Here is a 140,648-nt window from a genome sequence, read left to right as displayed (position 1 = left end):
ATATATAATATACATACAACATAAATATGAGAATGTGTGTCTGTGTGAATCACTAAAACTCGAGAACTACACAACCGATTTCATTGAAATTTTACACATGCCTTACTTAGGGTCCATGTAGTGTCAAGGGCCAAAAAAATTTTCAACTTCTTGCCTAATACGAGCCCAGAGAAATCTCTTATTTCTTCTACTATTTCAGTATTATGCGTCAAAAGTGAAACAATAACATCTCCCCATGTCACTACAAGCAGTGTCATTCATTTCCAATATACTGCGAGAATATGCCTGGACATATGAAAATATGATCTTGCTTACAAACAGGTGAGAGTTGGCGACAGAAATGCATCTGGCCATAGAAAAATCTGCCTCAAATAAACTTCGTCTGATCCCTGAAAGCGTAAAAAAGTGAACGTTAAAATGAAAATGAAAATAATGAAACGATCCAAGAATTGAACTCAAACCTACTAGTTAAACTAGTACACTTAACACATGATGCTTATATTCACTACCTCATTGACTACACTAGCTGCTAGTAGGCGAGAGTTCAATCCTGGTTCAGGTGGAATGAGCAGAAGAGCATCTCAGAATGAACAACGGAATGAGAACAGTCATTTGTCAATGGATTTAATAAAGAGTACGGTTTGAAATTCCGAGAACGCTACCGAATACGAGAGGCACCCGAGGGAGGACAGGGTATATAACAACCGAAATGTTGTGACTAACAACCAAACTAAGGGCACTAGTCCAAATTTATACCCTTGATATATATTTTACGCAATTACATATTTTATACTATTAAATAGCAGCATCTATAACAATATTATTTGCTTCTATTGAAAATGTTAATGATCTATGTTTGTACAATATACTGTTATTTTCATTTTTGCTTGTATATGCTTGTTTACGGTCGTAACATGAAATAATGGCTTCTTGATACACTGTGCCTGTAACAGCTGTACAGAGGACATAAAACAGAATTTACAAAAATTTATGTTTTGAATGTACTTTTCCTTTATTATTTTTTATATTTTGTAGGAAATTGATTTGTGTTACACCTACACAAATATATGCATACATATAACACACAAACACGCACAAAGCCTCAGTGTTGAAGGTGGGTAGGAGAGAAAGTGAAATTGTAAGACATTTATGCTTTCTAAAAGAAAACTGGTTTGGTTAAAAAAGAAGTAATATCTACTAAAAAGAAAAAAAGAAATAAAAGTTCTGCTTATGGTCATTCATCACAGATACACACAAACGTATTTTCTTAAGAAAACTGAAAGAAAATATTTAATTATTTTATCATTCACAAACAAAATTAGTTTTGCTTCAGATGATATTTTCATTTTTTTTTAACCGTTAAATTCTTTTTAATGTTTATTATTACCTTTAATTGGTTTAATTTCTCTTGATCGCCATCACTGAGAGCTCCCAAATCTTCGTCAGTTTTTAAGTCGTAGTCTTCCATCCCGTGGGGTGGGTCATGTTTTGGTTTAGCTGCAGCCATTGCCTCAGTTGTTATTTACCTTGACAATATGACGTCACGTCATCAAGTCAAAGACTTTCGAGACACCGTTTAGTATTGGCATTTATTTGAAACATTAAACTTTATTGAATTGAATATTTTAAAAAGATGAATTTAAAATCTAATTTTTTTTAGTAAGACTACTTAAAGCTGATTCTTTCAATTTACTTCTTTCATCTACAGTTAAAAATATATTTGACAGATCTATAAATGTTGGATTTTTATTTCAGTTATATTCTCAAAACATTCTTGACAAACTGGTATACTAGATCAATTTTATTAAGACATAGTCGTTTTAATATTTACAAAATTATTATGCAAATAAACATATTACGAAAAGTTACACCAAAAATTTACACGTCGCCGATAGGATTCGAACCTATGCGGGGAGACCCCAATGGATTTCTAGTCCATCGCCTTAACCACTCGGCCACGACGACTTCAGGGAAAGCATGACTTCAATAATCGTCTAATGCTTTAGATATTTCTATTAATGGCTATTGTTCATATATATGTTCAGATATATGTACATATATATGTATATGTATATATATATATATATATATATATATACACGCACACATGTATAATGTGATGTGTGTGCTAACACGCGAAACTCTCGACCCTTGAGTCACTCTGAAACTTCTGCCGATCATTAATAAAAAACGTATAATATATTCATGATTTGAGTTTTATTTTCCTTTTTGCATCGCCAAACCTATATATATATATATGGTCACACTAGCATGTTCTGTGTCTATGCTACGGTACGTAGAATGTAATCAAAAACAATTTAATTTCTTCATCTGATATCGCGACACGATATCAATAAATAATCTTGTGAGACACATTAATTATAAATTTAAGCTGATGTGCCTCTCACAGTTCTCAGAGTATCAGTATCTTCAGATTTTAATACTAATTCATAAAAGGCTTCTTAAAATAAAATAAAAACTTCTAGTTCTAAGCATACCTACACAACTGTGTCCCATCGACTTTGTTTCCTCATAACTTTCAGAAAAATGAGTATTTTTTCATGAAATTTTCTACAAATTCCTTTCAGACGGTGTACCTTACCTTACTATTATATTAGAATTTATAGTGGGGAAAAAACTGGTATGCGTCACGCATACATACAGATATACATAATTTTTTTTTTTTTTTTCAAAATTTCAAGTTTCATTTTACAGAAATTCATGAGTAAGGTATCAAATGTGTAGGTATACCAATTTCTAAAGCTTCTAACAGGAATATTAACTATGACTGCCACAGATTAAGAAAGTTCGTGGTGGCCGTATATTATTCCTCAAACAAGAAATGAGATAAAAAAAGCGTAACTTTCAACAATGTGACTTGTATCTTGTATGCAACCAGCTGTATGTAGATACTGAGATGCGGGTTCAGTTTGCAAAGGAATTACTTATAATTAATAGTGAGAGAACTAGAAACATTTTTTCCCCCAATGATAATGAGAGTGTTAACATTTTCAATTTTCTTACTTTTGTAAATGAAAATGTAAGAGAAAATAGTATCAAAGAATTTCTGGTGGAATTTTACTTTACGCACAGCATATAACTCTTTTATTTCTTTTGGAAATCCCAGCAATAAACCATTAAATGCGTTTTTGCATGGTCGTGAGATTTCTCGTTTGAAGAACACAAATTCACAAAAATTTTCTGAAAATTCCAAAAGCTACTAGAAAAACATGAAGGGTTATATGCCGTGCGAAAAACAGAATTCCACCAAATTTCGTTAATTAAATCATTGTCGTTAGTCAAGTGATTCATGTTTTGTAAAAATACTTCCATTCTTTCTCACAATAAACATCACAACTGTGCTACCAACTCAAAACGAAATCTACCACTGCAGTGAGTTTGTAGACCAAAGGGATCTTCCAATGAGCATAAAAATATAAAATTCAAGTGATAGAACGAATATAAAAGTAAAAACAACTCAAAAATTACATGTTTAAGATTCGGCTGACATGCAAGGTGTCGTCGTGGCCGAGTGGTTAAGGCGATGGACTAGAAATCCATTGGGGTCTCCCCGCATAGGTTCGAATCCTATCGGCGACGTTGATATTTTTATCTTAATTTATTTTATGTAAAAGTAATTTAGAGTTGCGTCTTCATCTCAGAAGGTATTGTAGTCAAAAGCATCGTGAGATTTCTTTACTACACCGATATGACTTCCACAATTATACTAGATTTCTTCTATATACACTTTAACTTATTTTGACATCTAATAGTCACAAAATAACAAGCTAATTTGTGAGATTTCCTTAAGTGATCAAATCCAGCTTTTGTTGGCCTTTGTGAATCACACACATGTGACTTCATGAGTAAAGATAGCCAGATTAGCAGCCAAACCCCAGTATTTCTAAATGCTTAATTTCATATTTTATTTTATTTTTCTTCCTAATAATCTGATCAAGATAAAACTGTTATTTATAGTTAACTTGACAGGAAACATTTTTTGTGTGTTTGTTACTTTGTTTCTGTATTTTGTATTTTGATTATACTTTTGTTTTATCTGTCACTATAGCTACTATGGTGTAGGAGTAGGTGTGTGGTAAGTAGCTTGCTTACCAACCACATGGATCTGGGTTCAGTCCCACTGCATGGTACCTTGGTTAAGTGTCTTCTACTATAGCCTCAGACCGACCAAAGCTTTGTGAGTGGATTTGGTAGACGGAAACTGAAAGACGCCCATTGTATATATGTATATGTGTATGTATATATATGTATATGTGTGTGTGTCTGTGTTTGTCCCCCCAACATCGCTTGACAACCGATGCTGGTGTGTTTACGTCCCCATAACTTAGTGGTTCGGCAAAAGAGACTGATAGAATAAGTACCAGGCTTAGAAAGGGTCGATTTGCTTGGCTAAAGGCATGACCACAGTCAAATGACTGAAACAAGAGAGTAAGAGAGAGAGAGAGTACTATATCTATGGGTTTAGTTTTGTCTGCAAATTGCTGAAACTAGCTCACTGCTTTGGGTATTCATTCTTGTATAGAGGGAAATGACAGTCTGGTCTAACAAAGGACTTATTCTAATTAATCACCTGAAGAAACACATTTTATGTCTTTGATGGACGATAATGATTATGCAATATGTTAAATATATGTCATTTGATCCATTTTATCTTATTCATCTCTTCAGCATAGCCATAGTCTAATGACTGTAACAAGTAAAAGAATATATATATATTGTTGTATTTCGGAATGGTCATTTTGCCAGTTTAGCCAATAAAAACATACGCACTATATATTTGGTGTTACTTTGCTTCAGTGTTATTTATTTTTTACATTAATCTTAATCTTATTTCGGCCAGAGTTCTTTCGTCACACTCCTGTGACCGCATCAGTGGTCCTTTGTTTTCTTCTTTCTTATTTGTGTCTCTCCTTACTAACCGTCAGCCATTTTGTATTTCTATTGTATGTCTTCATTAATATCAGCATCTACTCTGCTTCATATAAACCTCAGTATATATAGTAAGTCATGCGATTTTTCCTGTCTTGCATACACATATATTTGGTTCCCATTCATATGCAAGATTAATTCTTGTTACCACTTGCTCATTACACTACTGAATAAATTTCAATGTTTTTGTTTTATAAACTTGCCTTCTGAATATTCTTTATTCATGCCTCTTAAAGAAATCACTGAAAATGGATTCTTCCTGTGAACTGCCTTCTAAAAAATGCTAACTACACACATTATGTTACAACTTGAACATGTTACATATAGGAGGCATTCCTTCCAACTTACATTAATGACTCTATCAGTTACAAATCCTATCATCTGCAACATGTCAAAAAAACCAGAAACTTTTGTGACAAAAGCAAATGCTTCTCCTGAAATATGGACCACAATCATTAGTCTCACCACATTTTCATTTCCTCAGGCATTTGTAGTGTATTCATTGATTAGATTGTCATTAAATGGTTAATACTTACTCTAAAGCAGCGTGGCATTCAAAATCATGAGAATAAACAATTAAGTAAATAATCAGTGAAACAGATCTTTCAATTCAGATATTGTGAACCTCAGATATAGTCTCTTATAAGATCATGCTGTTATAAGATCATACTATTATAAGATCATACTATTATACTGTATCATGTTTGAGTGGCAATAAAGACATGTTGTATCTACTTTATTATTCAATCTGATTTTGAATAATTCAGGACTGGTGATGGCTATCATAGAAACTGTAATATAAATTTGGTTGATTTGTGCATCTGGATTTCTGGAGTTTTACAATGATTATTAGATGAACATAAGTATTTATAATGTAAGTTTAGCTGATATAAACATTGTATTTTTAGAAGACATGTCTACGAGGTCTTTTAGATTTAATATTCTTCTTTTACATTTGTTTGAATCCTATACATGTCTGTGATAGAATGAATTCCTTTGCATTGTTTCTCTTCACTTTCTTTAGCTTCAAATAAAACATACATACATGTGTGTGTGTGTGTTCATGCATGTACATGTACCTGTGTATGTGTGTGTGTGTGTGTATGCATGTGTCCACATAAGTTTGTGTGTATATGTATGTACCATCTGGTTAAAGTTAGTTTTTTGTACTACAATAGCTTGGATGGCATATCAATTTTGAGGTAGGATTTTACATGTAGATGCTTTCCCTGTCACCAATACTCACTTGTTTTTCGAATAAGGGATTTCTATATTCCATAGGTCTACAAAAGCACAGAACAACTAGTCATACTGTACCCTTCCCACCCCAGACACACACCCGCATAAACACTCCCATATATATGACGTTACAGTTTCTTTCTACCAAATTTACTCATGAAGGAACTGGTTGACCTAGGACCATAAGAGAAGACACTTACTGAAGGTGTCATACTGTAGGACTGAACATGAAACTGCATAGTTGCAAAGAGAATTTTTTAATCACACAGACATATATATATATATATATATGTGTCGGTGGCACATAAAAACACCATCCGAAGACCCGGCAAGACTAGTCAGGCCATAACCTGTGGCCCCTACCTGGGACGTAGTCAGTCCACCTGTGCATACCTTCCTTCTTGTGACACTTGTGAAGACCTGTTGAGGCAAGTGAAAATCAAAACAAATCAAAATAGATGAACATCAATGGAAAAATTTTTATTTTTGTGGTACCAGTGCCGGTGGCACGTGGCACACAAGAAAACCATCCGAACGTGGCCGTAGCCAGTACCGCATCGACTGGCCTCCGTGCTGTGGGCACGTAACAAACACCATCCGATCGTGGCCGTTTGCCAGCCTCATCTGGCACCTGTGTCGGTGGCACATAAAAACACCATCCGAGCGTGGCCGTCTGCCAGCCTCGTCTGGCACCTGTGTCGGTGGCACATAAAAAACACCATCCGAGCGTGGCCGTTTGCCAGCCTCGTCTGGCACCTGTGTCGGTGGCACATAAAATCACCCACTACACTCTCGGAGTGGTTGGCGTTAGGAAGGGCATCCAGCTGTAGAAACACTGCCAGATCTGACTGGACTGGTGCAGCTTTTGGGCTCCCCAGACCCCAGTTGAACCGTCCAACCCATGCTAGCATGGAAAGCAGACGTTAAATGATGATGATGATGATGATGATATATATATAGTCCAGTAGCCCAACCATAGCCATCACCTCTCTGTTGTGCTATGTAACTTCTGTATAGATTTATTGTATGTAACTGGTGTGTGCATGTGTGTGTATATATATATATATATATATATATATATATACATATAAAATTAAAAATGAGATATCAAAATAAGAGTTACTAACAGGTTCTTGCCATTGAGACATGTGGTTAGACAGATTTTTATAATGTACCTTGTGTCTCCAAGCAATCTTTGTGCTCTGGGCACATGTTTTGTTGGAGATATGCTTTGATTGAGAAGACCTGGCAAGTAAAATGAGATCACAGCCGTAGCCTATACCAGTGTAGCATAACCAGCCCATTTGAAAAGTACCTTTGAATCGTCGAGCGACACACCATGCTTGAGGAGACTTTGAGTCAAGTAAAATCAAACGCAGAATCAGAATCTCAGTCAAATCCAAATCAAAATGGAAATTGTAGTTGTGGACAATGCCAGTGCCACCTGACTGGCTCCTGTGCTGGTGGCACGTAATAAGCACCATTCATGCATAGGTTGTTGCCAGTGCTGCCATACTATCTTTTAAGAGGACTGGTCCTTAGCTACATTTGGCATGAAAAAATTAAGGTTTCATCTAGTAGAAAAAAAAGTTTATATCAAAATTTGTAGCAACATTATAGGAGAGTAATTAATGCCACCAATCAAGTTTTGATCTAAAAAAAAAATTTATTTTAAAAGCAAAATATATTTACCTTAGCTTCAATGATAGAAGAAAGCATGAAGAATTTCATAGTTTCGTTCCCATGCAACAAAAATTTGTATCAAAAAAGTTGTGAGGTAAAATATGAAAAAAATATAAGGCAAAAAATTGGATTTAAGTATAATTAACTTTTTTATTTTTAAAACAAACTATATTTTAATTAAGCTTATATGATAGAGCTTAATTCAAGGAATTTCATGGTATCATTTGCATGCAATGAAGTTTTAAAAGAAAAGGTCATGAGTGTTTGTTTTTCAAATTTGAAGATGATAATATAGTTCTATACTTTTTTATGAATATAGTTCTATAAAGGGACTTTTAATATACGTCATCAGCATCATTGAGGTAAGGAAAAAATTATCAACGACGCCCATAATTGACACATTTGACACATTACTTATTAGCATAATAGCATAGCCTGGAAAAAAAAACATGGATTACATGGGAAAATGCAAGTAAGAGAAAAAATATTCTTATGACTATAAACATGGAAAATTACAAGACAAGTTGGAAAAGTTCATGACAACTTATTACATCTGATAAAGTACAGAACAAGAAAATTCTTACTTAGAATATTGCAGCTAAGGATAAAATTTGAATATTAAAAATTATTTGATTTTAATTTACAAAGTAACATTATAATTAAAAAAGGTACCATCATTTTGATAAGATTTAAAAAATGAAAGCCAGAAGTACCAATATTGCTAAAGTTTTATGCAAAGTAGAATAGTATATATGGTAGGCAAATTCATTATGTAAAAAATAGGCATTGGATCAAGACTAAAAATGTGAAGACTTGGCAATAACTTAGGCAATAACTCAAGCAAGCTTTACTGTAAATTTGTTGTTACAGGTAGATATTACTGTAATATATAACTAATTTTTGTATTATTCTATTTATTGTACTAACTATTACTTTTTATAACCTATTTTCAAATTTCTAATTATTAATTAATAATTAAAAAGATGACTATTTTAAGGTGCAAAAAATATTTTAATTAAGTTATTTTTAATTTTTAATAGAAGTAATAACAAATAGAAGTAATAAGTTGTAATAAAACTTTAGTTTTAATAAAAGCTAATATTTTCTATTTGAAATTTTATCCTTAGCTGCAATATTTTAAGTATAAATTTTCTTGTTCTGTACTTTACCAGAAGTAATAAGTTGTCCTGAACTTTTCCAAGTGTAATAACTTCTGTAATTTTCCAGGTTTATAATCTTAAGAATATTATTTCTCTTGCTTGCTTTTTCCATGTAATATGTATATATAAAATCAATACAGACGAAAACTATAAGTGTCACTAAATATAACTAGGGTGTTAGCAATAATTACATAACTAGAAATAAGAGCTAAAATGCTCTAATGCTGTAGTCAAAGCACGTAATTGAATGCATATATACTGACAGGAACTATAATCACCCAAAAACACTGATTGAGAATTTGCTATATTGAACAATCAATTTCAGCAATTTCCGTTGCTTCATCAGTAAGAACATTGCTCAATTTCGGCAGATTATGGACCGAATTCTCTGTCAGTATATATTTTCATCATAAAAATTTATGGATGATTTAGTGAATTGCTAATGTGTATACATAAAATTAATATAGACAGCAGTGTGCAATGTTTTACCAAAAAGGAAAGCTGCAAGTGTCACTAAATATGATTAGGGTGTTGTGTGTGTGTGTGTGTGTGAACAAACAAATCACAGAACCCTTCAGGATGATGGCCCTGCATGATATGCAGAAAATGTGTCGGGAGAAACACCATATAGTGTACCAGTACATGCTATGGACACATAAGAGGTACAGCAGCGTCACTGGAAGACTAACAGAGAAAGTTTTCTTTACATGTGATAGATGTGCAGGTACATTAAACACTAGGAATGTACAATAAATAGACTCCCTCAAACCTCAGGAAGAATCCTTGAATGTAGTAGGCAGTATTCATTACTTAGGTGACCAGTTTCACAGTGGTAGAAGTTGTTCCAAAAGCATAGCTGCTAGAATAAGAACAGGCTGGGCAAAGTTCAGAGGATTACTACCTCTGTTAGTATCAAAGGGCCTCACCCCCAGACTGAATGGCAGATTGTAAGATGCCCGTGTATGAACAGCTATGCTATATGGCAAATAGACACAGGCTATGACTACTGAGGCTATGCAAAGGCTTGAAAGAAATGAAACCGTTATGTTCTGCTGAATGAGTAATGTTGGTGGTTGTACAACAGAGTATAAGTTATTTGAAAGAAAATCTGGGGTATAAGGCATCAGATGTAGTGTGCAAGAGAGAAGACTGCACTGTTACAGTTATGTAATGTGTAGGGATAAGAACAGCTGCATTAAAAAATGCTGATCTCTAATTGTGGTGGGAATGTGTGAAAGGGGTAGACCCAGGAAGATATGGGACGAAGCGGTGAGAAAGGATCTGCAGATGTCGGGCCTAACAGAGATAACAAGGGCAGAGACTTCTGGTGGTTTGCTGTATTTGAGAAGACACATCAAGCTAATTAAAATTGTGGTTGACCTTGCATACAGGCACGTTCTCTGCATCCCTCTTCAGCTGAGCAATCCTAATCTTGTGGGCTCATAGGTGCTGGTGCCATATAAAAAGCACCTGTGCTGGTGCCATGTAAAAGCATCCATGCTGGTACTGCAAAAAAGCACCCAATATATTCTGTAATGTGGTTGGTGTTAGGAAGGGCACTGGTTTGTAGAAACCATGCCAAAACAGACATGGAGTCTCGGCAGCTGTTCAGCTGGTCAGCTTCTGTCAAACTGTCCAACCCATGCCAGCATGGAGAGCGAAAATTAAATGGTAATGGTGATGATGTTAAGGCGGTGAGCTGGCGGAATAGTTAGCACGCCGGGCTAAATGCTTAACGGAATTTCGTCTGCCGCTACGTTCTGAGTTCAAATTCCGCCAAGGTCGACTTTGCTTTTCATCCTTTCGGGGTCGATTAAATAAGTACCAGTTGCGCACTGGGGTCGATATAATCGACTTAATCTGTTTGTCCTCTCTGTGTTTAGCCCCTTGTGGGTAGTAAAGAAATAGGTAATGGTGATGATGATGATAATGATGATGATTTATATATATATATCCTTTTATTCTTTTATTCCTTTCAACCATGCAGTTGTGGTCATGCTGGAGAACCACCAACAAACGGGAACACGAAATTCTGAGTAACAGTTTTTGCGATGTTTTTGCAGCTTTATTAATAAAGTATATATATATATATATATATATATATATATATATATATATCATCCTCATCATCATCTGAAGATCGTACATGTGTGTGTGAAACCAATGGTAGCAGGTACAAGTCAGAAAATATGAATTTTAAAACTATATATATATACATAACGCATATAACATATATAGTGTATATAATGTATACAGTATAATGTGTGTGTATGTGTGTGAGTGTAATATACATATCATCATCAGTACACACACACAAATTTGGAAAGAAAATCCCATCGCATTTCAAGATAGGAAAGAAACTGTTTCTTTGGTCTCAATAAATTTAATCATGATAATATTTTCCCTCATTATTGATAACATAATCCCATATGTTTGGCAAATTGTTAATTCCCTGGGCATAAAATTCTTCAGGCTCAGGTTTAGAAGCACAGAAACACTCAATATTGTTTTTAACCTCTTCATAATTAATAAACTGTTTTCACTCTAAATAATGTTGTAAAGATCTGAAAAGATGATAGCCAGGTGAAGCAATGTCATGAGAGTACGGAGGATGAAGCAAAACTTTCATATTTAATGCCATACTCTTTTCCTGAGTGACTTGGTGATATGTGATCTGGTAAAGTGATAGTATGTTGACGACTTAATGTGACAGACCCATAAAAGGGAAGAATACTACTGTTATTTAGCCCCAGGAAACACCGTTTCCTGTTGGACTTGACACATTTCGTGTGTCCTAATGTTTTCAAAGTGGAAGCACTTCCACCCAGCAATCCAGCATCCAGAAACTAGTTTCAGAGTCATTGCTCATCACCCATCTAGAGTAGCATGGCTTGATAGCTGAATTTTTTATTAGGACAAAAAATGTCATACACAGATGGTACAATACAGGACAATACAAACAAAAAAAAATGTTATAATGAGTTCAAATGATGCTTTGTTTTTTTTTAAAATTCTTATGAAATAATTAGATTTAATTTAAAATCTTTTTCCTTTTGGGAAAGGGATTATACCAGGTTGCCTCAAAGGCCCAGTGACTACCCCTTTCCTTTTTTTCCCAGTGCAGATTAAGTAGGGTTACTTGCACCCACCTTTCTTAACACAGCCTTCCATCTTTCCTCAAACACACTTCATGACAGGATCCTCTTCTCCAGCCCTATCTTGCTCTTCAGATGATATCTGAAGAATTGTAGCAAACCAGGGCCAGAGATGAAGGATCCCATCACGAGTCCTTGCATTTTAGTCTTCCACACAAATTCTTAGTGGCTGCCTGCTTGTGGCCATGACTGTAGTTGGTCTCTGTTCACTGACTTTGCCTTACCAAATTCTACCATTTATCACTATCCAAAACTAGTTAGAAAGATAAACATATTGTTGAGAACAATAGATTTCGTTGGTGGTACCTGTTATCTCAATTCAATTCTAAATTTTGGTAGCCTAGAAGAGGTTAGAAGAGTCAAGTGTCAAAGACATTATTCTGCTTAACGAAGGCATCTGGCAAATGTAACTGCTGTCACTCACAGAAAACCTGTTGTTTTACCACGAGAAAAGTGCTGTTGAACTCGTAACTGAACTTTGGCGATTGAGGATCGAATCCATGTCATACCTGCATGAAGCCACCATATATTTACAATAGGATAATTATGACCGGAACGCCTCAATTGGGACTAACTTAGTGGGGATAAACAACATTAACAGCTACACAAGCACACATATTATAAGTAACTCAGGTAATGGATTAAAAGGAAAATACTTTTTAGATATTTGTCTGTACACTGGCACGACTACGAACACAAATATGCTTTGGGGGAGTGTGGATGCCTTTTTATTTTTTATATCTTGTTTTTACTCACTTTTACAATTATTGTACATTTACATTTGTGAAGTGTGTTCTCTAGCAGTTTGATAATTAAAAAAAAATATTTATAAACAATGCATAATTTCAGAAATTTCAGGGGAAATAACTCTTTAATACTCGACATGAATTTTCTTCGTGCTGTGTGTGCGCCTATAACATGATGCACTCAATATGCGACAAATTTGTCATTTAGGTTCTTATTACTAAGCACGTTAAACTCCCTCCGTTGCATGAACCGATAGGGTCTTATGCGGTGCGTTAAGGGTTAAACCGAAATATGGTGGTTGTTATCTAAACGACTTTAGATCAGTTTTGATCAAGCAGAATCAAGAACAAAAGATATTACGCTTTGATATTTTTGAATACAATGTATCTAGGATCATATTATGAAACGTGATGTTCTTTTAAAGACAGTAATGGTTTGATCTGCGGAAAATTTAGCTGCTATTTCTTTGATGTTGTGTATGTATGTCGTTTAGCCCCAGACCAGCTCTGAACAAGTAGACTCATGATTATAAGACACTCCAGCAGTGACCATCGCTTCTGTTTTGCAGACAGCATGTGTGTTAGATCCAATGTATTCCTTTTATAAATTGTGATTTGAAGGATATTAAGCTGCAATTTCTAGCAGGGAGATCGACTCTTTAAGAGATTGTTGTTTAGCCTTCAGTTCAGCCTTGATCAAACAAATGTACGTTTGCAAGCACACCAGCATTGTTCATTCGATCTTTTATTCAAACACGGTATACCTAAGAGTATATTATCTAATGTGTCCATTTTTAAAATGACTGTAGAGTGCGATTTCAATAAGATTTGGCAGTTCGAGCGATTGCATGTTTCCTAGATGACAGAGGATGTAAACAATTTATTTGCCTGCAAAAAAAAATAACTGTTCTTGTGTCTTTTCAAAAGAAGTCACTTCAACATATTTAACCTTTGATGTTTATTTTTATTTAAAAAATTTTTTTTTTGAGGTTAAGATTATTCGTGAGTAATTCACAGGTGTTTTCAAACCAATACTCATGAAATTATAGAAATCTGACACGCAAGATTTTGCTCAATGTTATTTTTATTTAATTCAAATTCAAGTTTTAACAGTAGTACAAATATAACTGGAGTGCTCTCCCTTAGTTTACGAGACAGCATGTGATAAAAAGCATTTTCTTGTCGACAAGAGTGACAAGTATTTTAAATTTCTTAGCTAATTCTTCAATCTACTCTAGGAAGTATTTTAGACAAAGGACGGCGATCTTTCGTTACAAGAACACATGACTGCTAGTTACAAACCACGTGTGTTCATTTACATTTTTGAAGATTCTCGTCGATTTCCGTAAAATTAAAAAAAAATTTTTTTACATATGGGGTTGGGGGGAAATGGGATCTTTTGAAGTCGGCGTGAAAGCGAAAGACAGAAGCGCGCGATTGTATGAGGGAAGTTCTTTTGAAGTTGGCGTGAATCGGAAGAATTGATGTGCGTGTGTGCGAGAGAGAGAGGGAGATTGTGCTTTTGAGTCTGTGTTTGTGTGCAAAATTGACTGTGAGTCGGTTTATGTGTGTACACGCGTAAAATTCTGACTGTGCTTGTATGTCGCTGTGTGTGTGTGTGTGTGTGTGTGTGTGTGTGGTGTGTGTGTGTGTGTGTGTATGCAAAACGAAAATAAAATGAAAGATTTTAAGTTCCAAACGTCTCTGCATCCAAGAGCTTCCTGATTCATACTAACAGGAATTGAATTTCGGGTCTGTATTTATATAATACATTTCAAAACAAATAATATAAACATAAAAAATAAACCGTGAGAAAGAAAAAGTCAGCAGCAGGAACAAAATAGTAGCACTCACACAGACGGAATGCCAACTTCAAAAGAACTTTTCCGATCCAATCGCGCTGTCTCGCTTTTACGCCGACTTGAAAAGATACCCTTCCCCCCACCCCACATATAAAAAAAAAATTATTTTACGGAAAGCGACGATCTTCTTCAAATGTAAACAAACGCACGTGCGCCAGTTTGACAGTAACGGTACTCATACCGTAATCTAAGTTTGCTTCTCAAACCGCTGTGTGGTACCTTGGGCATATGTATCTTCTACTCTAGTCTTGGGCTGACCAATGCCTTGTGAGTAGATTTGGTAGACAGAAACTGAAAGAAGCCTGTTGTGTATATCTATGTGTGTGTGTCTTTGTCCTCCACCACTGCTTGATGATCAGAGTTGGTGTGTTTATGTCCCTATAACTTAGCAGTTCAGCAAAATAGACTGACAGAATAAGTACCAGACTTAAAAGAAAAAAAGTAAGTACTGGGGTGAATTAATTCAACTAAAATTCCCCAAGGCAGTGTCCCAGCATGGCCAAAGTTTAACGACTGATACAAGTAAATGGTAAAAGTATTAATGAATGTTAATTGGTTCCACAAATTCAATTATTTTTGTTGGATTTCTTGATGCAGTTAGTAGCAGCTTTGGCTTTGTATTGCATATGGATTTTCAATTGAATGCTCTTTCAGTCTCAGATATGCTGTATTCATGCAAGTTCAGTTTTTATCATAAAAGCACTAGAAATGTTCTTTTATGAGACTTGTATTATCACATCCTCAAACAATGCATTAAGCAGGAGTTGACCATATGAAGTGGGCCATAGGTCCAGCAAATCAACTATTTTATGAACACATTTTAAGAACAACTAAAAAAACAACAATAAACACTTGAATATTGAAACAACTAAATATATTTCCAATTATTTTAGATTTAATATGAGAGAGAGAGGCAACAGTTTTTTAACAAGTGTTACAAAATATTTCTAATTCAAAATTGACATGGAAATGTTAAGGAATTTGATTTGATATTCCTTTGGGCAAATAGAACAAGATGGAAAATTTAAATCAATCTTAACATGTATTTTCAAAGAGTGACATGATTACAGAGCAGAATATTATTTCAACCCCTTCCCTGTACACTCCATATGTTAGCATTCATGTCTTCAAACCTTAGATGTAACAAGACAAGACAAGAAATGGCTTCAATATGTTCCATGCCATGAGTTTTCTTATATTTACTGGGATTCCAGATAAATAAATAGGAGGGCAGAAGCAGATTAGGTTTTTGAAAATGTGATTATATGTATAAAAAAAATATTTCTATCAACAAATGAAAAATTTTCTAAAATCTATGCAATGAAGAATTTTGAACATTTTGCTCAATTATCATGTAAATTTGCTTAAATTCCCTTTATGACAAAGGAAAGAGACTGAAATAAAATAAAAATTTCAAGTACAAGAATGATACTTCTAATCAATCTAAAATGTATACAATTTTTTTTTTTAATTGCCATTATTGCTTAGTTTAAAACACTATTTTGGGAACATTAAAAATATTTAATATGTATTTTAATAGGAAGTTAAAAAATATAGAATTTTGAGATAGAATGTAAGAAAGAAGAATAGAGGATGGAGGGAGAAACAACCATCATAACATACATGACAATGTTGCATAACTCATTCCTGGGTCCTGTCAGCAGCCACTCACAAAAATGTGGCTTAAGTCAGTCAGTCTCACTTTCTCTGTCTTTCTCTCACACATACATTAATAGAATTTTAATTTATGGCTTAGTAGCAATGATTTTATACTGGCAAATAAGCTAATAATTATTCAACTAAGAAACACAAATGACTTTCTGCCAGCATGCCATGGCAGCAGGAATGTCATTCATGTTTTGTAGATGACTGACAACTGGCTCGTTTGCTAGTATGGTTCCATTAGTAGAAGGCTATTAATTAAAATTCCATTAAAAAATATATTATCCACCTTTCTGGTGGTGAGCATTCCTTTTTCAGTATATATATATATATATATATATATATATAATGTTCAGAAAGTAATATATGGTAGTAATCTGAAAGTATATTTCGCTATTTGCTTTTTGGTGAACTAATTCTTGTCAATACAGAACACTACTAGCTTTTTGGGCTTCTGTGATTATATATAAATCATTCCCTAGACTGTATTAAATATCTATGTTTAAATTAGAATGGGCTTCAGTTTTATTATTATAATTAATTTCAAATATAATAGAATCAAATTCAAACTTTATGACAAGGCTCAAAAAAGAGGGAGAAACTATTTGTTGAAAATTAGACTAATTTGGCATGGTTCAAGATTATTAAAAATATATGATCAGTTTATTTTATAACAATTCTTTTCAATCAGGGATTTTTACAAAATGAAAGTTTAATGTTAAACAAAAAAAAAAAGACATATCAACAGGCAATAAACATATCCTTCAGTAGCTGTAGTAGAAAGGAGACAAAGCAGACGAAAGAAGAAGAGAATAGATAAAATTAAGCAAGTGAAGAAAGAGAGAGAAAGAGATAAAAAGAGGTGAGGAGAGACAAAAAATGTGACAGAGAAAGCAAAGGTGCTGAAAGCAGAGATATAGATGAGGAAAGGGGAGGAGGACAACTTTATATTTGGCAAAATTTAGACATTGTTGAAACTTTTAGAGAGAAATAGTAATTGGTGAAAAAGCAGAGTAAACTTGCTAAAATAATAATGCAATAATCAAATTTGTTAAAAACTCTCTCAAGTTGAAGAAAATCTTAATATGCCAAATATTGTAATAGATATAGGGATGTTCACAAAGAAATAGAAAATACAAAAATAAGAGAAAAAAGTAAAAAGCAATTACAACAATAAAGCTGTTTCTCCACCAACACAAACTATCATGAAGAGACTGTGTTGAAATGAGTAAATAGAAAAGCATATAAGTAAGATGATTGCATTGTACTTGATAATGGTACTTAGTTTGAGGTATGTATGTATGCTTGTAGGTATATCGCTTTACCTATCCATTCAGCATCCTGCACGCACTCGCCTACACACACATACACATTTGCAAGCACATATACACATTCACCAATTTAGAAAATGAAAAAAGCAAATATAGAAAATACTACTTCAAAATTTTTTATAAAATATATAAAATTATATATATATATATATATATATATATATATATATATATATATATATATAGTGTAGGTGAACCAAAGATTTTAAGAAACTGATAAAATAAATATAATTAGCTGAGACAGGTGATGAGGAAGTTGAAAATTATAAACAATGCAGAACTTTTTTTCTTCTCTGATTTATTGATAAAAAAATCATTGGCAACAACAACAACAGTAATAACAAGAATCTTTTCATATGAAAAGTCAATAAGTTATACCTATATACAATTGAAACAGAGACCTCTCCAACTTGAACATAAGCAAACAAAAATGGATCAGATACAATTGTGGCTGAAATATTTACACACACACATATATATATATAACATTATAAGAAGGTAAAAAAAGAAAAGTAAAAGAAATGTATATATAGCATCATACAATATGCAGGCGAGAGATTGGAGACATCTATAAAGAACATCATTTATTGATATCAAAATGTAGCAAAAGTTGGTAGGGCTGCATTGAAAAATTGCGACTGATCCATAATGCCAACCAGTTTTCGTCAGTAAATCAAAGAACTAAACAGTCAGCATCACAAATCTGTTACTAGCTAAAGCTTGGAGTTGATGTGCATTAAGAAAGCAAAACAGAAATGAACATTCTTTTCAGTCAAAGAAGAATTATGGGGTGGTAGATTGCAGGTTACAATTATTATAGAAATAAATCAAAATTTTTGTAAGATAAAAAAAAAAAGGGAGGATCTTTTTATAAATAAGACATCAAAAGGAAATCTGCCCGACTCATCATTTGGGTATGGATTCTTTACTTTATCCCTATGCAACAGGCCCACCCTCCCACCAAGAAAGATATGCAATTAAACCATACGAAACATTGATATCTAAATGACAGAGGATGAGCATAAAGAAATTTTTTTTTAGTAAATACAAAATGTTACTGTGTAGAAGAATATAAAATAAAAGAGGACATGATGAATAATAAATAATATTTGTGTTTACATTTTAAACAAAAATGAAGCATGTAGATATGAAAGATAATAAAAAAGTTAATAAATAAATTAATGAAATCTATGAAATAGTTTCATCAAACTAAACCCCTACACAGTTACATTTTGATTCATATTATTATAACTATCAGTTTATACACAAATCACAGTCATAGACACATACACACAGTTAGTTGTCTTTTAGGAGAAATAAAAACCAAACCAAATTGTTACATAATTGCACTAATCTCTGATTAACGTAACTCTTAATAAATTAACTTCATTTAAAATTGCTCAGAAGTATAAACTGAAAATATACACACTTGCATTATTATTGGTCCACTTGAAAAAATGCATGTTAAACTAAAAATTCCTGAAAATTTAGAAAATACAAAATCCTTACATAATGCCATCTTTATCATTTAAAAGACAAATAAATTGGTAATTCTAGTATTCTATCATGTACAAGTAATCTGAATGACATAATTTAAAAGACAGAGTAGTTACTGCTTTGAAGGATCTACATAAACCTAACACAGACAAATAAACCCAAATTTCCAAAGATTAAGACAGTTACTTGGTCATCTAGTGCAACCTCAAATATTACTATGTATTCAGATAAGTTTTCCAACATAGTTGTAGTGCACCTGAGCACTGTACACAATTATTATTATTATTATTATTATAATCGAGTTACTTATCAGCTTAATCTGAGGCTACTCTATTTCTGGTAACTGCAGACAGTTTAGTCCTTTTCTTCTCTTTGCATGGTTTGTTTTGTCCTATCTTTGTAAAATTTTAACAAGATCAGTTTGAGGACACTCAGCCTTGAATTTTATCACACTGTTGATCGGCATGTTAATTACCACAACAAGACTATAATTGAAGTAGCAATAACATTTGTTTGCATTTGTTTTTACAAGAACCTTTATTTTTTCTTACTTTAATAAACATGGTAATTTCTTTTGGAATTGACTCCCTTCCTTTTAATGTAAAAATGCAGAAACCATGTTGAGAGATTAGTCTTTGTTATACAGTTAAGTTGTCAAGAAAATTGTGGCATAAACTCAGAAATGAGTAACTGTTAGTCACAGTAAATATATTAAGCTGTATATTTACAATATAAAAACCTTGGTTTTACAATTAGTTGAACAATAATGGTAGCATGCAGCCATAATTGCTCAGATTCTAAGCTGTAGATTTTCATACATTTAAAAATTATTCCCATCGTTGCAATTTTTACCAATAATAAATATCACAACAATATCTTGCTGGGAAGTCAGTAATATTCTAACTCCCCCTTTCTTTTTCTATATTAGCCGCCTTCAACAAAGGTTTTGTTTCAGAGATAGTTACAATAGGTATGGTTACTGAGTCAATTGTCAAAATGTTATGTCAGAATATTTTCTGCTGCTAAGAAACCAAAATTCTTTTTTGCACCACTGGTATAAAATCTATCTATATGTATAGATATCATGATTACATAGCAGATAGTAGAATAATGGTAGTACTTAGCTGTAATGAGACAAGCTTTGATATATTGTAGGTTTTGAGACATTTAAAACTGTCAATATTGTTGCAGAATTCATCAAGACATTGCAATAACAAACACTACAGCAACTTTGTTTTACTTTGACCCTATTTTTAACTTAAGGCAAAGGCTTTGTCAAAAATAGAGTTAATTCCTTTATTATTCAACTCACAATAACAACCACAGCAGTAAACCGTCAGGTATTAAGAAATAGTAACCATACCCACTGCTAGAATCACTTTTAATAGGTATAGTAACTGTTTCCATTGTATAGAGGTTATTTCACAGAACATTTTGTATCTGTTGAAATAACATCAAATCTCTCTTTCCATTATTAGATATTTTACATACACACACGTGAACATATATTTTGTTTTTGTATTTGGTTTGCAAGATTCTTGATGTGAACTCATGTATTTAAACAAATTTTGTATCTCAAGAAGGTCATTATGCCAAAAATAACCACATACACACACTGGTTCTAATTCATTTCTTTTATCATCAGTCTGTTTGTTTGATTGTGCAACTAGTTAATCAGTCAATTAGTTAATTGATTAGTCTAATAATAATAATAATTCTTGGTACTATAGGCACAAGACCTGAAATTTGGAGGAGGGGATAAGTCGATTATATTAAACCCAGCACTCAACTGGTACTTATTTTATTGACCCCCCAAAGGATGAAAGGCAAAGCTGACCTCGGCGGAATTTGAACTCAGAATGTAAGGACAGATGAAATGCCACTAAGCATTTTGCCCAGCGTTTCTAACAATTCTGTCAGCATGCTGCCTTAAGTAATAATAATGGTTTCAAACTTTGGCACAAGACCAGCAATTAGGGGGATGGGGTAGTCGATTACATTAACTCCAGTGGTCAACTAGTACTTATTTTATTGACCCCGAGAGGATGAAAGGTAAAGTCGACCACAACGGAATTTGAACTTGGAACATAAAGACAAATGAAACACCGCTAAGCATTTTACCCAGCATGCTATTAGAACCAGTGTGTGCTTATTATTAGCAGAATAACCTTCCCAGGCTACAAATACATATACAAAATACACACATACTAAAAAAAATGTTTACATATTAATAAAACTACTAAAAAAATATAGATGTTAACAAGTAGCACACTAAATTGAATTTAAAAGTAAATTGGGTATTAAAAAAAGTGAATTAAAAAGCAATCAGCAGCATATGATATTGAATATTTTATATGACACATTGTCATCACTTTTCTTTATTGTTACTATGGATGATGTTTGATGAAACACATTAAAAAATGTTATCTTCACACAAAAAAAGGATTAAGAACTTAGCTTTGGATCAGTATAGGATCATATAAAAGTAAGAGAAAGAGAGAGAAACTCAGGAAGTCTAATAAAAGCAAAGAGAAAGAGAGGCACAGGAGGTAAAAAATCAGAAATGAAAGAGGCACCAACAAAAGGAAAATAAGAACAAGCCATCTGATCAGGCAAGTGAAAGACAGTGTATTGCTCACCACTACTCTGACAACATTTCTAAAGAGACTGATCACAAAATTAGGAATTATTATTTCTAAAGTAGATTAGAACTATGCTCCAGATTAGAGCAAATGAAATTTAGAAGTGAAAAAGGAATGTAAAATATGGATTTTAAATGATTTTGACAGTAGAATTTACTGCAAAGATATCTACTGTATTTCATTAATACACATAAACATGCACATTCAAACATACATTAGTGAGAGCAATTGTAATCCATAACATTATAAACCAAAAGATCCTAGTATGAGGTGCCAAGCCTTTTCCACAATGTATTTTACCATCATCCAAGAAGAAAAAAACTGACTATGTTAAAATATTTACAATCCTGATGACTGCTTACATATTCCTTCAAATTCTCCTATCCTAGTTGAAAATCACACCAAATAAAGAATGAAAAATGAAGTAAATGTTTGCGATATCAAACATTATATGCAAGCTATTTACTTCATGTTTCCTGTATGAGTACAGCACATCCTGTAAGCACCAATCCTTAATATTTATTGATGCATTTTAATTGTTAAATTATGAATTAAAAACAATAAAGTGACAGTCAAGTCAAAATAATTTTCTATTTTCTCAGAATAATTTTAACCATTTCTAAGACAGGCACAAAACCACATATTTGTAGGGAGGGATTAGTTGATTAAAATCAACCCCCAGTACTTTACTGGTACTTTATTTTATCTAGCCCTGAAGGATGAAAGGCAAAGTTGACCTTTGTGGGATTTGAACTACAAACATAAAGAGCTGTAACTAAATATGCCTCAAGGCATTTTGTCCAATGCTCTCATGATTCTGTCAATCCCATTTATAAAAAAAATAAAACAAAACAAAAACAATAACATTAAGGCAGGTTTCTTTCCAGGAATGAATATTCCATTATTCCATGTACTTGGTTATCTTGCATCTTGCAACAATAAAAACATTTTATCAAATTTCCAGTAGCAAACACTGTTTTAACATTTTCTTGAACAATCTTTTTTTATATATAAGATCTTCATTTCTTAACTCTTATTGAGTCACTTTCTGCTTCCAGACTAGTTCTCAGGTCTTTTTTGTTTTTTCACTGTACCTATTTCTGTCTATGTTCTCAATGCAACGATAATGAGAACATGTAAGAGGGAGATAGAAACTGACCCCTTTTTTTTCTTTTTGTGTTGATGTTGAGTTCGTGAAATTAACATGTTAAGTTGAAGATACTCCTAATGCAGTCCGAGTATGTTCATATACTACATAGCTTATGCTAACTGCTGGTGCCACTTTCATAAAATTTGGAGTAAGACCTCGATAAAGTCCTCTGAAACCATCCTTCCTTAAAATGTCTTTGAACATGCTGGTCATTGTGTGAGAAGCTCCTGAGCAAGAAAAAAAAAAAGTTCAAATTATATAATTATACAAACAAATCCAAATTTTTAGCAACAACAAAAATAACCTCAAGGCTAAATGTGAAGAAAATAGTGCAAAGTAAATTAATTCCTAATATCTTACTGATACCATTCAAAGTACCAAATAACGTCAGTAGGATATTTTGACTATCATTAGATTAGGTTTGGGATGTCTTTCAGCCCATCCCAAATGGCCATGCTGATTTGGTACTGAATTCATTTAACATTGAATATGTTGGCCCTCAGATGTTCTGACATCAAGAAATTTTGTTTTATTCTACATAAGAACATCTTAAGGAGCATAGCTCACAAGTGGCATAATAATCTTTTCTGCTTTTAATAATAATAGTCTTTCAGTGTCTGTATTGTTCCCTATACTTTCCTCCTTGTGCCTTGAGTACACTCTGGCTCCTTGTCATCACCTCTATAACAAAACACCTGTGATTATCTCTCAGCTATAAAACCACCTCCCCCTCTATCCAATACACCTATACTCATTTGAGGGGATTTTATCTTTTTCATTGTCTTGAAAGTTACCGGTGGCCTCATTAGTGCCAGTGTGACAAAAAAGGCACCTAATACACACTGTAAAGTGGCTGGCATTAGGAAAGGCATCCAAGTGTAGAAACTATGCTAACACTGACGCTGAATCTTGACACAGTTCTGCAGATTGTCAAATCCTGTCAAACTGTCCAATCCTCGAGGCATTGGAAAACGAACATGAAATTACTGTGATGATAAAGTCAACATATCAAGGGCGATAACTGCATTTTAGCAAATTCAGTTCTACCGTTTCTCTCTTTCTGCTTGTGTTGCTTTTTATCTACACACGGAGATTGGCCCAGTTAGTGTCAATCAGGTTCATTTCAAATACATTGTAATGTTTTGCTCTCTTCCTGTATGAGTATATTTTTAAGTGTATGCCTTCATGCCAAAACACACACACAAGAAAAAAAAGAGCTAAAATAGCTTCAGCATCCAGCCAAACAAACCAGATATGTAAGGAATCTTAACTAAATAACATTACATTATTTAGTATATTGCCCTAATATAATAACAAATCGTCGCCTGCATCTCCCAACGAGATGAATGTAGTGTAGGCAGCATGCCAGATCTGTTCACCTACTGCTGGACAGCTCAAATGAAAAGTCAAGAAATTCCATCATCTGATGCAAAAACAGATCAAATATGTGGGGGAATTACGGAAAATAAGAACATGAGCAATTTGGATACTGCCTGAATAGTCAAGAATGGATTTGTGAGAAAGATAATTTATACAAAATAATACCATGAGCCTGGAGTCTAGTTCGGACCAGAGCTAGAGGATAACTTGTTAGTTGGCCACAAGTGCTGCTTATCGTACCACAGGTCAATATCACAAAAATGCTTGGATCTTGTTTGCTTTTGCTTCTGGCAAGATACATTGACTTCAATGTCTGAAAAAGAGAAGAATGAAAAGTTGTAATGCTCATACCTTTCTTTAGGATATTATTAATCTAAGTGGAGTACTTTGCTCAAAGATACAACATACAACTTGGAATCTAACCCATGACTATAGATGGAAACCCAAACACCCAAACCACATGCCGTCATTTCTCATTCTTCCAGATTACTCAGCTGAGTGCTGGTGCCGTCTCCTCTCCGTCCAGTGGACTTTTTATTCCACTGGGTGAAGGATGCACATGACATCAATTATGACAGCATACTACATACTACTGTCATGCTTGTGAGTGATGGGTATTGTATGTGGAATGAAATGGTTTTAGGTTGGAAATGACAAAAACTTGACACATAGATACAAATTTTAGGAAATGGTATTTTAACAATAGAGAGATGAATGGTAACGTAAACCTTGTGGTGTACAGTTTGAACTGAGAATATTAAAAGCCATAATTTAATAATGCAAGGCATTTTGTTTGGCATTGTACAAGCCTTGGATTCTTACACCAGTACAAAGTCACAGATATGTTGTTGTGTAATTCCAAGATAATTAACCAAATAAACTAGTCTTAACCACAGATCCATTCCAGTTATACCATGCTATCACCTAGCTGAAAACCATATTGCACACTGTAACATGTAGTGATGAACTGCATGGAGTGAAGTTAGATGGACATGTTGTACTCTCACTGCCCAATCTATTTCTGTATACTTGTAGATTCTAGTGAAGGGATAGAGTCAGGGTGAGTGAAGTGAACATGGTAAGAGCATGACTGTGGCTGTTCTTGCTAAATTTATCTATTGCCTAGCTTCTCTTTGAGATAAGCCTTATCTACTCCAATTCTTCCAAACCTCTCTTCACTTTTATGACTGTCTACTTCACTGATCCACTACCATGTCACCCTTGGTCTGACTGGGACTTTGCATCAGCCAGATTTAGTTTGTAGTCCCCAGTAGGTCGTCCCATAAGAATTTCCACATGTCCTCTGTGTTATATGTCTATCACTTTCATCTCATTAAATACTTCAGTTAAGACATCTCTAAATCTTCAAGCTTCCATATCATTCTTCACTGGGGAAGGACTTTGCATTTACAAACATTTATCTATCTTGTTTTCTGGTTAGAATATAGTCAATCTGGTTTGCATGCCCAATAAAACCAATTGATTTCTTCATGAAAGAGAGTTCCAACAAAATGTAAATGAACATATGCTACTTCATGGAAAAAAAATTTAATATAAATATAATATATAAATATAACCAAAAAGTATATTTACCTCATATACACAAAGATCAATTCCAGCATATGGAAGAATTCCTATTAAGTTTGGAATGTAGCCTTTATAGAAGCAAGAAACACCTTCAATTCCGAAGAGTTGTTTTGCGCAATCAAAAATACCCTTGTATTGTCCAGTTTTTCGAACAGCTAATCTTGTTTTCAGTACCTGAAATATATAAAACATGAAAAATATATAAAAACTGCAAATTTGAGTCAATATCAAAACACTGAACACATCTGACCGAATGGTTTAAATGTTCAAGTCTTCACCTACAGATATGATTTAAAATTATACCACAAACACAAAATTTGTTTTGAGACTTTAGATAATGCACATTATCTGTTGGAACTTACTACTGATCTTACTTTCTATCACTAGTTTCAATTTGTCAATGTCATTAACCCATACAAATGAAAAATATAATTCACGCCGCCGCCGTGACTTCTTCTTCTTCTTTCATTCTCCTCATATGACCACTTTCCATGCTGTGCTGGAAAAGTATCCTGGTCCATGTCAGAGCATATAGAATGCGTTTTATTGTAGCACCAGTACCAGAGGGGTTGTCATGTCCTTCACAAGACTAAAGGCTCTTCTCAACCCAACACTGTTTCTGCTAATTTCCTAATCCTTTAACAAAGTGCACAGGGAGGATTTTATGGTGGCACTAACATTAATGAAATTGCATTGTACCCCACAAAACAAAACAGTCCGATCCTTCATGACAACACAACCAACAGAGCAAGTAGAAGAAAGAGTAATAAGAAAGAAGTGAAAATCTGATAGGGAAAACAAAGTGACAGTGTAGTAAAAGAGTGAAAATTGATAGAGTACTAGGAGATGGAAGGGAGACAGTAATGGCAAGGTGTAATGAGAGAAGTGGCAGCACATCGTTTAGTGGTTAGGGTGTTGGACTCATGATCATACAATTGTGGTTTTGATTCCTGGAGCAAAACACTTCGTTGCACGTTACTCTAGTCTACTCAGCAGACAAAAATGAGTAATCCTGCGACAGATCAGTGGGGAATATATATGCCATGGAAACCAGGAAACTGGCTCTATGAGTCTATATGGCTCGGTAAAGATTTTTATCCCTAAAGTAATGGTAAAGAGATACTAGTAGCTGCTATATATTTGCTAGAGAGAGAGAAAGAGAGAGCAAATGATGGGTAGTTGTAGAAATAGTTGGTGCTAAGAGAGTATGATGGATGCTAGTAATGAGTTACCCAGAATATATGGAAAAGTGGCTTGCAGTATAGAAGAGCAATGTTAGCTGATAAGAAACCATGTAAGTCAGGATTAATCAAGAAAGTGATGAATATCAATAAACGAATGACATGGCAAAGAGATAGCAAGCAATACAAAAGGGTAAAAGAAGAAGTGCATCAGATAACAATAGACCCAATGCAACCTCACATTATTCGGGTATTGTGATAGAAGGAAGAGATATAGAGACACCGGCAGTGGGAAGAGGAAGAAAACTGAATATGAACAAATCCAGTGTTTTCCATCATTACAGATAGCAGTGAAAAATATAGAAATGAAAGGATATCAAATAAGCAAGGGCAGCAAGAGACTAACATGTGAGATTTTATTTCTTTCTGTAGGGCAATATATGTATGTAAGCATATATGAGTGCACATTATACATATACAATGAATATAAAATAAAAAGAGCCCACTCAATAAACTTACTTCCATGGGGTAAATAATAGTTTGTGAGATAGCACCAGCTAATGACCCAGAAATAAATCTCTCTGCCATTCCAAGTTCATGTTTGTCTTTTTTGAAAAGAGATTTGATCTGTAATTAAATATGGAAAAAGAAAAAGACATAATATAATTTGCAGATATACACAAATATAGATTCACAAACACACAAACAGAAAAAAAAAGGGACAAGATATAAAGTTGTTCTAGGAAACATTTGATTCATTTTCTTTCAATAATACTGTACATTAGGGATAACATTAAATTAAGAATAAAAGCCTTGAAACAAGATTTTTTTCAAAATCATAGAAAAACAAGAATAGAATCTGCAAACTGACAAAGTAATGAAAGAACACTTCTTCCCATACAAAAATTATTTAACCAATTTAATAACTTATGGTAAGTAAGAGACAAATTTCCCAATGAACTAAATAAGAAAAAACACAATCAATCTTTAACAATTCAAAATCTAGCAGTAAACTTTCAATAAAGACATTAGATTATATTGGTAGAAATACACTTCCTAGGAAATTTCTTAACATCCAAAACCCCCAAGTACTTCAACAACAATTTTATAAATAACAATTCTGTCTGAAGAGAGTGAGAAGTTATAATTTGTTTTTTTGTTTTGTTTTTTGTTTTTTTGAGGGGGGAAAAATTCAGTTGTATGCATGTATTGTGGATATTTACAATTTAATTTATTACTGTTATTTCTATGAGTGTGTGCATATGTTTAGCATTTTGGTCACATCTGAATTTTCTTTGTCAATTATTAAAATGCTTTCTACCCCTTATTCATTCATAAATAATGTTTTTAACATTTAGTGAATAAACAACATGGATAAACCAAAACACAACACTATCTGTTTCAATATGAGTGCAAATCAAATCACCTGCCAAACATACAAGAACTGAATACACTTGAGAAAATGACAAACATTAAGAAAACACTAAATGGAAAATTTGAAGAAAAATTATAACTCTTATGATACTTCTTTAACTAAAAGGAGTGGGAGAAAAAAATTTAATATATTGAGTAAATTATCTATTTTTAGTTAAATAGTATATGCTTATATAGAGCTAATCAGAATATTTGAAACTTGTCTAATGTAAATACATCTACATTTATTTGAAAGCCTTTACTTGTGGAGATTACAGATGCTGAGAAAATATCCTATTGGTCTCTGAAGTAAACAGAAAAAGAACTGAGACTTGTCCTACATACTTGATTTTGGAGATAATTATCCTCTCAGCAGAAAGGATGCACTCTTTATGTTTGGTGACTCAGAGAAATAGCAGTTTCATTAAGTACATAGTGGACTAATAAACAATATACATATTAGGAAAACCATCCTGTTAAGTTACTGTTATATACATCAATTTAAATAATTATTTCTCTGGGTAGCTAAGAGGATTCCCAGGTTTTTTCTATTTACTTCAGAGAACAATAGAATGCTTTCACATCATCTATAACATCTACAGTTAAAGGCTTTCAAATAAATAACTTCACACATGTCTACATTAGATATGCTTTAGGTATCTACTTTCAATATATTAATTAAAAAAACACAATTAAAATTATTTACATTTGAGTACCAAAGCCAGATGGCTATGTTGACATGGTACTGAATAAATGCGCAAGAGACTGGACATTCATATCATACTACAGGTGTCATGTTGCATCTATAGCCAAGGTTAACTCCCAACAGCCTAGTTCATCTGTGGTAATTAGCACATCAGTACCTCAGGATTGTACAATTTACTATTGTAAGCAGCAATATAATAAAACATTTGTTGGCTTGCAGCACTGAACTAAACTCCACTTTAAAAGCAGTAATTGATTACACTGATCTCACATGTGGTCATGGGCTTTGACCAGTGAAAATGGTTTCAAATTTGCTTTTTGCCATGAAGACAAAATGTCAAAACTTAGGACACTAATGATATAACAAAATCTGTGTTGAAAGTAAAATAAATAAATAAATATTTTTTCTAAATCGAGAACAAAACAATAGCAGTATAAGTATTTTAATTTTAAATGCAATTTCTATCAACATTTTCTTGTATTGAGAAACATCAAAATTTTTTCAATGAATCCATAACAAATGCCTTTAATTTAGGTGAATATATGCATTGAGTGTATCAACAGATAGCAGCAGCTATAGTTGATAATGTGCTACTATAGTTATTAAAAAACCTATTTCAACCACCCCTCTGAAGTGAAGTCAAAAAGAAAATAGAAAACAGCTAATATAGAACATATATTCTGTAAAATGTATAAGTTATATTTCTAGAGTGTGATGCATAATTTTTAGTTATCATATTCTTCACAGGAGTTACGAGAAATTTATATCATAAACCAGCTTTTACAAATAAGAGTAAAGAAAAATATATGCCAAGAACCACTCAGATTTAAAAACAGAATATTAACAGGGGGAAAAAAATGACCATCCATGTAAATGTGAATAACATGAAACTATGGTGGTTAACGATGGAGAAGATTAATTTAATAAATGAAATTTTAAAAAGATAAAATATTTTCCTACATTTTCTTTACAGAAGCTTTTCCTTTTAATGTTTCTATAGCATTTCAAATTAGGCCACTATCTCAGTTTAGAAGCATTGCAAAAAAGATGATTACTGAATATTAATTAACTAAATAATTAAGCTGTAGATTTCCAAAATGTTTTAAATGCTCGCCAACCAATGTATGTATTAAAATGAATTCACAAGTTTGCCTAAAATTTATCAATATACAGTGAAAGCAAAGATCTTGCATATTAAAATCTTGTTAACACAGAAGTGTAATTTGGCTATCCAAACAATTAGTGGACAAAACTCCCTCCAGGAATGATCAAAGTCTAAAATAAGAGAACGTCAATAAGATCAGTCAATGGAGTATTTTGGACCAAGTTAAAGAGTGCAGAATAGAGTAATCTCCCTTGTCAAGTATTGTCCATGAATTTTGATCAGCTGATCACTTTTTTAAAATAATTATTTTAAACATGTCTAGAAGGGCATTTTGTGCAAGTGTTTGGATAACTTCAGTTGATTGAATGCTTTTAACTCATATTACATACACAAGACCTTATCACATTTGTATTTAGTATGCAGAATGCTCCCAAAGTATATAACCTGGGTCACTTTGTTGATAGCATATGTAATTGGTATGAAGAAAAAAAAAACTAATCAGATTACTAGATATATGATGAATTGAGAGATAAGGAGAAAAAAATAAATACAAACAAAGCAAATTGTAAAACATAGCTTAAGGACTATATTTTAAAAGCAGACAACTAAAAAGAGTTAGTTGTCTGCAGCAACATTTTAAACACAAAATTCAAAAGCAGATATAGTCTATGCACTTATATACCTAAAAATCATGGATATTTTTATAGTGTCCATTTTCCCCATAAATGATTGATAAAAAAATACTGATGTATTTTGAATAGTAATGCAAACCAGACATGACTCACACGAAATAAACACTGAAGTGGATCATAATAACAGCATTTAATCAGAAGCAACAAGAGTTGATATTGGTTTGAACTATTGTCAATAAGGAAAGAATCATTCACAATAGTATATTCAAATATAAAATAGCAAGTTACTTAGTAGTCTAGAAAATATATAATAAAAAAAAATTGAAACAAAACAACTAATTTAGCATGCCCTACATTTGAGACCAAAACACTCCTTACAGGGCGTACCTGTTCCTTGTAAGTAGCAGGATTTTGACTTATAAGGAGTGCAGGTGATTTTGTCAGACCATCATCCATGATGCAGCAAGCAGGAAGCTTGTTTGTAGCCAATATTTCTGAAAAAGTTTACAACAGTGAAAGTTTCCAAGTCCTTTTTTGTTTATAAAAAAAAAAAAGCAAAAGCAATCCTTTGTATAAGTGACAACAGAAAAATAATTAGAAAAGTAAAAGAGAACAGTGAAGAATGGTAAACCAAGGCAACAGTAACCAGTAAATTAATAGGAACAGAAGTAGAAAAGTTGTGCAGATAATGTGGGGTTATTTAGACTGCACTGCAAAATCTTATAAAATAGGATATCTATATATATATATATATAAGTTCAGTAATGGATATATATATAAGTACTCTTCCAATTTTTAAATAATGAATAAAGAAATTATTAACACTATGTTTTTATTGGTTCTTTTAATGTTAATATTTCCTGACATTGAGTGGTATTTTCTTTTAAGTATTATTTTATTAAAAACATGTCAAAATAATTTAATATGGTAATTTAGATTAGTAAAAAATGTTCACTTAACTACAATTTTGCTATTGCATTCCAAAGTATTTCGTGTGTGTGTGAGTGTACATTCATACACACACACCGAACAGATAAGAGATGAGAAAATAGGTATTTATTCCATACATTTACAACGCTTTCATAATCATATTAGATATATAGATATTACATCACCATTACACATATATAGATATATATGCACAGTCAAATGCATAAACTAGATGGAATTTACAATTGTATTTTTGTAACAACTGAAAGTTATTCTTTGAGAAGGGGTGTGTATATGCGTGTGCGTGCACACAATTTTTCAACTGTTACAAAAATATTATTGTAAATTCTATCCAGTTAATGCCACTGAAAAACTTAATTGCTGATTTACATTCAAAATCAGAGAATCCCAAAGCCTTTAATACTATATGTAATATTACCTTATATATTATATTACCTCATCAGTTAGACAAGATTTGAACTAAATATTCAAAAAGTCCTAATTCTGACACAAGACCAGAAAATTTGGGGGGAGGTGTTTAGTCAATTATACTGATCCCCAGTGTTCACCAGGAATTTTTTTGTCAACCCCGAAAGGAAGACAGGCAAAGTCAACCTCACCATATTAAATTAATATTAAATGCTGGTATGCATTTGCACAAATAAATTCTATGCTACATGTTGGTGTGCTTCAAGCCTTGAAAAGTAAAATAAGGCACTATTTTGTAAACATGGAAATTAAATCTGCCCATTAACTTTCATTGCTCCTCAAAAAGTCATTGATAAATATTGAAATATTTTTAATTTAAGAACATTGGAGCTAACATTTGTTAACAAGTTTGAAACTTGAAAACATTTAACAAGTTTGAAGTTAGAAATTTAGCTTTTTTACCACATCAGAATGTATATGTACTAGTGGTCTTACTGAGACAACAAAAATGACATCATATTGATTAGTTACCTATCACAGAAATTGTTTTCCTTCTTTTTAAGATAAGAAGTTTTAGAGGATTCAAATGTGTATAAAAAAAATTTTAAAAACTGATTATGAAAACTAGTAATGCCAGCACTGATGGCATTACTAGTGATAATGATTATGCTTGCATCAATATTTTCAAACATAAAAGTGGTATAAATAAATTCAATCATCAAATTGTATAATTTTTCTATAGATTAGAGTTATTTGAATATCATTATTTCAGGTAAAATAAATTGCTTCTATATACTGACTAGACAGGACGTTGCTTACATTGTCTTTATGCATTTTCCTTTCCTCTTCTTATTATACCTATTTCAATCACTTCTCAAACACCATACAAAACACTTCGACGAATCCTCCCTTCTCAAAACAACAACCCTCTGGAATTCAATCACTATTCATGCCTTTTCTTTAACCCTCACTCTACATAAGTTCAAGCTGAATGTTAACTTCCTTACCCATCCCCTTGGGATTTTTTTTTTTATTAATAAAATTTCCAGAAAATAATTAAGGTAACATATAGACAATATCAAAATTGGGTTTATATTATTCCACGCGCGTACATTTATGAAGAAAATAATAATACATACATTTTCAATATATCTAGACACAAATCAAAATACACAATGTTGTGTGTGCATGTGTGTGAATAATAAGTACCAAACTAAAGTATTACACTTTAGACAAAGCCAACAAGTTCTTTTTATTAAAAAGCTATTATTTCAGCTATTTCTTACCTACATTAAAACAACTACAAAGAAAAGTGCACAAATAGCCTTGAAAGAATAAAGAATAATGATATTTGCAGAAAAACACACAATGTATTCACATCTCTTATGGTAATTACTTAAAACTGTATTTTTAATTTATATTTTGCTCATTTGAGTTTACTATTTTTTGTATTCAATTTAGACACTTGGGAAGTAACTAAAAGGGTTAATGTAGCACCTACAATATACAGCAGTTTCAATCAATTATCCATTACTTACTCAAAGTAATTATTATGCTATCATCAGCAAATATCAAATATTGCTAATATTTGATTCTTCAATACACCATAGAATACATTTTTATGTAAATCAAATTGCTGAATTATTTCCCTATATACACAGCATTTTTTTTAAAAATTCAGTACATTGAACTCACAGAAAGAGATAACTGAGCAAGCCCTTTTGGGACTAACCCATTTGGTGACAGATGTTTCAGTACAAGGAGATAACATATTTGATTAATGTCATTATTCAAAGATACAAATATTAATAGATATGAAACAATTTACCTTATATATTGAAAATGTAGCTTTGTATGTAAAGTTTTATGTAGTTTTTCATTTGGTAATTACAAGCAAGGGAGGTAGCGACTAAGTGACCAAGGCCTTTGGTAATATACTATGCTTGAGAAGACCTGTCAAGTGAGATAATAGTCACGGCTGATACCAGTGTCTCGTAACTGGCACGTAAAAGCACCCACTACACTCTTAGAGTGGTTGGCATTAGGAAGAGCATCCAGAAACCATGCCAAATCAGATTGCCCCAGCTTACCAGTTTTCAATCAAACCATCCAACCCATGCCAGTATAGAAAACGGATGTTAAATGATGATGATGATGATGATAATAATGATGTTACTCGGGTAATTGACTGCATCCTATTTTCATAACCAAGAACAATTTTATGTATTCTTTTATTGTATCAGTTTTATATATTCTTGTATTTTTTTGATAATTCCTGTAGTGGTTCATGCTCAACTAATAAACATAATATGCGTCTATTTTTCTGTATTGTACATAGCCCATCTATTAATTTCTATGTGGTGAAATATTGTATACTAAAGACACATTGTAACTGACAGTAGGGATACCTCTAAATGATTCTGTGGTTTTCTATGCATGAAGTTCTGATTTTCAAGAGAAATATGCCATTCATTTTCCATTTCCATGTCTGTTTTCACAACCAGTACATGTATGTATCTACAATCCAGCTGAGTAAACATTGAAGTTCTTACATCAACCCAGTTGTTAAAGCAGTAAAATAATGGTCAAGCTTGCTCAGAAGGCCGAGGGTGTCTTGGCATCACTCAGCAGGTCTTTTGTTAGCCGCTCTCCAGCCATCTATTTAAAACTGTATACAGCTATGGTACGACCACACTTGGAATTCGCATCATCAGTTTGGAACCCCTATCTTGCACAGAACATTGACCTCCTGGAATCTGTCCAGAGACGTGCAACCAAACGCATACCCTCCATCAGACACCTACCATATTCTGAGCGCCTTGTTTCCCTGGGCATGGATTCACTGAAGCTCCGGCGTTTGGCGACGGACTTGGTAAACACCCACAAAGTTATCAACCACCTCACCAACAACAACACTGAACACCTTTTTGATCTCCATGTGTCTAACACACGTGGACATGCCTACAAAGTCAGAAAACAATACAGCTCCCATGACTTTCGGAAACATTTTTTCACGCTCAGAGTTGCTGAAGCATGGAATAAACTGCCTGCGTCAGTTGTTGACTGCCATGACACTGCATCTTTTAAGGCCCTCATGCTTTCCGAAATCCGCCGAAACTACACCTGATTATATATACACTTTAGATGAGTTGTAGTGCACCTGAGCACTGTACACAATTATTATTATTATTATTATTATTATTATTTAAATCTGTCAACCCACTGTACTAGTTCTGATGTATAATGAAACCTGAATGTTATAGATCATAGAAATCTTTGAGAACTATTAGATTAGAAATGTTAGTATTAGCAACAAGAATTCAATAATTCATCAGGTGTTAATAGATCGTATTGATTTCAGTTTTAAAAAATTTGTTAATAAACAGCCATAAATAAAATGAAAACTTTCAATGTTCGTAACAAAAATTCTCCAGAAACAGTTTGTACTAAGAACTGCATCAATTCTAGCATTCTGAAGTATATTAATGGAATAAATATGCAGTTCAATAATCTATAATGGAAACCTTTTTTTTTTTTAAATCAAAAGAAATACATACTCTATATCTTACTCAGTTAAGTAATAGATTAATTATATATGAAATTGTTAGAATATGTGTAATAATTGTTTACGGTGAAGAAGAGAAAATGAGTAATATAAAATGGATAAATAAATGAGACATTATTATAGATAAAGTAAAATATAGTTAGAGATTTCCCTTCTGTGAAAGCTGTTATATTTTTCATATCCACAGTGTTTTTTATAATCACAGTAAATTAGTTTCTTCTCCATAAAAAAATAAGGAGAAATAAAATGAAATTATTTGAATGAAAGTCTCATCAGAAGAAAAACAGAGACAGTGGGGAAGGAGAGAGGGGAGAGAGAGAGAGACTGGGTTATTTCTTATCTTTCTTGCACCCAAAATGTCTAGTCATTTGTATTGAGATGTGTATATGAGTTCCTTCACACTTCTTGGATTTTTCAACTTTAAAATAAATCAAACTATACAAATAGAGAAAATGGTATTTTAAGATCTATGTAACCCACAAAGGAACTGAAGATTTATACTCAAGACTCATTAATAGTGTTAAACATATTTTAAAGAATATATTTCACAATGATACAAATATTTTCTTTATAGGATTATATATAGCACAAAGGAAAAACAATTTCTCTACTGCTGGTACCACAAATAAACAAATCTGATCTACTCCATGACAGAAAAATCAACACCACCATCAAATGAGCTGGCAACAAGAAGCTTTCCTTTCTCTCTCTCTCTGTTAGGACAACAATACAAAATGTTATTAATAAATGTAATGCTGTATGATAATAAAACTTGGGTAATAGATGCAGAAGACACACAACAATTAGTAATCCATTGGCAGTACAATATTATTATGATGATCAAATGTTAATATTTGTAGAACTTTTACAGAACAAGTACTTAAAATAAGAATGGCTGGATAATTGGCTTGCAAAGACAATATTTAAAAATGCAGTGAAGAGCAATAATTAATGTAATTGTTCTTGATGTGGAAGAGAAGAAATTGTTCAGTGTTATGTAAAAATATTACTCTAGCTAATTTTGTTGGACCTTCATTGCAAAATCTATCAGAGAATTACAAACATTAAAAATCTAGAAGAGACTTGAGTAAAAAGAGAAAAAAATCTCTCAAAGTGGACGAGTTATAGTTAGTAGTAGTTACAATAGTATAAGAGAAATGACCTTGATCTGTAAGTAAGCATCAAAGCAGACTCAGTTGTGTGTAGTCAGTACAAACAGTGGATAAATAAAAAATGTATTTATCAAAATACATTAACTGAATACTACTATCAAATTAATTACAGAACAAGATCCACAGCCCAGAAAATCTCCAAAGACAGAAATATTACAGGGAGTAACTAAACCAATCATATTGTGAGATATTGTTGCTATCAAATATTCAAAATTAAAGACAGTTTAGCAAAGACAGGATTTCTTTAAGATACCAACTTGCATGAGATTGCCTCAAGTTCTGTGATATAAATTCTAAAATTTTTAAGTGTTCATAGTGAAATTTACATGTTCCATCAAATTCTATGTAAAAACATACATTCCAAACACCAGCTGAATAATGAAAGTCAATTACAAACATTAAAAATCTAGAAGAGACTTGAGTAAAAAGAAAGAAAAAAAAACCTCTCAAAGTGGACTAGTTATAGTTAGTAGTAGTTACAATAGTATAAGAGAAATGACCTTGATCTGTAAATAAGCATTAAAGCAGACTCAGTTGTGTGTAGTCAGTACAAACAGTGGATAAATAAGAAAGTTAACTGAAACTTATACCAAAATGACATTGAATCCTAGCTACAATGCAATCACTAGCTTTATTACCTAATTTGTGCTACTTATCTCTAGTTACTAATTGTGCAGAACTTACCTCTAGTGAAATAAGTCATGAACTACTGAGAAAAAAGTCATGAACTACATGTAGGTATGTTCTATTATTTAGATGGTTCAATTAGCTAATGATTGTATTGTGGCTAGACTAGGTTCAAGAGAGAAGGAAGAAATTTTAAGTACTACATCTACAGGAAACAGTAGCTACAACAATTCTCTAAATTATGTGTGAAGTATGATATTGTTTAGCAATAAAGAAGAGTCATAGATGTAAATGATGTGCTGTGATTAGAGAGGAAATAAATGAATGTAGGCCAATGGATATATATAGCTAACTTATAAGAAAAGTTAAGCTTGAATGATAAAGTACCAAAGACACTGGGCTAGCATATGCAGGAAAAATATTTTACATGCAATTTGAATGATGTAGGCAAAAGAAATTCACTGGACATAGTCAGTGGAAGTAAACCAAAAATGGTATGGGAAGAAGTAGTAACATCAAAACTAAGATGAGATGACATAGAATTAAGATATATGACATGATACTGTACAGCCAATCCTCCAACCTTGAACAACAAAGCAAAGCAAAGCAAATGTTAAAATTATGATGTTGATTGATAATATGAAAGTGAACATTATTGCAACATTTATCAAAATACATTAACTGAATACTACTATCAAATTAATTACGGAACAAAATCCACAGCCAAGAAAATCTCCAAAGGCAGAAATATTACAAGGAGTAACTAAACCAATCATTTTGTGAGATATTGTTTCTATCAAATATTCACAATTAAAGACTTAGTTTAGCAAAGACAGGATTTCTTTAAGATACCAACTTGCACGAGATTGCTTCAAGTTCTGTTATATAAATTCTAAAACTGTTAAGTGTTCATAGTGAAATTTACATGTTCCATCAAATTCTATGTAAGAACATACGTTCCAAACACCAGCTGAATAATGAAAGTCAATTACTTAACTAAATTTTGTTATATTTTTAATTATTTTCAAAGTTAACAAACACACAGGGAGTACAGCCAGAAAGGATTAATAATTTTAAAAAGATATATTCTTGTAAACATAAAATTTGGGAAATTATTTTGCTTTATTCAAAAGCTAATGATTAAATATATGTATTGAATTAAATACTGTAAGTTCAGTGCAAATATAGATCAGATAAACAAATTCAACCAATGTTTTATAAAATTGTTAGGATGTACAAAGCTTCAAATTTGAAAAACAAGGAACAAAATACTCCTAGTCAAATCAAGTTTATTGTAACTTAGTAATATTTTGCTAAAAGACATTAAGTAGGTAAATATTTCTCCAGTAACTATTAATCTAGATGCTTGCATTAAATATTTCCTGGAATATTTTTCCATGCTGGTCCTTATCTTTGCTTTAGTTACTGTATAATATTTTTTTTAAAAACCCAAAATTTAATCAACATTCAGACACAGAGAAGCTTAGTAAATTTCTAGAACCAGTGAAAACTAAAACAAATATGCATGAAAATGCCCCCTAAAATAGCATTTTAAAGAAATCCGAAGAAACTTAAAGCATCTTACACAGTTTAGCAATATGGAACAGCCATTCAGCAAAACAAAAACACAAGATGAAATAAAGTAAATTTCAAGTCCCACCCCTTTATAAATAAGCCTGTAATGACAACTACTGAATTCAACCATTATATTTTAAAAAGCTTTATACACAAGATAGACTGGAAACAAGAAATTCTGAAAGATCACAGAAAACAGTCCTACTTTTATCATTACCAAATTCAAATTTATACTAGTATATGGAAACAAAAGCAACTTTCTGTGTTCACTATTCATTATGGTTTTCATATAAAACGTAAGTAGAGTATTTTACAGCATCAAAACTAAAGTGATTCAAATTCAAACACATTCTTGTTACACCTTGCTGTGTGTTTCTCAAGAAGCAGGCCACATGAGACACAGGTCATCATCAGGTGGGCCAAACTTCTAAAAAAAATTTCAATGCAATTTTTTGTTAGGCATGTTATTCAGAAAGTCCTGCAGGCCATAGTTTGCTCATGACTGTTCTATATTATAAACAAAATCAACAGATTTTCACAAAATTGGTAAATTCTTGTTAACACAGTTATGCTTAATCTAAGGAAGTGTTTTGTTTTCTTCAATTATCATTAACTCACCATCTCTCTCTTTACTCAACATAAGACTTCAGTTGAATCACACAAATCATTTCAAAATTGTATATTATGTACATAATGTTTGTATTTCTACTTGTAGTAAAAGTAAAACAAGTTATTTAACTAAATAGTCTTGTCTTCAGATCACATCTGAAAGTTTATTTTAGCTTTCCATTTAAAAAAAAAATGATAAATGATAGAAATTCAGTTCTACTACTACCATAGAACCCCCCCCCCACTCCCCCAAAAGCTGCTAATCTTTATCATCAGAAATGTTTGTAAGAATATTCCGCCCTTTTCTAATAATAAAATATTGAAAATAGACAAAAAAAATGAACAATTTGAAAGGAATTAGAGGGAACAAATCATTATAAGACAATGTTATTTTCAGTTACATACTTATAGTTCTAATAAAATAATCATATAGCTGGCAATGAATTACATTAATTAAATGTTGGATATAATGTATAATTGTAGCATTTAATGAAACAAGCATAAGTCTGGATCAAAACAGATAGGGAAAAAAGGTAAGCTATTTAAAGACAGAATATATAAATATAATTTTACTGAAGTGTAGATATGCGTGTATGTGTAAATAAATATATATACATACATACACGCTTGTGAGTGTGTGTATGAGAGAAAGGAGAGGAAGTGAGAATGAGAGAAAATGGAAAAAAAAAGTATATATAACTTACATTTTCATAGAAAGAAAATTTAAGAGCAGATTCTGGGGCAATTTTGAAAACATTGATCCCATTGCCTCGCCACAAGGATTTGACTCCACCTTCTTCCAACATGTGTTTGAAACCTGAGCGAATTCCAGATTTTCCATGCACCTGTATCAATTAATCAATTAAAAGACAGTAAAAATGAAAAAAAAAAAAAAAAATGAAGCAACAGCAAATGAATGAGTGAGTATGAATGTACTAGAACAACAGGGATATTTTACTTGAGAAGTATTAATAAATGTAACAAAGAAAACACTAAGAAATACTGAAACACACTTTCAAGACGGTTATTACCTGTTGAAGAACTTTTAGTCTGTCAAGGGGTGCAGTACACGTTCTTGAAACAGCTCCAGCAGTGCCTCCTGCAACGAGGTAACGCCACCACATGCCTGACTGTAGCTCTTTTTCTGTAAAGTCATCTGGTACAATGACATTTTCTCCAATGTCGATTACCTGGATAGAGAGTGATGGACAGTATTCAAAAATGTTCAAAGGGTCAATCTTGGCAAATAGCATGTGTTGAGGGACAAGAAAAAGTGTTAGCATATTTCAATTTGACCAAATAGCACTGTTTAGTGGAAGTATAAAAAAGAAAGGTACATAAAACAATCAGGTAGTAACAGAGAGTGATAGCATATCAGCTGTAAAAAACCGAAGGCCTGTAGCCGGTATAATAGTATGTCCTATATACTACATATGCTCTCTTCTCACATGCTCATATGTGAATGAGATTTTGAAGATAACACAGAATTAGCTATGACTAACAGTTACGTCATGAACATGTAATGGAATATTTTAATAGTTATATCATTGGCTTATTGCACAACCATTAAAAAAAATTTTTTTTTAAGGATTATATGTACAGATAAAAGATGAATAAATTAAACATTTACAAAAATACAGAATTTTATGAAATTGCAACTTAAATTTTCTGTGTGGCAAAACAAGAGAATTGAACTGGCAGACATTATCTTGCTTCATTTAAGAGAAGTTTCAAAGTCTGTTTCTTAAATGTCAGTAAGTTATCTGTCTAGAAAACTTTCCCTTTTCCTTATCACACATTTTTTTCAATTTATTCCAATTAATAAAACTGCTTTAGAAAGCAGATAACATTCTAAGTGTCCCCTCATTTTAAGCATCACATGTATTTAGGGGAATACAATATTAATGAGGGCACTGTCACAATTATCAGATGAGATTTATTACTTTTGATCAGAATTTAAAATAGCAGGCATAATTAACAAGTTTTCTAACACCTGTATTAATTACTAAAATAGAAATAGTGAAATAGCTAAGGAAATTAAATAGTGAACAGTAAGCACTAATGTTACTGAGTGCTTATCTTCTGCAAGTTTATCCACACACACACACACGTGTGTGTGTGTGTGTGTGTATATATATATATATATACACATCAGCCACAACTACAATCTCACTTGGTTCAACACCACTACCTCCATGAGGCCCAATACTTGAACAGTGCTTTTTACACTCCACTGCACAGGTAGAAGCTAGATGACATTGGCATCAGCCATGACTACGATTTCACTTGGATCGACAGGTCTTCACAAGCACAGCATATTGCCCAATGAATGAAGGGTGCTTTCAACAGGCCAACTACACAACACTAGCATCAGCCAGGACTACGATCACATTTGGCTTGACGGGTTTTCTCAAGCACAACATATCTCCAAAGGTCTCGGTCACTCATTGCTTCTGTGAGGCCAACATTCGAAAATTGTGCTTCACCATCTCATCTCATGTCTTCCTGAGTTTACTTCTTCCACAGATTCTCTCTACCATCAGAGTGCGACACTTCCTCACTCAGCTGTCCTCATCCATATGCATCACATGATCATACCAGCACTGTCGTCTCTCTTGCACACCACATCTGATGCTTCATATCTGCAACTTTTCTCTCAGGACACTCATATTCAGTGGAGCACACTAGCTTCATTTCTTTGAAGCCTATGCATGTCCTCAGCAGTCACAGCCCATGTTCCACAGTCTGCCTTTCATTCTGAGCAAGAGAGCCCTTGTTACCAGCAGAGGTAGAAGCCCTCTGAAATTTACCCAGCTTATTCTTATTCTAGCAGCTACACTCTCAGAGCATCTAACCCAGTTACTGATTTGATCACCTAGGTAATAGAAGCTATGAACTACTTCTAGTTTTCCCTGCTGGCATGTGATGGAATCTATTTTCTGTACATTTTTGGTGTTTATTGTACATGTGCACCTTCCACACACAAAAACTATCTTCCCTGTTAACCTTCCTTTAATACTGCTGCACCTCTTATGTGTCTATAGCCTACACTGGGTACATCTTATGGAGTTCTACCTATACCTTTTCTACAGATCGAGTAGGGCGACCTACCTGAATATATCTTAGGTCCTGGTAGGGTTATAAAGGTAGAGTATTTCCCAAGAAGCACTCAACCCGAGTTCTGTTGAATTCAACACTGTTGAATTCAACACTGTTGAATTCCAGACAAATACCAAAATTATTTCAGTGTAGAAAACAACAGTTTTACTGTCATGAAATATCATCATCATATTTTTATTATTATCATTACTACTATTATGAAGACAACATTGGTTATTGAAATACTGGGGATAGCGTATCCAGGGTCATATCCAGAGACACATTTATTTCAAACACTATTAAGACTGGTACTAAACACCAGCTTTAAAATCTCTATTCTTTAACGTCAGTGAAGATATTGTTATCATCGAAAAAGTTAACGCCTAAAGTGTTGCAACTCTCCTGGTTGTTGTTCTCTTTTAAGCTTAGACAAAAGAATATTTTATTGCTTTGGCAGTAGAATGTCAAACTAAGTACCTAATATTTACATCCCTCAATGTACTTGGTTCAGATTCCATCAAAACTGACTGTATCTGTCATCGCCCCAAGGTCAATAAACACAAGTAAAATATTGGGGTTAATTCAGGTGAATATATTCATCCTTAAAAATGTATCATTTAAAAAAAAAAAAAATCACTACTACTACTATTTAAAGTTAGTAAAATAATAGACTATTATATAAACACCTTATATAATAGACTAAAAAAGCATCGGACAAAATGCCTTGCAGTATTTTTTTCTGGTCCTTTATATTCTGAGCTCAAATCCCATTGAGGTCAACTCTGCCTTTCATCATTCTGGGGGCCAATAAAATCAAGTACACATCAAAATACTGGGGCCCGATGGTGTCAACTAAAGCCTTCCCTCAAAATGGTTATTGACATTTTGTTCATCTTTACATTCTGAGCTGAAATTCCACCGAGGATGACTTTGCCCTTCATCATTTCAGGGTTGATAAAATAAGTACCAGTAAAACACTGGAGTTGATATAATCGACTTAAACCTCTCTGCTGGTCTTGTGCCAAAATTTGAAACCATTATATAAAGGACAGTGGAATAGTTAGTGTTGAACAAAATATTTCACAGTATTTAATAACAGTCATTTACATTCTAAGTTCAAATACTACTAAGGCTAAAATTGATATAATTGTTCCATCCCAACCCAATTTGTGGCCTTACGTATTTTTAAGAAATTATAATTATTACCAACACTATTACAGAGAAAGGATGATCAGTTACAACCTGTTTTTGATCTTTCTTCAGTAAAGACATCAGACACCATGTGATGATATTTATCTAACATATGAGAATGGTAAAACATTTACTTTTTTTGTTTCTTCCCTACTTTGAGTTAATAATTGATCATTTATTTCTTTTGATTTATGTCAATATGTTCTAAAAGCACACGGGTCCTCATCATTATAATTGTCACTACCCCATGTGACCTAACAGTGTTATCTTAAAAAGTAGATTGTTTCTAAAATAAATTCAAGGTACTATCATGAGAAGTGGGGGCAATCTAAAATAGATCAAACAGAAATCTCATGAGGAAAAGCTGAGTCATACTTCAATGGAAAGATATCCAGAATTATTATCTTATTTTACTATTTATAGACATACATTTAATATTTTTAAAATATTAAGTGAATTATATAAAAATGTCAGCATGGAAAACAGACATTAAAGGATGATGATGAATGTGTAGCTATTGGTGCTTTATTTCTTTTAAACGGATGATTTATTGCAGAAAAATAATCCATCCAAAAAATTATATCTTGTTGTAAAATGCCTTTGTTAAAATTGATATGAATTACAGAACTGCTAGAGATTCACTTGAAAATCTGCCTCAACTTTCAGATTGAAGATAACCTTCTCTCAGTGTTCAGAGGGCCAAAACTCCCTTAAACTCTTCAGCTTTTAAACTGGCCATATCCAACCCAAATATACTGCTTTATGTCCAAGCTGGCCAGATCCAGTCTCTACACTTTATTCTAAAAATAAACAACCACATCATTGAAATCTCAAAGCTACGAGATAATGTATGATTAATTCAAACCAATGTGAATTGATAAGCAATACATTTGACAGAGTAATCTGAATGCTGATAGATTAAACAAACAGGCAACCATTGGCGTAGGTGTTTTTCTAGCTATTTGAACCCACCAGCCATGTTGGGGCACTGCTGTTGTCAGTTATATTTACCTCACCATATTATACTGAACTTGGGTCATGTGATTAAGAAAATTTGCTTTGTAATAAGTTTACCTGAGGTTCAATACCACTGCCCTGCAGCGTTTCTTCTATCAAATCGTACCACATTTCATTCACAAGAGTATGATGTTTTACATAGGCGTAGGAGTGGCTGTGTGGTAAGTAGCTTGCTTACGAACCACACGGTTTCGGGTTCAGTCCCACTGTGTAGCACCTTGGGCAAGTGTCTTCTACTATAGCCTCTGGCCGACCAAAGCCTTGTGAGTGAATTTGGTAGACGGAAACTGAAAAAAGACTGTTGTATATATGTATATATATATATATATATATATATGTATGTATGTATGTGTGTGTATATGTTTGTGTGTCTGTGTTTGTACACCCCAACATCACTTGACAACTGATGCTGGTGTGTTTACGTCCCTGTAACTTAGCAGTTCGGCAAAAGAGACCGACAGAATAAGTACTAAGCTTAGAAAGAATAAGTTCTAGGGTCGATTTGCTCGACTAGAGGCGGTGCTCCAGCATGGCCACAGTCAAATGACTGAAACAAGCAAGAGAGTAAAAGAGAATTAATATTTTGATAAAATTCTATTTGACTGATCAATCTGTTTTACTCTAGTGAACAGGAGAATCAATTTTAAGATATTTCATAACATCACAAACATCATATCTTAATATTTTTGTTATGGGCTAAATGGTTTAATATCAACAAAAACTGGGTGATATACCATACTTGAGAAGACCTGTCAAGTGAAGTAAGGTCATAGTTGTGGCTGACGCCAGTGTCACGTAACTGGCACCTGTGCTGATGGCATGTACAAGGCACCTACTACACTCTTGGAGTGGTTGGCATAAGGGAATCCAGCCATAGAAACCAGGCTAAATCAGATTGGAACCTGGGGAGGTTCCTTGACTTACCTTTTCTTAGTCAAACCATCCAACCCATGTTAACATGGAAAATGGACGTTAAATGATGACTGTTGGATTCACTTTTGTAATGGGCTACATTTTAAACTCGCACATACATGCATACTCTCTCTCTCTTCACACATTCATATTTCTTGATAATCTTTGAATCAGGAAAATCAATTATCTTTCACTCGATACAAGAGACAGTTATGAAAATAAAGTTCCACAATACCAAAAGAATTAAACATGACATATAAAATTTGCTTTATGGAGGGGGGGGGGGAGAAAGAAATCAAAGCTTTTTATATAATAAAGTGACTCACTGTAGAATGCCTCCAATAAGCAATAATGTCGTGGATATTCTGGCTTGGATGAAGAAGGAGATATTCACGCCATTCGTCCCAATCAATTTTTAAAGTGCCATCCTTGTCCATTCTTAAAGAAATAGGTAGAAAAGAAACATTGTAAAGCAATATTAATATATACCTGAAAACAAATGACAAATGCTGCTTAGATTAAAAAGAATATACATTTAGAACTTATTTGAAGTTGCTATCCCATTCATCTATTTGCTTTATTTTTCATCAATGTCACTGTTTTAGGATCTATTTATACCATCTGCAGGAGTCCAAATAGAGTATGTCTGGTTGGATTTTTCTACAACTGGATGCCCTTTCTGATGCCAACCCCCGCCAATTTCCAAATAAGGGAATAATCTCCCAGTCTATTGAACAACAAATAGCCCAGACATGCTTACATGGAGATCAGGAAATAAATTACATGAAAATGACCCTTTTGTTTACAAAGATTACACATGTCAAGAAGACTGTACATGCTTTCATAGTGGACTGCAAACAAAAGACATTTGTGAAACCACTGTTTACAAACCAGCATGTAAAGCACATATGGAGATGAGGGAAATACACAATCACTCATACATATACACATGATGGGTTCCTTTCAGTTTTGTCTATGAAATACACTCACAGAGCTTTGGTCAACCCAACATTTGTTCAAAGTGCAGGGAAACTGAACCTGAAACTATGTGGTTGAGAAATAAGCTTCTTTGGCATGGTTTCTATGGCTTGATCCCCTTCCTAATGACAACCATTTTATAGGATGGACTGAATGCATATTTCATTGCACCAATACTAGTGGGGTCACTGTGTAGCTTGGGGTGATGAAAAGTCAAAATTTGAAGAAAGGAGCCAGGACAGTTTCTTGCTGTATAGGAGACATATTGCTGGGCAGGAGTAATTCCAGCAGAGCTAGAAAGAGAGATAAAGATGGCAGTGACAAGGGGTCAAGGGAGCCCTCAAGGTATAAGAAGCTAAATAGGAGTGGAACAGGACAGGAAAAGTGGATGGGTAGAGGTTGCAAGATTGTATGAGGAGAAAGAAAGTGAAGATTAGTAACAAGCAAAGATGGAGGAGGAATGAATATAATATAATGTATGATGAACAAGGGTGGCAGGATGGTTGATAATAAATGAGTGGGAGAGAGTAGCTGATGGCTGAATAATGGTGAATATGGGTTGGAGAGTGATTGATGGTATATGAGTTTGAAGGAAGGTATGAGAGGTGATTGTCAATAAAGAAAGGAGTGGAGAGCAGCAGAACAGTAATAATAATATAGTAGACAAGAATGAGAGGCAGATGAAGTACACAGGGTGGGAAAGAGAGAGAGATGTACAGTGAGTGTGTAAAATGTGAATGGAGAATGGATTTTAAGTGAAGTTATTCCTGGAAGTGAGAAAGATGTAATTCTGTTTTCAGTTACAACAGCAGTACACTGCAGTTATGCTAGTGATGGAGGGATCAGTGATAGGGGGTGAGAAGGTAGGAAGGAAGGATTCACAAGCAAATTGGACACAATTTCCAGAACTTCAGCTTCTCTGAAATGGGTGGGTCTCCTCAGAGGCATCTCAGACCATTGTCATTTCCTCTTTGTCCCATGTCTTTCTGGATTTCCCTCTTTCACAAGTAATCAGCACTTGTTTATACAGCTATCTTCATCAATATGAATCACATGTCCATACCAGCACAGTCTTCTCTCTTGCACACCACATATGATTCTTCTTATGCCCAACTTTCTCTCATCATATTTGCACTTTGTTGTACACCCACACACACCAATGTTGCACATCCAAAAGAGTATACAAGCTCCATGTCTTTCTAGTTTCTGCATATCCCTACTTTCAGGGTTCATGTCTCACTACCATGTATTAATGATGTTCATACACAAGCATCATACAATCTGCCTTTCACTCTGAGAGAAAGTCCTTTTTGTTACAAACAGAGGTAATAGCTCTCTGAGCTTTTCCCACCCTGTTCTTATTCTACAAAGTATACTTTTGAGAACATCCTCCATTGCAAATTTAGCAATACCTAGGTAACAGAAAGTACCTACTATTTCCAAGGATCCTCCTGGGTATTCACGAAAATCTATTTCCCATGTATTATTAGTGCTTATTGTTCCTGTATATCTGCCACATACAAAGTCTACTTTCTCTATGAACCTGCCTATGATGTTACTGCACCCGTTATGTTTCCATTTTGCATCAAGTACAATGTGTGGAATTTCTAGATACTTTCTTTCTACAAACTGAACAAAGCCATTTCCCTGATAGACGCAGACTCTTGCTTGTTTCCCCACTAACTAAAACTTTGTTATTTGCTAAATTAACTTTGAAACCCTTTGATTCCAGGTTTTGCTTCCAAATATGGAATTTTATTTTCTAATTCTATGGGAGATTCAGCTATAAGAACAAGGTCATCAGTATCCATGGGCAACTGGTCTTATACCCCTCTGTTATGATATGGAAACCTAAGCTAAGGATCAAGCCCTGATGAATTTACTTGGACACTAAATTCCTCAGTCCTTGTTAACACTCGCCTTACTGATAGTGCCTCTGTACATGGCTCTCACAAGCCATTTGTCTAACCCTAGCATCATGAGCAACTACTAGATCACACAGTGAAGGGTCCTGTTGAAGGCTCTCTCCAGAATGACAAATGCTAAGTACAGCATCTTCCTTTCAGCTAAGTACTTCTGCAATTATCTCACCAGGAAAACAGTATCTAGGCTAATTCTAACACACACACACATACTCTCTAATTAATTACGTGAGCTACAACTTTCTGCAACTTTCATGAACAGGTTCAGTAATTTGATACCTCTATAATTTCCTCTAAGACATCTTTCCTCTTGTAACAGTTGACTGTGATGCTGCTATACTAGTCTTTGGGTATGAACCTTCTTGGGCACAACTTAACTGATGTGTGTACATATACATACATACACAGTATGTGTGTGTCTGTATATATATATATATATGTATATATATATATATATGTATATATATATATATATACACAGTATCTGTGTATATGTATATAGTTTACAGTTGCACTAAGGGTAAGATCAGTAAACAAAGTACTCCATCTAATGAGATAAATATCATTTAATGTACACAGTATAAAGATATGAGCTACTACTATTAATAACTTGTATCTATACAGTGTACCTTAAATGATTATATATATATATATATATATATAAATAAATATGCACATACATAGATACACACACACTCACTTGTACATACACATATGCAACACATAGGCATGGCCATATGGTTAAAAAGTTCAACTTGCAACCAACTGGTTTTGGGTTCAGTAACACTGTGCAGCACCTGAGAAAAGTGTCTCTTATTTTAGACTCATGCTGACCAAAGGTCTGTAAGTGGATTCGATAGATAAAAACTGAAAGAAGCTACAAGTGGAGGTGGTGATGTTGACATTACTCCTGCCAACAAATAATCCACCGACTTAGTACTTTTGAAAATGTGTGGAATAAGGGATTCAATACTTGAAAAACAAGTAAGAATTATACACAGGAAGGATGTCTGAATGTAAAGCAATGCCTCAATAATGTATTCATCTAATTCATGCTAGAATAGAAAAATGGACATGAATAAAATGTATGTATATATGCACACAAGAAAGTGTGTGTGCAAGTGCTCATGTGCATGAATGTATGCATCCTTTGCTTCACATGAAAAATTGACATATTTTTGTCAACAGATTATCTGGTAATACTGATTTTTGAAGACAGGAGTGAAAACTACCTTGGTTGATAAACAGGATGGGTTAGTGACAGGAAATGTACCCAGCTGCAAAACAATGCCACACTAATATGTAGCTGTCTAATCCATACTAACATATGAAGACATGTGACACCAAAACAAATGTGTGTGTGTGTGTATGTGTCTATGTCCAACCCATGCTAGCATGGAAAACATACGATAAACGATGATGATATATATATATATATATATATATATATATATAAATGGGTGTAAAGTGGTTGGTGTTTATAAGACAACCAGCTATCCAGACATTAGCATTCAACACAGTCATCTGGCTTGTCAGATCCTGTTGAACCATCTGGCATGGAAGCCAGACTTGAAATAATAATGATAATGATGGTGGTGATGAGCGCATGCTTCTACACCTCCACATAGTTTATAAGCAAGTGACATTATTTGTCATAATGAAATTAATAGGGTATAAAAAATTCATTGTTATGCATGACAGAAGTATGCTGAAAGATTCTCTCATAAATTGTATCTATTACTTTAGATTGCATTCAGTTTTATTAATTGCGACTCATTGCATCTATTTGAGTTGAATATTGAATTTTAAAAAAAAGATAGGATGGCAACAGCTGGAAAACTCATTCTAGCTAAAGTGAAAAATTTCTGACAGGATGACAGCAGTTGGAATGCTTTCATTCTCACAAATGTTTCATAAATTGATCATTTCTGATTCCACTGAGATTTACTTATTTTTAGCATATATGCAAAGAACAAATGATGATGTTCTGGAAACTGGGTTTTTTAAAATCTTTTTTTGCTGCTGATCTCCATTAGTTGATCTAATCGACTGGCCCTCTCCCCAAAAATTTCAGGCCTTGTGTCTAGAGTAGAAAAAAATATTCTATATTTCTGAGTTTACATGAATGATGCGTTTACATGCATTAGGAAGGGCATCCAGCTGTAGAAACACTGCCAGATCAGACTGGAGCCTGGTGCAGCCTCCTGGCTTCCCAGACCCCAGTCGAACAGTCCAATCCGTGCTAGCACGGAAAACGGACGTTAAACGATGATGATGTCTTAAATAGAAAATTAGTGTCATGGAAAGCAACGAAAGAGTTCTTAATCTGAAATATCATAACTAATTTTCCAGGTTCTAGTATAGCTAGTTCATCTTGGTAGTGGATATTTATTACTACTAGGCCTAGTCATGGTTTGTATCTATGGTGGTGGTATTTCATTGTTTACATGGGCAAAATAATCTGAAATATCATAACTAATTTTCCAGGTTCTAGTATAGCTAGTTCATCTTGGTAGTGGATATTTATTACTACTAGGCCTAGTCATGGTTTGTGCTCAATATACCTACCTACAGATATTCCTACCTACAGATATTCAGATAATATTACTTGAAACACTGGCCTTTTATCCACAAGTTAATCATCATTTCCTATTCAGTTAAGAAGTTAAACAGTTGCAAACTATTATCTTTAGGAGTCCCTAGATCTGCTGAAGACTTTTACCATTAAAACAAGCAACATATAAAATGATAATTCAAAATAGCACATAGTTATACTAAAAGCTAAGTACTATGATATTGCAATCCTCTCTCTCAAACAAAAATTTCTATTTTGTGTTAGAGATGAACACAAAACCGAAAGGAAAAACAAACCCCACTAGAGTTCAAAAATATTAATGAAATTCTGCATCAGCAAATATCACATTAGAATGCATAAATAAAATAAGCTGGTTTAGATTCAAGAGAATTGCAATGTTTCAAACAATGCTTGTTGTTGATGAGTGTTTCTGTTTTGATAAATGGCACTTCCTGAAGCAATAACATTCTCTTCTTCATTTTTTAAATTATCTTCACAAATTGAACTAGAAAATATTTTAATAAATTGCACAAGTGAAAACACTGAAAATAAACAAATACAATATTTAAAATCATAGTATATCCACCCCCACCCCCCAAAAAAAGAAAAAGGTAAGAATTCATTGTTTTACATAGTGAGAAGAAAATATTTCATGAGAGTAAGGTAAAAAAAAAAAAAGGGAGGAACCTCAATCAAAATATGCAAAAACACACAAAGAATGAAATTATCATAATTGTAGATTTCACTAGCCACCTTGACAGGTAACTTCTGACGCAATTGCAAAATTTGGATTGTCTAACATCTGATAAGATAGAAATCAGACATTAACAGAATAGAGAAAGAGCAACCAAGTTATTTTTATTTTAATTGAAATAGTACAGTAACTAAAGAGTAATATCAAGTATGAAAACTAAAAATCAATTTGTTAATAAGAAAATACCTTATACAGTAATGAATTACATGGTTAAATCTGAAACCAAACCTATAATTTAGATAAACTGAAACTGGCCGAGAACAAATTCAGGATTTGGTATTTACAATCTTGATAGTCTTTTATAGGTACAAGGTGACCTCCTCAATGAAGTAGAGTCAAGATAGGAAATCAATAACACAATTCTTTTTGCTAAAATAACCATCTTTGGTTCTAATGGGGGGGGGGGTAAAAACAAAAGTGGGAGGACTGAAATTCTGATTCAGACTACTCTAAGACCGTATACTTACAAAGAAAAAGAAACAAACATCTGTTTCTGAAGGTTGGCCTCTGTTTAGAAGAAAGAAATAAGTAGAAACCGATAAAGTAGACTGCATAGCTAATCAGTACACAAAAGATGTAATAAGATTTCGCTTTTCAATTGTGCTGTGGTCACTTTGGGTTGCACCTGACAGTATTAGCACCCACTGTCTACAATTAGTCTAGGACCAATGATAATGTCTAAATGAAGTGAAAGAAGAAAGAATGGAGAAAACTGTTAAATGATAATCATGATAGATTTGATAAACTGATGATTATGAATAATGATGACAGAGTTGAGAACCTGCTGAAACAATGATATTGGTGACAATAATATAGAGAATAAAGATGCCGATTATCAAGGCTCAATTTTTTAATATTTTATAAGATCTCAAACAATAATAGCAAAATAAGCTTAAAACTATACAGGCATTAGTGCAATGTTCTAGTAATTGAAGGCGAAATCTTAAAATATGTATTACTTTGCACAAATTTATTAGCTCCTTTTCATTAGAAAGATAAAATTTGGAAGTAGCTTCCACTAATGGAGCATCTGGAAATTTGTATTATTCAATGAAGAATATAACTGTTAGTACATGCTAAACACTAAAATTGGTAATATAAAAGCAGGTGTAGTAATCAAGATATTTTTGCAAGAAGAAATTAATTAAATGTGTACTGACAAATACCTAATAAATAGACAATGGATTAACTACATCTAGCAAAAATTAAAATCATCACATGGTTAAGATAAGGTAAAATAATTCAAAACCTTATAAAGCTAAATCAATTGATGTTTTCTATATTGGTTCCTGAGAATAAGCACTAATCTTCAGTTCACATTCTGCACTATACAGAAACTTGCTTATAAACACAACCTACTTCAAAATTTTAAACTGTTTTATTACAAACTTCTTTTTTTCTTTCTTTTGGTAATACTTCACTCATGATTATGAGCCATTCTCAATAAGGTGAACTGAAGTTATTCTTTATTGTTTTTAGTTTAACTGGGCATAACCAAACAGGCCACTCTTCCATTCATACTTTGTATATGTATCTCTGAGTGATTGCAAAGTCATGCTGAGTTACTGCCATCAAACTGTATGCTTTTCTTTTCTGAGTTCATGCTATTTCTACAAGCATTTCTTTGATTAATGATGATGAGCATTTCAGTGAGAGCATACACTAGTGTATGTTATGGAAATGCAGCATAATGGGACTTATGAACCTACTTCAATCTCTAAGAACTAATTAACTTACACAAGTAAGATCAGCCAGTCAAAAGTTTGGATTAAAAGGTGTTTCACCAGTTTGACAGCTTATTTGCACATCACATGAAAACCTTTGTCTTCATGTGATGTGCAAATAACTCAATGACAAATGAGACAGTTTATTACATAGTTACCACATGTGTGTGTGTGCATGTATAAATGTAAGTGCATAATTGTAACATATGTGGCAAAATACAAGCAACTGTGAAAAACTAAATGAAAAAATAATTTTGACAATAGTATTTCAATGAAATTTTGGATTAGTAGTTCAGAGATCAATAACATAACCTGAAGGGTAACTAGCATTTTTTTTTTAAGCAACATTATATTATTGATGACCTATAGTAATTTTTTTTATACATAAATTCTGAAAAATAAGGGCAGTGTCCAAAGCTTTTTGAGTCATCTTAGCCAGGTGGAAGAAGTGAATTTCAGCAGACTGAACACTGTTATAAAAATTCAACATTGTTGATAGTTAAGGGGTGAGCTAGCTTTTTCTTGGTGCATGGGGAAACAAAAACAGATCCAGAGTGAATATGATAGTGACTGTCCAGCATGTTTATATATAGGTGCACAGTCTCAAATATACAAACATTTCTGAACTTGAAAAGTAAACTAAGACTCACTGGTGTAATCTTGATTATGTAACATTCAAATTTGTAAGGAATGGGATGGTTGTTCTGATGCTGTTGTGTATGTAGGTGATGAAGGAATAAAAGGTTAACCTCTCCAAATGGTCAGTTCATATACATATAAAAGAAAATCCATATAAATTGCATCACAAGTCTGAAGGAAATCCTATTAAGAGTTATACAAACCACATTGTCTCACTAATCTATATGATCAATTAGTTGTTTCTATCACTAATTGAACTAAATGGGAGTAAAGGTGGGGGTGGCAATAGGAGCAAATACATAAAAAAAAATTTCAATCAATAATTACAAACAAAAACGCTAAAAGAAATACTGACACCAGCTAGCACTAATCTAATCATACTTGATATTAGGTTAATCTAAACATAAATCTACTTACGATTGTATTGGAAAAAGTGAAGAGCTAGCATGGATTACACAGTTAAAAATTGAATATAAAAACATCACTACCTAAAATTGTGTTAAAAGATTACATAAAAATATAACTTGGGCTTTGTTCAAAGTACAAACCCACTCTCAGTTCATTACTTAATTGGAAGAAATATTTAAAATAACCTTACATTACTCAAAAAGAAACTGCACTATAATTCTTCAATGGAACATGGCAATCTAATTTCTTTTACAGCACACAAACAGTACAAGAAGCACGAGAAACAACTTGTACTCCACTCTTTCTACACATGGACATGCAACTAAAATTTTCATAGTCTTTGCAAGTGTTAGTCATCACTGAGGGTAAACCTTACATATCTAACATTCCCAAAACTGCTTCCCAAAGACTAAGCTTGCTTGCTGAAGTCATAAAATATTTTAGTGACCATACCTTTACAAAGCTCAAGTAAAATTTACATTGGAATACAGTTCACATGTATGGGACAGTGGTGGTGGTGGTGGTTGCACTGCTGCTACATATAACAAAGTCTAGACTGCATTTAAAAAAGGCTATTCAACTGGCTGGCAAACATTCACTTACCAACATACATCAAACACAGTCACCGACATGCTTTTTCTTTTAGCTGACTCTTCAACCAATCAACATTTCAATAGCCTCTGCTTCTCTGAAGTAAATAACTGCATACCCTGTTTGCTCTTCCTTCTTTTACCCCTACAGTATAACAGCATTTAGATCTTGCACAGAATATTTCAACCAATCCTTCTTCCTCAAAACTAGTCTGTTGCTACTCCCTCACCAGAAACATTTTTCTTGTAGACATTGACTTATAAGTATACAAACTACAGATCAACTAAATCAACATTTCAATCTGGGAGGATTTGCTAAATCAAAAAGTCTGCCCTTCCCCCTTCAATTTATAGTTTACCCAGTGTATGAGATGTTAAATAGAGCTCAAATATGTATTTTTCAAAGAAAGCAAGGTTTCATATTTTTCATAGTAATCATTAATAAAAAAAAAAAAACAACCTGAGCCTCCTAGCTTCTATAATTTCTGACATACGCTCTAACAAATATTCAAGCAAGTCAAAAACTAGCACCTATTTTTTTCTATATTTGGATAGAGTAGTTAATGATGGTCAGATTAAAATTTATCTGTTAAAAGACAAAAAATATTAGTTTAAAATATTTTACATGCTCATAAAGCAAAACAAAATTTGAATACAAAAATGCAGGGCTAAAACTGGCAGTGGACTTAAAGAATTTAATATACAAAGGACAATCTATCAAAGTCCTCGTCATTTCTTTTTTCTTCATTAAGGCTTGAACCATTTCATGTTATCTCTTAAAATTTGCTCATTTCACTAGAAATAGCTGCCAAAAATCATTAAATCACACACACAATTGTCTTAATGAAGTAGTGAAATATGTTGTTGCTTAATCCAAACAACTGTACAGAAGTGAGAAACTTGGAATACTGTTACAGTTAACCATTAGTTTTAACCCTCTAGTATTCAGATTACTCTGTCAAATGTAATGCTTATTTATTCACATTGTTTTGAATTAGCTATGCATTATTTTGTGGCCTCAAGATTTCAATAATATGATAGTTTATCTTTATTTGACATTGTAGGGTAGATGTGAAAGGCTAGATCTGGCCAGGTTCAGCATACAACAGGTAAAATATTTTGGTTGGATAGGTAGAAACTCTATACAGTCTAGCCATGTAAACAATGGAAACACAAGAGGTGTATAGTGGAATCACAAGTAAGCAAACAGGGAAGGTAGGCTTCATACAAAGCAGATATACAAGAGCAATAAACACTAAAACAAAAGTAAAATAGATTCTCTCAAATGTCAGAGGGAAACTGTAAATCTGTCCTATTCATTGCATCATACTGTCTGTGTAATGAGATGACACTAGACTCATTCGTTTTTGGTATCCCCACCACCGCTATACCTATCATTATATCTACCTTTCTCTCATGAAAATGCTTATATAAGGGACCACATGAGATCTGCTTCATGCTGCCATCACTCTTTCTCCCCAGCCTGTTCCATCACTCGATCTCTCATTCACAATAGCAAAATTGTAGCTATTAATATTGCCTTTTTCCTATACTTCCACTATTGTTTGTCTCCCCCATCACTCCTTGCCATTTGTATCTTCCACTGAACCTTTTTTCAGGTTTTCTCTTTATCCACTCACCCTTGTTCTTCAGTCATAATGAAATGAACCTGTGGACTCTGTAAAGTGATCAACAGACAGTAGAAAAGACTTCCAACTGTAGAAACCATGCTAAAAGTGGAATGCATAAGTGAAATGTATCTAAAAGGGTAGTAACTCCAAATGAGAACTGACATTGAATGTGATGACCTGTCCAACTCATACCAGCATGGAAAACATGGGAAAATTATTATTATGATATGGCTATCCAATCCATGCCAGCATGGAGAACAAGTATTAAATGATAATGGTGGTATAAACATACATAAGGAACAGCTTTTCTTTGCAACATGATATACTGAGTATATACTTGTAAAAAATTGTTTTGAAACAGTGAAGTTTCCCAATGCATTGACTTTTCTAGACTTGTAAGTTTGTGTGATTAATGATGGAAGCAGTACTCAAAGCACATCACAATGCTAAATTAAACAGGGACCACACCTACCGATTAGACAAAATAAACACTTGACTGAGAACATATACAGTTAAAATTCAAATTTTGGCAATAATGTCTACACCAGTCACATTGGATCTATCTCCTATAAAGGGGCAGGTACATATGCCAAGGTTACTTCACCCAGAAGAAAAGACTCAAGACTATGAAATGTTGATGCTAAATTTACAAAATTTACCTTCCAAACAAACAAGTATTTCATGCATAATTACAAAAGCCTTTTTTTTTATGTAGTTTCAGCTCATAGCTGCAGCCATGCTGATGCACCACCATTGCATCTTGATAAAAAAGATAAAACTAGAGCAATCTTTTATTTATGTATCTAGGTGTTATAGAAAATGATGTGATTGTAATGATTTGAATTGCTGAAAGAATTTGAATTTAGAGGCTTTAACACTTTTGTTATGATATTTCTTTAAAATGCACTGCTTGTGTTTCAATGAATTTTTAAAACAATGAAAAATTTAATAAAATAACTCATTAAGCTGATGTTTGGAACATAAATTAACATGAAATTTTGAAGGAAGGTTTTAATTTAGATCATAGAACTAGGGATGGTCTCTGATGGATTGATATCAGAAGGGTAAAGTAATCCTTAAATCTTATCCTCTAATATACACAGTAACTTCAAAGAATTTTTGAAGATTTCTGCCATTCTTCATCATCCTATATGATTCAAAGATAAAATCAGAATAGAGGAGATTCAGAATGTCTGATATTCATAAAACACTTACAGAATTTTCATTAAGATCTTAACAAAAACAAAAAAAAAAAAAACTTATTTAACCCTTTCGGTACTATATTTCTGACCAAAATACACCCCTTATGTGTTTCAATTAATTTCTAACATAATCATAAATTTAGTCTGGTTTCATTAAACAACTATAACTTTTTTATTTATCAATATATTAACGTGAAGTTTGGAAGATAATTTAATGAAATGTTCTCAACCAATTCTATACTATAATTTTTGTCACAAAGTGACTAATTGCAGGTAGATACAGGTAAATTCAACAAAATATAAAATTATTAAAATTTTGTTCAAACATCGCTATAGAAAATGGGTTATTAGCTAATATTCAATTGGGTATACAACAAAATTTTACGATAGAATTTGTTATTCTGGGTAACTTTCTGATACCCATAATAATATTTATGGCAAAATAGTCTTAATTTCATTTAAGGTTATGGGAAACCACTTTCTTTCGTTTTGTTTACATTTAGCGTAACGGTTCGTTTCCGCCGTAATGATTTCAAATAGGCTCATTCGAAAAAGTAAAAAGAAATAGTCTAAGGCTTTACTCTTCTGGGAAAGTCTGTGACTTGGTCCAGTTTCTTCAGAAAAATCACCGAAAGAAACAGTTTTTAAATTTTCACTCCATTCAGGTGCCAATTCATTTTCTTTATCGCTGTCGGAGCTCTCGGATTCACTGTTTTCACTTTCGGAAAATGAAACATCAGATTCATTATCAAATACCACATGCTTTTTTTTTTCAGTCATAGAGTTAGATTTATGAAGGTCTTCAGTAGAAAATCCTTCGAATTCTAACTCGCTGCTTGATATAATGAAATTCGTATCCATTTTTTGTCAGAATTACAAATTTTGAAAACACAATAGGAACAAATTTCGGAAAAAAAATCTCCCAAAATTCACGGAATTAAAATTACATTTCGATTTTTGTACAAAACTGTAGTTGAACTCTTTACGAAGTATAATACGTGTTTTCACGAATTACTAAAGAGATTTGCTCTGATATTCTCATTTAAATATGAATAGGTAAATTCGGGCGGTTTTGGGCGGCTTGGTCACATTAACCAAAATTTTTTTCGGGCGGTTTGGTAACGAAAGGGTTAAAAACGAAATATTTGTCTTACATAATCATCTGCCTACTTTCCAGTATCTAAACTTCTGAACAATAAAGTTCTAAGTTTATTGTCATTTGTGTTAATGTCTTATCCACCAAATCAATATTTTCTATTCATTCCTAAACTGGTAAGGCAAGTAAAAGATCGTTTAAAAGCTGTAGCAGTAAATAGATTTCCAAAAGAAACAAGTAGAGAAATAGCCAATGATGATTATCAGCAACATAGTTATTGTTAATTAAAAACTCATAAGCTAAGTAGATAACATGTTAGTAATATTCAGCAGTGAAATTACATTTAATAGCAATATTTACAGAATAGCATGACTGTAAAGATAGGTTCTTGAAAAACTAAGACCTTTTTTGGTTTCTATAACTATTATATTGTTATAAATCACTCAGAGATGGACTCATTATGATAACAATGCACAAACTGAACAACTACATGGAAAACATAGGTGCAACAAAGTGAATATGATAAAAAAAAAAGCATAAAAACAAAAGGACTGGCAGAAAATTTTAAATGAGGCAACAAGAGAGGGAATTCACCTGGAAAGAGAACAAAATTGAATAGGAGTCGAAGTTCAGCAGAAAAAGGACTGATGAGAGTTGGGGGAGCATCATAGGTTTAAAAAAATTTTTTTTTTATTTTACATTGAACTTCTGCTTTTCCAAATAATACAGAGTTCAACCAATGGAATAAATTTTATATTGTGAGGAACTGAAGTCTGTTTTAGACAGAACTTTTCATCAGAGAGAGATGAAGTGAAATGATGGGTGAGCTAACATTTCATTTCTGCAATGAGAGGTTCTATCAAAATGTTAGACATCTTTTTCCTTTGGCATAAAATTCATTCCATTGCTAAAATTATTTATATGTTAAGTTGAGACTCTTTCAAAATCACATAAAACCACAATATATATTTTTAAGACATAAATTACTCTGCACCCACTCATGATCAATACACAATTCATACAACCATACATATTCTTTACACAGGCTAGGTTTCACAATCTCTAATAATTTATTCAAAAGCCAATGATGGAGCACTACGCAGTATCTCAACCAGCTAGAAAAAAAAACATAAAAAAAAAGAAAAAGAAAAATCCATCAAACAACACCCTACCATCTTTTGAAAAACTATGAACACATTCAATGATGTAGGTTGCCTGATCAAAGCAAGATTATGGCTTGAATACCAGGGCCAACTTAGAGCTAAACATCAAAAACCACCTTTTAAAAACTTAGCTAAAACTGCACACAAAACCTAGGTTCCCTACCCCCACTAAAAAATATGATTCAATTCCAGTTCTCGATATACACTTTCCTCTTATTCAACCAGTTTTTAATATGAAAAAGACTCAATTCACAAATTGATAAAGAAAAATAGATTGCGTGTGTCAAACAGTGGAATAAAAGTTTTATGCTAGAAGTCCCTTTTTATCGTTTGTAGAAAACAGAGGATGGCAGGTATAAGAAGTTTACCAAAATTCCCTTTCTCTTTAAATATTTTTCAACTTTCATGGAAAAATAAAATCAAATTCCAAAATTTTTTTAAATAAAGATGATTCACAAAATCTTAATAGATTCACCATCTTAACAGAGCGTGTAAATCTATATTAAACTCGTTTTCAAATATGGTTTATAATAGAATTTTTTTTTACTAACCGCACTGGTAACATTTCATATTAATTACCAAAAAATGTAATTTATGATAATTGTGAAAAAAAAAAAAAAAGATCACAGACTAAGTCAATACACAATATCACAAAAGAAAATGCTTCTGCAACAATATTCTAATTTACAAAAGCATTAAAATCAAACTTTTTGTGCTTTTAGAAGGTTAAAAAAGTAGAGTATCTAAATCTCTTAGAAAACATTTTTCTAATGTGAATAAACACAAAGAAATTTTGTCTCAGATTTTGCATTCTCATTCAAATGCTGAAAAATTAATAGAACTTTGACAATTTTGAAGTGATATACAATAAACAACAGTATAATCAACAAATGAATTTTCTAAAACAAGTTGTACAGTATTGACATGTAGCTAGCATGATATAGGAAGGTCAGTGTTTAGCATAGACAGAAAACATAACAGTAGTAGCAGCTTCAATAACTAAAAATGAATGAAAATATGCATCAATAAAACATATTTCTTACCCTTTCAATCAAATCTTAAAACAGCATATTCTAGTACTTAATAGCTGAGGCAACCTCACATAAAAAAACCCACGTTTTTTTTATTTTTGCAATAAACTGTTTTCATGTCTTATAATTAATTACTACGTACACAACATACACAACACACGTGCAGCAAAAGCCTTACACTAGTTAGTAACTCATATTATTTTTCGATATAAATTTCTTTAGCAACCAGATAAATTAAGAATTGTCATTTTAAAATTTGATGTGGATTTAATTTTTTTTTTTTTACGCATATCAGTGAAATACCTGGGTCATCACTCATGCATGATTATAAAAAAAAATTTATTAAGTAACCAAGCATAACCAACCCTCTTATTGCTATCTGGGTGAGTGCTAAATGTGACCAGAAAGATCTGTATTAAACCATACCAGTTGGAAAAAATGTTGTACACAGAGATTTACTTTGCTCAACTAAGTAAAGTAAACACACAAAAAAAGCAACAAAATACTGGGTATATCAGTTCTTAACACTAATTTGTTTTATTTACTGAGTAACAATAACAAAATAAAGCAATAAACAGTTAAAGTAACATAGGCTGATGTTGGTTCAGACTGGCTATTTTGAATTAATCAACTTAAAATATACTGCAGTCATTTGTACAAAATATTGATATTAAGAGGGTTAGATAATTTATAGAACAGGAAAGTCAATCTGATTCACTCACTCCACAAGTTTTCTCTTCCAAAGAAGTATTGAGAGAGAGAGAGAGAGAGAGCAAAAAAAAACAAAAAAAAATAAAGATGAAAACTGCTAATTAATGTTGAAGCTTATTTAAGAATAATTATCAGATATTAATTTAATAGACAAAAAATATGTACATTAAAAATAACTTGATGCAACGGTGAAATTAAGTTGGAGAGAAGGTGCACATTATTCTCACGGCTAACAAATAATGAATTCAATATTAATATCTAAAGTTTTGTTGGAGAAAGAAAGCAGCAATGACCTTTACTTTAATTAGTCTTTACCAACAAGCTAATGACATGAAGGAGAAATAGTGTGATGTTATTTAAAAATAAAAATGTAAAATTTGTCAAACATTGGCAAGGTATATAGTGGCAAAACAACAGAAATGTAAATTTTAACTACCTGAGAATACAAACACCTTGTTAGACAGTTAAAGATGCATGTACGTGTTTCTGTTTGATAGACAGAAAGAGAAAGAGAGAAACTGAGAGAGGAGACACATGGTACGTAAGCATGAGCTTTAGAAAGTAAAGCCATATTTTTATGTTTACAACTGTATTCTATATTCAATGAAATATCGAACAGTAGAGTCTTTGCTGCAGTACCAGAAGAAATTATATTTTTTTTTGTTCCATGAATATGAGGAATGAGCAATGTTTATTACCTGAAATTACAACAAATAATTGATTTTGTGCTGCAAAATTCAAACGTATATTGATAGCATGGGAATATTATCATAGGTGTGATATTTGATTAGAGACAGGAAGTAATTTTCTGAATTATAGGTGTGCATAAATGCAAGCAGCTGGTAGCAGATTAGTGCTTAAACACTTAAGTACAGCAGAAAAACCGATAGTAATTTCCTTGACTTTCAAAGATGACAGAAGGTAAGATATGAATATAACACCAAAAAAAATAACTACAAATTAATACAATTATATCAACAGTAATACTGAAAAATCAGCTGTAATAGACTTACAGATAAATCTACTGCTGCAGATGTGATAGAAGCTTCATGAATTATGCAGGCTTGTCTAAGCAACTGGGAGAAATATATACATATATGTAAGTATATGTGTGTGTGTATGTGTGTGAGAGAGACAGACAGAGAGAGAGATGTGATGTTTCTCTACATTATCAGAAATGGGACAGTAGACAACAACTGCGCCACAACCAGAAATATTGATTAAATCTATTGGGCAGTGGAAATATTGAGATAGGGGTGGCAGTTACTGACGGAATGCCGAACGGGTGGAACTGCTTAATCAGAATGACTATTAATTTAAAAGGTAATAAATAAAATAATACAAAATAAAAGTAGTAAAGTATATAACACACCTTATCTCTTACAAAAAAAATGTTAATGATTATTATTATTTAACATCTACTTTTATTCTTATATTTATAATTCTTTAAAAATAAGATGAATATTTTTTTCCACCCCAGTTTTGTTTTTCCTATTATCGTGTTGCAACTAGCTAAGTTGATGCTATAGCTCGGTAACATGAGGATAAATGGTTCAAATCCCATTAGGATCTTACAATAGACCCATAAGTGAGACAGTTGTTATCCAGCAAGCCCATATAACCAAAAATAAGTATCCTAAAAATTCACACCACTGCTGTTTAACTAAGTGATACAATGATTTGCAGTGCAGAACACAATTCCACCTCCACCCGTACTTGAAGAAAACACTGTCCACAAGTAAATAGGACTAATAATCATCCATTGAGAGGGGTATGGGAAAAAGATTATTTACAATTTTTATCCAAGAGAAATCTGGAAGTATTGACTTTTGTAGTGAAAACATTATATATGGTGTGTAAGATGGAATTTGAACCTTTAAAAAAAATCCATAAACCTGGAGTTGTCTTAAACACCAAATATAAAATCTGAACCTTGACAGTCAGTGGTCTCATAAAATAAGACAATTTAAAAATTCAAGAAGCTATCTGCAATATATTTTATACCAGTATTTGTAATATATTACAATATCACTGTACTGACCATACTACAGGATGTAGTTACACACTGCACTTCCTTGCATTGTTGTGGCTTTCAAATGATGCCACCCTACTGGCTAAGCAACAGGCTAGCATTCTTTCTGAATACGATGCCAGTCTGTCACAGAGTTACCAATTTACAGCTGAGTGTGCTGGAGCAATGTGAAATGAGTTTTGCTCAAGAACACATCACACTGCTGATCTGGGAATCGAAACCACAATCTTGAACTTGTGAGTGCCACATCCTATCCACTAGGCCATATGCCTTTACATCTTACAATATATACTGTGATTCAATTTATTTTAAGTAAATGGTAAAATTATTCTGGATAACATATTAGTTTAGTTCCTGAAGAATAATTGATGCCTTATCAGTGTTTTGCTATTATTTGAAATGACTTAAATTTCAATAGCCAAGACAGTTTCTTAGCAGTATGCTTAACTGTAACATTCCACCTGTCATTAGGATGGTTGTTAAATTATCAGTGCGAGATTCCAATGCCTATGTGACTACTGAAATATCATTCCGATTGCCAGATAGAAACCTTTATGGCTTTTACTATCCTTTACACAACCTCATTTACAAAGATTGGTTTTGGTTCAACATATATTAAAATATGCTAAAATCATGTACATTCTTCCTGTGAAAAAGTTTCGTACACTGAACCAAAAACCAAAAATTGTAATCTGCCATTGTGACATATTGTCAGATAGTGACAATATACAGTAAGTATGAGATGGTATCAAAAAGTTCCCAGACTAATTCTGCACCATGCCAACAGCTGTGTGTACAGTGAGAACTAGCAGTGACTTTCATGAGACTGTGCTGAGTGACATCGCTGTGTTTACTTGCAAAATTTGTGATTTTTTGATCACATTTATGCTATAGTCTGTGATTGTCATGGACAGGAAGTTGAAAGTAAGAGCCAATGTTAAATTTTGCATTAAACTTGGGAAGTTTGCTGAGACATTGACCATGCTTCGACAAGCTTATGGCAACATGGCAATGGGTCATACGCAATGTTTCAAGTCGAAGAACATCCCTGGAAGACAATGAGTGATCTGGAAGACCTCCCACAAGTGTCACGCCTAGAAATGTGGAGAAAATTCAACCGCTTGTGCATGAGAATTGTCAGAGGTCAATCAATGACATTACTGATGCTGGTTTGTCATATGAGTCTGTGCAGGCAATCCTAACATCTGAATTGAACATGCAGTGTATCTCTGCCAAGTTTGCCCCTCACATGCTGACCACTGAGCAGAAAAAACATCAGGAAGTCTGTCAAGATCTCCATCAGCATGCCACTGATGAGCCATCCTTCATGTCGAAGATTATCACTGGTAACGAGAGTTGGATCAATGGGTATGACCCTGAGAGCAGCAGTCGTCACAATGGAAGAGCCTTTCATCACCATGACTGAAGAAGACACAGCAGAGTCACAGCTAAATCAAGAGTATGCTCATCATTTTTTGATATCTGCAGTATTGTACATTGAGAATTCGTCCCCCAGGGCCAGACCATTGATAGAGTTCTACAGCAATGTTTTGAAGCTTTGGTGGAGGACATTTGGGAAAAGCAACAGGATCTGTGGAGTGTGAGAATTGGATTCTTCAGGACAACAATGCACCCTGTCACTGAACTCTCCTTACTTGTGAGTTTCTCGCCAAAAACAACATGGTATTGCTTCTGCACTTCCATCTTTTCCCCAAAATGAAAATGCAGCTCAAAGGTTACCATTTTAACACCATTGTCAAAATCAAGAGCAAATTGCGGAAGGTCCTCAACTCACTTAGAGAAAACGACTTCCAGGCCAGATTCCAAAAGCGGCAAGAACACTGAGACTGGTCTGTTGCTGTACAAGGTGATTATTTTGAAGGAGATAATGTTAAAACTTAGGTAAATGTTTTTTTAAATTTTTTTTTTATTAAACATAACTAGTCCGGGAACTTTTTGATACCACCACATAGCTCAAAATCTATATTTTAAGACTAATGATTTGTAGGTATGTGGTATTTTGTTATGCAACCATAATATACTATAAAGTACATTAAATGTTTTTGTAAGTCAACACTACCTTCTACTGTGTTAGCAGTGCTTTTTTACATTATTTTGTTATGGTTATTTCTATAGAATATCTGTAGAAATAACCTTAACCTATATTTTAAATGCAAATTCTGAAAGTCATGTTATAACACCCAGTTGCCTTATACACCAAACCAGTACACTAACTACAACTGTTTTGTGGCATTTGTGGGTACTGGACTAATTCATTCAACAAGTAATGTTATGAGTATTTATAATCTGCACCGTGGAAATTGAATCAGGATTGTAACTGGATTATGAGACTACTATTGAGTTTGCCCCCTAAAATATTTCATAGGTTTATGTTTATATAAAAACAAATTTTAATTATGCAAAATTTTGACTTTAGTCAGCAGTCTAGTTTTTAAAATTAAAACTGGAAATGAGTACTATTTGTTTACTTTTGTATTTATTTGTATTTTCATTTCATATTCTAGTCAATAGACAAATTGAAATGTAAGTGGTTGACATGCTAAATGAGAAGTTGCTATGAACTGGTAGAGGGAATCAAACAATAGTTATAATTTAAAATAATTGCCTAAACAAAAATCTTATGTCAGGATAATACTAGATACAAATGTGTAAAAATGGTGTACTGAAGACCCATTCAATTTCATGACACTACAGAAAAATAAATGCTGAATCAATGGAATAGGAAATCAAAGAAGTTTATAGTAATAACTTTTAGGATATAATACCAGGAACAAAATCAACTCCACATCATATATTTTTTTTTATTCACAAGAACTGGAAACAAAAAAGCCGAAATTATTCCCCTTACTATTAGTACAAAAAAAAAACAAAACATTATCACAACTGTTGGTGCTTTTCCCTCTCTTCAATCAACATTTTAAAATATATCAATAAAATCAAGAGTAAAATTACAGCATCAAAATATTGCAAGATGCCTTAAAATTTATAATTAAATTAGAGTTGAACTCCACTCAAATACCTGCTAAGAATTCATGAAATATACTAGCAAATAGTAGATAGGCAGGCTTTTGAAAACCAGTATGATCAGCAAGATAAAGAAATATAAGTGACTGGGTTAGCAATGTGACGGTGAAAAACAAGCAGTAATGAATAGTTAATATAATGCAAAACAATAGTATTTTTACCAGAGTTAAGCTAAAAAGTATCTTCACTTATTTTTAGCCAAGTATTTCTGTTTCATTTAGTTTGCTAAAAATAAAGCATCTTTTACTTCTCACCTTCTTGGATAATTCAAGTAAGACCTACCCTGTTTCTTATTATCCTCCCAAGTATTCTAGGTTCACCTTCATTGTTATTAGCATTTGTGTAAATAAACTACTGATTGGACAACATTATTTATCCATTTGATTATCTAAATTCACTGCATGGATATGCCAAATTAACAAAACAACTAATAATTTTACCTATTAAATTTTCTCTTTTACTATCCATAACAATCAATACACATGACTATTATTTGAACTGGGTGAACTTGAGGTAGGCTGTTTCTTACCTAGTTTCCTTGTGAAAGATTTAACTACCATAATCTCCCACTTCACTTCCTCCAAAAAAAAATTTACCTTTTCAGTTAGTGGGTACACTGAACACTTAATGAGTGGAACAACCAACCTATTTACAACTAATTACAGCTACTTATTTAAAATATCAATAATATTTTTAAAAAGTATTTTCACAGTAAAATGTTTAATCAACACAAAAGATAAAAAGCAGTTTAGGTTTGGTCAGAACCTTCTACTTAAAAAGAAAGTAAAAATAGAAGACAATAAAAGTCCCCCTCAAATTGTTCCATAAATAGTAATAATAACCCATTTAAAACAAACTGAAGCATACTTAAAAAGTGATGCTTGTAGGGGAAGACTTTCAATGGGAGGATGCTGAACTGAGTGGAGAAAATATTTTGTCTGAAGCAGCGAGTGAAAAAAATGGAGATATTAATGCACAAAATATTCAAATTTCATAATCTGACATCACAACAAAATTATCTATTTTGGTAATTCACTGCTTTTGTTGGTTATTACAGCATCATATTAAAAATGGCAGTTTTCCAACTAATTATAAATAAGTCTTCTACTAATGCAAATATCAATTAAACTAAGATTGGACATGTAAAATATACTTTTTATAAACTCATTTATCTGGTGTGAGTGTAGCTTTTGACTCAGCTATTTCAAGAATGTTTTAAATGCTGATTTTTGGCTTTTTTTTTTTTGCAGAACTGTAAGACAAAGCCAAGCATATTCAATGTTCATAGGTCTAGTGTGACACCTGTTTTAAGTCAACACATTCTAAAGTTGACTGTGAAATTATAATATTTGTTACTGCTTTCAAGTAAAATTTTCTTAAGTCTGAATTTATCACAATGGGAAATATTGCCTTAAATTTTTTAATATTGGATTAACATTTTTGTAGCCAGAAAAACTTTTCCTCTTCTCATTAATTCAGTACATTAAAAGTTGTTATAAAAATAACATGGTTGTTCATAAGTATTACTTACAGTTCCAATCTAATATCTTTATCAGTATTAAAGAAATACCAAGGATGGCAGGGTGAACGTTTATCTCAGGATGTTGACTCTTACAAAGCAAATGACAAAGGAACACAAGAAATGGCAAAAAGCTATTTTAAAGGACCCATTCAACCCATGCAAGCAACAGGCAATATAAATCATCACTAACTGCAGAAAATGGAAGAATATCCTTAATTTACCAAAAAGACGTTTCAGTAGATATGATACATGCATGTTAATGAATTAGACATGAATCATACAGTGAGTGTCCAATACACTGATTACTGAACATCACAGTTTACAAGATTTTTCTAACTGAAAAAATTAAAAATTTAAAAGGATGGCTAAATTACCAAACTAATAGAAAAAAAGACAATTCATCTGATATGTAACATGTTTTTTTCTTTTTCAGTTAATAGGTATCTTCTACCTTCAACTTATTCTATCATTATGATAATAGCTTCCTGTTTACTGAATTTCTCATATCCATCTCTTTGTAAAGCTATAAACTACAATTTTCTTTCCTTTTTCCCCTGCTTCCCAATATACTTGGACAGAAATTTAACTGAACTAAACCTTACTATTCAACTTTGCAAGCATTAATAATTTCTAGACAAATTATTCTATTTATATACTTCTTTATGAGTTTTTAGTAATTTATTTTGTAAGAATAAGATAACTTTATACCACATTTTGACTTTGAGAAAAGATAAGAAAAAAGCCTTATGCTGCTTTCAGGATAAAACGTGAATGAGTGAGGGCCAAATACGTTTAATACAAAAAAATGCTGGTTAAAGATACTATACAGTTTTGTAGACTATGCTATTAAGAAAAAGCATTAAGAAATTGCTTATCTTTGACAAAGTTCTTTTACTAAATTATTTTCAAAATTAATTTTAACAAAAGCAGTGTATTTCAGTAAAAATATGATAGTAAAAAGATTAAATGTCTTATCTACCTCATATACTGCAATCACTGACTTCACTGCTAGCAAACTATAATTACTAGTTTCAGTATCTCTTTGATCTTTCCTTCCTCCTTATGCCACCAGGTCAATGAACGATTCCTTCACGACTTCATCACCTTGGAAAAAGGTGATACTTAGGAAGTGAAGAACAAAAAGTTTACCCTCATCTGCCATGCTAGCAAGATCTTGCACCACACTATTTTGTAGCAAGTGAAACCAATAATGAACTAAGATTCCTAAGGAACAAGCCTGATTTTCCAAGGGGTTGGGAGGGGGGGTCTGCAAATGGTGAGCATTCATTTGATCCTAAAGACACACAATAAAACATTTGATGACGTACTTGTGTTTAGTTGATTACATGAAGGTATATGTGTCCACATAAAGCTGAGAAACACTATGCACATTATGAGTTTCCCAGATATCAGATTAATCTAAATTGCATATGCAAAAACACCATGCTACAGTCCATATAGGAAGCAGTAATCATGACTGCTTTGACAGAAGCAAAGGCATTAGTCAAGATGCATCCTGTCAGTGAACTGGTACAATGTAACTAGGGAAATGGTAATGCAAGTGACCATGGAAGGTTAAATCAAGGATCAGTAGCTTATAACATGATGATAGCACCCTTTTCACAATTAGCTGTAAGGAGTCCAAGAATCTGTTGCTGTGTACAACATGCCAGTGAAATAAATGGTTTATACCTGAACACCAACAAGACCAAGATAATGGTCATGAGGTCCAATGAATGCCCATTTGTTCTATAACCTTGCTTTATAACAAATAACAATTCACACTGTTAGCTATTTCATTGCAAAAGTTTAAAAAATACCAGTGCTCTTCATACCTACTGAACTGCATTCTAATTTACTGTTTTCCTACACACCAAATATGGTCACATTCCTGATGCAAGATTTTTGTAGCCCCTGCAACAAAGTAATTCCTTAATCTTTGTAATTTCATATTTAATTACTACAGTTGCCTTTTCCCTTGGTCCTTTTTGGAGTAGGCTACCTATCCCATTCTTATGTGTTTTACAATCTGTCATAGTGAGATTTACATATATCAATATTATTGATCGTAAGTAAATTCTTACTAGTTATATTTCTCTCTGTTTCACAATTCAATACATTACAACTATTATCCTCTTCACATAAAACACTGGTGATTTGCCAACTTTACTGTGCCAAAATGAGTTCAAGTTCCCTCTTTCTTTCACTCATTTTAAGTTACTAGCTTAGCTTTAATAGTTTCAGCAGTTATCCTATATATTCTGTTGCTCAGTGCTTAGTCAAGCCACTGTTTCAGTCTGAATACCAGTAAGATTTTGTGATTAAGAACTCTCAATTATCCTCTGCACTATATCAGCTCTCCAAGTTTCTACACACTTCATTACCTAATATGTTATCTTAATACTTTCATTTCATTTTTCAGCCGAATGAATAATGTAATCATGTACATTTTCAATGCCTTCAACATGTGGAGTCAACAGAAACAATGAAATGTCTTATGGTACATTCTGAAATTAAATTTTTCGTGATCAATTTTGCCTTTCATCACTCCAGTGTACAAATGAATACCAGTAATATATCAGACTTAATTCAAATGACCGTAACCATTCCCAACAACATTTAACTGCCAACCTCCACAAATAAATGGAAAATATTATTTTGAACCAAGGAAGGAAACCCTACATAGTTATTTTGTAAAATGAGATAATACAGTCCAAGATAAACTAGGCCTGAAAAAGAGATAGGGTTGACTTAGCTGATATATCTTTGATCATAAGTCACTAGGACTGATGAGAGGCTAAATAAAAACAATATACTATGTCTAAATGTCTAGAATTTGCTGTTAAGTTTATTTTTCAGACTATGAACCTCATCTTTGACAATGAAGCATTGTCTATACTACATTTTGATCTCTGAGGCCACTGATGCACATACAATTATTGTAATCCATCTGACATGGAACAACTCAAAAGAACTGACTTGAACCACGATGACCTGTCCAACCTATACCAGCATAGTAAAGTATGCATAAAATAACATTTCATAGGCTGATTATGAAGGAGTGATGCTAGAGCTGTAAAATCTTACAAGCATTAATTTCAAACTTATTAATAACTGAATTGTTTCTTTTCAGATAAGCTCACATCTGATTATTTGAAGATTTCAAAAGTAACCAGTAACAACTTCTCTTCAAAAATTGACAAAATTTGGTACTGTCTGGTCATTAAATACCTGCAGACAGAGGGTTTGGCTCCCAAGGACATTCATGTTGACATTAGGTTACATTAGGGGACGACACTCCTACTTTATTAAAAGTGCAAAAGTGGGGATCCGAATTTAAAAGGGGCAGGGAGAGTCTTGAATATGATTCAACATCTTGATGTCCTGCAAGCTGCCACCACCAAGGAAAACATCCATGCTCACAACATGGTGACAGTTGATAGGTGACTGACTATAAATCAAATAGCCAATGCTCTTAGCATATCCTGTGAGTCGAGAATATTCTACACAATGAACTTGACATGATGAAGGTTTCTGCACAATGGGTGCCACGTCTTCTGACACTTGATCAAAAGTGCACCAGGCTGATCACATCACAGGAAAATCTGGCATTGCTTCAGGCAGATCCAGGTGGTTTACAAACCTAGGATGAATGTTGGCTTCATCACTTTGAGCCAGAGACAAAGAGACAATCCATGCTGTGGAAACACCCTTCTTCACCTGCTCCAAAGAAGGTCAAGGTCCTTTCATCTGCAGGGAAGATGATGGCCTCAGTTTTTTGAGAAACATGAGGCACTGTGTTTAAAAGGGCCACACCATCAAAAGAAGAGTATTATGCCAACTTATTGAGGCAATTACAAAAATCTATAAGACCATATGTCCAGGAAAACTGACAAAAGGAGTTTTGTTTCATCAAGGCAATGCTCCTGTACACAAGTCTTTGCTTTCAATGGGTTCTGTGCATGACAGTAGCTTTGAACTGGTTGTTCACCCTCCCATTTCTCCTGATTTGGCCATATCTGACTCATCTATTCACCAACATGAAAAATTACTTGGCTGTAAATCAGTATTGCAGTAATAAAAGTTTCTTCACTAATGAGATCCAAGAACTGCAACACTGATAGAAGAAGCATGTGGACCGTAAGTGGGATTATGTTGAAAAATAAACCTCATTCGTCACATTCTATGAGAGTATTATGGTCAGCCTATGAACTTTTCAGCTGACCCTTGAATCCAAACTGGTACCTTGAATCCAAACTGGTACTCTGCAATAGACCTGGATAATGCTTAGCAATCAAACTAATCAAAATGTGGTACTGATGTAAATATTTAAACAAAATTTCATCACTAAAGGTTAGTAGTCAAGAAAATTATTTATTGCATCATATATATATACACACATATATATATATATATATATATATATATATATATATTCATCTAGTTTCAGCTCATGAGCTGTGGCCATGCTGGGGCACCCGCATATATATATATATATATATATATATATATATATATATAAAATCATCATCATTTAACGTCCACTTTCCATGCTGGCATGGGTTGGACAGTTTGACTGAGGACTGGCAAGCCAGATGGCTGCATCAGGCTCCAGTCTGACCTGGCAGAGTTTCTACAGCTGGATGCCCTTCCTAATGCCAATCACACTGAGAGTATAGTGGGTGCTTTTACGTGCCACTGGCAATGGCCACACTCAAATGGTGTTTTTTACGTGCCACCTGCACAGGAGGCAGTCTAGCAGCACTGGCAACAACCTCACTCGAATGTTGCTTTTCAAATGCCACCAGCACAAGTGCCAGTAAGGTGACGCTGGTAACAATCACGCTCAAATGGTGCTTTTTACATGCTTTTTACCAGCACGGGAGCTAGTCAGCGGCCCTGGCAACGATCACACTCAAATGGTGCTCTTAGCACTCCACTAGCATGGATGCCAGTTATGTGTGCTGTCATCGAATTTGATTTCGATTTCACTTGCTTCAACAAGTCTTCGCAAGCAGAATTTAGTGCCCAATGAAGGAAAAGTACGCATAAGTGGGTTTGTTACACCATTGGCATAGGCCACGGGTTATGGTCTCACTTGACTTGCTGGGTTTTCTTAAGCACAGCATATTTCCAAAGGTTTCAGTCACTAATCATTGCCTTAGTGAGGCCTAATGTTCAATGGTCGTGCTTCACAACCTCATCCCAGGTCTTCCTGGGTCTACCTCTTCCACAGGTTCCCTCAACCACTACAGTGTGACACTTTTTCACACAGCTACCCTCATCCATTCTCACCACATGACCATACCAGCACAGTCGTCTCTCTTGCACACCACATCTGATGCTTCTTAGGTCCAACTTTTCTCTCAAGGCACTTACACTCTGTCAAATATGCACAGTGACATTACACATCCAGTGGAGCATACTGGCTTCGCTCCTTGCAAGCTTACACATGGCCTTTGTAGTCACGGCCCATGTTTCACTGCCATGTAGCATGGCTGTTCATACACATGCATCATACAGTCTACCTTTTACTCTGAGCGAGAGGCCTTTGTCACCAGCAGAGGTAGGAGCTCTCTGAACTTTGCCCAGGCTATTCTTATTCTAGCAGCTACACTTTCAGAGCACCCACCCCCGCTACTGACTTGGTCACCGAGGTAACGGAAGCTATCAACTACTTCTAGTTTTTCCCCCTGGAATGTGGTGGAAGTTGTTCTCTGCACATTTTCAGTGTTTATTGCTCCTGAGTATCAGCCACATACAAAAACTATCTTCCCAGTTGGCCTTCCTTTGATACTGTTGCACCTCTTAAGTGTCCATAGCTTACACTGGGTACATCTTATAGAATTTCTGCCTTTTCTACAGAGCGAGCAGGGCCATCTACCTGATGGGATTTGTGGTTTGTCTGCCTTCCTACTTATTAGATAATATATATATCCATTATAAATTTAAATCTTATAAGACAAGAAAAAAATTGTAACTAAGTACTTACATGAATGCTAGTATCAGTCCACTTTAAGAAAATCAGCTATATTAATTAAATTTAAATAACTGTATTATGAATTAATTAACTGATGTTCAATATAAAGTGATAGTCGACATAGGTACCAACTTGAGTCGAAAAAGAAACAGGCCTGCTGAAAATTATATTTTTAAGCATTAAATATTTACATTAGTACCACAGAATCTTTTGAGAACATTTATGAAAATAAGACATTTCTTCTAGCATAAAGAATCTCAAACAATTGTTATATAATACAGAAGTCAGATTCAAATGAAAAAACATAAAAATAAAATAAAAAAGCCACTTCAATGACTACCCAACTATCATGCTGTAAATACTTAACTATTTGAAATATAGTAAAAAGGAATGGAAACTAGAGATCAAACAAAATTAAGTTCTTAAAGGAGGTTATTAGGTAAAACAGCTCACTAAATATGTAGTATTATAAATTATATTTATTAAAAAAGATCTCTAATGTTAATCTGAAAATAGCATAATTAATTTAGTCAATTTCACAAAGTTTATAACTTTAACACACACCTAAAATGTGATGGTAAAGAATAGTCTAAAAGACAACACAACTGAGTAAATAGCTATTTACAAAACCACAAACACAAATAGCTTAACAGAAGCTGTCTAAGGATCTAATTCCTGGGTTTTTCACATAAACACCACTCGATCTATCTTAGTTTACCTACATTTCCATGCAGATTGCTGACAAGCCACGACCTTACCCCCAGCACAATGGTGATTTATAAGATGCATCAAAAGTCTCATTTCTGGAAGAAAAGGTACACTCACATGGTTTAAAAATGGGCAACAAACAAGAGTATCAGTTATATTCTAATCACATATATTGTTCTGATGCAGTCATCTTAACATTAAAACTCAGAAAATAGAACAATCTTCATGCAGCCTTTTCAAATGTTTAGAGAAACTATTGGTAACCTAAAACTTAAGCGTTTAGATTAATCAACTCAATAATAAACTGCTACAGTGATTGAATAATAGCTCAAAGGTTAAAATCCAATAAAAAAGTTTCAGAAAAAGAAAAATATAAATTAGTATGTCATGTTTTCAACCACTTCTACATTTCTTTTTTAACAACATAAAAATGTCAGCAAAATATATACTTTGACCTTTGGTTTCTGAAAAAATATTTTATAAATTACAAAATAATTATGGTCAAATTCTAGTAACACAATGGGACAAATGAATGTAATTGAAACTTTTCTTCAATAAAGAAGATAGGAACAAATAAAATGGTTGTCTATGGAGCTGTCACAAGCAAATCCAAAGTGATGAACCAGATCCTGCAGATAAACTTGTCCTAACTTTAAAATCCACGAAACGTCAAATGATAACAGCAGACTTTGGGCATCACATAATCAACAGATTGAACAGTAACAATAATAAATAACCTACAACCCAACAAGAAAGCATTTATGTTACTTGAGCTGTGGAGAATAAAGTCAAATTGCCTTCAAATCATACGCGACCATCTTAAAAAAAAAGGCGGGGAAAGACTTATTTGATAATGTCTCCTAAATACACAATGTCAAAAAAAAAAAACCTGGCTATGGCTGTAACATCATCGGCTGTAGATCTACTCAGTTAGGGCTGATCTGGAGCTAAATAACAACTAATGGTAACTGAAAAAACAGCTTGAAGATAACTGAAGGTGTGATGTCCACTGACTTAAGATATAACTTTACATGCCTCAATTAACTCAGCTAAAGACAAGAATCACTTTCAAAGTTGAAGGGATTAGTATCTAAAAAAAAAAATAGCCACAACAATGCGTGCAAATGTCTATGCTTTTAGGACCAGCCAACATATTGCAAATACAGGAAAAAAGAACACCAAACAGACATTGGTCTTTTTCTTTCGAAGTTAGATGCTTTATATTTAATTGTTTAGAGGAGAAAAGCAAAAAAGAATTATGAATATAAAGCTAAAAATTTATACAATGAAACCACATTTTTTTCACTATCATACGTGAAGCTTCATTAACTAACAATCACAACCCACCAAAAAAAGTAAATATTGAGGAAAGACAAAGTTGATTAAATTAACCCAGATACTTGACTTTGAAAAAAAATTTTTTATTTTTATCACAGACTACTGAAGGATAAAAGGCAAAGTTGGCCTTTGCAAGATCTGAACTTAGAAATGAAATAGTGAAGATGATAAACCAAGTTTTGTTTTGAAATTAAACTAGAATTTGATTTATCTAATATTGTAAAGATGATAATATATAGAAAGCAAAGAAGTATTATAAGACAGTGGTTTGAAACATCCAGTGAGTTTCAACTGAAATAAATAACAACACTGATGCAAAGAAACTGTTGGAATAGTCAGCATAAGAATAACTACCATCACTGTATAGCTTTAAACATTCTAACCTTTGCAGGAGCTTTTCAGCCTCGGCTTGATCCACATGTAATCCCAAATTTTTGAAGGATGTGATGATTTCTGACACATCAATGGCTCCTTAAAAATGGAAAATGAAGTAGGGAAATAAAGATGTATTAAATAAATTTTTTCAAAAGAGAGAGAAAACAAAATAGTATATATACAAATACAATATCAGCAATGTAGAGTATTGAAACTTCATTTGTCATACCTGCCATAAAAAAAAAAGCTTTTTGTAAGTGGAAAATTAATTATCAGAAAATTTCATATGGAAATACAAAGGAATCGATATTTTCAAATCTGAAGTGAAAAAATATAAAGTTTTGAAGAGTAAAGCTCTAATTAAAATAAATTACATTCATGCTGAAAGATACATAAAATATAAACAAAAATGTGTTCCAAAATTTTTCTATTAATTCTTATATGGCAAACTGGTACTATTTTATGATTGTTTTGTTAAAATCCAGACATATCTTTACACCTTCTTCATAGAAATATTAACTAATAGAAGTATTAGTTAATACTTCATAGAAGTATTAACTAATGTTTGTTTCTGTTACTATGAGGACTGTGTTGTCTGCATAATGAATATTGTTGTTGTTGGTGTTTTGTCCTGTCTATATACTTGGATTCAGCAGTTCGCATAATTATTCCTGTGCGAAAACATCGAAGAGCTTCAAGACTGCAGAGTAAATTCAATGGCCATTGTATGAGAACTGAACACTTTGTAACAGCCAAGAAACCACTGTAGACAAGATTCTTGAGCCTAACCACCGGGTGTACGTATCCTTTACCTTCGCCGTGTAATAGACAGAACGGGTTGGAAATCCATGGTTACTGATGTCTGTAAGCATAACACATGAAGTTAAATGAAGAGTCTCTACGTGCTCATTTGACCTAGTAGTTACACATACCCACATACCCTTCGATAGAGAGAGACTAAGTTAAATTATATATTTTAAGATATCCTTAAAAAAGATGATTACGACTGGAATACTTTTGATCATGACCCGAAACTAAACAACTTAAACAAAAAAAAAGATACAAATTCTAAGAAAAAATTACCTTCAAGTGATAATCAAACAAAATATACATATTCCATTAAAATACTTTCAATTATTAACTTCGTACAATAATAAAAGTAACAATTTCTTAATTAGCTTTTAAATATATAGAGTGAAGTTGTGACGTCTATGCAATTTTTATAGGACATTATCAATCATCAAAGAGTATTTTCATCAAATAAAAAGCAAGAAAACAATACAGTAAAACCACTTTGTACTCATGAAACGTTGTCGAAACGGTTGCTCAACGGACGCTCATGACTGCCAGTAATTCCCGCCATTCAAAGTAAGGGAAATAAATGCAATTATCTCCCCTACATAAGTATAGTTTGGTGTTCGGAAAAACACCCCTCAACATTTTCATTTTTAATATATTAAACTAATTACTTTCTAATATTTAAGGAAGGTTGTTTCACTGTAGTTGCAACAAGAAAAGATCACTCTGGATACAATTCACAAACTAAAACTTATTTAATTCCATATATCGTGTATTCTAGGTCAGGAAAATACCACAAAAAATGATGGTAACAATAAACATCTCACCCACAAACAAATCAACTGATAATTCTTTTACCTCTAAAATCGACCCTTTCATTGAATATAAAACTCTATTCAGTGACAATAGGATTTATTTTTCCGATACAAACAGATTGAGCACATCTGTGCAGCATAATTTTACTATATATCCAGTTCTTGTGCATACCAACTAGGTACTTTCAAAAAGTCATTTTTGGTCTTCTGTAGTTACATCTACATTCCAATTACTTTCAGCAACTTTGACTTGATAGACAGGGATTTATATATATATTTTCTCTTAGATAAAGCTAGAAAGCAAACAATACAGCTTATCAGCAATGTTAAACTTTATTATGACATCAACTACACAATATCGTTGTTGGATAAACAAGCTCAAATTTGCTGAAGCAGGATATAGCAAGTAAAACAAATAATTGGACACTTATTTTTGAGATGGTATCGCCCATTATCCAGAGTCAGAACTCAATAATAAAATAATAAAAAAACTTAAAAATAATAAGCAGTTTGGTCAGTAAAGTGATGCTGGTTTGTCACAAATATATTACTATATCAGTCAGAAAATATGTAATTATAACACAGATTTTTATTTAAAATGTGGAGGAAAAAAAAAAAGTAATGAAGTATTGAAGGTGAAGTATAAAGAAAGATAAGAAATATACTCTATCACTTAAGAAAACTAAAACACATTCAATATTGCTGTTGAATGCAAAATTACATGTTACAGAGTTTTCTTTTTCCTAGATAGATATTGAAACAAAGATTAGGGGTCTCTCACTCCCAGCTGTTAGATGGTTGTTAACTCTACTAAGTTCATATGCTCTTTGATAGGTTTTGTTTTTCATCCTGTAGGGCAGTGCTACTCAAAGTGGTGGTCCACAGACTGGCACTGGTCAGTGGCGAGTTTCCAGAAAAGAAAGAAACATTATAAAATGCTTATCTAATATTGTATTATTTGTTTACAAAATAAACATAAGATAAAAAAAAATTGCCAACTTTTATTATATTCATTATATATATTGTTTCTGGTATAAATTAATATTACTAAGAAATATTATCAGTACCTGGCACATTGGAAAAAAAAACTGCCAGTACACCACATCAGATAGTTTGAGAAGCATTGCTGTAGGGTATCCAACGAAAACCACCCTCTTTGCCTTCTTGGCAGGGTTAGTTCTCAACAGCCTGATTATGTAACAGGTAGTACTTGGTTACATATTACTATTATTGGCACTAAGAGTGACCTGACATGGTATACATAAACATACATACACAAAAGATTTCTAGTTTTTATCAGCCAAGTTTCACTCATAAGACTATAGTAAAAGACACTAGCTTAATGCATGAAGCAGTGGGATTGAACCTGGAACATGAATGCATCAATTCCATCTACCATTCTCTAAGTCCTACATTTTGCTAACAGAAGGTAATAAAATAGGTATCTTAACTTCAATGAAATTAATTCCGCTCGTAATTTTCATCAGTGTTTATTTGATAATGTCAATATACCTTCCTAATGTTAAATGACATAAAGAGCCAACTTTTTGTTAGCTATCTATTATTTTGTTGTCTAAAAGCAACATGGTGTGATGCTAAGCACACTGAGATACCTGAAACTACTATAGTTTCAAATCTAAATCTGAGATATGCATAAACATTCAAATCTTTTGTACCTCTGGCTTATAAACCCAAGGCTTATGTCTATGTATGGAAAACAAAATATCTGATAATTTTGCTTAAAATGACAGTTTGTAGTTGAGGGTTTGGAAAATATTCCACAAAATTATTATAATAACATGGCTTAATGTGATGAGGTAACAGTTTGGGACATAACAGAAGTACAATATATCACAATAAATTAATGTTTTACAACAATTTTCATTTACAATTTGGTACTAAATTATATATATATATATTAAGATTAAGGAATGATTTGAGGTCTAGATCAATAAAATGTTCCAAACATTAAGTACAAGTAAATATTCACTAATGATTTGATCTGACCATATTCAATTTTTAGAAATAATTTCTTCAGAGATAAGCCAATAAGAGAGGCTATGCAGCCTCTTCACCTACTAAAATAGCAGTTAGATCTATCTCCCTTGAATCACAACCTGTCATCTTAAAAAAAAAAAAAATGACACATTAAATCATATGTTGCTCCATAAAAAGTTAGGACGGTCTTGGTGGAATACCTTTGATCATAAGCCTGTTTGATTAGGATTAACTTAGGGCTAAAGAAGAACTGCTACAGAAATGGCTGTTTCTCATTGCAGAGCTCCTGAAGAAGAGGTATTTAAACAAAAGTCAAGAAATGGTGTAGAACAAAAAGAATAACTAAGCACTTACCATCTTGATTTGTATCGATGTTACGGAAAAACAGCCGCAGTTTCTTCTCATGTTCAGCAACATATTGGACAAACTCAGCAAAGTTAACTTGACCATCTTTTGACACATCTGTCTTTTCAAAGAATCTCTGATGAAAAGAAAGCATTGAAGATTGATAAATAAAAAAATTACATTTTTCATTCCATACCATCAGTATTTTAAGAGATAAATGGATATAATTAAAAACAAAATTTTCATACATTAAATCAAAATGTTAGAATTTATAAACTTTAAGAGCATGTGAAATAATTTTGTTCTGGAAAGGATGTTGAAACAAAGCCATAAATAATAGCTGTGAATATTAGGTTGAAGACCCTTTAGATTGAAGTCAACTTTGCCTTTCATCCATTTAAGGTTGATAAATAAAGTATTAGTTTGGTAATGGAATCAAGTCTGCTGCACTCTTTTCCTCTCTATCTCTCTCTCATATTACAGAGGAGTCCAACCCATGCTAGCATGAAATGTGGATGTTAAATGATGATGATATATGCACAGGAATGGATATGTGGTTGAGAAATTTGCTTCCCAACCACATGGTTTCGGATTCAGTCTCATTGCGTGGCACCTTGGGTCAAATAAAACTTTGTGAATGGATTAGGTAGGCAGAAACTGTCATATATGTCGTAAATGGCAGAAACTGTCATATACAAGGCAGCGAGCTGTCAGAAACATTAGCAGTACTTCGTCAGTCTTTACGTTCCGAGTTCAAATTCCGCCGAGGTCAACTTTGCCTTTCAACCTTTCGGGGTCGATAAATTAAGTACCAGTTGCGCACTGGGGTCGATGTAATCGACTTAATCCCTTTGTCTGTCCTTGTTTGTCCCCTCTATGTTTAGCCCCTTGTGGGCAATAAAGAAATAAGAAACTGTCATATATGTCTTTAAGTAGATTGTGTATGTTCATGTTGCCTTCATCTGACATCAAGAGATAGCTGTAGATGAATGAGTGTCACTGCCATAAAAGCAGTGTCATTTATTTCTAATATTCTGCCCCAAAATATAAATTTTCTTAAGAACAAGAGTTATAACTATCTCTGTCTACTGGTTTCCATTTTATTCATCATATGGCAATGTTTGATCTGGGGAATTTTGAGAAAGCACTGAATCTATTCTCAGCCTTTATTGCACAAATGAGTATACATGGTATACATCAGCTTAAGTTGGAGTTAGATTCATATCACACGTCTTGATAACATTAATAACAATACAATACTATTAATACAATCTGGTTGTGAAGAATTACTGCACAGCTTTCATGAACAGGTGACAATTTTTGAAAACAATTTGGATGATTTTCATTTCTTTCAATATTTACTTCAAATATTTTGTTCATGTTAATAAATGAAATGAGACTTGCATTGTTTAATACAATCCTCACAATAATTATTGTATGGACTATCAAAGAGATATACAGCATACAATAGAAATTACAAATATTTATGACTAAACAATATTATTAAAATATTAAGTGGTTTTGCATATGTGACAATCTATTGTTACAAATGGAGTACTGTGAATATAGGTCAGGTTTGGACTGGACTACCTATGTTTAGTCCACTGCAGGACAAAGTCCTCAGCATGTTCCCTCCACCAACCACAGTCTGTTGTGGAGACTGAATTTGAGCTTGAGATCATACTGGTTTGATGAGCCTACTCTGCCACACTGACTCAACATGGATTGGCAGAGGGATACTGTTTTTATACTCTTACCCAGGAGTAGTTAAGTTGATTACACAGGCCCCAATGCTCAACTGGTACTTAATTTATCAGCCCAAAAGGATGACATTTGAACTCAGGATGTTAGTACAGATGAAATACCATTAAACATTTCAGAGATGGAGTGCTAAGCAGTGATAAATAAAATTGTAGTGTTATAATATGCTTACAGAGAGTTTGAACTGGGGAACAAGCCACTCGCTGCATTTTGTCAGGGAAAGTAAATCCAGTTTGTTGACAAATGTTGTGTATACACCTAGATCAGCTCATAGCGCCACCTACCCAGACTGGAGATGCTAGCATTTTGGAATAGTTATTTCCTCTTCAGTCACAGACACTAGGCAGGCGGCACTATGAGCTGATTGAAGAGATTGACTCTCTTATGCAAATGATTTTGCCAGCTTGCTGCCTTAAGTATCAATAAAAAGAAACTATCTTACTAATATAGTTCACATTTCTATTTCATAGTCTAACTGTTCCTGTGATATAATTACTCTATTTATGCAGATATTTTTGACAGAATAGAAAATAAGGACTTTGTAGATGAGTTATTAATCAAACACCAGAAACTAGCACAAATTAAAGTTTATTACACAATGGATTCAAACAGTATTACAGTGTTGGTGTTTCTTTCTATCATTCTCAATTACAGATGGGTTACAATTTAATCTCAAATTAACTAAAATTAAATTGTTATCACCTCAGATAAAATGCTTAGCAGCATTTCATCCATCTTCATCCAAATTCCATTGAAGCTGATTTTGCCTTTCATCTTTTCAGGGTAGATAAAGTAATTACTAGTTGAACACTGGGTCAATATAATCAACTTATCCCCTCCTCCAAAATTACTGGCCTCATGCCAAAATTTGAAACCATTATTTTAAGTCCAACTTGGCTATCTTGGAAACACTGGAGTGTTTCCTGTGTTCAAACTGATACTTACTTCATCAGCAATAAAATTTGAAATTCCATTTATTTCCTAGTACAAAAAATCCATACTGAAGTTATATGACATTAAATGTATCATTTCATAATTTTTTTCCCCATTTATTTCATGCCTTTTATTTCTGCAATCTGGATCAGATTTGTATTTTCACTAAAGCTGATACAAAGGCTTGTTCTTTGTTTCATTTTTTTAATGTGCTTTTTATTAGTCATATGCTTTTAACATTTGTTAATCTAGCCTAGTAACATCATTTTGATATGCAATACTTTAAATGCTTAAATAACCTCAGAATACTTAGATCATAATTATCACATCTACAATATTTTTCATACTCTTTTTTTTACATTGCCAGAAAGTTTCATCCTTAATAAGTATGTTTTTTTGTCTCTAAATTTGAACGGAAATGAAAATTCATTTGTCAATATATTTATAGATCTAAAGCTTATAAACCTTTAGATTTATAAATACATTGTAGAGATTAACCAAAAGGTAGATTTAACATATTAGGGACCAAATTCCTAAAATGAGAGTACCTTTTCTATGTTTTAAAGCAAACAGTGTTTATGATACAAATACGCATAAAATATAATTTCAGAATTTAGTAAAAAAAATGCAAAACAAAATTTAAATAATATTAGCATTTCATAGCAACATCTGTGTGAAAACAATTATCAAATCGAGATATACATTATTGATTGAGAATAAATATGAAGATATGACACTTTTCTGGGTCAATATAATTTTGAAATCAATAAACAATAATTTTATGATATAAATGCCAGAGAATTATTAAAACTGTTGTAACCAATGATTTAGTATGAACATCTGCAGGAAAAACATGGGTGGGAGATCAAGAGTGTAGTGCAGTTGCTTGCAATGGAATGGAATCCCATTAAAGTTCCCCAAGGACCAGATAGCAATATTAATATAAGTGGTATTGTCCTACCATCAAAAAACTGGATGGATGTCATATTATTACTCAAAAGCCTTGAGAACAACAAACAACAGTACAAGCGTATCATGTGAGGATAAAACAGAGGACCAGTATTCAAGAGACCCAGGTGAGATCTACAAAAGTAGATGACTGGATTATTAAGGATGTTGCAAAGTAATTAGTTTTTAAGTTATAAAAGAAACATCAGAATTTCCACATCCCAACTGTAGAAGGAACCTGTGGAAGAGGTAGATCCAGGAAGACATGGGATGAAGTGGTGAAACATGATCTTCAAACATTAAGCCTCACAAGGGAAATGACAGGAGACCGAGACCTTTGGAGATATGCTGTGATTGAGAAGACCCAGCAAATGAAGTGAGATCACAGCCATGGCCGATGCCAGTGTAGCATATAAGGCCCATTTAAGAGGACCCTTGATGTGTCGGGCGATATGATATGCTTGAGACGACCTGTTGAGTGAAGTAAAACCAAAATCATTGCTATGGCCAGTGCCCCCTGACCGGCTCCTGTTCCAGTGGAACATAAAATGCATCATCCAAACACGGTCAATGCCAGTGTCCCCTGACTAGCTCCCGTGCCAGTGGCATGTAGAAAACACTATCCGAATGTGATTGATGCCAGGCTCGCCTGACTGGCCCTTGTGCCGGTGGCACATAAAAAGCACCCACTACACTCTCAAAGTGGTTGGCATTAGGAAGGGAATCCAGCTGTAGAAACATTGCCAGATCAGATTAGAGCCCGGTGCAGCCATTGGCTCTCCAGACCTCAGTCAAACTGTCCAACTATGCCAGCATGGAAAATGGATGTTAAACGATGATGATGATGATGATTTACAATATCTACTTACAATCTTATTTTATTGGTGAAATATGGAGAGAAAATAGATAATCTACTACAGCTGGTAGGAGTAGGAAAACAAAGATATGAAGGTATTTATACTTAGTCTAGAGTATAAAATTTACTTAAGCCAGAAGAGAAGCAGACAAATTTTCTAATACTTATTAGTGAGCCAAATCATACAAGACGACACCAAGGGAAGAGGAGTCCACAATGACTAAAAATACACTAGTTTTCAATAAGGGTGAAAAGAAAAAGAAAAAAAGGCATGAAAAGAGGTATTGCTGAGAAAGAGAACACCATTCCCAGTGAGAAATTATCAATGTTAGTATATACAGTCATTAAAATCATGAAGTGAAAGAAAGAGAAATCTCGGAAATAGTTGTGGATTTTAGTTTCTTCTACAACATAATTATACAGTTTGTTGTTTTTGCCCAAGATATTCCATCAGTACACCCTTGGCAAATAGTCTAAATTGAATACTACTAGATTTGCAGTCATTACTAATTAGGTCACTGTTGAAGTCTTCTGGTTCATGTAGGTGTATCTAGGACAACTCAGTCCTTTCTTTACAAAGATAAACAACACCAATGAGAATTCATAGGTGAGTGTAGGAAATGTTAGAAACAAATTTACAAGCAGCCTGAACCAGTATTTAGTTAAGTCCTTCATTAGACAATAACTTCCCAATACACAGGAAATTTATGACTAGCACTGGGTTGTCTATTACATATTTTTTTATTTGCTAATGTATTTTTATATAAAAAGATAGTTTGATAAAAACCACTAGTAGTATGAATACTAATATATCATTGTGATGCTGGTTCTCTTTTCTCATAGACATTTCAGAATGCATGCTTATTTAGTTGCAGCTAGAATGTTTGTGAATCACTAAATTAGACTAAATGTTTTATGCAAAGCTGTTTCAACTGCATTGAGATCTTAGATTATCATAGCAATGGCATGAACAAAGTTATAGTGTAGTTATTTGTTCACATATCATTTAGATGTCAGGAAGTAAGACTATTTAATTTTTAAAAAAATACAACCAGTTATTTTTAATCTTTGCCTGAAGACTGTAGATAGGAGTGAACATTTGTTTGCCTTTTTCTTTTTTTAATACTGCTGACATATTTTCCTATCTCAACCAGTACACTAGTATAGTGGTGCATATATTTTAAAATAAAAGAGCATTGCCATTAATGTTTAGAGCTATTTAAAGAATTTTTTTGGAATTGATTGCATCAGTCTTTTGCTACTACAGAAAGCTATAGAGTTAACATATTTTACTTCACATGTTATATCAACATCCCACACAAAGAATACTTATTTATCCAATTAACCAGCTTGATAAATGAGCTAACAAGGGATACTCTAAATAATCATTCAATATGCTAAAGACCGCAACAAAATCTTCTTTGAATCACACCATAGTTTAAAAGAAAAAAAAGATAATGCAGTCCTAAATAAGCACTGTCCAAAGCTGAAATAGCTTTTGTCATAGGTCTGCTCAGTCAGAGCTAGCCTGGGGCTAAACAACAACCAGTATGATAGCACCAACTACTTGATCTTCCTTTGTCTTTACCCAAAATTTAGTTGTTTAAATTTATTCTCTTCAGAGTAAAAACAGACAATTAATATAAATACATTTACTATAAAATTTGAGTAGGCAAGAACTTTAAGTTTTGTCTAATGACAAAACAAAGTCCAGCTAGTACAAATGTTATTATGAATTTGATACTAATCTCAGGAGTCTCTTTATGAGAAAATGTCCTGTTATTCTTAAAATTGCTTTAAAATAATAATCTCAGTTTAACAGATACTGTTACCACATTTATACATTTCACATGTCATAGCAACTGAAGTTTAAGTACTACAGTCAGAATCAAGTTGTAGCTAGCCACACACCAACATCTGCACAATTAACTCATTAAAATTCATACATTTAACTTTTCACTAATGCAGTGTACACATAGACGTTGAATATTTGTATATAACATCTACAGTTGAACACTTAAAGGAATCTAGCAGAAATATATGCAAATTTTAAAAAGTATACACCACCATAACATAAAATGTTGTCTCCCCAATTTTGATATAACCATCTCTTTTTTTTTTAATTTAAAATGTCCTTCCTTAAGACAGTGGAGTTTGATTAGAGAAAAATTTGGCAGCCATTTTTAACAGGTCAAGTAACTAAGTAAAAGTTCCTTGTAAACTCACATAAAAATATTTATATCTATGTATGTGAGCATATTCACTTTTTTCAATGTGTATTTCCATTTTTTTGGTGAGATCTGGAGTTAATAACCAATGAATATTTTTCTCATGAAAGAACCATCATTATTATCATCATTTAACACCCATTTTCCATGTTGGCACGGGCTGGATGGTTTGACAGGAGTTAGCAAACTGGACCAGGCTCCAGTCATCTGTTTTGGCACTGTTTCTAAGGTTGGATGCCCTTCCTGATGCCAACAATTTTACAGAGTGTAGTGGATGCATTTTACATGGTGCCAGCACAGGTGCCTTTTACACGACATCGGTGCGGGTGCCTTTTACGTGAAACCGGTGTAGGTGCTCTTTACATGGTGCCAGCACCAGTAAACTTTTATGTGGAACCTGCACGGGTAAACTTTTATGTGGGCCCAACATGGGTAAACTTTTATGTAGGGCCAGCATGGGTGCTCTCTACATGGTGCTGGCATCAGTACATTTTACATGGTGCTCTTCACATAGCACTAGCATGGATGCCTTTTATGTGGCACCAGTACCAGCAGAGTAACAGAGATAAATAACAGTTTTATTAAGAAACATTTTACAATTTGAAAATCTAAGTAAATGTATTTTCAGTGTATGCCTGTTACGTCTTTGTAGTTGGGAATTTTGTCACATAAAGAAGTACAAAGTCTAGAATGTAGAGTGCTTGACTATTGTTAAATTCAGAAGTTGCTTGCAAAAGGTTGCCGGCAGTTATAATATTCTTTTTTCAATCCAAAAGCTAGTTGCATCATCATCATCATCATTTAATGTCTGCATTCCATGCTGGCATGGGCAGGACAGTTTGACAGAAGCTGACCAGCTGAAGGGCTGTTCAGGCTTTATGTCTGTTTTGACATGGTTTCTACGGCTGAATGCCCTTCCTAAAGCCAACCACTTTACAGAGTGTACTAAGTGCTGTGTGGCACCAGCACTTATAAGCCTGCAAGATTAGGGATGCTCAGCTGGAGAGGGTTGCAAGGGATGAGCCTGGATGCAAGGGCAACCACACTATGTAAAATTTATCACAGCCATGTAGGAAAATTAGCACCCTACGCAAGTGCCTTGTACTAAATCCCTGGGTCAACTATAATCTTTCAAATGGATTTGGTGGAAGGAAACTGAAAGAAGCCCATCATGTGTATGTGTGTGGAAAAAACGAATGTGTGCATGCATATGTGTTTGTGTCTCCTCGTCTTGACATCACATGATAGTTGTAAATGAGTATCACTGTCATATAAGCCAGGTCATTCATTTCCAATATTCTGCGAGTACCTTGCTTGGAAACAGATAAGGGCTGGCAACAGGAAGGGCATCCAAGCATAGAAAATTTGTTTCGAATAAACTGTCTAACCAAAGCAGAGGAGTTCCAAACAAACATTATTTGCATTTTTCTCTTTCTCTATCAATAATAGATATTTGACAAGGAAAAGACAAAATTAACTCCCATCTATATCAACCTTAATTTCATCATCATCATCGTCGTTTAACGTCCGTTCTCCATGCTAGCATGGGTTGGACGGTTCGACCGGGGTTCTGGGAAGCCAGAAGGCTGCACCAGGCTCCAGTCTAATTTGGCAATGTTTCTACAGCTGGATGCCCTTCCTAACGCCAACCACTCCGTGAGTGTAGTGGGTGCTTTTTACGTGCCACCTGCACAGGTGCCAGGCGGGGCTGGCAACGGCCACGGTCAGATTGGTGTATTTTATGTGCCACCGGCACGGAAGCCAGTCGAGGCGGTGCTGGCATCGGCCACGAGTCGGATAGTGCTTTTTACGTACCACCAGACCAGGGATCCTGGCTGGTTCAATTCGATTTCGATTTCGCTTGCCCCAACATGTCTTCACAAGCAAAGGGGGTTGGCAAGGGTGCCTGTCGTACGGTCGCATTGGAGAGTATTTTACGTGCCACGGCCACGAGTCGGATAGTGCTTTTTACGTACCACCAGACCAGGGATCCTGGCTGGTTCAATTCGATTTGATTTCGCTTGCCCCAACATGTCTTCACAAGCAAAGGGGGTTGGCATGGGTGCCTGTCGTACGGTCGCATTGGAGTATTTTACGTGCCACGGCCCCGAGTCGGATAGTGCTTTTTACGTACCACCAGGCCAGGGATCCTGGCTGGTTCAATTCGGTTTCGATTTCGATTTCGCTTGCCCCAACATGTCTTCGCAAGCATGGGGGGTTGGGATGGGTGTCTGTCGTCGGATGAGGTTCTATATCGACTTCGCTTGCCTCAACCGGTCTTTGTGTCCAAGGGAGGAAAGGCATTCATAAGTGGGCTGGGCTCACTTGTCCTGCCTGGTCTTCTCACGTACAGAATATTTCCAAAGGTCTCGGTCTCTGGTCATTTCCTCAGTGAGGCCTAAAGTTCGAAGGTCGTGCTTCACCACCTCGTCCCAGGTTTTCCTGGGTCTACCTCTTCCACGGGTTCCCTCAACTGCTAGGGATTGGCACTTTCTCACACACCTATCTTCATCCATTCTCGCCACATGACCATACCAGCGCAATCGTCTCTCTTGCACACCACAACTGATGCTTCTTAGGTACAACATTTCTCTCAAGGTGCTAACGCTCTGTCGAGTATGTACACTGACATTACACATCCATCGGAGCATACTGGCTTCATTCCTCACGAGCTTACGCATGTCCTCAGCAGTCATGGCCCATGTTTCGCTGCCATGTAGCATGGCTGTTCGTACACACGCATCATACAGTCTGCCTTTTACTCTGAGCGAGAGGCCTTTAGTCACCAGCAGAGGTAAGAGCTCCCTAAACTTTGCCCAGGCTATTCTTATTCTAGCAGTTACACTTTCAGCGCACCCACCCCACTACTGACTTGGTCACCTAGATAACGGAAGCTATCAACTACTTCTAGTTTTTCCCCCTGGAAAGTGACGGAAGTTGTTTTCTGCAGATTTTCGGAGGTTAATGCTCCCGAGCATCTGCCACATACAAAAACTATCTTCCCAGTTAGCCTACCTTTGACATTGCTGCACCTCTTATGTGTCCATAGCTTACACTGGGTACATCTTATAGAGTTTCTACCTACACTTTTCTACAGATCGAGCAGGGCCATCTTCCTGAAGATATTTGTGGATTGTCTACCTTTCTACTTATTAGTACTTTGGTTTTAGCTAGGTTGACTCTAAGGCCCCTTGATTCTAAACCCTCCTTCCACACCTGGAACTTCTCCTCCAGTTCTGATAGTGACTCAGCAATAAGAGCAAGGTCGTCAGCGTAGAGGAGCTCCCAGGGACAGCCTGTCTTGAATTCCTCCGTAATTGCCTGGAGTACTATGATAAATAGGAGGGGGCTGAGTACTGAACCCTGGTGGACCCCAACCTCTACTTTGAATTCTTCTGTGTACATGTTGCCAACCCTAACCTTACTTACGGCATCTCTGTACATGGCTTGCACAGTCCTCACCAGCCATTCATCTATCCCTAGTTTCCTCATTGACCACCAGATAAGGGATCGGGGGACCCTATCAAAAGCTTTCTCCATGTCAACGAAAGCCAGGTAGGGGCTTATCTTTGGCTAGGTATTTCTCCTGCAGCTGCCTTACCAGGAATATAGCATCAGTGGTACTTTTTCCTGGCACGAACCCAAACTGCATCTCATCTAAACTAACTCTCTCTCTAATTAGTTGGGCTATGACCCTCTCCGTAACCTTCATTACTTGATCCAACAGCTTGATACCTCTGTAATTATTTGTATCTAGGGCATCACCTTTACCTTTGTAGCAGTTGACTAGTATGCTGCTGCACCAGTCATTGGGTATGACTCCTTCGTGTATCACCTGGTTGACTATACGGGTGACTAGGTTATAGCCGACACTGCCAGATATTTTGAGCATCTCTGCAGTAATTCCTGATGGGCCTGGGGCTTTCCCTGTCTTCATGCTTCTAATTGCCTTAGCTACCACGGAACTATCAACTCGGATAGCTGGTCCCTCTGTAGGGTCAACATTCGGCAGACTCTCTTTATCCCATTCATTTTCCTCATTCAGTAACCTTTCATAGTGGCGTCTCCAAGCTTCTCTCTTTGCATCCTCATTTAGCGCAAGTGAACCATCCTCCATGCGAACACATTTCTCTCCTACCACATCACGATTCTCTCTCACACACTGTCTTGCAACACGAAATACCTCAAGTCTTTCATCCTCACGGCGCAGGACATTGGCAAATTTTCTCTTATCTGCTTCCCCTCTGGCTAGATAGACCTGTCTCCTAGCTTCCCTTCTGGCAGTCTGATACCCTTCCCTGCTACCACCGTTCTTCCAGGCCTTCCAAGCCTGTTTCTTTTGTCTAATAGCCCTGTCAACAATATTGTTCCACCACCACGTTATTTTGGGTCTTAAGGGGACTTTGCACCAGCCACAGATCTGGTCAGCGGCTTTCAGCAGGTTGTCCCTCAGAAACGTCCAGTTGTCTTCTAACCCATGTGTAGCTATACCCCCTTCCACTTCGTCAAAGGCTTCAAGTAACATATCTCTAAATCTCTGTCCATTCGCAGGGGCTTTAAGCTTCCAGACCCTTCTTCTCCATGTTGGTCGTCTTCTAGTCGCCCTCTTAGTCCTGATCCTAAAGTCACTAACTACCAGTCTATGTTGTGGGGTGCATTCTTCGCCTGGGAAGGTTTGGCATTTTTAAGCAGCCATCTTTCCCTTTTTCTGGCAAGGATGTAGTCGATTTGGCTAGTATGCCGGCCCGATCGGTAGGTGACCAGGTGGCTTGTTGGTTTCCTGAAGTTAGTGTTGCAGACCATAAGACTATTCGCATCGCAGAACTCCAGCAGCCTGGTTCCCTCCTCGTTGCGGGAACCATAACCGTAGCCTCCATGTACGCCATGGAAGCCCCCAGCATGTCGTCCAACATGCCCATTGAAATCACCAGCCACAAAGAGAAGGTCCCTGTCGTTCGTCGATGAGGTGGTCTGCAGTAGGGTGTCATAGAAACTGTCTTTCTGTCCATCGGGTAGCCCTGGCTGAGGGGCATAGGCCATATAATGGTTGCTAATCTATTATGAAGCACTATTCTAATCTTAAGTATTCTGTCACTTACTCTGATTACCTCAATTACTCTATCTATCCATTTCTCAGCGATAATTATACCCACGCCACCAACCCCGTCAGTGTTCCCTGCCCAGAAAATCTTGTACCTGTGTCCCTTGCCTGTGAGGACCCTAGCAGATCCTCCTCTCCACCTTATTTCTTGCATACAACATACATCAACACGTCTCCGTTCAAGCATCTCGACTATCTCGCCAGACCTACCTTTCAATGTGCCAACGTTGAGGGTGCCTACCCTGAGGGTGTGGGAGGTGTGGGCCTCTGAGACCCTGGGATGAGGGGCCGCAGTGTTCTGTACCTGAAAAGAAAGCTTGCATTTGCCAGATATCATACTGAGACTCTAGACTACAACCTGCATAAATTTCAAAGTTTTTGCGCTATATGATCACAATAAACCCTACATAGGGGTGCAGGGGGGGTCAAGAAAGATAGAAAACAGAAACTTCCGGTTTGGTAGAGGGGTGGGAGGGCCGGTTCTGGTAGAGGGGTGGGAGGGCCGGTTCTGGTAGAGGGGTGGGAGGGCCGGTTCTGGTAGAGGGGTGGGAGGTCCGGTTCTGGTAGAGGGGTGGGAGGGCCGGTTCTGGTAGAGGGGTGGGAGGGCCGGTTCTGGTAGAGGGGTGGGAGGGCCGGTTCTGGTAGAGGGGTGGGAGGGCCGGTTCTGGTAGAGGGGTGGGAGGGCCGGTTCTGGTAGAGGGGTGGGAGGGCCGGTTCTGGTAGAGGGGTGGGAGGGCCGGTTCTGGTAGAGGGGTGGGAGGGCGGGGTCACCTCCAAGGAACAACAGGTTTTAAGTTAATACGTAGGGAATTTTCTGCGACAGAAATTACTGAACATCTAGAAACTTCGGGGTTCGATTAAAACATAATATAAATAGGAGAGAGGGAGAATATTGTAGTGAATTCTGGGGATGGAATAACAACGGGATGACACTGAAATTAAAGGAGGAATTTAAAATGCATGACAGACAGGAAGCCATGCATACAAGATGGCGAAACAAATAATAGAGAAACGGGATTTAGGGTTACGAATCAACGCTTAAAAAATGAATATGAATGACAAAAATAAAACAAAGACAGTTTAACCCGAAACTTATCTCCCAATAAGAATTATTAAGAGTCTATACCTACATTAAAATAATGAGCTAGCTATTTAGAATATGACTGTAATTTTTCAGATAGGCATGGCTGATACTCCAGCTTTATAAGAGAAAGGTAATTAAAAACCGTTACATTTGTGCCACTGTTACATAAGCAATATTGTTTTAACTAGAAATTGAAACAGATGTTAAGCTTGGTTAGCTGAGAGCCAATACAATGAAACTTACAACAAACAAATAAAAATACACCCATATACACACGATTCAAAAGAACCTAGAATGTCTCACAGAAGTAAAAGGAAACAGAATAAACAAAAAATACTGAATCATAAAAGAGAAAGCTAAACAAAGAGAAAATATGGAACAAACTAGCAAAGCCTAATGTTTATTTAGTTATAGACTAAGTTAACACATAAATGAGTTGCATAATAACAGATAACCCTGTGCTACACCATTCAGAGACTCTTTGTATAGTGAGACGGGTCTAGCATCATACTTTAAATACTCCAACTTTGCTACTCCACATACTAATTATTGCATATATGAACAATCACGCAGAATGAGAAAAATGTCTGATTTTGAATCATCATCACCATCAACTTTACATCTGCTTTTTCCATGTTGGCATGACTTGAATAAGACCTGAAGCAGTATTCCACAGTTGGCTGTCCTTACTTGTCTACAAGGTATTTATTCCATCTGTTTGCATGTATAACTGCCAAGTTGCTGAACTTTTTCTTTTATGTGGGACAGAGTGTTACATACATACAATGTATATATACAGATTATTTATATATATATATATATTATATATATATATAGAGAGAGAGAGAGAGAGAGAGAGAGAGAGAGACTGTACAGCTTTCTGTCTACCAAATTTCAGTCACAAAGTAATGGTCAACGCATGGCTGTAGTAGAAGGTACTTGCACAAGGTGCCACACAGTGGTTGTGAAGCAAACTTGTTAACCACACAGCTATGCCTAATGTCATATAACCCTTTGTAGTTTATGTCTTTGCACACTAGTCAAACTTTGACCTTGCTCTTATTTCTATCTAAGACAATTATTTAAAAAATATACTAAAATGCTTAACAATTATCGACCAAACTTGTAGCCACTCTAAAAAGTGAACTCTGAGAGAATATATGAAGAAACTTAATTTATTTATTAAAATGTACATAAGAAATTCAGTGACTCAAACTATATTGCTGAATTTCTCAGACGTATTTTAACAAATAAAGCTTCCCAAATGATTGACATCCAGTGTAACCATGCCAGATCATCTCATTTATAAATTGGATGTTGAGTCAAGTTTATCAGCTGGATTAGCTGCTTGAGTGTCTGCTTTGATATCTCACAATCTATTGAAACTATGAAGTCAAGATATTTTATCAAAATTTTACCTATTCAACAGGTCAATATGCTGGACAAACCACAGATAAGAAAAATGAATAAGTTATGCAAGAAACAAAATCCAAAAGAAAATATGTATATATACCAGCATGAAAAGCAGACATAAAATGATGTGGAGGTGTTAAAATAAATACCTTCAGAAATTTGTGGCTATAGTAGTTAGTTGTGCAAAGTATGTTCAAATGCAAATAAAAAAAAATTCCTTTTAACTTATTGCTTAATGTTGGGTCAAATATTTATCAAAACTAGAATAGGAAAGGGGTGAACAAATACAGGCTTAATTCTGAAATTGGGATCATCTGATAAAGATAAATTCAATGTTAGTTGAAATAAGGTCAAACAATAAAACAATTTTTAAACTACTGATAATGGTGATAAAAATTATAATATAAATGAATGTCATACAAAGGATAGGAAAAAGGTAAGAAAGACAAGAGACCTGGGTGAGAACTAACTCAAAAGTAGATCACTGGATTATCATTGATGTTGGAAGATATTTAACAGTTGTAATGGAAACATTGGAATGGATACATTGGTGTGCATGGAAACTATGGTGGCGTCCAAGAATAATGGCTAGAAATTCATGTTTCTGGAACTGTGACAAATTTATAACAAACTTTGTTGGCAATCTGAATGTGTGAATATACATTTGTAGATGAGTTTAAGCTGAGAATAGACGTATGATGAAGGAACACAACAAGAGAAATGCCATTGTAAAGAGTAGTTCCAAAAATATAAACTATTGCAACACATTAGAGCTGGTAAGAGTGGGAAAAAATAAATGTGATGGAGAAATCTATTCTTAGTTTATGCATTAGAGGTGGGTGTCAAATTTATTTAGCTAGAAGAGAAGCAAACAGAAGATTTTCTGCTGTTCACTGGGGTGATAAGACTGTGTCAGACCAATCATGACGGCATCAATGAAAGAAGCCCAAAATAAACAGAGGTACACTTGTTTTCAGTAAGAATAAAAAGAAAAGGTATGCTACTGTCATGAGACATTGATAAGAAAGTAGAGAAAATGATATCAATGAGGAAGAGAACAAACATGGAATTTACAACTGCAATGCTGCCATGTTGCCTTAAGATTAAGCGAAACTATGCATCTCCTGTCTTGATTGTGTTACGTACCTGCTTCTCAAATGTGGTGGACACTTTCTTCTGCACCAGCTTTCACAATTCTTTCAGTTCTGTCTTAACAATGGTGCTACTCCAGAGCAGTGGAAAACTACTAGAGTGTTATTCCTCTGTTCAAAATGGGTGAACGCACATCACCTGTCAACTATTGTCCAGTCAGTCTTACTAGCTGCATTGCCAAACTAATGGAATCCAGTGTCAGAGAAACATTCTGGAACTTCTGGAATTCTCACAGCCTTATCTGGCCATCGCAATTCAGATTTATCCCTAACTCTATCGAGTTTCTTGAAGATATCACCCCGGTCACTGATGGTGGCTCATGAGTGAATGTTGTTTACCTTGACTTGACTAAAGAATTGTTTTGTGTCACACAAAATACTTATGGCAAAACTCTCTGCAATGGGTGTGAAAGATTATCTTTTTAACTGGTTGGAGTCCTTCATTCTCACCCAAAATGTTCTAGGACAGCATTCTTCACCCTATGAGATGTCATCTGGTGTACCACATCGATCTGTTCTTGGTCCCCTTTTGTTTGTTGCATACATTTATGACATAAATGCCAACTTAAAGAACATCACAGTGCTGAAATATGCAGATGACATTAGTGATGAAATATGCAGATGTACCTTGAGATAAAAAGGACAGATCCTGAACATTATAGATCTTTACTGCAATCAGACCTGGACACAATGCAACAATGGATCATGGACTGGCAACTCAAGCTGGCTGTGGACAAGTGTAACACCATGCATTTTGGGAGGGAAAAGCCAGTGTCCACATACTCTCTCCACAACACTAATAAAGAAGTCTTCTTGTGAATGTGACCTGGACATTACTGTCAGCAGCGATTTGTACTGGACAAAGTACATCTCTAAAATTGTCATGGCCAAGGGTGTCTTGGCATCACTCAGCAAGACCTTTGTCACCCACTCTCCAGCTATCTATTTAAAGTTGTATATGGCTATGGTACACACTTGGAATTTGCACCACCAGTCTGGAACCCCTATCTTGCTCAGGGCATTGACCTCCTGGAAACTGTCCAGAAATATGCAACCAAGTGAATACCCTCCACCAGGCATCTACCATACTCTGAATGCCTTGCTTCTCTGGGCATAGATACATTGAAGCTCTGACGTCTGGCAACTGATTTAGTAAACACCCACAAAATTATTAACAGTCATGCCAACAACTACCCTGAGCACCTTTTTTGAGTTCCATGTGTCTAACACACGTGGGCATGCTTACAAAGTCAGAAAACAGCAGAGCTCCCATGACTTTCGGAAACATTTTTTCACACTCAGAGTTGCTGAAGCATGGCACAAACCACCTGCATCAATTGTTAGTTGCTGAGACATTGCATCCTTTAAAACCTCCATGTTTCCTGAAATTTGCTACACCTGATATCCCCTGCTCCATACACATGCACACATGTATATCATGACTTATACACTGTTCATTTTCCTGACTTTTGTACATAATTCTATGCACTGTATATGCACTTTCGATTAGTTGTAGTGTACCTGAGTACTATACACAATAATTTCATTATTATTATAACCACTCCCAGTAAGAAATCACCTGTGATAGTAAATAAAGCAAGTAAGAACATGATCTGAAAGCTAGAGAAAATTTAGAAATAGCTATTGAGATGTTGAAAATATTGTAATGGATAGGATTTAGTATGTGTTCGTAGTTAATGTGTCAGATAAACCTGATAGCTTTGGGCTGGATAGAGCATAACAAAAATGTAGAACTATAAATACCATACATTTAATGAGACTACTACAGAAATGTGATAATGGTGACAAAAGTTAGACAGTTGGATAAAATGCTTTACAGTATTTAGTAACAGCCCTTTACATTCCAAGTTCAAATCCTGCTGAGGTCAAGTTTAACTTTCTTCCTCCTGAATAGATAAAGTACAATCAAGTACTCAAGTTAATGCTAGATGTGAATGGAATTATGGATTTTGTTTTTTATAAACTGAAGTCAGGCTTCCAACAGTTTATAGATGTGACCAGGGAGTAGCTCCAATCAGCCTGTTAGTTCACTTGACATTGGCAGCCTCAACTACTAGCTGTGTCCTGAAAGATGTCTTTTCTAACCATGAAGAGGTGAGTGTTAGGAGACAATATATAAACTCCAAATAGAAGAAACCAAAGCAGCTGCTGTGAGGCATGTTATTATCACTCAATCAATTCTGTCAATCCATCTCTCTGCACTGGTACTTTCCTAAATGATGGAAAGTAAAGTTAACTTTGGTAGGAGTTGAACTCAGAGCAGACAGAGTCAAAACAAATACTGCAAGGTATTACATGCTGGTACCATGTAAAAAGAACCCATGCTGATCCACATAAAATGCACCTATACTGGGTCACAAAAAGCAAGCAGCACACTCTGTAAAGTGGTTGGTATTAGGAAGGGCATCCAGCCACAGAAACCAACTCAAGTCACACTGAAACATGGTCTAGCTCTCCAGCTTGCCAACTTTGGTCAAACCATGGAAAATGGATGTTAAATGATGATGTTAAATGACAACTTATCCAAACCTCAAAGGACTGCCCATTCACCACCTTAAACTTCTGACAAAGTACAATATATCAAAGTTCAGTGAGCAATAAAGAAATATAAGTAAATGTCATGTTCTACAAAAACATTACACTGTATTGAAATAAGAACCTATTTCTAAGTTTGCTTCAAAAGACTTTTTTTTCCTTGGCATATCTTATAATCACTTAAATTTTACTACACTGGCAAAATCATACATTTTCGTATTTCTGAGAAATTACAACCAGTGATGATAAATAGGTAATGGTAGAGAGTAGATGAGGATACAATATAAAACTATTTGACAGTCACAACAGTTTTTCTATGTTCAATGTCAACAAAAGAGGACATTTATTATAAGTTATTTCTTTTGAAGTTTCTATCAATAAAAATTTCTTTGTTAATTTATTATAATTATGTATGCATAATTATTCAGTTTCCATTGCACACAATATATAAGAGTGGCTCAGTATTCTGGTTAGACTGTTGCACATTAGGAAATGAGTATGGCTTTGTGCAAGATGAAGTGAAGTGATGTGAGGTTAGGTTATGCATGTTGGAACCCATGGGTTCCAACTGCTGCACACTGACTGGAAGGGAAGTTTCTATTCAGGATCAAAGTAAAACCATGTGTTTTGCAAATATTTGGTATAATTTGATCTTTTACTTGTTTCTCTCATTAGACTGTGGCTATGCTGGGGCACTGCCTTTATATGTTAGATATTCAAATATAAAATGTCATGGCTGACGGATGACAGGTTCAGACACTCCCTAAAACTGTATCATCATGCTCTCTTCAGAATGAACAAGATCTCTCTGATTTACTGTTCGGGGTTAACACCCTTAACCTACACCTCTTTAAGAGCACTCACAGGCAGTGAGGGTTTATGTTCTCATTTATTCTTCTCCAAGTTAGGCTGTCTTCCAATGTTGCAGAGCCCAGACCACCCACCTAATTATACTACTAATGTTAATATCATGTAATTGAGGGCAACACAGAAGAACTATAAAATATTTAAAAAGTAATTATTATTTATTATTATTAAGTGGGTGAATGTGCGTTTTTAAGGCTAAATTAAGAGATAAAAATGTCATCTGACATCTCAAAAGCACACCAAAAGCTGCACTACTTTATTTTGTGGAAATGGAAAATGAATTAACTTACAAAATGAGCTAAAGTTAAACAGTTATGTTACATATGCTGCATGCTTCAAAATGCCCAGTTAGCCATTTTATTCAGCAAAGCTTTGGTTATGAAATAATTTTACATAATACCCATCCATCTTCTTTCCATTATTCCTAGGAGGATTGTGGGGATAGAATCCTCCATAGGGTCCTATCAGAAGCAACTATCATTAGACTTTCCAAGCCTGACCAATTGGGACTATGGATATTATCTAACCATCTCATTCCTGGACTATTCCTAGATTTCCTGCTGGTTGGCTTAGCTTGAAAAATTCTTGCAACATTCTAATCACATCTCCATAGTATTAGAACCAAGACTTCTCAATGTGTCTTCCTGTATAGCAATGTATTGCGTGGTTAACTTTTGGTGTGAGATGGTTTCATCTACCGGATACTTAACTTACTAGTAAGTAGGTTTGTTTTTCATTTTACAATCTATTTTAATTAGAAATTATCATGGTAGGGACAAATTAGGTTGAGTAATAAAAGGGGGAGCTGAAAAGTTCCTAAGCTGACTATGAAAAAGTGATGCTTGAGTTGTGAAATCTTACAGGCATTAATTTCAACACTTCTTATTAATAACTGCTTTGTTTCTTTCCAAGTAAACTGACAACTCTTCAAAGAAGACTTCAAAAGTAACTGGTAGCAACTCCTCTTCAAAGTTGGCAAAATATGGCATTGTGCTGTTAACAAGTACCTACAGACAAAGGGTTTAGCCCCCAAGGACATTCATGCTGACATGGTTGCTACATAAGGGGAAGACACACCAGCTTTATCAAAGTGCAAAAGTGGGTAACTAGATTTAGAAGAGGAAAGGAGAGTTTTGAACATGACCAAATGTCTGTTCATCCTACAACTGTCACCACCATGTTCAGTACATGATGACAGTTGACAAGTAATTGACTATAAATCAATTAGCCAATGTTATTAGATATCTCATATGAGTTGAAAATACTCTGCACAATGAACTTAGCATTACAAAGGCTTCTGCTCAGTGAGCGCCACGTCTTCTGACATTTGATCAAAAGTGCACCGGGCTGATCACATCACAGGAAAATCTGGCATTGCTTCAGGCAGATCCAGCTGGTTTCCTTGAATGTTTCCTAATCCAGGATGAGTGTTGGTTTCATCACTGAGCCAGAGACAATCTATGCAGTGGAAAGACCCCTCCTCACTTGCTCCAATGAAGGTCAAGGTCCTTTCATCTGCAGGGAAGGTGATGGACTCAGTTTTTTGGGATGCAAAAAGCATTGTGTTTATTGACTTTTTCAATGGGTCACATCATCAATGGAGAGTACAACACCAATTTGTTGAGGTAGATACAAAAAGCTATCAAGACCAAACACTCAGGAAAACTGACAGAAGGAGCCTTGCTCCAACACACAAGTCCTTCATTTCAATGGCTACTATGCATGACTGTGGCTTTGAACTGGTTGATTGCACATACCACCCCCTATTCTCCTGATTTGGCGCTATCTAACTATCATCACTTCCCCAACATGGTAAAATACTTGACTGAAAACCATTATTGCAGTGATGACATCATATCAGCAGTTGATGACTTTTTTTGATCAACAAGATGAAAGCTTCTTCATCAATAGGATCCAAGCACTGTAACACCAATGGAAGAAGCGTGTGGACTGCAAGCAGGGCTATGTTGAAAAATAAACCTCATTTGGTCACATTCCATGAGACTATCTCGGTCAGTCTATGAACTTTTCAACTGATCCTTGTATATGTATAATTTAAGGCTTTTCTATTTTCGCCCTTATTAATAAATTGCATTTGTTATTTAAATGCCTGGTTTATATTAGAATGGACAAGAGCAAGTGAAATACAATTTTTTACAGCCAAAAATAAGAGAAATGAATATTTTAACAATGCAAGTAGAAATAATAATATTCCACAGATTTTAATATATAAATATCACTAGTATTAAATATCCATTTCAGATTAGTGTGACCCTATCAAAATAAGCATACAATATTTTAAAGAAGAATTAACCAAGCTAAAAACATTCAGCCAATACAGAAGGCTAAGTTACTTGAAAGTGATGATCACACTCATGCTGATGGTGCATGAGATATTTAAAAAGATATTGAAACCTACGATCTTCTAGACCAGTGCTTCTCATCCGGGGTTCCCTGGAACCATAGGATTCCGCAAGAAAGAGTGAGATAAGCTAATGCTAAATTCATGATCATAATATTACTGTACACGCACAACATATTATTGGTTATTGTAATATAGACATCATCCTAGCTAACCTATTATGTTATCAAAAATATATATACATGATATTTTACCACATGAACTATGATGAAAGAATATAAGGGGTTCCTTGAGACATGTAATTAATTTTAAGGGTTATGCAAGAGCATAATAAAGAAATATAAAGAAAAAGAAAGAATATTGTAAGAAAAAAGTTAAAAACTAGAAAACTAAGTTGGAGCATAATGTATCTGTGGTCAGCTAGGACTTGAATGAATACAAGGAAATCTTGAGAATCATGCAAAATTAATGTAGTTGGTGTAGGAGTGAGTGGTGAAAAGACAAAACAGTTAGACACAAAAACAGTAAAGTCCATTACAAATGACAAAAAAAAAATCAGTGAAACAGCTGATGAAAAAGTAATCAAAAATGTAGTTAGTGAAAAATGACCAAGCAAAATCGAGTTTTTAAAGCTAATAGTCTTATATTGTAAATAAAGGCAGATCATACATTAATGTATCATATGATATCTAATTGCATAAAAGAAATTGCCTTAGGCTGTTTTACATACATGAATGTCAGACAAAAAGTAGCCAAAATGAAAAAAACTGGTGAAAAAAATTTACCAAACAATTTAGAATATCTATTTATAACTAGCAATGGCAAAAGTGTTTGTTCTAATACTCTGCTTGAAAGCAGCAACTGGTAAATCTTCCTACCCTGTATTGTTCTATTTGACCAAGAACATTTAAAACCGTTTTAATGCAAAATCTAAATATGATGGGCTTCTAAGTAGTGCACCAGATAAGTTTTTCAATCTAGTAACTAAAAAGAAAAAGTGATTGTGGAGATATCACTTATAACTAATGGAGCATCAAAAATACAGTTCTATATTTAAGAGATGAGGTACATTATTTACATTCAACAGATATTTGTCCTCATGTTGTTTGTTGTTAACACAACAACTATACCCTCTAGCCTTCTTCAGGTATCTTGGGGAAATTTTGAACCTGGGTTCTCATTCCTAATGTATTTTTCAGTGTTGTTATTATTATTGTCCAGGTCACTGCTTGGAATCGAATTCAGAATCTTGGGGCTACTAGCCCGCACTCTTAACCACTATGCCATATGCCCATGGTGTAGTGGTTAAGAATGCGGGCTATAACCCCAAGATTCCGAGTTTGATTTCAAGCAGTGACCTGAACAATAATAATAATAATAATAATATTGAAAAATACCGAAGGAATGAGAACCCAGGTTCGAAATTTCCCCAAGACACCTGAAAAACGCTGAAGAGTATATCAGCCGAAACGTGTTAACAACAAATAAGATGAGGTCAAATATCTGTTGAATGTAAATAATGAGCATCAAAAATGTTAAGATAAAATCAGGAGTCACAAAACTATTTGGTTCTGCAACAGATAAAGACTTGAACTTAGAGTTGGTGATGCTGCAAATAATACTGCAAGTCTGAATAATTTACAATTATTTTGTGACAAATTGTATTCTTTTTATCATAAGTCCCTAAAAAATCAAGATGAATTAAATGCATGTGTTGATGCCCTTTACTGTCGATAGTTGAAAATTGTTATGTTTTCAACTAATCAAATTGTAATGGCGATATAGTAACCATGTAGAGCTATTTGAGGGCATTTTGGAAGAATAAGCTCTGATAAATAATTTGGGCTTGCTGATGGATAATTTGCTACAGCTGTTTGAACTGTCAAACTATAGAACCGAAATAGTGCACTTAATTAACTACTTGAAGATATTAAATGAACTAGAATAGGTTTTGAATGTCAAATAGTTTGGCCTGTTTTTGTCGTTATCATTAGTATAGCAGAAACTGTGACTTAACCACCTTTGCTGTGCCAGAGTGGTTTCCTGAAAGAAATATTTAGCTCCATATATGTTACCACCTCTTCACTCAAGGGTGTGTCATGAAGGAATGACAAGTCAATACATTTGCAGCATCCACGTTGCTATAATGGAGGCCAGAAACTGTACATATCTGTCCCTTTAGATTTTCTGTAACGGTTAGTTCTCTTAACATCTTTTTTTAAATGCTCAATAAATAATCCCACATGGCAACAGGAGTTTATTATTATAGTGGGCATTATTTGTGCAGAGCCAATCCCACTTTCCCATCCTCAAAACTTGTATCAGTCTGATGCAACAAGTGTCACAAGCTCAGTAGTAATCAGGGTACATAATTTGTATAGAGTTACCTTCTCTTAGACGAGCAGCAAAATAGTTGAAGGGTCTCATCTGCCCTGGGCCTATCAGTGAGTGACCTATCTGTGTGTGACTAGTGAGTGATCTTCTGGAGGCAATTCCATGACATGCTAATTAACCCTGACAGGTGCTACTACTCCAGGTCAGAACAGACCTGAGAACAATTTCTCAAAAATCATAGAACTCTTGAAATAGGGCTCTGCTACCGAAGACAGTCTGAAGTCATACTCAGGACGTGAATGTCAAATAATGACGGAAAAATACTATTCTTAAGTGCGGAAGGCAATAAGCCGAATAATATTTAATGGGGTAACTTTGAATGTCAGCTATCTATCAGAGCCTACAGAAAATTTAAGAGATCTAAAATGAAAATAATTTATGCACATTTTCAGCAGTTGCTAATGTCTATAAGTACAATTTCAATGTCAACAGAGAACTGTCGAAGTTTCCTTCAGTGGCATCAATATAGATATGTCGTCAAAACGTGCACGACTGCAAATTAATATTCTTTCAAGTTAGTGGAGATTCCACTACCAAAATTAGAAACTGAAGAATATCAGGACATGGTCTTAGTAGCAAAAGATATGTTGAAACGACGGTCAATATAAAGATCCTCACCCGTTAACGAAAAAAAAAAACCTGCTGGGTGTTAACAACTGTGTAGAAAACGAATATGAAAAAAAATTTGCGCAAACCACTTGAGGGGGGGGGAGCTTTCGGAAAATTCACAAGATCCGATTTTTCCCTCACAACTTTCAAGAAAATGGATATATGATTTTTTTTTTTTTTTTACGGAATCCCACATTTCCGGTTATGGAGAATTCGATTCTGAAAAAAAATTGTTTGTGAAATTTCAATTCTTCAAAAAAAAAAAAAAAAAAAAAAAAAAAAAACCACCTCCCAATTCTACGGCCTTGGCCTTCAAGCAGGCTATCCACATGCTAGAAATAGCAGCCAAATCTCACAAAACTGCGATAACATAATGAAAGAAATATATAATCAATCTGCCCATTTTCAGGTCCACAAACACACGACGTTTTACGCTGGTCAAATGATTCTCTTTCATTACACTTTGTCACAGTATTTCTTTGCTATTTTTACTTTTCTTTTTTTCAAAAGAGTTCGCTATTATTTCTGCACTCATTTTTTGTAACTTTCAAGTTTTCTACATTGTTGTTAACACCCAGCAAGCTAGGGTTTTTTTTGTTTTTGTTTTCGTTAATGGTTGAGAACCTTTATATTGACCGAAACAACATGCAGAAAGCGATGGCAATAAAAAAGGGAAGATTATATAGTTATAAAACGTTCTATAACGCAAAGTGAATTGTAAAACAATAATGCATTCATACTTTAAATGGGAGGAATTTTAGAAATTTAGAATATATTTAAAGATTGACTGATTGTCGTGTCTATATGCGAGTTCACATACGTACATACATATAAACACACAATCATGCCCTCCCATCTTAAATATCAACACAAACATTAACAAGAAAAAACGATACAGTCACTCCCTCTGATCTCAGAAATATATATTTTAAAAAATCAATAAACAAACCAGCCACAACACAAAGGAAAAAATACTTCAGCAAACCAAATAAACTTCCTAAAGGAAGTTTGAGAAAGTGAAAGTGGGACGCTATACTCAAAGATTACTACTTCCATTATCTTACATTAGCTGGTATTACTTTGTTTGTTGGTCACTGGAGAACTGTTTTCCTTGACACTGTACTTGACTGGACTTTTTCCTGTTCTAGAGAATATTTTAAGGTCCTTGTGTTTAAGCTGTGTAGTACAAACAAATTAATACCAACTCAGATTTGAGAAAGTGAAAGAGGCACGCTATATTCAAAGATCGACAGCAATTGCTCTCAACATCTGAAATTCTCATTCGTGACTTTCCAATAAAACCAGATTGAGAAGGAACATTTTGCTGCTACAAAATATAAGGAGCAATCTCGTCCTTTTTCATATGGACATTCGTTTGAGTGCTAGTTTGCAAATATAACAGTGAGGTTGAACTAGCAGATAAAAAGTTCATGTATTACACACACTAAATTATACAGACTATTCTCAAGTAACGATTTAAAAGCATTGAGTGTTTCTAAAATTTAGAGAAAACAACAGATTTAACTGTTTTACTGAAGGTCACAGCAACCTTCAATTGATCCCTTTCTGTATTTAAGATCACATATTTGTAAAAGAAGTTTCCTTTTGTTCACAAATACTAAGGAACAAATATTTCTCTCAAACATTATGGAAACATGCACTTATTTATAATTATTACACTGTCAGTAAATTATTAAATATTTCAGTAGAAAATGTTATATAAAATATAGGGAGGACGTCAAGATTATAGTGACATATATAGAAACTGAATAAAACTGAGTCAACATTAATTTCTAACAAAATGCACGAAGGAATGAGCATAGTGCTCATCATGCCTTTATCAAAAGATCAAATACAATTTTGCATAGCACTCCTAAAATTTACGGAGCAATAAGACGTTGTTATGGTCATTCATTATTTAAGGACACTAGCGATTGGGACAAACTGTCGTAAACTTAATTAAAAACGTATGACCGCGAAACGGCAACCCAATTCTTTCAAGCAAAAATTCATACTAAATTCCTAATATGCTGCGTACACATGCACTCGGTATGTCCAGTGGAATTCAGCTTTGCCTCGCATTCTTCTTATTAACATGCATTAAGAAAAGGATTATGAAGTAACTGAGACATTAATTAATAAAACTAACCCCCACGTGTCCGTGAAAAATTAAAAGCTGATAGCTTGCCATCGATACGTGCTTCAATGTAGGTAAAAAGAAAATTAATATACGATAAAGAATTATTATAATTAGGCAAATATATACCTACACATGATTAAATGAAGTTCACACAGCCAAAACTAGTTAATACAAATAAACAGGAAGGCGCTTTCTTGATAATTATCGTAAGTTGAAATGAGTGTAACAAACAAATCGCTTAATTTATGAAAGACCACGGACGATCTTTTTTGTAATATAAAAGCAAGATAGAAATAAAATTTGTGTGATATGATAATAAATACTGTAAACAGAATAGTCTTATATATTAACTAAGATCACTTTAGATCTCCACGCAAAACTTATGAAAATATATTCATTGAGGCATACAACGTGAAAATTTTCCTAAGACAATAAAGGAGGGAAAAAATTTATTTTAATTGGTTTCTACCTGCGCCTGTCCCGGTACTTGAGGAACTTCCATCTGACTTAATGCTGCACTCAAATCATGAATGTCGATAGAACCGTCTTTATTTACATCTAGACGGTTAAAAAGTGATGCCAGCTTTTCTTTTTCTTCGTGAGAAAGCTCATGAGTGTTATCCGGAGAAGACGACATTTTATTATCACATGAAATACCACTTACGCTCGCAGACAAACAGAGTGAGACCGCAGCAAATGATGACTGGTGCGTGTATTGCGATATGAAAACTTTATAATTATTTTAGTTTTAATTTATAACATATATAATATATAAATGTGTGTATTCCATTGTGTAGAAATAAATATCTCTGATTTTAGTATTTGTACTAACGTTTTTCCATAAGTGTAATTAATGTTAATAATGTTATTATTATTAATAATTTATGTACATTTTCATAACTTAGAAGTCCACTCCTTACAAGTGAATTGTGGGTTTTTTTAACACATTCTTAATTATCTTCGTGACACATCCACGCGGAAAGCAGTCGAAGGTGTGGAAATTGTACTGAACGTTGATTTTTTTTTACGTTTTTTTTAATTTCTTGCAACAATAAAAATTTGCAAACATCTGCATACGTTTTAAATTTTCCAACTAAGAAGGACCCTTTATTATACAGTCGCTCAACCGACTAGAAATAGTAGTCAAATTTCTTGCAAACCACATCTAACCGTTTCAAAAGTATACCTTTGACTACAGTTCCCGATATATAAAAAGACATCAGTATCATGACTGGAACGGGGTTTTTTTTGTTTCTTTTGGTCTTGATAGGCCTGCCTAATCAAGTCTAATCTAGAGTTAAACAAGGAATTACTTTTTTAATATTACGAAATCTTCTGAAAAAGAAACAGGACAAAATTCTGTCTTATTTCTTCATTCTTTACAATAATTATAATAATCCTTTCTACTATAGGCACAAGGCCTGAAATTTGAGGGAAGGGATGAAGTCGATTACATTGTCCCAGTGAGTAACTGGTACTTATTTAATTGGCCACAAAAGGATTAAAGGCAAAGTCTACATCGGCGGAATTTGAACTCAGAAGGTAGCCACGGGCGAAATACCGCTAAGCATTTCGTCCAAATATTTCATCCCGATAATGTTTATTTAATTTTTGTTGTGTTTTGTTTCTATAGCTAACTAATTAGCTTATGATCTTTTATTTCAGAGAAAATGGAGTATAACAGTGTTTAGAAAAGCTACAAGCGGCGTACTGACTGAGTCAAAGGAAAAAGTATTTGGAATACTAGAAGAATAGTGAATAGGATTCTGGAGGTAGAAATTTTGCCGATTCAGTTACTTAACGTCAGCAGAATTTCAGATTAGGCATCCCATCCTTCATAAGAAAGGAAAATGTTAATTTTTTTCCCTTTTCCCTCCTTATTCTTTCATTCAATGGAAATTGCGATTCTGAGTTTTTTGCCTTATTTTTATTCAAAATTTCTATTTTTAACATTTTACCACCCACTTCCGTAACCTTCTTCGGGTGTAGTTTTGGTACAGCCGTCCCTAGAAGTTTCATTCTTCAGTGAGAAGAAAAGGGATGGTTTCTTTTTTCTTCTGGTAGAGAGTGGGGCACAATAAGTAAGATTTTCTGCATTTTGACTTGGAGAAAAGATATATTTTTTACAAATGTTCACTACCTTACAAAAACTATATCATCTAAACAAATTACCTTCTCCAAATACATTAAAAACACTATAACATAATTTGAACACTATCTCAGAAAACTATCTCCATTAGCTGGGGGAAAATGAGTATACCAAGTAAGGTAAATTTGCCTCTTCAGTTCTTCAGAATTGCATTTGAAAAATGACTCATGCATACCAATATCCATCCTTACACTAATTAGACATTAGTGTGGAAGAAAAATTGACTTGGAATCCAACAGAGAAAAGAATAATGTTCAGTTGATCTATTGAGGATATTGAAAATGTTGCCATCAGTTCTTGCTAAACCATTAAGTCTATTATTTCAAACAAGAATGAATAATTAGTGTTTGAATCAGAAGACAGAAAACTAGTGAATAATACTACCTTATACAAAAAGAAAAAAATAACGATATCTGTTAAGCAATTATAGTAATTATGTGTAAAATTATAGACTCACTGATTAGAGATACAAGTTAATCACTTCACTAAGCACAAATTTATTAGAGTCCTAACAAATTTGAAGTATTAGTTATGCATCAAGAACTTTAGTAAAGTATTTGACAAAGTACAGTATAAAAGATAGATTTCAAAATTGAAAACATGAAATTGGAGCAAAAATCAGAGCAATGATTGAATGGAAGTCTGAGTGAGAGAAAGCAGAGAGTTCAGTAAGTTCCAGCTTGATTAATGTAGTGAAGGGAGAATCTAATCAATCAATAATGCTTATACAGTGAAGATTAGAGAACATCACCTCAGTGACTAATTTTATTATATTGGCAAGTATGGGCAACAACCACAGACATATTTTAGTCTTATTGAACCTCGTTAGCCATATTAGTTCTACATTTATGAGATTAGTCATAAGAAAATCACCACATTGATGTCTAATAATGTACATGAATAAGCATCAAACATTGCCATAATGATTGAAAAATACTTGACAACACCTACATGAAAAATAAGTCGTGTACATTATTGTACATCGATATGTAGTAAGAAAGATTAGAAAAAAAACTAATTAATGATATTTAACTCCTTGATTTACATTATCTTAATCTAAATATTTTGAATCTATCTTAGTTTTGGTCAGTTGGACAACTGATAAGCAACAAATGTTATTCAAGCCACCACTAAATAGTAGACAAAATAACGAAGGAACTTTCTCCTTACTAAAAAACATCACACTCTCTTCCTCAAATCACCACATTCTAGTACCTTAAATAAGGAATTGACACATTGGATGTTGTCCTAAATGTATCTTTTAACAATTGGAATGTTCATGGCTGAATTGTCAGATCATCTGTCTGCTCAACCATGAATGTAACTTAAATCACAGGCATGGATTTCACTTAATTTCATTAAAGCAAGCAACATAGGCTGGAAGTAATTATTGTCAGTCATCATCATCATCATTTTTCATGACTGTTGTCCATGTTGGCATGGGTTGGACGGTTTGACCAGAGCAGGGGAGTTCATATACTCTGACTACCACTGATTTGGCATGGGCTCTATGGCTGAATGCCCTTCCTAATACCAACCACTTTACAGAGTGTGCTGGGGTGCTTTTACAGGGCACCACATTGGCACTTTTATGTGGTCCCACATGGATACTTTTAAGTGATGCCACATGGGCACTTTTATATGACACTGCATTGGCACTTTTACAAGGCACTGCATGGGCGCTTTTACATGGCATCACATGAGTGCTTTTATATGGCACCACTACACAAGTGATTTATACCACCAGAAATATCAGTCTTAACACTTTTGCTGTGGAGTATGGGTCTTCTTAAGTACGGCAAGATGCCAGGCATCTCGGTCCTTTGTCACCTCACCTGAAAGGTTCAGTGTCCTGAGGTCATTCCTCAGTACTTCATCCCATGTCTTTCTGGGTTTCCCACTTATTCCTTTCTATCCATCGCATGTCCTCTGCATTCAGGGCCTACGTCTCACTATCATATAGAATTACTGTCCATATACATGCACCATACAATCTTCTTTTCACTCAGTGGGAGAAACCTTTCGTGGCCAACAGAGGTAACAGCTCTCTGAATTTCCTCCTTCTTATTCTTATTCTAACTATCACAGTCTCCATGTGTCCACCTGCACTATTAATTTGTTCCCCAAGGTAGCAGAAATTACCTACTACATCTAATGAGCCACCAGGGCATTTGAGGGAATCAATTTCTTGAGTCTCTATAGTTTTTTATGGATTCTGTGTTTCTTCCACATATGAAAACTATCTTCTCTGATAACCTTCCTATTAATCCACTGCACCTCTTGTGTGTCCAATCCTACCCCACTTCAATTTTCTCAGGCCTACTTTTAACTCATGCCACTTTTTCACTAAGGTGACATTCTCTCATCATTATCATCATCATTTAGCATCCATTGTCCATGCTGGCATGGGTTGGATGGTTTGATCAGGGCTTGCAAGCTGGAAGACTGCACCAAACTCCAATCTGACTTGGCTGAATGCCCTTCCTAACACCAACCACTCTGAGAGTGTAATGGGTGCTTTTACATGCCACCTGCACAGGTGCCATTTGCATGACACTGTTATCTGCCATAACTGTGATTTTACTTGGTTTGATGGATCTTCTTCTCAAGCACAACATTATGCCAAAGGTCTCTGTTATTGCTTCTGTGAGGCCAAACACTTGAAAGGAGCTCAGTCACTTTGCCTCTGTGAGGTCCAATGCTCAAAAGGTGCTTTTTACGTGCCACCCATATATCTCTACCAGCAGAGCTACCTTTCCTCTGTGAGGGATACTTTACATATAACGTACTAGAAATAGTAGCCAAACTTCTCTCAAATCATGTCCCAATTTTAAACAGAAATAAAACATTCATCATCATCATCGTCGTTTAATGTCTGTTTCCCATGCTGGCATGGGTTGGAGGGTTTGACTGAGGCCTGGAGAGCCAGCAGCTGCACCAGGCTCCATTCTGATCTGGCAATGTTTCTGCAGTTGGATGCCCTTCCTAACGCCAATCACTCCGAGAGTGTAGTGGGTGCTTTTTACATGCCACCGGAGCAGGAACCAGTCAGGTAGATGTGGCATCGATCATGTTCAGATAGTGCTTTTTACATGCCACCAGCATGGAAGCCAGTCAAGGGGTACTGGCATAGACCATATTCGGTTGGTGCTTTTTACGTGCCACTGGCATGAGAACCAGTCAGTGGGTACTGGTATCGGTCACATTCCGATGGTGCTTTTTACGTGCCACCAGTACAAGAGTAATTTTAAATATAGTATGACTGAAACTAAAATGGAATGTCCGTGGCCAGAACATCTTTCATCATAAAGCTGACTTGTAGGATAAATGCCATCAGATAATGTGTTCCCTTCTTAAATCTTCTTCAGCTTTATATGAAATTCCACATCAAACAGGTTCTAATTTACTCGTTCCTTCTAGTTTCTGTAGATCTTCTGTATGATTATCATGTCTCACAACAATGCAGTATTGTATTTTTAGCATAAGCTTTATATAATCTACCTTTAGCACAAATAGAGAAACCCTCTACTATTATCAGATGCAACAATCCACTGAACTTTGGCCTGTTTCTTACTCTACTACTAGACTTTCATAACTATTTCCTGCACAAATTATATGAGCTACAGAGCAGAAACTAAGTGCTACATCAAACAAACCATCTGAGCAATCTTTGAACTTTACTTCACAAGTATCCCAGATGCTAATCATTCTTATAAATCTGATAACTCTAACTTTTCTTGTTTAACCATTACTTGCACAGTGTATTCAGTATTGAGTTCCTATTTACTTTTTATTTAACATTGAACAATATCACTTCCTAGATGCCCTTAAGCTTTGTATACCAGTCTTTATACACGTTAACTTTTGTGATTGTTTTCACTCTGGACCACTTTTCAGATTTGGAGCTTTTTTCTGCACTCCTTTAACAGATTTTTGCCATGAGAACCTAGTTATTAACTTGTGAAAGTTCTGAAGTAGTCTATCAGAATTCATTTTTACTAAATGTGAAAAACTCCATTATACCAGCCAAGATCTGATTTCAAAACAGAAAAGGAGCAAAATCCCTGTATTTCATGGTTAACTTCTTAATCAAAGAACCTCCTCTACTAAATGTGTATAAACACACCATTTCCAGTTTATATTGACAAAAATGCATCAAAGAGATTTTGGTTTTCTCCTTAAAATCAAACAATATTTCAATCTTGAGTAGTTTTCCTTTTTTAAAGACTTAAATATATCCCACTATGATTTACAGCTTCTATATTTGGTTGCTGGTGCTGCATAGTTTTAAAATAAAAATACGATGAGCTAAGGAAAATTACTTGAATGGGCAAATGGCATGAAGTCAGTTAAATTGCCATATGCAAAAAGTTTTTAATTTAAATTTTCTTTGCAGCTGGTAAAATAAAACAAAACAAGAATAAAACTAACTGCAACTGTTATTTACTTGGTTTATCTATCTGATACCTCTATATTTACTTCCCTCAAGAGCATCTTCTTGTCTTTGTAGTAGGTGATGCTGCTAAGCCAGTCAGTAAGAATTGCTTGTACAATCTGATTTGCTATGTGAGTGACTTGCACACATGCTATCACACTAGATGTTTTCAGCATCTCAGCAACTATCCTTGATGGTCTAACAGCTTTTCCTGGGAAACCACACAACTTAATTTCAATAGCTAATCTCTCTGCTAGATTGATTTCACCTCGCCTGTTTTTCTCCTCTACACATTCTCCTTTTTCAGTAGCTTCTCATAATAATATATCCTTCATTTCTTCTTCTCACAACCAGTCAGTACGGCAGCTTCACTGTTATTATAGACAAACTTCTCACCAACAAAGTCTTCATACTGTTGATGCTTTTCCATCTAATACACCTCACATGGAGGAATATTGGAACCCTCTTACTTTCTGTTTCTATCTTTACTGAGTATATCTGATGTTTGGCTTCTCATCTAATTATCTGATATTGTTCTGATAGTGTCTTAGCTTTCGTGGCTCTTTCTAGCCTGTCACTTTCAATTGTGCTGGAACCTTGCTCCCACAGATCTGGTCTGTGACTCACTGCAAGTTGTCTCATTGAAGCTCCCAATTATCCTCAACATTTATAGATTTCTATCTCCTCCTCCTTCTCAACATACATATCACCAAGTACTTCCTCGAATATACATCTGGCTCAGGAATCTGTCTCCATTTCTTCCTTCTCCAGGTTGTCTTTTGCTTGACACTTACCTACTTTGATATCACTTATCAGAGTATTTCAAGTGGGACATTTTTCACTGGAGAACATGTAGTATTGACAAGCATCTATATATTCCATTTATTCATGAGTATTCTATCTAATTTGCACATTTACCTGTCTATTTTGTGATTAGTTAGCTGGTTGTTTCCTGAAATTAGTATTTCAGATGGTGAGTCATTTGCATCACAAAATTCCGTGAGCTTTGATCTCTTCATTCCAGGCATTAAGCCATAGTCTCCATATACTTGAAACAATTATTATAGTCTTGCTCAGCATGTCCATTAAATTCACCAGTTGGGATAACCAGGACCCTGTCATCTATTGTGAAGATAGTGCACAAGAGAGGCCCTTAGAAATGGTCATTTTGCTCATCTGTAAATCCTGATTGTGATGCATATGCAGATATCACTACTGTTGCTAGTGGAGCACTAAGAGCACCATCCGAGCATGATCATTGCCAGAGCGGTTAACTGGCTTCCGTGCTGGTGGCATGTAAAAAGCACCATTCGAGCATGATCATTACCAGTGTCACCTTACTGGCACTTGTGCCGGTGGCATGTGAAAAAACATTCAAGCGAGGTTGTTGCCAGTGCCGCTGGACTGGCTCCTGTGCAGGTGGCACATAAAAAACACCATTTGAGTGTGGCCATTAACAGTACTGCCTGACTAGCCTTCATGCCGGTGGCATGTAAAAGCACCCACTACACTCTTGGGGTGGTTGGCGTTAGGAAAGGCATCCAGCTGTAGAAACTCTGCCAGATCAAGATTGGAGCCTGGTGCAGCCATCTGGTTCACCAATCCTCAGTCAAATCGTCCAACCCATGCTAGCATGGAAAGCAGATGTTAAACGATGATGATGATGATGATGAGTCCAACTTTAATTATTTTGTCACATTCTCTGACTACCTCAATTATTTTATCTATGCATTTATGCATTACTTTGCCAATAATATGCCAACTCTATCCACCCTAGTGTTGTTACTCATGCAGAAGGACGTGTACTGATATTTCTGGCCTGTAAAGAGTCTGGTTAAAACTCCCCTCTATTTTAACTTTTGTCCACCTACACTTCCACTCAGCAATTCAACAATTTCTCTAAACCAAACTTTTATTATGCCAATTCTTTTAGTGACATCTCTGAGATTTGTTTTAAACAGGGAAAGGAAAATTTCTAATGGTGTCTGAGTTGTTTGGTGTGTATTTTCTACATCTGAAAGCTAGAGGTTTGGCACAATTATTTGAGGACACTTAAGTACATTCTTGTACAAAGCCAGATGTTCCCACCTGGCCACCTCACTCTTGTGCACAACACTAACATGACAAATGTTAGTCTTATAAATGTAATTAGATACTTGCCCAAGGTGCCACGCAGTCCCACTGCATGGCACCTTGGGCAAGTGTCTTCTACTATAGCCTTGTGAGTGGATTTGGTAGATGGAAACTGAAAAGAAGCTCGTCGTATATATGTATATGTTTGTGTGTGTGTTTGTCCCCCCCAACATCGCTTGACAACTGATGTTAGTGTGTTTACGTCCCCGTAACTTAGCGGTTCGGCAAAAGAGACCGATAGAATAAGTACTAGGCTTACAAAGAATAAGTCCTGGGATTGATTTGTTCAATGAAAGGCGGTGTTCTAGCATAGCCGCAGTCAAATGACTGAAACAAGTAAAAGAGTAAAAGAGAGAGAGATGTTTTCATTGATTTGATTGTCATATTTTCTTGTGTTTTAGAGTTGGATACTTTTCCTCTCAGAAACAACTTTAAAGCCAGGACTGAGTGTATTTTAATGTGTCACTGGCACAAAAAGGGTTATCTAATATGATATTAGTGTCCTCTCTACATCATCATTTAACATCCGTTTTCTATGCTGGCATGGATTGAACAGTTTGACAGGAGCTGACGATTCAGAGAACTGCACCGGGCTCCTTTGTCTGCTTTGGTATGGTTTCTGTAGTTGGATGCTCTCCCTAATGCCATGCACTTTACAGAGTGTACAGGGTACTTTTTATGTGGCACCAACGCTGGTGCTCTTTACATGGTACCAGCACCAGCAGGGTTGCCAACTAACTTACAAGACAAAGACCACCTTGGCTGGGAGGGAGTAGTACTGAGGGAGGTGACTTTGTGCTGTGCTGATTGAGAGGTTATAGTATTAAAGAGGGGTAGAAATAGGTGTCTTACTATACATGAGATACTTGGTTATCTCAAAAGGAAAAGAAAGGAGAGGAAAGAGAAATATAGTTATTGAGAAAAACAAAGTGAGAGAGAGAGAAATAGATGGTGTTGGAGATGTATCAAGACATATGCACAAGGTCCAGTGGGAATTAATATAAGAGGTACAGAGAGGATAGAGGGAGATGTTTCATAAGATTGTGAGGAGAGATGTTTAGAGATGGGTAAGAGTGCTGGCTCCATGTAAAAACCAAATTGCAAGCTTTAATCATCAAAATCTAACCTCTTGTCCTGTGTGTGATATTTGCCACAGTGCAGGACTTGTTATAATTTTAGAATGAATAACCATAAAACTTCAAGAACATGCTTCTTTATTTCATTGTCAATAGAATATGGTATTAAGCCAAGGGTTGGCAACTTCTTTGCCTCCACAAGCAGGATCGAGTTTTAATGACAGATAGCAGGCTGGACGAAAGCCATAAAAGAATAATTATGGAAAATTACACAAGCTATATTTTAATCATGAGTGTCGACAATACTTAAAAATAATTTGTACTAACCACAGACGAATGTAGTAATGGAAAAACACCATTTATTCAATTTAAGAGATCTTTGGAATCATTTGTTTAAAAAATCTTAAAAATATATTGCAGCCAAACAAATGAATGAGAAACTTGATGTTTTTTGTTCCTTGAAAGCTTCTCAATACTAGGCTTCAAACTTGTTGATGCCAAGAGCAAGATATTATCAAGATAATCATCAGTTAATCCTGTTCTTAGTTTACTTAAATTTGGAAAATAATTGCTCACGCTGATAAGTGCTTCCAAACAATGATGCTATTTTTTTGCATGATTCACTAAGTTGGTATACTTCCCACTTGGAAAAATATATTTTGCATAGAAGTCAATCAATGAAACATCTTTAGAATGAAATTTAGATCTCAATAAGTCGTCACACTGCATATCAATCAATTCCATTTGGAAACATTCTGATACTGTCTCCACCTCCACATCAAATGGTGTAGCAAGCAATTTAAACTGATTTGCATGCAGACGAAAGTCAGCAAAAAGTGATGCAAATTAATTTCTCAAATCCTGGATTATATTCACAAATACTTCTGAATCCTGTGGTTTCCTTCTTTGAAATGATGGAAAATGTACATAAATTTTATTTCAAAGTTGATGTTCCCACAACTGTAGCTCTTTTTCAAAGGTAACATTATGGTTATACATTTCCTTTTCAAGCTGAGTTTTACCTTGAAGTTGTAAATTTAAGTTATTTAAATGAGTCCCAATATCCACAATAAATGCCAAAGTTGCAAGCCAATCAGGATCTCAAACATGTGAACTATCCATACATTTGTTTTTGAGAAATATCGCTGCCTCTTTGTGTAAGGCAAGTACTCTTTTTAACATTGATCCTCAGCTAAGCCAGTGTACATTGCAGAAATAAGCAAGGTCACCATATTCTGCCTCAGTAATTAGCAAAAACTGTTTAAATTGACAATGATTTAATCCACGAGATAGGAGCAAATTTATGGCCTTCACAACAATATCCATAACATTCTTAAATTTCAAAGACATGGCACACAATGTCTCATGATGGATAATATAATGAATTTTAACAAGTTTATAAGTGATTTCAAGGCTTTCTATATATTCTTGCAATAGTGCAACAAAGGCTTTTTTTTATTTGAGATCTAAATTTCATTCTAAAGATGCTGGGGCACCATCAGTTGATTTTTTGAAGCCAATTAGCTTCAAAAAATCAAACTTCGTTTCTGGTATCATTTTCAACAAAGCTTCAAAGATGTCTGCTCCTATTATGGTTTTCTTCACAGGAATTAACTGAATAAATTCTTCAAAGATCTAAAAAGTTGAAGTCACTCCTCACACAAAGACAGTAAGTTGTGCAGTGTCACTTAAGTCTGTACTCTGCAATCGACAAATATTGTAATTCACTGCAGGCATTGATTAATTGATTTTAAACATCTGCTGACGTTTCTTCAACCCGCCATGTGACCGTCCATGGAGATAGGCCGATAGTTTCAAATAAAAACTTTTTTCTGCATGAACAATATCCAACACTGACAATTAGCAGTCTTTAAAACATCACCATCTGTAAAAGGTTTCGTCTTTTCAGTGATGCATTTTGAGACTTCATAACTGGCAATTGTATTTGCCACATTTTGGCCTTTTCTGATTTAAAAAAATGATGTTTGTTTTCCAAAACTAGGCTTCAACTGCTCAACTTCGTCTTTCCTTGCTTGTCCTAAAATTTTCATAATGATACATCTCGTAATGTCGCCTAATATTTGCTACCTTATTCACAGCAGTGCTTTCTAGACATATGAGACAAATCAGGTTCCCACTGTGCTCAATGGAGAAATAATCTTGGGAAATTCAGCATTCAGCATCTTACCTTTCTTTGTTTTACATTCATGGTCATCAAAATGTTTTCCTACGAATAAAATTTAAATCTAAATTAAAAATTTTACAGGAGTGGCAATGTGGTAAGTAGCTTGCTTACCAACCACATGGTTCCGGGTTCAGTCCCACTGCATGGCACCTTGGGCAAGTGTCTTCAACTATAGCCTTGGGCCAACCAAAGCCTTGTGAGTGGATTTGGTAGGCTGAAACTGAAAGAAGCCCGTCGTATGTGTGTTTGTGTGTGTATGTTTGTGTGTCTGTGTTTGTCCCTACACCATCTCTTGAGAACCGATGTTGGTGTGTTCACTTCCTCATAACTTAGTGGTTCGGCAAAAAGAGACCAATAAAATAAGTACCAGGCTTACAAAGAATAAGTCCTGGGGTCAATCTGTTCGACTAAAGGTGGTGCTCCAGCATGGCTACAGTCAAATGACTGAAACAAATAAAAGAAGAAAAGAAAGAAAGAAGAAAGAATCTGAATAATTCTATTTTTTTAATGGCAGACCTTTTATTGTATTCAAAAGTCTCATCTCTCATATTACAATTGTAATAATACCAGTTGGTTATGGCTAATAACTTGTATAATGTGGGTGATAATGATGATGATAAAGGTGGAAACAGGTAAGTGTATGGTGGCAAGGACAAGAAGAAGAAACAAATGAGATTTTAAATGATAACAATAAATGTGGTGAAGGTAAAGATTATGCACACCAACCATTTTTGGCAGTTAGGGTTAGGTTTAGGGTTAGGATTAGGGTTATGTTTCGGGTTAGTTTAGTATTAGGGTTATGCCAAAAACAGGTGGTGTGCATATTATTTACCTCAGCCAATAAATGTATTATTTGAAAAATACAATAATGAAATAAATCAGTAAAAATAACTCGTTGGAGAAGAGATCATCATCATCATCGTCGTTTAACGTCCGTTCTCCATGCTAGCATGGGTTGGACGGTTCGACCGGGGTTCTGGGAAGCCAGAAGGCTGCACCAGGCTCCAGTCTAATTTGGCAATGTTTCTACAGCTGGATGCCCTTCCTAACGCCAACCACTCCGTGAGTGTAGTGGGTGCTTTTTACGTGCCACCTGCACAGGTGCCAGACGGGGCTGGCAACGGCCACGGTCAGATTGGTGTATTTTATGTGCCACCGGCACGGAAGCCAGTCGAGGCGGTGCTGGCATCGGCCACGAGTCGGATAGTGCTTTTTACGTACCACCAGACCAGGGATCCTGGCTGGTTCAATTCGATTTCGATTTCGCTTGCCCCAACATGTCTTCACAAGCAAAGGGGGTTGGCATGGGTGCCTGTCGTACGGTCGCATTGGAGTATTTTACGTGCCACGGCCACGAGTCGGATAGTGCTTTTTACGTACCACCAGGCCAGGGATCCTGGCTGGTTCAATTCGGTTTCGATTTCGCTTGCCCCAACATGTCTTCGCAAGCATGGGGGGTTGGCATGGGTGTCTGTCGTCGGATGAGGTTCTATATCGACTTCGCTTGCCTCAACCGGTCTTTGTGTCCAAGGGAGGAAAGGCATTCATAAGTGGGCTGGGCTCACTTGTCCTGCCTGGTCTTCTCACGTACAGAATATTTCCAAAGGTCTCGGTCTCTGGTCATTTCCTCAGTGAGGCCTAAAGTTCGAAGGTCGTGCTTCACCACCTCGTCCCAGGTTTTCCTGGGTCTACCTCTTCCACGGGTTCCCTCAACTGCTAGGGATTGGCAGTTTCTCACACACCTATCTTCATCCATTCTCGCCACATGACCATACCAGCGCAATCGTCTCTCTTGCACACCACAACTGATGCTTCTTAGGTACAACATTTCTCTCAAGGTGCTAACGCTCTGTCGAGTATGTACACTGACATTACACATCCATCGGAGCATACTGGCTTCATTCCTCACGAGCTTACGCATGTCCTCAGCAGTCACAGCCCATGTTTCGCTGCCATGTAGCATGGCTGTTCGTACACACGCATCATACAGTCTGCCTTTTACTCTGAGCGAGAGGCCTTTAGTCACCAGCAGAGGTAAGAGCTCCCTAAACTTTGCCCAGGCTATTCTTATTCTAGCAGTTACACTTTCAGCGCACCCACCCCCACTACTGACTTGGTCACCTAGATAATGGAAGCTATCAACTACTTCTAGTTTTTTCCCCTGGAAAGTGACGGAAGTTGTTTTCTGCAGATTTTCGGAGGTTAATGCTCCCGAGCATCTGCCACATACAAAAACTATCTTCCCAGTTAGCCTACCTTTGACATTGCTGCACCTCTTATGTGTCCATAGCTTACACTGGGTACATCTTATAGAGTTTCTACCTACACCTTTTCTACAGATCGAACAGGGCCATCTTCCTGAAGATATTTGTGGATTGTCTACCTTTCTACTTATTAGTACTTTGGTTTTAGCTAGGTTGACTCTAAGGCCCCTTGATTCTAAACCCTCCAACAGAACCCAATGAAGAATTCGAGCACGAGAAAATGAGTGTTTGCAGCTTACCAAGGGTGGGTGGTGGGGGTAAGCTGTTGTTGATTTTTACAAATCAGAGATAGTGGAGTCATCGATGATAGAGTGAAGGCAGTATGCCAACTGAGACAATTGTCCCTTTGAGGTAATCTTACTATGTCCTCGGCAGACTCAAGTTGGCTCTCAGTTTTTTGTTATATATTTTTACGTGGGAGTGGTGGTGATTGGGTAGAAATGTGTTGGAATTGTTATTATTATTATTGTTATTGTTTTCATGTTGTGTGAGTGAAAATGATGTGCTGAGCCCTGCATATGCGACAGATTTTTAATTGTGTTTTTGCTATCAAAGCGTTCACATATGTTTGGTGGTAGACATTAAGTAGAGTGAATCAGAAGATCTGTGGAAGAATATAACAGTAGGCCTTTTATTGTATTCAAAAGTCTTGTCTCTCATATTACAATAAATTTAAATTTTAAGTAAACAGCTTATTGGGTATCAGTTCTCACAGGCTGGTCAAAATTCCTTCGTGAGCCATAGGTTGCCAATCCCTGGTATTAAGTCATTCAATAACCATTTTTAATTGTTCAGATTAAGAGAAACGTTTTGGGTAATTAAATCAGGATTATGTTATCTAGGTAATCAGGATTAGAATTTACTGCTCAGTAAACATAGCTACATAGCAATTCTTAACAATCAAATGCAGATTATCTTCCAAATCGCATGAAGATAGGTCACTGACACTTTTGTCTATATATTGAGAAGTGACCACTCAACTATTAAAGATATATTTATTGAAAAGAAAGGGAATGAAAAAAATGTCACTGTATTGAAATTGCTATTGTTAATAACAACCAGCATGAAGTAAATATCTTACAGACTGATCTCTTTGAACTTTTCTTTTATACTGTAAAACATGATATTCTATCATACGTTACCTATAAGATAATTAATACTAGGGATGGAAGAGAGTTAATCTTAAATAGTTTGAATATTTTCTCAAGGAAATATGATCATGAGCTGTTTTTAACTTCCCATGTTTCTTTCAATTCAGTTTTGAGACAAATGTCATTCAATACTTACTGACATTAATGTATGAAGTTTTCTGGAAGTTTGACTTTTGATCTATTCGCTTGCAAACAAGCTTGGCAATTATGTTTCCTTTTCTTTTCAGATTTATGTTTTCGGTTTCAACGTGTGTGTGTGTGTGTGTGTTATTGAGAGAAAGACTCTCACTGGTCATGAATGACTATGGGATTGCACCTAGAAAGTTCTCCTCCGAGGCACAAGTCCAGGCAAGGTTGTTCTTTCATTTATATATATATGTATTTATATATATATGTATGCCCTTCTTTCATTTATATATATATATATGTATGAATATATGTATGTGTATATATATATATATATATATATATATATACATACATATATATACCAGAGTAAGCACATAAATGTATGTGTGTGTGTATGTATATATATATATATATATATATTATATATATATATATACATATATATACCAGAGTAAGCACATAAATGTATGTGTGTGTGTATGTATATATATATATATATATATATATATACATACATATATATATACCAGAGTAAGCACATAAATGTATGTGTGTGTGTATGTGTATATATATATATATATATATATATATATATACATACATATATATACCAGAGTAAGCACATAAATGTATGTGTGTGTGTATGTATATATATATATATATATATGTATAATCATCATCATTATCATTTAATGTCCATCTTCCATGCTACCTTGGGTTGGATGGTTTGACAGGAGCTGGCAAGCAAGAAAACTGTACCTGATTTCATGTCCATTTTGGCATAGTTTTTATGGTCGGATGCCCTTCCTAATACCAACCACCCCACATAGTGGATTGAGTGCTTTTTACATGGCACCAGCACTGGCAGGGTCACCAAGCAACTTATAAGACAAGGAGTCTTTGAGAGGGGAGGGCGTATTAAAGGAGGCAGTCTTGAGTCAGATGATGAAAGGAGTGTGACAGAAAGACAGAAACATTTTTCAGGCTGTGGAGGAAGTGTATGGTTACCCAGCCAGAGAGAGAGAGAGTTAACAAGAATGGAGGAATTCAAACCTGGCTGCCCATAGGAACAACTATACTGATGACCTCACTTTTATTCCAGAATCTGTAGCAGAATTGGAGAAGAAATTCTAGGTATGGAAGCAAAACCTGGAATCAAAGGGGCTTAAAGTTAACCTAGCAAAGACCAAAGTTGTTGTTAGCAAGAAAGTAGATAAGACTTACTTTCTGCCAGATAAATGGCCCTGCTCAATATGTAGGAAAAGAGTGGGAAGTAATTGCATTTGCTGCACCCACTGTAAGCTATGGACACATAAGAGATGCAATAGAATCACAAGTAGATTAAAAGATAAGGTCACCTTCGTGTGTGACAGGTGTGCAGGAACAGTAAGCTCTAAGAGCACATGGGACTCTTTCAAATGCCCAGGAGGCTCTCTTGAGGTAGTAGAAAGTTTCTGTTACCTAGGTGACCAAGTTAGCAATAGTGATGAATGCTGTGAAAGTATTGATTCTAGAACAAGAACAGGATGGAGAAAGTTCAGAGAGCTACTACCTCTGTTGGCAACAAAAGGACTCTCCCACAAAGTAAATGGTAGATTGTATGATGCATGTGTATGAACAGCTACACTCCATAGTAGTGAGACATGGGCTCTGAATGCAGAGGACATGTATAGGCTAGAGATGAATGGAGGCAGTATGCTCTACAGGATGTGCAGCATCAGTGTGCATGAATGACAAAGCGCAAATGTGTTGAGAGAAAAGTTGGGCATAAGAGGAATCAAATGCAGCGCACAAGAGAGGAGACTACATTGGTTTGGACATGTGATGTGTATGAATGAATACAGCAGTATAAAAAAATGCCAATCACTGAAAGCAGATGGTACCTGTGAAAGAGGGAGACCCAGGAAGACATGGGATGAAGTGGTGAGGACCAATCTCAGGATATTGGGGCTCATGGAGGAAATGACAGACTGAGATGTATGGTGATATGAGGTTATAGAGAAGACCCACCCATATCAGCAAAACTGAGTTCTAAAAGCATTGTGTTCCACCCACATGTAACAATAAAGTTTTCACACACCCTACCCAAAAAAACTAAACTACACCTCTCCTAAACTGCATTCTTCTCTCCCTCACATTTCCTCTTTGTACACAATAATTATTTCCCACTCTCCAATCTTGTCCTCACTGCCCTGCTCACTGTCTCATTGCTTTCCCCAATCCCTCTATTTACCCAGGTTCTCCCCAGGCACTGCATTCCCTATCCCCACTTCCTACTTGCGCCTTCTTGGCAATACCCTACCACATATACAATGACTTCCATACCTTGAGGGTATTCCCTGGCACTTGCCACTATTTATCTCTCTCTTCCTTATTCTTCCATCCCATCTATGCTCTGATCTCCATTCCTTGTGAGTGTATCCTGGCACTTCACCACCATTTCTCTCCTGCTCTCTCTTGCACTCTTGCTGTCTCCCACTCTCTCCCTCCTTCTCTTGTTCTTCTCTATGGCTGGGTAACATTGTATCCCCTGGGTTTGTTAAAAGATGAGAACACAGAGCAAACCTTTTAAGAAATTAAGCATTGTCAGTTGTTCACAGTAAATGTTTTAAAATTCAAACTTAGGATCTACCAGCAATTTTAGATCATGATATCAATAATACTATCCAGAAAAAGATATATCAATAAATATAGTTTCTCTGAATATATTTACCCAAGGAGTGTAACCAATGAATTATTTTTGTTTTGAAGTTAACTTTACAATTTCCTGTTGAGACATTCTTATATCAGTAAAACGATCGCTAACATACTAAGTGAAATAGGCTTATCTTGTTGAGTGCAGAAGCAAGGTTATTCTACTTGATAACAAAAATTATACTGCATCCTACTTTTTAACTTTTTAACTTTTTAACTACTGATAACTTAAGGTGTGCTGTTTAATAGATTTTTAAGAGTAGAAACTGAAACTGAAAGCTGAAAATTGTATTGATAAGAAGCTTGCTTTGCAGCCATGTGGTTTTGGGTTCAGTCCCACTGTGCAACACCTTGGGCAAGAGTCTTCTACTATAATTCTGGATTGACTAATGTCTTGTAAGTGAATCTGGCTGGTGGAAACTGCTTGGCAGCTCAGCTCGACATCTATTTTTCTGTGTATCTATCTATCTATCTGTCTGTCTGTCTGTCTATCTGTCTACTACATATCAATCTATCTACCTAACTATCTATCTATCTGCATGTGTTTGTGTTTGTCCATCCATTCCCAACACATACACACACTATCTGATGACCAGTGTTGGTTTGTTTATGTCCCCATATCTTAGTGGTTCAGAAAAAGAGATCAATAGAGTAAGTACCAGACTTTAAAAAAAAGGTACTGGAATTGATTTTTTTGACTAAACTCTCCAAAGCTGTGCCCATCATGGTTGCATTCCAATGACTGAAACAAGTTCAAGATGAAAAAGAGATTTAAATATTTCTGGAGCATGAACTGGGCCATCATAATACTAATATATTTATTAAGGGTAATAAATGGTAAAAACAGTAGAGTGTTGAACTAGATGCTTTTAATAGTTTAGTTCTGATTTCATATGCTGTTAGAGCTAACGTGCATTTTGTCCCTTTGTGGTAATTAAAATAAGTATGGATAATATACTGGGATTGACCTAACTGACATATCCCTTTTGTTTGAACTTATAACATTTTTTGTCTGTGAGATGTCAATATAATAAATGAATCAAGGATGGTATATGTCGTAAAGTAAGAACTAACCTTAAAGCATTCAAACCAGTCTTGTTTGGCCCAAGTATTCAGTCAGTTTTATGTTCAAACTAGTCAAATCTGACCACTCACACCTACCCTATACGGTCATTCTAAAAATAAACAATTGCATCACTGAAATCTTGAACCCATAAGACAGAATTTGTTGTGGCAGATCTTCTACAGCCAGATGCCCTTTCTGTTTGCTAACCCCCATTTGTTTCAAAATAAGGTAATATTTTCCATGATCAAACTTTTTTTCAAAGATTGGAAATGAAGGACATCACTTAAATGATGGTGACATTTGTTTACAACTATCATATGAAGTCAAAGCAAGGAGATAGTAACACATATGCACACACACACACACATAATGGGTTTCTTTCAGTTTCCATTTGCTAAATCTACTCACAAGGTTTTGGTTAGCCCAAGGCTATAGTAGAAGACACTTATCCAAGGTTCCATGCTGTGGAACTGAACCCGAGATTACATGTTGAAAAGCAAACTTACCACAGCCATACCTGCACCTATACACAAAAACTATCTTTGCTTTTTATTTGATTTCTTCTCTGCTGTACAATTTCAACAAGAGCAAGAAGTCAAATGTTTCTAGAAACTAATCAGCACCAGTCTAATCTCCTAACATTTTTCAATACTGACTCATCTAATATGACACATGATGTATAGGTATAAGGAGCTGAACTATACATTGCTTTCTCACATGTTTAAAGCTTACTATAACCATTATATAGCTCACCACTTTGCTAATTGGTGATAGATAAATTGCTTTCAACTCTAAAACACAAATACAAAGCAAATATATTTGTACTAATTTGTGCACCTACCTCTGAACTTTTCTCCTGATTATGGTTCTTTTACTGTCTTTTTCTTTTTCATTGATATGCTTTTATCCTGTATCATAGTGTCAAAATTTTGAGAAGAATATCAGTATGTATGTATTACTGGTGTATGTATGTCATTGTATTGTTTTGTTTCAAGATTTCTTGCCAATAGAGAACCTAGATCCAAGGCTCCTTTATTGGAATTTCAACATCAACAATAGGGTATTTTTGTTTGTATGTGTGTATGCATATATGTGTGTATATATACAGATTTGTATATTTTGCTTTATGTATGTATTTTCATGCATATAGTTGCATATCTAGACATGCTCATATATATTTAAATGATAAACTTCTGGAAAGTTTTACAGATTTTTACAGTTCCAGTGATGGATTGGATCTGTAGTCTTCGAATTAGCTTTCTCCTTTCTGGTTTTGGGAAGTCTAATTTATCAAGATTGGTATTTAGGCAGTGTGTTACATATCCCAGGGCCCCAATAATTACAGGTATAAACCTGAAGTTGTATTCTGGATAGAGTAACTGCAGATTTTTCAATAGTTCAGCATGGGTATTCTCTTTTTCACTAATGTTAACATCTGCTGGTTAGCTAATTTCTACAACTGTACACAGTTTCTCTTCTCAATCCCAAATCATTATATCAGGTCTGTTGTGCTTACATTTTATTGAGCTCTTCACTGGTACATTCTACCAGTACTCTTTTTTATTATGAGTGGCTATGGCTTCTACCATACTGTGGGTTCTTATTTCATTGTCCTTGGAGTTATCCCTCTAACAGATTTCATTATAGAGTGTCCTAGCTACAAAATCATGTCTCATCCATGGATAATATATTGATGACATTTTTGGACAACTGCTTATGATGTGGGTAATAGCTCCAGTGTTAACTCCACAAAGTCTGCATCGGTTGCCACATTTTACTGGGGGTTTTTTCTGCATCTCTATCCCTTTTGTGCATCAGGTACATGGTTATATTTCCTGTTCCTGGATTGCAAATGCATACCCTTCAAAGTGGGAGGTAGTAATCCGGCTATTGGTTCATGATAGACTGCTTTGATGATAAATGTTACTATCATCATGGAGCTTTCTAGTAACATATCCATGCATAGTTTCTACTCATATAGGCTCTTCCTTTTATCTGATGATATATTGCAGCAGAGTTGTGCGACTTTTTTGGGAATGTATTCTTGGTTATCAGGCAAAGAATGTTGCTCAAGGACCTGCCTTCCAAGTCTTATGATGTTATCAACCTCATGTATACAAATCTGGTCAAGGGATATGATACAATATTCAAAGGTATTTTGGATTAATATTAAGCCTCTTCCATCTTGTTTTCATTTCAGGTAAAGGCAGTCTACATCACTGTTTATGTGGAAATTATGTGTGTTTGTTAGTATTGTGATATTTTTTAGTGACACGTGTTTTATTACAGGTGCCATTGTAAGATATGTTTTCATCCAGCCCTAGATACTTGTAACATTCCTCATCAGATATAGGGGAAATAGTTAAATCGTTGATGAAGATGTTACTAGCCTGGTTTATAACTTTCCCCCTTTTCACAACCATATAACAACATTTATCCTGACCAAACTCATGTATGTATGTATGTATGTATGTATGTATGTATGTATGTATGTATGTATGTATGTATGTATGGATGGAGGTATGTATGTATGTATGTATGTATGTACGTCCGTATGTATATGTATTTATACAAGTATTAACATGCTATCTTAAAGATGGTGTGCTGGTTTTCTTCCTCCTTAGCAGGTACTTTGAAAGGTTAATTCCTAATTCCTTGAAATTATCTCTCCTTTTTTGCAGAGGTTGTTAACAACAGCTTGCTAGGTTTTGTTTTCTTTCTCCAACTTAATAGGAAATTCCAATTGATTAGGTATTTTTACATGCAATATTCAATACACTAGTTCTTAGGTTTTTACAGAGGGATTATTTAGTCAATATTTTTGCATGGGAATAAGGAGTAAATGATGAAATAAAATCAATCTGAGTGTGTATATGACAAAGAAAAGGCTGAGAACCACTGGTTTAAAGTAGAAACATTTATAGTTGCTGTTGTTTAGTCCCAGGCCAACCATAATTAAGTAGATCTATGATGACAGCGTTCTAGCCATCACCATCCAGAGAGCTTTTCACAGGCTTTTGGTTAGCACTGGATTAGATTTTGACATAAATGTCTAACCAAGACAGAAAGAATATCTACACCATCTTAGATTTATCACAGATTTAGTAATACTTTTGATATTGTTACAAAAAACATCTATGATTTATCACCATCAGTCTCATCATCATTTAATGTCCAAGTTCCTTGATGGCATGGGTTGAATGGGTTGAAAGGATCCAAAGGGTACAAGAACTGCATCATGTTCCTGTGTCTGCTTTGACATGGTTTCTATGGGTGGATCCCCTTTCTAATAGCAACAACTTTACAGCATGTACTGGATACTTTATCTATGCTACCAGCTGTATTGATGTTGCCATGCAGCTTGTAGGACTATGAATGCTGGTGGAGGTGAGAAACAGCTTCACACTAGAGGAAAAGTCATTAAAGAATGAAAGAAGCGGCAGATGTTTCAGAGCAGGTTCTTATACAGGATCTGCATGGTTACTCATATTTAGTGAGAGAAAGAGATAAGAGAAAAGAAAAATGATCAGTAGAGGGTGCAAAGAAATAGATAGTGGCGGGAAAAAATGTTTTTGTAATCCAATTTGAATAATGCCAAATTGCTAAGTAAAGGTTGTTTCTCTATTTATAACATTTCTCTTATTTAGTTAAACAAGGCATTACATTGGCAAAATAATTCTCTAAATAACCTTTCTCTTTTAAAATAAATAATAATAATAATGAAATTATTGTATACAGTGCTCAAGTGCATCACAACTTGTCAAAAATGCGTATAAAGCAAATGCAGTAATGTACAAATGTCTGGAAAGTGAACAGTGTATGAGTCAGATACATGCTTGCATATGTACTTTCTTCTGAACCAACTTTCACTATTCTTTCAATTCTGTCTTGACAATGGTGTTACTCCAGAACAGTGGAAAACTGCCAGTGTTATTCCTCTATTCAAAAAAGGTGACTGCACATCACCTGTCAATTATCGCCCATCAGTCTTACTAGCTGCATCGCCAAACTGATAGAATCCTGTGTCAGAGAAACCCTCTGGAACTTCTGGAAGTCTCACAGCCTTGTCCAGCCATCACAATTTGGATTTATTCCTAACTCCAGCTACTGTAATCAACTAATCGAGTTTCTTGAGGACATTACCTGAATCACTGATGGTGGCTCCTGGGTAGATGTTGTTTACTTGAACTTTGCTAAGGCTTTTAATTCTGTGCCACACAAAAGGCTTATGGTGAAACTATCTGCAATGGGTGTAAGAGATGATCTCTATAACTGGTTGAAGTCCTTCATTATCAGCCAAAAAGAAGTTGTCACAGTTCTAGGACAGCACTCTTCACCCTATGAGATGATATCTTTGTGTACCACAGGGATCTGTTCTTGGCCCCCTTTTATTTGTTGCATATATTAATGACATAGATGCCAACTTAAAGAATGCCACAGTGCTGAAATATGCAGATGACATCAAGCTGTACCTCGAAATAAAGAGGACAGATCCTGTACACTATAGATCTTTATTACAATCAAACCTGGACACAATGCAGCACTGGATCATGGACTGGCAACTCAAGCTGGCTGTGGACAAATGTACCACCATGCATTTTGGGAGGAAAAACCTAGCGTCTACTTACTCCCTCCACAACACTAATCTCAAAAAGTCTTCTTGTGAACGTGACCTGGGCATTATTGTTGACAGCGATTTGCATTGGACAAAACACATTGCTAAAATTGCCAAGAAGGCTGAGGGTGTCTTAGCATCACTCACCATGTCCTTTGTGAGCTGCTCTCCGGCTATCTATCTGAGGCTTTATATAGCTATGGTGCGACCTCACCTGGAATTTGCATCACTGGTCTGGAACCCCTATCTTGCCCAGGATATTAATCGTCTGGAAACCGTTCAGCGACGTACAACCAAGAGAATACCCTCCATCAGGTATTTGTCATATTCTGAACGCCTTACTTCCCTGGGCATGGATATATTGAAACTTTGACGTCTGGCAACTGACTTGGCAGACACCCATAAAATTATTAACCATCTTACTAACAATAACTCTGAGCACCTTTTCAAACTCCACCTGTCTAACACCCATGGACATGTTTACAAAGTCAGAAAACAACACAGCTCCCATGACTTTCGGAAAAATTTTTTTCATGCTAATATTTGCTGAAATATGGAACAAACTGCCGGTATGAGTTGTTAGTTGTCGGAGCACTGCATCTTTCAAAACTTCCATGCTTCCTGAGATCGCCAACACCACACCTGATTTTCTCCCCTCCATACACACGCAGGCATGTATCTGACTCATATACTGTCTACTTTCCAGACATTTGTATATTACTGCATATGCTTTATACGCCCTTTTGACAAGTTGTAGTGCACATGAGCACTGTATACAATAATTTCATTATTATTTTATTGTTATTAAAATCTGTATTGAAAATTTCTACTCTATTATGAACATCGAGCAAAGAAGACCCAACCTACACCAATACATCTCTTTTTGTTTTAATAAAATAGTTTCAAAACTTGATAACATATTTATATATATATACAACTGTCACCATGTAAAATGAAGATCAGGAAAAAGTAAATCATTTTATCAGTTCAAGTTAGAAAAACAGTAGATTATATGTGGAGAAAAAAAATCGCTGTGCAGGGGAGGTAATTAGAATATTTTACTTGGTTCTTGTAATTGTCAGATTACTGAAGGTATGTTGCATCTAATACACAGGAAGAGGGATTTATTCCATGTCATTCAAAAATCTGTGCATGAGATGGAATAGATCCTCTATCCATCCCAAGATGCCAAAACGTAAGTGTAAATTTTGTGATGAGTATTCTAGTGAATGGACATTTATCAAACAAAGCAGAAACTATTTTGAAGCAAACTGTGGTGTATGTAACTGCACTTTCAGTATTGAACATGGTGGGAAGTCTGATATCAAGCAACACTTAGAAACAGCAACACACAAATGTAGTATTCCCTCTACTTCAAAAGAAGCTGGTGAAATAACAAACTTCTTTATCAAGTAAAATACAGATGAACAGATTAAAATAATAGCCGCAGAATTTGCAATGGTATTTCATACTGTCCATCATCAGTCATTCAGTTCAAATGACTGTACGAACGTACTATTACCAACGGCATTTACTGATTCTAAAATTGCTTGCAAATTTTCATGTGCTAGGACTACATGTGCTGCAATAATAAAAAATATTGTGACTCCATACACTATTGTGGAGATTGTTAAAGATATAAATACCTCTTCTTTTTATGGCATTTCTACAGATGCAAGTAATCACAATGCTGAGAAAAATTTCCTGTTGATTGTGCAATGTTTTTCACGTGAAAAGGGTTTGCTGTTAAAGTTATTGCAAGTAAGATCTCTCCCAAATGAGACCTTGGAAACAACAGCAAGCTTCTGCAGAGAGAGCCTCATCAAGTTAGAAATGGACATGAAGAAATGTATAGCTTTTGGTGGAGATAACACAAATACTAATTTTGGTGGACATTTGCACATAGGCACAAATAAAGTCTATTCAAAATTTAAGGAAATCATGAATGAATCGATGGAAGGTGTTGGATGTCCAGCCCATGTCCTGCACAATGTTGCTCATACCACAGCCAATGTTCTTTCTGTTGATGTTGATGTAATTGTTGTTAAATTGTTTTCATATTTTAATATTTATACTGTTCGATCTGAGAAGTTAAAAGATTTCTGCGAGTTTGTTGGTGTGCAGTATGCCTCAATTCTCTCACATTCTCAAACTCATTGGATTTCTTTGATGAGAGCAGTTGAGAGAATCCTAAGGTTATTTAAAGCACTGAAATCTTTTTGATTCGGAAGAAAAAGTCCCCCAAATTCTTGTACAATTCTTCGATAATCCACTGAGTGTAGCCTACTTATGTCTTGTTCACAGTTTTGAATATGTTTTTAGCAGTGGCAGCTCATAGATAAAATTAGTTGGGGTGTTGCTTTAGAAAATTTTTAGCCATTGTTTTAATATTATGTAAAAAGAAACAAACATATAAAAAGAAAATTTATACATATACTTTATCGGTTCGCATTTTAGCCACTGCCAGGTAGTATGTTTAATTTGTTCACTGAACACCAATGCAAATTATTTCTCTCTTTCTGTATTAAAGAAATATTTTCGAATTATTTCAATTTAACAGAATTTATAATTTTTTTTATAGCTTGTATTAAATAATTTTGAAATGATTTTAGTTTTGTTTTTCTCATAACCCATTAAGATAATTGCTTTATGTTTTTAACTCTACTTTTATGTAATATATTGTGCCTGGTGTGTAGACTTGTATAAATTTATATATATATACAGAGAGATTTTAAGAGTGTCCCAACAAAACATGTCACTAAAGAATATCACAGGTGAATAAAGAAAATTTGGACCTCAGACTCTCTGCATTCAATAAAACAGTGGCCCACAATGTGTTTGCAGTTCCAGAACTCATACAAACATTTGGGCTGCTTGATTGGACGCTTGATGAGATCCGTGCCATTGATGTGAAAACCCGAAAAATACTAACAAGCACACATAATTTCCACATAAACAGTGATGTAGACCGCCACTACCTAAAATGAAAATAAGATGGAAGAGGCTTAACATTGATCCAAAATGTCTTTGAATGTTGTATCATATCCCTTTGGCAACAATCTTTTAACCACCAAGTGTCAAAGTGCATCCCTTGACGAAATTTTGCATACATAAGGCTGATAACATCATAAGACTTGGAAGGCAGGTCCTTGAGCAACATTCTTTGATAACACAGAATACATGCCGAAAGAAGTTGCGCGACTCTACTGCAATGTATTATCAGATGAAAGGATGAGCCCATATGAACAGAAGACTATGCATGGATATGTTACTAGAAAGCTTCATGATGATAGTAACATTTATCATCAAAGCAGTTTATCATGGACCAATAGCCGGATTACTACCTCCCACTTTGAAGGGTATGCATTTGCAATCCAGAAACAGGAAATATAACCAAGTACCTGATGCACAAAAGGGATAAAGATGCAGAAAAAAACCCCCAGTAAAATGTGGCAACCGATGCAGACTTTGTGGAGTTAACACTGGAGATATCACTCACATCATAAGCAGTTGTCCAAAAATGTCATCACAGTATTATCTACCGATGAGACATGACTTTATAGCTCTATAATGAAATCCATCAGAAGGATAATCCCCAGGACAAAGAAATAAGAACCCACAATATGGTAGAGCCATAGCCACTCATAATAAAAAGGAGTACTGGTGGAATGTCCTAGTGAAGAGCTCAATAAAATGTAAGCACAACAGACCTGATATAATGATTTGGGATTGAGAAGAGAAACTGTGTACAGTTGTAGAAATTAGCTAACCAGCAGATGTTAACATTGGTGAAAAAGAGAATACCCATGCTGAACTATTGAAAAATCTGCAGTTACTCTATCCAGAATACAACTTCAGGTTTATACCTGTAATTATTGGGGCCGTGGGATATGTAATACACTGCCTAAATACCAATCTTGATAAATTAGACTTCCCAAAACCAGAAAGGAGAAAGCTAATTCGAAGACTACAGATCCAATCCTTCACTGGAACTGTAAAACTTTCCAGAAGTTTATCATTTAAATATATATGAGCATGTCTAGATATGTAACTATATGCATGAAAATACATACATAAAACATACATATCTGCACATACATACATACATACATACATACATACATACATACATACATACATGCGTACGTACGTACGTACATACATACATACATACATACATACATACATACATACATACATACATACCCTGTTGTTGATGTTGAAATTCCAATGACAGAACCTTGGATTTAGATTAGAAACCAGTTCTATCTCTATTGGCGAGAAATCTTGAAATTAACTGAATAATGACTGACTGACATACATAATACGTACATACATACATGCAAGCGTACATACATACATACGTACGTACATATATGCTTACGTTCGTACATACATACGTACATGCATACATGCCTCCGTACGTACATACATACATTCTACCCACCCACCCAAGACCCGTCCGTCCACCCCCTCACCCCGTCCGTCCGTCCGTCCATCCATCCATCCATCCATCCATCCATCATCTATCTATCTATCTATCTATCTATCTATCTATCTATCTATCTATCTAGTTTCAAAACTTGTCTTTGATTGTGGGTAAGTCGTTTAGAAGTCATCAAGAATAACGTAGATCGGGAAAAACATAAAAGGTTACTTTACTGATTTATTAACTGAATTTAAAACTCAAAGCTTATGAGTGACGGTGCAAGGGAAGTAACTAGTGAATAACCTATTTTTACCGAGTGACTCTTTTTACTCTTTTACTTGTTTCAGTCTTTTGACTGTAGCCATGCTGGAGCACCGCCTTTCGTCGAGCACATCGATCCCAGGACTTATTCTTAGGAAGACTAGTACTTATTCTATCGGTCTCTTTTGCCGAACCGCTAAGTTACGGGGACGTAAACACACGAGCATCTGTTGTCAAGCGATGTTGGGGAACAAACACAGACACACAAACATACACACACACACACAAATATATATATATATACACATACGACGGGCTTCTTTCAGTTTCCGTCTACCAAATCCACTCACAAGGCTTTGGTTGGCCCAAGGCTATAGTAGAAGACACTTACCCAAGGTGCCACGCTGTGGGACTGAAGCCAGAACCATATAGTTCGTAAGCAAGCTACTTACCACACAGCCACTCCTTTCCGAATAAGTAAAATATGTTGTATTTAAATATTCAGACAAAGTAAATTATGCATTCATCAATTAATTAATTAGGGCATAAGACTATTTATATGTTTAGTCAAAATGAAATCTGGAAGACATTAGGCACACTGACTTTTCTCAACGGCCTGACAATAATTTTAAGGCTGATATATGCCTCTTTGTATAACCAGTAATCTCTGTTAAACTCGTTTTTACAGATCCAGTGAGGGAAAAAAGCTTCCAAAACAACGATACCAGTCACCTGAATACCAATTTTGAATAGCAACCCATGTAGACTCAGTTTTGAACAAATAATAATATTCACTCTAACACATAGCTGTGTGGTTAAGAAGTTCACTTAACAACCATGTGAGTTTAGGTTCAATCCCACTGCGTGGTACATTGGGTGATAGTTCTTTCTGGATTTCATAGAAAGAATTTTTTTAAATCTGTAAACATAATAGTATGTATCATGCATTTGTATATTGTTTCAGATGCCTAAGCAGATACCGAATACTCTCTAGCCCTTTGTACCTTGACATAATGGAACAGCAAGTATGTGATAACTGGAGAGAGAAAGAAGTGGAGAGGGGAGAGAGAGAGAGAGCACTGCACCAGCACTCAGCTGAAAGAGTGGAGCAACATGAAAAGAAAGACCTTGCTCCAGGACACATGCTGCTCAATCCAGGAACCAAATCCACAACCTTGTGCTCATTCACCTAACTCATGCTCATGGACTTTATGCACCTAACTGACAGAAACTGTAATGGTAAGATATTAGGACTGATATCCAACTGGCTGTGTTTTCTTCTTTCATAGAAGTTTTATTTTGTTATACTCTTTTACTTGTTTCAGTCATTTGACTGTGGCCATGCTGGAGCACCACCTTTAGTTGAGCAAATTGACCCCAGGACTTATTCTTTGTAAGCCTAGTACTTATTCTATCGGTCTCTTTTGCCAAACCGCTAAGTTACGGGGATGTAAACACACCAGCATCTGTTGTCAAGTGATGTTGGAGGGACAAAACACAGACACACAAACATATACACACACATACATGTATATATACATATATACCAAATCCACTCACAAGGCTTTGGTTGGCCTGACGCTATAGTAGAAGACACTTGCCCAAGGTGCTATGCAGTGGGACAGAACCTGGAACCATGTGGTTCGTAAGCAAGCTACTTACTACACAGCCACTCCTACACCTATAAAAATATAAAAATAATTATTAGTATCATTACAAAATCTATATTATATGAGGATAATTGTTAGCATTGCTTACACTGACACAATGTCTCATCTTTATAGGGAAAGGAAAATTTAGAAGTTGAGACATTGATGTCTTTTCCAAGTGAGATCATCATCATCATCATCATCGTTTAATGTCTGTTCTCCACGCTAGCATGGTTTGGACGGTTCGACTGGGGTCTAGGAAGCCAGGGGCTGCACCAGGCTCTAGTCTGATCTGGCAGTGTTTCTACAGCTGGATGCCCTTCCTAAAGCCAACCACTCCGCAAGTGTAGTGGGTGCTTTTTACATGCCACTGTCACAGGTGCCAGGGAAGTCTGGCAGCGGCCACGATCGGTTGGTGCTTTTAACGTGCCACCGGCACGGAAGCCAGTCAAGGCGGCATCTGATGCTGGCATCGGCCACGTTTGGATGGTGCTTTTTACGTACCACCGGCACAGAAGCCAGTTGAGGCGGTGCTGGCTTCGGCCACGTTCGGATGGTGCTTTTTATGTGCCACCGACACAGGTATCACATCTACTATTTTCATTGATATTTATTTCGATGTTCATTTACTTGACTCAATAGGTCTCCTCAAGCACAGCGGGATGTTCTGAAATCCAAGGTACTTTGAATGGGCAGGGGCTATGCGGAACTGGTGCAGGAAGCAGCCCGGGTGTTTGCAGTCACAGCATATCTCCAGAGATCTCGGCCCTTTGCCATTGCCTCTGTGAGGCCCAACGCTCTGAGGTCATGCTTGACTACCTCATCCCATGTCTTCCTGGGTCTACCTCTCCCCCTGATACCTTTAACTGTTTGGGAGCGGCACTTCTTCACACATCTCTCCTCATCCATCCGCAGTACATGACCATACCATCGCAAGTGTCGCTCTTGCACACCACATCTGATGCTTCTTATGTCCAGCATTTCTCTCAGGGTAGACCTGAAAATCAAAAATAGTTAACAGATTTAGTTTATTGAAAATCTATAGTAATACATAATAATGTTACTATAATTTCCAGCAGAGGCACAAAACTAGGAATTTGTGGAGAGAGGATCAATTGATTACATTGACCCCGATATTTAACAGAAACTTTGTGTGACATTGTCCCTGGTAGGAATGAAAGATAAAGTTGCCCTCACTAGGATTTGAGCTCTGAATATACAGATACCAAACAAATACTGCAAGGTGTTCTTTCTAACCTGCTAATGATTTTTCTAAAAAGCAAGATGGATGAAATAAGTATTTTGTCCAGCTAACAATTCTGTCAGTTTGTTGCCTTAATAATAATAATAATAATAATAATAATAATCCTTTCTACTAAAGGTAAAAGGCCTGAAATGTTGGGGTAGTAGACTAGTCAATTACAATGACTCCAGTGTTTCACTGCTACTTAATTTATTGACCTTGAAGGGATGAAAGGCAAAATAGACCTTGGTGGAATTTGAACTCAGAACTTTAAGATGAATGAAATGCCACTAAGCATTTCACGTGGTGTTCTAATGATTCTGCCAGCTCATCACTTAATAATAATAATAATAATAATAATAATAATTATAATTATAATAATAATGATAATAATAAATGCCCTGATGCAGCACCAGGCAGTGGCTCTCATGGTTTCTGATCTTAACTGATTGGAAGTGTTATCATGTACATTGTTTTGTCTTGGTATAAAAGATGGGCTATAGCAAATGTTCTGCTCAATACCACAGATTTGCTTGTCAGTTGTTTGACCATAACCAGTTGAGCATGTCCCTTAGTGGCTGACGATATGTGCATCTCTGATCACAAGCAGAAGTAATGGAGGAGCATCATAGCCATGTGTTGAGAGGGATTCTTTGGGGTTTGAATGATTCACCTCTGGAAACATGGTTGTTTTGTTCCACATCATTAAACATCCCTTATTCAGGGACCTTTTGAGTGGGATGGGCTACTCGATCAGAAGAATATTCTAACTGGGCCCCACCTGCAAGGTCATGTGCTGTTTATCTTGATATGAGATCACCATGTTGTGCACATATGGTTGTGATGCATGTGCCAGGTGTACCCTTATCAGACAGGTAGTCTGGGCTTTGTATATTTTACCCCAGTGTCACTTTGATGGCATGCACTGCTCACTCACTCAATAATAATAATAATAATAATAATAATAATAATAATAATGAAGCAAAAATATAGATAAATTGTTGAAGATCAGAATAGAATGCCCTATGGAGCTTCTACAGAAAGTTTGCCTCTAAAAGACAGGAAAGATTATAAGGAGGGTTATAAGCAGTTGAAAGACTATTGGAAGTTTGTGGATGCCTAAGGTTACAGGTAGTAACTCACTACCCGCATACATCCAACCAGGAATAAGACCAAACT

At 34.9% G+C, this 140,648-nt stretch overlaps 2 protein-coding genes and 2 non-coding genes across 5 annotated transcripts in view; 1 reads left to right on the top strand and 3 right to left on the bottom strand.

Moving 5' to 3' along the window:
• Positions 1-1,559, bottom strand: part of LOC115232363 (RIIa domain-containing protein 1) — a 12,397-nt gene extending 10,838 nt beyond the window's left edge. The window contains exon 1 of the mRNA XM_029802212.2: positions 1,388-1,559. Coding sequence (XP_029658072.1) covers positions 1,388-1,507 — 120 coding nt within the window. The 5' untranslated portion in view covers positions 1,508-1,559. The remainder of the gene's footprint in view (positions 1-1,387) is intronic.
• A 324-nt stretch (positions 1,560-1,883) lies between these two features.
• On the bottom strand, positions 1,884-1,965 carry Trnas-aga. The gene has a single exon. It is a non-coding gene; the product is annotated as a tRNA-Ser (tRNA).
• Positions 1,966-3,518: 1,553 nt separating this feature from the next.
• Trnas-aga lies at positions 3,519-3,600 on the top strand. The gene has a single exon. It is a non-coding gene; the product is annotated as a tRNA-Ser (tRNA).
• An 18,970-nt stretch (positions 3,601-22,570) lies between these two features.
• On the bottom strand, positions 22,571-108,688 carry LOC115228319 (calcium-binding mitochondrial carrier protein SCaMC-2). 2 transcript variants are annotated; one of them, XM_036498574.1, is made up of 11 exons: positions 108,460-108,688; positions 81,597-81,723; positions 77,640-77,727; positions 75,969-76,013; positions 46,534-46,645; positions 41,020-41,178; positions 40,693-40,833; positions 27,745-27,852; positions 26,051-26,218; positions 24,623-24,770; positions 22,571-23,304 (listed from the first exon to the last, which is right to left on the bottom strand). In XM_036498574.1, the coding sequence occupies exons 1-11, from the start codon at positions 108,625-108,627 to the stop codon at positions 23,135-23,137; spliced, it is 1,434 nt and encodes a 477-aa protein (XP_036354467.1). In that variant the 5' UTR covers positions 108,628-108,688; the 3' UTR covers positions 22,571-23,134. The 2 variants fall into 2 exon arrangements, with proteins under 2 accessions (XP_036354467.1, XP_029654787.1); XM_029798927.2 differs by lacking the exon at positions 75,969-76,013 and having other exon boundaries at positions 108,460-108,684.
• Between the last annotated feature and the right edge of the window lie 31,960 nt (positions 108,689-140,648).

The sequence above is a fragment of the Octopus sinensis genome, linkage group LG2 (assembly GCF_006345805.1).
Source record: "Octopus sinensis linkage group LG2, ASM634580v1, whole genome shotgun sequence".
Classification (NCBI taxonomy): domain Eukaryota; kingdom Metazoa; phylum Mollusca; class Cephalopoda; order Octopoda; family Octopodidae; genus Octopus; species Octopus sinensis.
This window is presented reverse-complemented; position numbering and strand designations above follow the sequence as displayed.

Bases quoted from the DNA above. Each gene is read 5' to 3' on its own strand.
- LOC115228319 (XM_036498574.1), bottom strand. From the start codon at position 108,627: ATGTCGTCTTCTCCGGATAACACTCATGAGCTTTCTCACGAAGAAAAA. The intron at 77,728-81,596 runs GTAAGTGCTTAG...TCCATTTTTAAG, and splicing joins CATCGATACAAATCAAGATG to GAGCCATTGATGTGTCAGAA. The intron at 26,219-27,744 runs GTAAGTTTATTG...TATATATTTCAG, and splicing joins CTATTATTTACCCCATGGAA to GTACTGAAAACAAGATTAGC.